This window comes from Loxodonta africana, chromosome 25 (genome assembly GCF_030014295.1).
Source record: "Loxodonta africana isolate mLoxAfr1 chromosome 25, mLoxAfr1.hap2, whole genome shotgun sequence".
Classification (NCBI taxonomy): domain Eukaryota; kingdom Metazoa; phylum Chordata; class Mammalia; order Proboscidea; family Elephantidae; genus Loxodonta; species Loxodonta africana.
This window is the reverse complement of record NC_087366.1, coordinates 37,916,496-38,060,674: the sequence shown is the minus strand read 5'-3', so window position 1 is coordinate 38,060,674 and position 144,179 is coordinate 37,916,496. Positions and strand designations below refer to the sequence as shown.

General features: G+C 39.8%; 2 protein-coding genes across 8 annotated transcripts; one reads left to right on the top strand and one right to left on the bottom strand.

The window, feature by feature from the left end:
- The first annotated feature begins 30,720 nt into the window (after nucleotides 1-30,720).
- On the top strand, nucleotides 30,721-90,815 carry HEATR1 (HEAT repeat containing 1). 3 transcript variants are annotated; one of them, XM_003410910.4, is made up of 45 exons: nucleotides 30,721-30,851; nucleotides 31,138-31,306; nucleotides 32,168-32,384; nucleotides 35,950-36,091; nucleotides 36,945-37,046; nucleotides 37,988-38,128; nucleotides 39,606-39,817; nucleotides 39,970-40,103; nucleotides 41,323-41,425; nucleotides 44,562-44,672; nucleotides 45,072-45,189; nucleotides 46,388-46,495; nucleotides 48,574-48,669; nucleotides 49,138-49,226; nucleotides 50,900-51,111; nucleotides 51,437-51,558; nucleotides 52,276-52,467; nucleotides 53,614-53,797; nucleotides 53,946-54,082; nucleotides 54,833-55,025; nucleotides 60,317-60,486; nucleotides 61,123-61,281; nucleotides 62,979-63,221; nucleotides 63,501-63,632; nucleotides 64,895-64,998; nucleotides 65,159-65,302; nucleotides 65,961-66,079; nucleotides 66,186-66,307; nucleotides 68,954-69,082; nucleotides 70,598-70,828; nucleotides 71,579-71,705; nucleotides 73,004-73,164; nucleotides 76,625-76,671; nucleotides 80,682-80,805; nucleotides 81,401-81,541; nucleotides 82,027-82,316; nucleotides 83,078-83,228; nucleotides 84,143-84,301; nucleotides 84,465-84,599; nucleotides 84,725-84,829; nucleotides 84,978-85,146; nucleotides 85,664-85,818; nucleotides 86,398-86,556; nucleotides 88,007-88,115; nucleotides 89,523-90,815. In XM_003410910.4, exons 2-45 carry the CDS (start codon nucleotides 31,165-31,167, stop codon nucleotides 89,609-89,611), a joined length of 6,429 nt encoding a protein of 2,142 aa, XP_003410958.1. In that variant the 5' UTR covers nucleotides 30,721-30,851; nucleotides 31,138-31,164; the 3' UTR covers nucleotides 89,612-90,815. The 3 variants fall into 3 exon arrangements, with proteins under 3 accessions (XP_003410958.1, XP_064132775.1, XP_064132776.1); XM_064276705.1 differs by lacking the exon at nucleotides 52,276-52,467; XM_064276706.1 differs by lacking the exons at nucleotides 30,721-30,851; nucleotides 31,138-31,306; nucleotides 32,168-32,384; ... (5 more) ...; nucleotides 41,323-41,425; nucleotides 44,562-44,672 and having other exon boundaries at nucleotides 45,083-45,189; nucleotides 46,398-46,495.
- Nucleotides 90,481-116,590, bottom strand: LGALS8 (galectin 8). Of its 5 annotated transcripts, XR_002786003.2 has the most exons (12): nucleotides 116,459-116,590; nucleotides 114,372-114,511; nucleotides 104,699-104,787; nucleotides 102,450-102,660; nucleotides 100,434-100,553; nucleotides 99,529-99,585; nucleotides 98,192-98,218; nucleotides 97,939-98,064; nucleotides 97,351-97,439; nucleotides 96,202-96,367; nucleotides 93,172-93,496; nucleotides 92,688-92,796 (listed from the first exon to the last, which is right to left on the bottom strand). XR_002786003.2 is itself a non-coding variant. In XM_003410909.4 (11 exons), the coding sequence occupies exons 2-11, from the start codon at nucleotides 114,411-114,413 to the stop codon at nucleotides 92,647-92,649; spliced, it is 1,077 nt and encodes a 358-aa protein (XP_003410957.1). In that variant the 5' UTR covers nucleotides 114,414-114,511; nucleotides 116,459-116,590; the 3' UTR covers nucleotides 90,481-92,646. The 5 variants fall into 5 exon arrangements, 4 of the variants coding, with proteins under 4 accessions (XP_003410957.1, XP_023405072.1, XP_023405073.1 ...); XM_003410909.4 differs by lacking the exon at nucleotides 93,172-93,496 and having other exon boundaries at nucleotides 90,481-92,796; XM_023549304.1 differs by lacking the exons at nucleotides 93,172-93,496; nucleotides 116,459-116,590 and adding an exon at nucleotides 116,342-116,452 and having other exon boundaries at nucleotides 90,481-92,796.
- Nucleotides 116,591-144,179: the final 27,589 nt, after the last annotated feature.

Here is a 144,179-nt window from a genome sequence, read left to right as displayed (position 1 = left end):
ATAGCACATCTTTTGGACTTAAGGGTCCTGTGCTGAGAAGCTCCTCGACCAGGGAAGATTGATGACAAGGAGCTTCCTCCAGAGTCAAAAGGGAGAGAAAACTTTCCCCTGGTGTTGGTTCCCTGAATTCAAACTTCTAGCCTCCTAGACTGTGAGAGGATACATCTCCCTTTGTTAAAGCCATCCACTTGTTGTATTTCTGTTATAGCAGCATTAGATGACTAAGACAGTCCTTGTCATCAATCTTCCCTCAGTCCAGTAGCTTCTCAAAGCAGGAACTTCAGGCTTAAAGGACACTCTCTGCTCCCAGCACTGCTTTCTTGGTGGTATAAAGTCCCCCTTCTCCCTACTTGCTTCTCTTATATCTCAGAAGAGATTGGTTTAAGATACACCCTAATCTTGTAAATTGAGCCCTGCCTCATTAAAGTAACTGCCGATAATCCCACCTCATTAACATCATAGAGATAGGATTTACAACACATAGGAAAATCGCATCAGATGACAAAATGATGGAAAATCACACAATACTGGGAATCGTGGCCTAGCCAAGGTGACAGATATATTTGGGGGACACAATTCACTCCATGACAATGACTATTATTCAAATTTATACACCAATCACTAATGCCAAAGATGGAGAAATTGAAGATTTTTGCTAATGTCTACAGTCTGAAATTGATCAAACATGCAACCAAAATGCATTGATAATTACTGGTCATTGGAGAACTCTAAAGTTGGAAAGAAACAGAAAGGATCAGTAGTTGGAAAATATGGCCTTGGTGATAGAAACGATGCTGGAGATCACATGATAGAATTTTGCAAGACCAATGACCTATTCATCGGAAATACCTTTTCTCAACAACGTAAATGGCAACTGTACACATGGACCTCACCAGGTGAAATACACAAGAATCAAATCAACTACATCTGTGGAAAGAGGTGATGGAGAAGCTCAGTAACATCAGGCAGAACAAGGCAAAAAAAGGGCTGACTGCAGAACAGACCATCAATTTACTCATAAAAAGAGAAAACCAAACCCAGTGCCATCGAGTCGATTCCGATTTTTAGCAACCCTATAGGACAGAGTAGAACTGCCCCATAGAGTTTCCAAGGAGTGCCTGGCGGATTTGAACTGCCAACCCTTTGGTTAGCAGCCATAGCACTTTACCACTACGCCACCAGGGTTCCAATTTGCTCATATGCAAGTTTAAATTGAAGCTGAAGAAAATTAAAACAAGTCCATGAGAGCCAAAGTATGACCTTGAGTATATCCCACCTGAATTTACAGACCGTCTCAAGAACAGATTTGAAGCATTGAACACTAAGGACTGAAGACCAGTCAAGTTGTGGGATGACATCAAAGACATCATCATGAAGAAAGCAAAAAGCCATTAAAAAGACAGGAAAGAAAGAAGAGACCAAAATGGATGTCAAAAGAGACTCTGAAGCTTGCTCTTGCACATAGAGTAGCTAAAGTGAATGAAAGAACTGATCAGGTTAAAGAGCTGAACAGAAGATTTCAAAGGGCAGCTTGAGAAGACAATCATTGTAATGAAATGCGCAAAGACCGGAGTTAAAAAACCAAAAGGGAAGAACACACATGGTTATTCTCAAGCTGAAAGAACTGAGGAAAAATTCAAGCCTCGAGTTGCAAAAGAATGGTTTAAAAAAATGAAAATCTCAGGTGACACAGTATTTCTTGTTTTAATCCCGGTTTTAACTGCAGTTCCTGGTATGACTTTTGAAATGGTTATTAATAGTAGAAAAGCTGATGGAATTGTAGTTACCCCTCCTGTTTTGGTTCACCACTATGGTAGCTGGTAATGAGTATTGAATGATTTTGAGCTTTTGGATGAAGGAGGAGGAACAATAAGGAGCCAAATAAGTAACGCTTGTATAATTAGGTATTTACTATAAATGAATCCTTGCTTTTTTTTTTTAATTACTTTTCCAAAATAAACTGTTACTCACCAAGGGTGGGTGGTAAGAGAGTTTTTTTACCAAGAGCATTAAACAGTAATATATCACAATATGTTTATAAGTTACTACTTCAGTATTGTGCTTTAATGCATCTATTATTTTTAAGGATGATGGGGCTAAGCATAATCTGAATCTTATTTTGCAGAGGTGTATACTGAAGCACAGAAAGAGGCTAAATAAATTTTACAAGATTATTTGGAAAGTGAGTGGTCCATCAATTACTAGATATTAACATATTTGTTCAATGTACCTGTGTAAGTTTGGTCAAGACCATTTTTCTTCCTACTCAAAGGTTTCTTGATCCCTAAGGGGAAAAAAAGTAACAACCAATTAGAGAACTGGTCTTTTCCTTTTCTTTCTATGATTCTAAGATTTTATGATGACTAGTTTAGCTTCACCATTCTAGTCTACTCTTTACCCAACAAGTGTGTCAGGACCCATGAAAGTGCTAGAAGTCTCAGCTGAGTAACAAAGCCAACCACTCAAGTCATAATGCTAGCAAGATTTCATTGGTGTATGTCATCTTGTTGGGTGTCCTCTGTACATGTGGCTTCAGCCCCAGTCCCTTTGATTCAGTCAGCTGTTGCATTTTCATACATTTATTATCCTTAAAAAAAAAAATGACAGCCTGTCATGTCCTGGACACCATGCTAAATCCTGGCTGAAGGATGGGAGTGATAAAACCAAAATCAAGTAGAGACAGAGTATTTACTGCAGAGGAATTTTTTTCATTTTACTTTCACTTTATAAACATGCCCCTCCCTCTGCCTTTTTCTACCATGTCCCTACCTGGAAGTTGCACTGGATTCATACAACCTGTAATTGTAATCTGGCTCCACACGGGCAAAAAAGCAGTCATTCTATTTCCCTCATTCCTCTCTTTTCTTGAGCTTTCGTCTCTCTCTTCATTATTGAGGTCATGTTTTTTAAAGGTTGAACTTGAGTTTCCTTCTCCATCAGCAAGTGTACACACAAATTAATATGAAGTTCTATCACTCTCTTCTAGGAGTGCCTAAATTAACTCTTACTCACAGAAAAACATGTTTGGGAAGTATTACTTTAGATTAAGGAAACATTCTTTTGGCTAATGAGGAAACACAGGGAAGTGTGGAGAAGAAGACAGAATCGGTCAGTTATTATTAAAAATTCCTTGCATGCCTCTGAAGACCTATTTTGTGCATACATGATTATATACAAAACATATTTTATTGGATAGGGATAATCTGGGATATACATTTTTTAGCATCCTCTTTATTTAGCATGGTGTTGTGACATTTGCCAACAAAAATTACATTTTTTAGAACATGTATTAAAGTCTACCTTTGAATTGCTTTCAGACATTTCCCCTAATTTATAACTTGGAGGAAAAAAATGCAATTATTTATGGTCATCCCTAAACTTTGCAAATTCTAACTCCACACTCTGAATTTTTGGATCACTAAAATTAAAGTTAAAAAAATAACTGTACTGAAAGGCTAGTATCACTGTAGATTTTAAGGTAAACCGAAAATGTCGGTATTTTATTTAATTTAATGGAGAGCAGTGGTGTGCTCTATCATGAATACCAAAATGGAGCTAAAAATAACAACTATAGTTGAGTAAGATCGCAGAAGATGTCCCAAGACCAGATGACGAAACATGATAGCAAGTTCCTCTGCAGTTTGCGAATAGACTTGCGTGCTCTATTGGAAAAGTCTGGGTCTTCTGTTCAACCATGAAACAATATCTAAGGTTTGTGTGGATTAGTGGCTGGGGAAGTGGTGATATAAGTAAAAATGATTAACTATAAATGAATATTTCTTTGATGACTTCAATAGTAAATGAAGAAAAAAACCTTCAGAAGCATGTATTGTTGATCAAGAGCCTCAGAAACTTGTTTGCCTTGATAAAAGCAGGAAGTCATATATTTTTATTTACTTTCAAAAGAAATATAAGAGCTATGACTAGAGCTGCAGTAAGCCAGAGGTTCATGCAAAGTAGAAAAAGCCCTGGACTGGGACCAGCTGGCCTGGATTCTGGTCCTCTTTTCCACTCTCTGAGTGACCTTGAACAGGTTACTTCACTTACCTGAGGTTCAGATTTTCCTTCCCAAAAAAGAATAATACATGCTCATTATAAAAATGTAAGTGATATCTAACTACACAAAGTAAAAAAGTAAAAGTACTTCATCTCATGCTCTAATCCTACTTCCATTTTGGTGGATATCAATCTATATAGTTCTCCATAAGTCCTTAAAATATATTTTATAAAAATGGGTCCCACTCGATACAGCGTCCTACAACTTGCTTTTTTTCCCTTAACAGTATATCATAGACTTTCTTTCCTACTGGTTGTTAGTGTTAGTTGCTGTTGAATCAGCTCCAACTCATGGTCCTTATGTATAACAGAATGAAACATTGCCTGGTCCTGTGCCATCTGCCTGATCTTCACTATGTTTGAGTCCACTGTTATTGTGCCAATCCATCTCACTGAGAAGTTTCCTCGTTTTCAGTAACCCTCTACTTACACCAAACATGATGTTCTTTTTCTAGCGATTGGCCTTTCCTGATAATGTGTCCAGAGTAAGTGAGCTGAAATCTCTCCATCCTTGCTTCTAAGAAGCATTCTGATCGTATTTCTTCTAAGACTGATTTGTTTGTTCTTCTGGCAGTCCATGGCCATTGAATATTCTTCACTAGCACCACAGTTCAAAGCATCATGGTACATTATGCTAAACGATGCACTAACTTTTTATCAATCCCCGTTATTGAGGGACATTTAGATTGACTGCCATTGTTAACTATCTAAAAATCCTGCAACAAGCACATTTGTACGTATCTCCTCATGCATGTGTGCTAGGTTTCTTTAGGATAAATTTCCACAAATTGAGTCACTGAATCAACGGTTGTACATATTGTGAATTTGTATAGGTAGTACCAAACTGCCCTCCAAAAACATATAACTTGATGTTCCCCCAACAGCTTGTGATCATGTCCCTCCTCCATACCCTCACCAACATTGAATACCATGAATCTTTTTATATTCTGCCAATCTGATCAGTAAAAAATAGCCCCTCACTGGAACCTTGTCTATAAAATGAGGTGACTGATTGCATAGTATCTAAGGATACTTTAGGCTCTGAAGTCTGCAATGCTGCATAATTGCTTTATCTAAAGTGGGAAATTAATGCCTGGCACCCTAGTGGACTTTTCTGGGCCCTCTCTGACCTGTCTGCAAACCCATAATGCACGAGTCACGTCCAGCACTGTTTCTGCAGTGAGTTTCAGGGGAGGCACCCAGTCAGAGGATTATATAGACAGAGGGACATGGCCAATCTCACCTGAAGGGAAGAAAGGCAAATGTTACTATCTTTAGCAATTATAACTAAAAGGGAAAAAATATAGTGCCACCCCCACCCCCAAAAAAAAGAACCAAAATTTTCAAAATATTTAATCCTTCTGGATATTATAAACCAAGGACAAAAGCTCAGCGTTTCATCTAAAAAAATCTGGCTCTGCAAGATCCAGCATTTGACTGAGACTCAATAACTCATGATGATAATTGTACCAATGGAGCTATCTCAGCTAATGTGTTCTTTGTGGCTAAATTTTGGATATGCAGATATTATGCTAATACCAATAAAACCTTCAGTTAGCCCTAGAGGGAAAAAAAAAAAAGATTATGACAGTAATGGAAAATCTACCAGGAGCAGGTTAGTTTGATCGATGTGTCCTTCTGGCTTCAGCACTCAGTTCTTCCATTAAGAGTTAGAGTTTCTTTTCAGTAGCAATTTGGAAGCCATAGCCTAGATTTAAGGCACTAGTAAAAAAAAAAAAAAAAAAAAAAAAGCTACCCCCACAAAAAAAAATTATTTATTTATTTTTATTTTTTTTATTTTTTTTTCAAGCTTGCGAAAAGCTAACTTCTTCATTACCATGAGGTTTTTTCTTTTCTTTTTAATGCTTTCCATGCTGGTAGCACTTTTTATTTCTTAAAATCTTTGTGTAGCTTTAGAACGTGTGGCTTTCTAGATTTCAGTAAATTATACTATAAGGGTTGAAGAAATACTTTCTCAATGGCCTCTGAAGGGAATTCATTCCGATCTTGACTTAACCCCACTGCCACCGCTACCAGTTGCTGTTGAGTGAACTCTGACTTAGAGCGACCCCATATGAATCAGATTAGAACTGTGCTTCATAGGATTTTCAATGGCTCGTTTTTCAGAAGTAGATTATCAGGCCCTTCTTCTGAGGTGCCTCTGGGTGGGTTTGGGCTGCCAACCTTTTGGTCAGCAGCCAAGCGTGTTAACCATTTGCACCACCCAAGGACTCAACATAACCTGAGGACTGAGCTATTGCAGTGACCACCTTACTGGCCCCTGTGCCACCAGCCTTCATTCACCCTTCTGACCTGAGCTCCACACCACTGCCGGGTCAGCCATCTACAAAGCAGGTCCTGGCACGCCACTTCTTGCCTACAGGAGAATGTCTCCCGTGACCTGACCCCCATCTCCCACTCCAGCCTCCTTCCTCACCATTTTCCTTCTAGCACACCTATGCTCCAGTCATGTCATACAGGCAGTTCTCCCAAACACTCTGCCTCCTTTCACTGCATTTTTACATGCTCCACACGACGGCAAAGGGTTTATTTTTGGTTCTACTGCCTGGAATGACTTGTCTTCCAGCATTTCATCCCCTTGTTTGTCTGTATTCAGTCTTTCAAGACATAGCTCAAATGTCACCTTTAGGGAGATGAACTTCCCAGGGAAAGTTGACCCCTTTGTGCCCTCAATCTCCATTATCATGCCAGTTAAATAGAATGACATGGGTTATTTTAGATGACTGCCTTCTGTACTAAACCAGTTACCGTCAGTCAACTCTAACTCATGGTGACTCCACGTGTGTTAGACTAGAACTGTGCTCCGTAAGGTTTTCAATGGCAGATTTTTTAGAAGTAGATTGCCAGGGCTTTCTTCTGAGGCACCTCTGGGAGGGTTTGAATCACCAACTTTGCACTTAGCATCCAAGCGCAATAACCATTTGTAACACCCAAAGACTCTACCTTCTGCTAATGTTTCTAGCTAAAGAACAATCCCTGTGTCTTAATTATGTTCCCATCATTTATCATGCACAGACTTGAATGGCATGATAGCCAGTCTGATATAAGCTGAAAATTCATTTTATTGGTGATCTTAACATAAGTTCCACTAAAGTGTTGTTTTGTCAAATAAGCTACACTTTTTGAGAGTTCCCATTAGAATAGGCTACTGATGACAAGTCAGATGCACAAATTATGCAAACTACTAACGATTCATTTCTCTGGGAAAATGTCACTTGGCACAGTGATTCCAAACTCCTTATTAATGGAAGAAGGAGGTATGAGAAACATTTCGTGCTGTTATTTTTATATCTTCTTTGATACGCTTCTTGTACAATAGTCATGGCTCCCTAAAGACTCTGAGACCTTATGAAACATTTGAAAGCACATCCAATTAAGACATAATATAGCAGAATTTACTTTGCTAGTCCTTATTCAATCAATTTTTAAGGGTATGACATTGTCCTTCCAACCTGCAAAATGTTCAAATAGGTAATTTTGACCTGTTTAATTTTGGAGCTTTAATTGGATGAATTCTCCCTTTATCTTTCTGACATTCCAAAAAAATTATTGCCTTATGTATAAATACAGCATCCTTTCATCTAAAGCCTTTGTATTTTCTTTAATATCTGAAATTATACTTGCAACTTAAAATTTTTATAAGTATGCCTTTTACAGAAAGGGACTCTGACATACGTAACAAAAATTTCCCAATGTCTTTTAAGTATATTAAATGAGTGAATTCATTCCCTTACTCCTTCTGTAATAGAAATCTGACTCCCAGAACTGAATGTCTCCTTCAAAGTATGTTCTTTGTCCCCAGTCTAAGAAAAGTCGTTAAAAGAGCATAACCCCAAATGTGCATTGGTATTTAAATAACTGCTGTTAACATATAGTGTCTGGTAAGCTATACGGAGTTATTTATGGGAAAATGTTTATTATATTTATATTTATTAAGGTTTAAGTATTAGAGATTGATTTAAAAATGGAAAATGACATGTAAAAATAATTGGCACAACAGATAATTTAGAAAAATATCCTTGATTATTTTGTTTAAAATTATAGTTTTTTAAAAGTTATATTTTTTTATTTAAATATATATACTTATTTTCTGGGTGTTTACTTATAGTAACTGTAGAGTCCTGATGGCTCAGTGGTTAAGAGCTTGGCTGCTAACCTTTTGGTAGAATCTACCAGCAGCTCTTTGGAAACCTTAGGGGGAGTTCTACTTTGTCCTGTAGGGTCGCTATGAGTCAGAATCAACTCAACGGTGACAGGTTTGGTTTTGGTATATTAACTGTATTCATATTTTACCATGTATAACTTTATTTTTAAAAATCTACAATCCCACACACTAAAGTGATAATAGTCTGTTTATGGCTGTGGAATGTTGGCTTATTATAGACTTCCAAAAATAGAATTAGTATGTTAATGGGTATGAACATATTTTAAGTTCTTGATGCATATTTCCAAATTGCTTTCCAAAAAGGTGGCACCACTGTTATAGCATGAAAATGTAAATTAAAATATGCCTTTGTAAGGAACAAACAATATTAACTTTTAAAACATTTGCCAGGGAGAACAAGGAGGCCAGGGTTTGAAGGACATGCTAATGAAGAGGAAAGAGGCTCAAACACAGAAGTAAAAGATGCATTATTCTAATCTACCTGGTTCTCTAACTCCAGGTATTTGCACATTTCATTAAAATACTTTGTCTTCTCGAGCTGCCCTTTGAAATCTTCTGTTTAGCTCTTTTACTTCATCATTTCTTTCATTCGCTTTAGCTATTCTATGTTCAAAAGCAAGTTGCAGAGAAATTTGTCAGTTTGTCATACTGTGGTGGCTTGCATGTTGCTATGATGCTGGAAGCTATGCCACCAGCATTTCAAATACCAACAGGGTCACCCATGTTGAACAGGTTTCAGCAAAGCTTCCAGACTAAAACAGACTAGGAAGAAGGTCCTGGCAATCTATTTCTGGAAAAAAATCAGCCAATGAAAACCTTATAGATAGCAGGGAAACTCACAGCCTGTCAGGTTGGAAGGCACTCAAAATACGACTGGGGAAGTGTTGCTTCCTCAAAGTAGAGTCCACCTTAATGATATGAACACAGTAAAGCTTTCTGGACCTTTATTTTGTTGATGTAGCATAGCTCAAAAAGACAAGAAACAGCTGCAAACGTCCATTAATAATCAGAACATGGAATGTGCAAAGTATGAATCAAGGAAAATCAAAAGTCACCAAAAATGAAATGGAACACATAAAGATTGATATCCTAGGCATTAGTGAGCTGAAATGGACTGGAATTGACCATTTTGAATCGACACCGGGAATGGCAACTTGAAGAGGAGTGGCATTGCATTCATCACCAAAAAGAACACTTCAAGACCTATCTTAAAGTACAACACTATCAGTGATAGGATAATATCGATATGCTTACAATGAAGGCCAGTTAATGAAAGTATTATTCAAATTTATGTACCAACAGCTAATGCCAAAGATGAAATTAAAGATTTTTACCAACTTCTGCAGTCTGAAATTGATCAAACATGCAATCAAGATGCATTGATAATTACTGGTGACTGGAATACAAAAGTTAAAAACAAAGAAGGATCAGTAGTCGAAAAATACGGTCTTGATGATAGAAACGACACTGGAGATAGCATGATAGAGTTTTGCAAGACCGACTTCTTCATTGCAAATACCTTTCCCAACTATATAAACGATGACTATGCACATGGACCTCACCAGATGGAATACACAGGAATCAAATCAACTACATCTGTGGAACAAGACAATGGAGAAGCTCGGTGTCATCAGGCAGAACAAGGCCAGGAGCCGACTGGGGAACAGACCATCAGTTGCTCATATCCAAGTTCGAGCTGAAGCTAAAGAAAATTACAGCAAGCCCATGAGAGCCAAAATATGACCTTGAGTACATCCCACCTGAATTTAGAGACCATCTCAAGAACAGGTTGGAGGCATTGAATGTCCAAAGACCAGATGCATTATGGAATGCCATCAAGGACATTATACATGAAGAAAGCAACAGAAAAGAAGGAAAAGACCAAAATGGATGTCCAAAGAGACTCTGAAACTTGTGCTCAGTCTGTTTTTCAGTGCTGTTGAGTTGGTTCTAACTCATAGCGACCCTGTGTACAACAGAACAAAACACTGCCCAGTCCTGTGCCATCCTCACAATTGTTACTATGCTTGGCCCATTGTTGCAGACACCGTGTCAATCCATCTTGTTGAGGGTCTTCCTCTTCTTCAGTGATCCTCTACTTCACCAAGCATGATGTCCTACTCCAGGGACTGGTCCCTCCTGATAGCATGTCCAAAGTACATGAGGCAAAGTCTCCCCATCCTTGTTTCTAAGCAGCACTCTGGCTGTACTTCTTCCAAGACGGACTTGTTCATTCTTCTCGTAGTCCATGGTATATTCAATATTCTTCACCAATACCATAATTCAAAAGTATCAATTTTTCTTCCATCTTCCTTATTCATTGTTCAGCTTTCACATGCATATGAGGCGTTTGAAAATGCCATGGCTTGGATCAGGTGCACCTTAGTCCTTGAACTGACATCTTTGATTTTTAACACTTTAAAGAGGTCTTTTGCAGCAGATATGCCCAATGCAATAGGTCGTTTGATTTCTCGAATGCTGCTTCCTTAGGCGTTGATTGTGGATCCAAGTAAAATGAAATCCTTGACAACCTCAAACTTTTTTCCATTTATCGTGATGCTGCTTATCGGTCCAGTTGTGAGGATTTTTGTTTTCTTTATTTTGAGGTGCAATCCATACTGAAGGCTGTAGTCTTCATTCTTCATCAGTAAATGCTTCAAGTTTTCTTCACCTTCAGCAAGTAAGGTTGTGTCACCTGCATATCCCAGGTTGTTAATAAGTCTTCCTCCAATCCTGATGCCATTTTCTTCATACAGATTAACTAAGTATGGTGAAAGGACATAACCCTGACACACGTCTTTCCTGAATTTAAACCCCTTTGTTCTGTTCCAACAACTGCCTCTTGGTCTGTGTTCTCAGTCTAGGGATAATTATTGCCCATTTCTGTAACAAGCCCCTTCTGTATACTCAAGGCTCACCTCATTTGTTTTGTGTCTCTCTGTAATCACTGTCTCTAGTTGTCTGATAAACAGTGTTTTGATAAGCATTGTTTCATACAGTTCATCCATTTTTTGGTTGTTGCTAGTGCGTGGGTAAATATAGTCACCATTATTACTTCCTGTTCAGAACTATTTCTTTAGGTACTCTGGAATCCATCTTTGTGTATGGATTGAGATGGGTATCTATTTTGAATTTTAAGTCCACCAAATATATATACCCCAACATTAGAATATTTTCTTTCCTGATTTTTTTCTTTTTTTTATTATGCTTTTAGTCCAAGTTTACAATTCAAGTCAGTTTCTCATACAAAAACTTACACACACATTGTTGTATGACCCTAGTTGATCTGCCTACAATGTGACAGCATGCTCCTCCTCTCCACCCTGTATTTCCTATTTCCATTCAACCAGCTCCTGTCCCTCTCTGCTTTCTCATCTCACCTCTGGAGAGGAGCTGCCCACATAGTCTCATGTGTCTACTTGAGCTAAGAAGCACACTCCTCACCAGTATCATTTTATGTCTTGTAGTCCAGTCTAACCTTTGTCTAAAGAGTTGGCTTTGGGAATGGTTTTAGTTCTGGGCTAACAGAGCGTCCGGGAGCCATGTCCTATGGGGTCCCTCAAGTCTCAGTCAGACCATTAAGTCTGAGTTCTGAATTTGAGTTCTGCACCCCACTTGTCTCCTGCTCCATCAGGAATTCTCTGTTGTGTTCCCTGTCAGGGCAGTCATTGGTGGTAGCTGGGCACCATCTAGTTCTTCCAGTCTCAGGCTGATGGAGTCCCTGGTTTATGTGGCCCTTTCTGTCTCTTGGGCTCATATTTTCCTTACGTCTTTGGTGTTCTTCATTCTCCTTTGCCCCAGGTGGGTTGAGACCAATTGATGCATCTTAGATGACCACTTTCTAGCTTTTAAGACTCCAGACGTCACTCACCAAAGCAGGATGCAGAACGTTTTCTTAATACACTTTGTTATGCCAGTTGACCTAGATGTCCCCTGAAACCATGGTCCCCAGACCCCAGCCCCTGCTACTCTGTCTCTTGAAACATTTGGTTGTATTCAGGAAACTTCTTAGCTTTTGGTTTAGTCCAATTGTATAGACTTCCCCGTATTGTGTGTTGTCCTTCCCTTCACCTAAAATAATTCTTGTCTACTATCTAGTTAGTGTTTCTTGATTGCTTTTGATACTTCTTTTGTACTACATTACATACATATATTGGGATCTATTTGTCTGTTCTTGGATTAGCTATTTGTTTTAGCTCCAGAACTATACTCTTTTACCAACAGTTCCTTTGTGATATTTTAATAATACCTGATAATGCTCGTCTACTCTATTACATTTTTTCTGTTAAATGTCTTAGTTTTCTAGTGCTGCTATAACAGAAATACCACAAGTGAGTGACTTTAACAAACAGATACTTATTTTCTCACAGTTTAGGAGACTAGAAGTTCAAATTTAGGAGACTAGAAGCTCTAGGGGAAGGCACTCTCTGTCTGCTCTAGGGTAAGGTCCTTGTCTCTTTTCAGCTTCTATTCCTAGGTTCTTTGATGATCATGTGGCATGTATCTTCCCCTCTGTTTGTGCTTAATCAATTGCTTGCTTAATCTCTTAATCTGCTATTTTATATCGCAAAAGAGATTGACTTAAAACACACTCTACACTAATATTGCCTCATTAACGTAACAAAGAAAACCCATTCCAAATGGGATTATAACAATAGGTATAAAAAAAACCTAACCTGTTGCTGTCCAGTAGATTCCAACTCATTTGGTTAGCAGCAGAGCTCTTAACCACTATACCACCAGGACTCCAAAATTAGGTATAAACCCGTTGCCATCAAGTCGATTCTGATTCATAGCGACCCTGCAGGACAGAGTAGAACTGCCCCATATGGTTTCCAAGGAGCGCCTGGTGGAGTTGAACTGCCAGCCTTTTGGTTAGCAGCCCTAGCTCTTATCCACTACACCACCAGGGTTTCCAAGCCATAAGAATAGGGGTTAGGATTTACAACACATATTTTTGGGAGACACAATTGAATCCATCACAATGTTCCTCTAAAAATGTAAAAAAATATTGTTATACTTGTTCTTTTACATAAACTTTAGGATCATTTTGTCGAATTAAAAAAATCATTCTGGCATTTTTCTTAAGACTGAATTAAATATGTCAGTTAATTTAGGGATGGTGGATAAACGTTTTATATACTTGTCTTCCTATCCAGGAGCAAAATATAGCTTCTCATCTTCTCCACTCACTCAGATCTTTTGTTTTAATTTTCCATGAGCTTTTATAGTTTTCTTCATAAAGATCTTCTTATAAGTTTAAGTTCTAGTTTTCTCCCAAGTACTTTGTGTTTTGTCTTGTTTTGTTATTTGAAATGAACTTTGCCCCTTATTTATTTTCTACAGTTACAGATAAAATGTGTGCATTTGTGTGTGTATACTTATACTTGTCTAGTTTCCTATATTCTGTACCACATCCAGCTGTCCTTAAATTTAGTCCTTGGCTTTTCTAGGCATATAATCATGCCAGTAGGAAATAATGATATCTTTGTCTCTTTCTTTACAGTACTTAAATAACTCACATAAAACTACACTGGCTTACTAGGTATTGAAACCAGCCATAGTATATAGCGTTACATGAAAAGAATTAAAAGAAAGAACTGAAAGCAAATTTAAATCTTTATAAAAGTCTTCAGAATACCAAAGGGAGAATTCAAACATAACACAAAGCAAAAAAAAAATTTTTTTATTCTCTCTGCTGCCTATCTAATAACATCTCACACAGGTAGCTGCCCTTTTCTCCAACTTCCACTTCAAACCTTTTATCTACCCCAAATGCTCCTTCAAATTCAGACCATATACAGCCAAGTCCTTTTCACCCCTCGTGTCACCAACCTTTCCTCGATCTTCCGGTATTTCTTGCTAGTTTTCTCAGTTCTCTACTTCATCTATTACCCTCATTGGTAAAACAGTATCCCCAGTGGCTAATATGCAACTTAGAATGAGATAGGGGGGAAGGCATTCAGACTACACACACCTGCAATTTAATATATTTATTAAACAGATAACTTTGAATGATTCTCATTAGCTAGGAAAATCTAAACATTTTTAAGTTCTGTAGTTCTATAAGGGGCCCTGGTGGTGCAGTAGTTAAGAGCTCGGCTGCTAACCAAAAGGAAGGCAGTTCAAATCCACCAGCTGCTCCTTGGAAACCCTGTGGAGCAGGTCTACTCTGTCCTATAGGGTCACTATGCATCGGAATCGATTCGATAGCAATGGATTTGTTTTGTTTTTTTGTGGTTCTATACATAGCATTAAAAAGTATTATTATTTTTTTTTTTGCATTTTACAACGTTTAAACTTTAATAAAACAAAAAATTTTTTTCAGTTCTATATTTTATTCCCATACTTAACCTTTGTCTTACCTTTTTTTAAAAATTGTACTTTAGAGGAAGGTTTACAGAGCAAATTCATTTCTCGTTAAACAATTAATACACATACTGTTTTGTGACATTAGTTGCCAACCCCACATGTCAACACTCTCCTTCTCAACCTTGGGCTCCCCTTTACCAGCTTTCCTATTCCCTCCTGCCTTCTCATCCTTGCTCCTGGGCTGGTGTGCCCACTTAGTTAATAAAACAAAATTTTAGATAATTGTGTATAATTTTAAAGTTTCATTTGAACACAGACTATGTCTTTAAAAGGCTTGAAAACTGCTGCACCGCTATGGAAGCTAGGAAACTTTGCTGAATCCACACTAGGAATCAGGAAAATGCTCTGGTGCCATCTGCTGGTAGATGGAGGTATAGCCGGCATTTGCTCCCATTGATTTCCAAATAATTTTTTTCAACTATCAGCTGCACTTTGCATTTCAAAATGATGAGAAAAATTACTGTAATTTTTAATTGCAATACCACTAGTGCTCAAATTAATAATAGTGTAAATGTTTTTGTTTGGCACGCAATATGAAGAAACAAATAATTAAATTCTCGATCGTTTATATATATATATCTTTATTTGTTGGCACCTGGCTATCAGAGTCCTAGGTGGTGCGAGCTGTTAAGCAGTGGACTACTAAGTGAGAGGTTGGTGGTTCAAACCCTTGGCTAAAATACAGATGTTGCACTGACACTGCTAATTACATACACCTTATGTCGTTTCTCATCGATAGATGTATATTTGAGTAGATGGTATCCTCTCAGTTGTGATATATGATACAAATAATCTACTAACAATAAAATTCTGAGTTTCTAAATAATTTGATAAGAATTCGAATATTCTACGTTATTCCTATCATAATCTATAATAATGCTACTTTCATTCACTTGCATTATGATGTACATTCCTTGAACAGAAATGAGACACAGATACACACATGCGCGTTTACATTCATTCATTCATTTGTTCAATCAATAGATATTTACTGTCAACCAGGTACTATGCTTGATAGTGAGGATTCTGCAGGGAACGTGAGGAAGTCCTGGTCCTCAGTGCCACCCTTGGACCTGGGCAACAGCCTGTACCCTGCATATGACAAACACACAAAAAATGGTTTAAAAATGTGGGAGCCTCTGTCCCTCAACACCTGCCATTTAGCACAACCCCTAACCCTGAGCATCCACTCTCAGGATATCTGCAGTATAGGCTTCAGAGAAGCATGTCCTTTGCCCTGTGTCCCCAAAATAAAGACAACCGCATCCAAATACTCTGAAGGTTTGTGGGGTGTACTGTTTCTGGACACTGCTTCAGAGTGCAGGGAGGCCTTGGCTGCAGAAGTGCTTAGGTAACACAAAAGACAAATTAATGAACTTGTTCCTCCCAGACAGCTTGAACATAATAGATTTTTGCAGAATGAAGTATTTTTTCCAAGTAGTGTCAAACATGTAATTTCTTGTTTTCTTTTTTCCCCAATTTCTTGTTCTGGAAGTACTCATGAATTAGCATAGTATTCTCGACAATTGGACATGGCAGCAATATTAATAAAATATTTAATAATAATATTTAGCAATATCAAATAATTCACACTACTCTTAAATTTGGAAATATGAAGGAATAGATTGTGTATGGGGTTGCATGCGGACCCTAAATCCTGAGGTGCCTGGCATAAATAAAATCACTGGCCCAGATCTAAATTAACCTCCATTTTGAATCAAACTGCATTTTTGCCTAGACTCTCTTCTGACAAGATGATTTGCTACTTATAAAAGTTTACCTGTCTGTAACAGAGTGAGCTAAGGTCTGGGCTTTAGGAATTGTTTGTTAAACGGTGTCTTTAAGAATGTTTACACAGCTAGCTTTAGAGAAGATACTCTAAGTTAGGAAATAGATTTGGTTATGTTAAGATGGAGCCTGTAACCGCCTCATAACTCTGTGACCAAGATGAGGTAACATCAATTAACCAAGTCTTAATCAAACTTCATTTTCGCCCACTGAGATCTTCTGCTCCGTTTCTGCAATTCTTTGTAGAATTCTAACTAAAGCAGAGACATAAGCTTGTTACCTTAGGAAAGCAGCTGTGATGGAGAATTGACTCAGCTATTCCTGACAGAATGCTTTGTCAAACAAATATTTGGATGTAGCAATTAGGCTTACTAATGCTAAGAGGAATGTCTTGGCCAAGTACAGTTCAGGAGATGAGAGATTAATATTAGGTTAGAGATTAATGTTTAAGATTGTAGTTTAACAGAACCCTTGGAACATTTTGCCATGTTTCCCCCTCACCTCTGTACCTCAGAGCACAGCTATGTGTTTTCACTTGATAAAAGGTGCTCTGTGTGTGTGTGATACAGAACACACACTGCTGCCATTTGCCTGGGTGCGCGTCTGCCTCCCTGTTTCATGAAACATTTTTTATCCTTCAATAAAACTCTTTGTTTTACTTCTAGCAGAGTGTGAGTCTGGTGTTTCACTACATTTCTTGATGCCTAACGTGGGCCCTGAGGTGAATTTGCCTCCGTAGCCTCTGGGACAGTAAGGAATCAGAAGCTTTGGTGCCAGCATAAAGGCCCCTTGAGTTTGTCTGTTTTCACAGGATCCCAAAAGCTGTGGCAGATAAATACCTCTTGGATCCAAGCCTTTGCCATTTTCTTTGCGTAGAGGCTACCGACTTTAATTGTAGGATTTGTCTTCCTTTGTCCGTTCTTTTTAAATTGAATGTAAGTTCCTTTTGTTTTAGGTTCCATATGGTCCTTGCTTAAGGACCTCAGAACCTCAAGAGCCACATTCCAAAGCTCTGTGACAGTCCTTTGTTAGGGATATTAGCAGGTTCTGAGAACTAAATGCTCTGACCTTTTATTTAAAAGCTTCTGAAGCTGATTTTATGCTGCCTTTGGGAATACAGGCAATGACAAATGTGATAGTGAGTTCTCTCCAGGGTCTCCTGCTCATTACATGAATTTTGGTCCTTTGGCATGCTTGTTTTTGTCTGCTTGGCATGATTTAACCAAAGACAGCTTGGATGACATGTGGCTACTTTGTGGAAACTTTGATCTTTCTAACTTTTCTCCACGGTAAATTAGAACAAAATGGGTCCCGGATTTAAAAAAAAAAAAAAAAAAAAAGTTTCAATGGGACGTTTTCTTTGATTGGCATTTTACGGTCTCTAAAAGACATCAAAGCAATAAAATGACCTCTATAGAATTCTGTTTCTAAATTGACTAAACCAAATAAAGAATTGCAGAATACAGTTTCTGAATTAACTAGGAAAAATAATTAGGAAGTCAGAGCTCTGCTATACTTGTACCCCCCACTGCAGCTCCCTCTGTGTATGGGACTTTGTAATTTATATCAATTAGTACATATGCTTACAGGGTCTGAGGAAGCCAAATTGTGGTTAAAAAAAAAAAGTATGCTAATTAGAAAGACCCCCAAGATGATTTAGTTTTGGACAAGACAAAATGGCCAAAACTCTTCTCGCATATGCTGAGCTAAGGTGAAAAAAATTACATGAAGCAATTCTTATGACCTTTCCCCCAATAATTAACCAGAAAAAAATCCATTCTTGTGTGCAGGACAAAAATGAAAGCATGTACAATTATCAAGCCTGGCTATTCCAGAACTTTGCAGAACATTCTGAGCTAGACTCTTTAGATGAAGGAACTGTGGGGGCCTTTAATATCTGGACTGAAATCTGAAATTTCAGCCTTAGTTAAAAGGCGTCATTTAGATTGGAAAGCTGTAGAATTGACTCAGTTAGCTCAGGGGCTTGCGCAAGCTTTAGAAACAAAGTAGACTGCTCAGCCTAACAAATTAAATAAATTAATGGCCCTTCAATTACAGCAGCTACAAGGGCCTACCCAGAAAGAGAGTTTTAAACCCTCCAATAGACCTAAAACTGGTCTCTGCAACTATTGTAATAAATCTGGCCATCAGAAAAGGGAATGACTTAAGTTAAAGAATAAGCAGAAGGTTTTCACCCCAAATACTCCTTCAACCCTTGAAGAGGTTCTGAGGACAGTACAGGGATTTTTCCTATGGTAGCTTTAAATTCCCAAGAGAAACAATTGTGCACATTAATGGGGAGCCCTGCCAATTTTTAATTGATACAGGAATTATGACTTCTGCAATTAATCCTTCATGTTTACAAAAGCCTCTGCCCTGGAGTACAAATACCCCTAAAATCATGAGTTACTAATAAAGAACAAATACTAGTTCATTCCCAACCTGCGTCCCTATCTCTTGACCCCATAGGAAATTTACATCCTTTTTTGCTAAGTTTTGACACCTCTGTTAATTTTATCTAAATGGAATTGCCACTTAACATTTAATGAAAACAGGGAAATGTTGTTAAGCTTGTCTGAGCATTTTAGTTCTAAAAACACAAATTTAGATATGAAAGAGGCTATTTGTCACATGCAAGTTCTTATTATGCCTCTTCAAAATTCTTTCAACAGACCCTCTCCCCTTTGATATCATTTCTTGGGGTCCTAAAACCTTGTGGGCCTCTGCTTCTACAGATGTTGGCTGAGTTCTGTCCACCGAACCTATTAAAATTCAGGTGGACACACCTACGCCTTTGCCTACAAGTTCCCCAATATCCACTTAAACAAGAAGCAAAAGAAGGAATAAATTCTATTATTCAGGATTCTATTTCTAAAGGGTTAATTGTCCCCTGCACTAGTCCTTGCAACACTCCTATCCTTCCAATCAGGAAACCTCATGGCAGAGGTTGGAGGTTTGTTCAGGACTTATGTGTGGTTAACCACATTGTTATTCCTAGGTATCCTGTTTTCCCTAACCTCCATCTGTTTCTTTCCAGTGTTCCCCCTTGTCATAGATTGAATTGTGTCTCCCAAAAATATGTGTATCAATTTAGCTAGGCCATGATTCCCAGTGTTGTGTGATTGTCCACCCTTTTGTCATCTAATTTTCCTATGTGTTGTAAATCCTACCTCTATGATGTCAGTGAGGTGGGATAGGCAGCAGTTATGTTAATGAGGCAGGACTCAATCTACAAGATTGGATTGGAGCCAATCTCTTTGGAGATAAAAAAGAGAGAAGCAAGCAGAGAGAAAGGGGGACCTCATAACACCAAGAAAGCAGCTCTGAGAGCACAGCACATCTTTTGGACTCAGGGCTCCTGCACGGAGAAGTTCCTTGTCCAGGGGAAGAATGATGAGAAGGATCTTCCTCTAGAGCTGACAGAGAAAGACTTCCCCTGGAGATGACACCCTGAATTTGGACTTCTAGCCTACTAAACTGTGAAATAATAAATTTCTGTTTGCTAAAACCATCTACTTGTGGTGCTTTTGTTACAGCAGCACTAGATGACTAAGACACCCCTGACGCAGTATGTTTTACTATTATAGATCTTCGTAGTACACTTTTCAGTATTCCTGTTGAACCTGGAAGCCAATATTTATTTGCCTTGGGACAATCAACAACTCACCTGGACTGCCCTCCCGCAAGGGTTCATGGAAGCCCTGATGTATTTTTGGTCAGGTTTTGTATGCAGATTTGCAACTTCTGTAATTTCAAAATGAATCGAACTTGTTACAATATGCCGATGATTTACTTGCCTACATCCCCTCTTGGCAGGCTTGCCTTGAGGACAGCATAACTTTATTAAGATATTTAGCTATTGGTGAACATGAAGTTTTAAAAGAGAAATTGCAATTAGCTCAGGCTTCTGTCAAATATTTGGGTCACTTAATCTCTGTAGAAGGCACTTCTATTGACTCCAAGAGAAAAGAAGCTATTGCAGCCTTTCTTCTACCTAAAATAAAGAAACAACTGAGGGGATTTCTGGGCCTTTGTGGTTATTGTTGGGCCTGGATTCCTAACTTTTCTCTAATGGCTCAGCCTTTATGCAAATATTTGAAAACTTCTTAGCCTAATCAATTCTATCATACCCCAGAAGATCAAGGAGGTAATAACTAAACTGAAAGAAGCTTTAATTAACACACCTACTTTAGGATTCCCCAACTACCAATTGAACTTTTCTCTTTTTATACATGAAGTTTCTGGTAATGCATTAGGTGTCCTTATACAAAAACTCAGAGGACAAAATAGACCTGTAGGTTATTACAGCCTGCAGCTTGACTCTGTAGCCAGAGCTTACCCCCTTGCCTCAGAGCTGTAGCACCTATAGCAAAATTAGTGGAATCCACTACTGATATAATTTTATGAAACCTTTTAGATACATATATCCTGCATTCTGTGTCTGCATTACTTAATTCTGGTTTAACTCAACATTCGTCTGCCAGCAGAGTCACTTATCATGAGTCTTCTGACAGCTTCAAATATTAGATTACCTATGGTGGCTACTTTAAACCCATCCACCCTTCTCCTTTGACAAATCCAGATATGGTATTATTTGTAGATGGCTCTTATTTGAAATCAACACCTAGCTCTCATTATTAGGCTGGTTACACTTTACAACATCTACTGAAGTCCTTGAAAACCAGCCTCTTCCTGAAGCCACTTCAGCTCAACAAGTCGAATTTATTGCCCTTATTTGAGCCTGCAAACTTGCTATAGGAAAGTCCATGACAATTTTTATGGATTATCATTATTGTTTTGGAGTTATTCATGATTTTGGGATGTTACAAAGAGGCTTTTTAGCCTCTTCTGGTAACACTATTAAAAAGGGGGCTTTAGTAGCAGACCTATTAGATGCCTTGCTCCCTTCCGAAATCACTTTAATTAAAATACAAGCACACTGGCCAAAGGGAGTGCCCCAAACTGAAGAAATTAGAGGAAGTAATCTTACTGAAGCAGCTGCCAAACAGGCTGCTTCTCAAATTATTATTTCCCTCGATTAGCAAAAAAGTGTGTAAAAGGACTTCTGGAAGAACCCATAGAGAACTGTTACCATGAAATAACTAGTATTTTTGCACCTACCAAAGAAAAGCTTTTGAAACATTAACAGTTGGCTCAATCAAATAAAATTGAAACATGGAAAAGGCCAGGCTGTTACCAAGACCCTTACACTAAGCTACAGTTAGGACCTGATACCAAAATTGTTCTTCCTAAACGTTTACATGTCCCTATGATGAGGACTCTACATGAGAACATTTATGTAGGGAGAGATAAAATGACTGCACTTTTGAAGAAATACTGGTGGGGAAAATTTTCTGAGGCAGCTGAGAATGTGGCTGCCCACTACTCTATCTGCCCTCATTATAATCCTGGGAGACATAACTTTCCATGGATAGTACCCTTTGCCTTCCAGGCCTATGCCTGAACGGCAATTAGATTTTATCCAGCTTTTACCTTTGGACAGTTATAAATGTGTCTTAGTAATGATCTGTGGATTTTCACACAGGATAGAGGCTTTCCCCTGACAGCATTCCACTGCTTCTTTTGTAGCAAAAAAGCTCCTTGGGGACATAATACCTAATTGGGAGCACCAAAATTTTTTTGTGGTGATTGGGGAACTCATTTTACTGGACAAGTTATTTAATAATTATGTCGAGTCTTCCCCAAATACCAGAGATTGTATTGCCCTTACCACCCTCAGTCCTCTGGATTTGTAGAAAGAACTAATGGTGTAACAAAAACTCAACTTGCTAAACTTTCTGAATCCTTAGTTTTGTCTTGTACTAAAGTTCTCCCTTTAGTCCTTCTAAATTTAAGAAGTATTCCTTTTGGGTCTCTTAAACTAACTCTTTATGAAATAGTTACTGGAAGGCCTATAATTCTTTCTTACATTTCCTCTACTGAACTAACTTGGTACTGCCTGAATTACTGAAACATTGTCAATCTTTGATGAGTACTCTAAGAAATATTTTTCACAAATTAAAGAGGCATTTGAGAAGCAGAAACTTGATTCTCCTCCCTTAGTTAATATTACTCCAGGAGATCGTTTATTGGAAAAAACACCAATTGAAAGATTCTTTGGCAATCTCACTAGAAGGGGCCTTAGCAAGTCATTTTAACTAACCCTTGCACAACTAAGCTGGAAGGAATTAACCCTCGGATTCATTTATCACAACTGAAGAAAGCCAAAACTTCTATTTGGACCTGTCAGCCAGCTGGAGATTTAAAACTCAGACTGAAGCAACACCCCAGCAACCAGAAGCAAACAACTTCAAAGGCCAACAGCTGAGATCACAGAACGAGATTGCTTACAAGCTGCTAAAACTTTCAGACTCTTTCTTAACTGTTGGTATTTTAATAGTTTCAACTATTTTTGCTCACTTTTGGAATTAGTTCTTAGCAGCTTTAGTATCTTTAACACTAACTCAGAAGTTAAACCTTTTTATTCCTCATACCAGTAACTGAGATGGTTATATTTGCTTAATGCTAATAACTTTTAAAATAGCTTATACCAGCTTAGGTTGAGAATGTGTTGTATACTCATTAATATCGCTTCACTTTACTAAATTACTTTAGTTAACCATGTCTTCATTATGAAGTTTATAATAAGTTTCTGTTTGTTGTAACCATCACTGATGCATGGAAAGAAAATGCTCGTATGAGATTAACTCAATCAGTAGCCAGCACTAGCAATTTAACTGAATGTTGGATATATCACTCTTCCCCCCAATCTACACAAGATCATACTTATCCTCTCACTGTACCAGTCTTAGACTACACGTTCACACCTAATTTTACTATAGATTTTGAAAAACCATTTAAATAGGCTATTTATGTTAAATTATGGCTACCTCCAGAATTATCCACTTACCCATGAGCTCCCTGTTTCAACCTTTCTCATACTTGATTTGAATATTTTACTCCTTCTGAACCTTGTTACCTTTTTATTAATGATGCTCAGCATTACTCTGCAGTATCAGATCACTGTTTTAATAATGATCAAAATCTCCCAATTTGTGTCTGACTCTGTGATTCCCTAGAATTTGGAGAATTACCCATTTGTGATGATTCATTAACTGTGTACTGGCTTGAAAGGGTCAATCTGTCCATTCTATTTCCTAATATTCAGAATGGGGCAGGCATGTTGTATGCTCCATCTGGATATTTTTTTTTTTTATCAGCTGATTTAAGAAAAAAGTCTGATAATTCACACAATACTTGGGCCTTGCCATGTTTAGATGGTTGGAATATGTCAGGTCAGTGTTCCTTAGGTACCCTTGGAGTCCCCACGAATATTCATTCACATAATGTCAGCTTACTATGAAACAGTGACTTAAAATTAATATCCATACTGAAGAAAGACTTGTCCTCTCAGATAATCCTGTAGCAGATAGAACCGGCTGGGGCTGGTCATTCTCCAAGACTTTGTTCCCTCTTATGGTATATTGAACTAGAAAGATCTATTCATAATCTATCTGCCACAATGGCTCAAATTGCTGATATTGTGGCTGATGGAATGACAGCTCAACAAAAGACCTCTGAATCTTTTGTTAAAATTGTCTTGGATGACTGGATTGCCCTAGATTTTCTTTTAGCTCAGCAAGGTGGAGTCTGCGCTATCACTAATACCTCCTGCTGTTCATAGATAAATACCTCCAGGGAAGTAGAACAAGGTATCACTAAAATATGCCAAAAGGCCTCCTGGTTACATACCATCCCTCCCGTGACTGCTCCTTCCTTTTTTGATAGTTTTAGCTGGTTACCCCAAAGCATCAATTCTGGTATACGCTCCTTTCTGCTAGCCTACCCACTCCTTTTAATCATTGTAATTGTCATTATGGACTGGTTAGATGTCTTAAGCACTGTTTCTCGTTACCACAGCTGACCTTCAATACAGCTAGCCATATGACAAATTACGTACCTGGAAGAAACTAATTTTGCTAAGAAGAGTGAATTTTAGTTCTGGTATCAGACTTTTAGGGATGCCAATTTATTCCTCTAATGTGGCCTTGTCTGCAACACTTGCTCTAACCAAAATCAATTCTCACTGAAGATAAGTCAAAGTTTACCCTGAAGACGATACCCAAAGTTACGGCAAAGTGAAATCAAATGGTGCCTGGCTACTAGACAGTAGCATCTAGGGTCTTAAAGGCTGCCTGAAGAGAGCAGCCACCTGAAAACAGTAGCATCTGGGGATTTAAAAGCTCATACACAGTGGCCATCCCAGAGACACCAAGTCCTTGCAGAAGATGGGTCGCTCCTTTGTGGGTGATCTATGCCTTATAGTGGAGGTTTGATCAAAAAGGGGAGATGTATATGGGATGTATGCGCATCCCAAATCCCAAAGTACCTGGCATAAATAAAATAGCTGGCCCAGATCTAAATTAACCTCCATTTTGAATCAAACTGCATTTTTGCCTAGACTCTTTTTTGACAAGACGATTGGCTTCTTGTGAAAGTTTAACTGTCTGTAACACAGAAGAAAGCTAGGGTCAGGGCTCTAGGAATTGTTTGTTAAAAAGTGTCTGTTAAGAATGTTTACACAGCTTGCTTTACAGGATACACTCTAGGTTAAGAAACAGAATTGACTATGTTAAGGAGCCTGTAACCGTCTCATAACTCTGTAACCAAGATGAGGTAACATCAATTAACCAAGTCATAATCAAACTTCATTTTCACTCACTGAGATCTTCTGCTCCATTTTTGCTGACTCTTTGTATAATTCGAAGACAAAGACATAAGCCTGTTACCTTAAGAATACAGCTGTGATGGAGAATTGACTCAATTATCCCTGACAGAATTCTCTGTCAAACAAATCTTTGGATGTAGCAAATAGACTTACTAATGCTAAGAAGAATATCTTAAGCATAGTGCAGAAGGTGAGAAATTAATGTTAGGTTAGAGATTAATATTTAGGATTATAGTTTAACAGACCCCTTGTAACTTTTTTGCCATGTTTCTGCCTCCCATCTGTACTCGTGAGCACAGCTTTGTTTGTGTTACCTGACAAAAATTGCTCTCTGTGTGATGTAGAACACACACTGCAGCCCCTTGCCTGGGTGTATGTCTGTCTCCTTGTTTCACAAAACATTTTTTATCCTTCAATAAAACTCTGTTTTATTACTAGCAGAGTGTGAATCTGGTGTTTCACTACTACAGGATGTAACGTGAAGTGTGATACCAATTCTTTACTTTGGCAACTAGGTGGACATGGACTGCTAAAACTGTGAATAATTTATTTTTTATAAAAATATTTAATAAGGTGTGCTCGACTTCTAGCCAAAAGGTTGGCAGTTCAAACCCACCCAGAGTTGCCTTAGAAGAAAGGCCTGACGTTCTGCTTCCCAAAGGTCACAACCTTGAAAACACTACAGAGAAGAGCTCTACTCTGACACACACAGGGCCAACGTGAGTCAGAATCAACACCATGGCAACAATCAACAATAATATTTATAAAAAAAAAAAAAAAACTTTAGCCTTAATTTCTAGAATTTTGTCCTCAATTATGATTTCTATTTTGTCTTCTTAGAATAAAGATAACTCCTTTGAAAACAAATGAAAAATATATTTAATGCATTGATTTTTTACTTAATTTATATTTTTAATGGCTATATGTTCAAATAAAACACAATTATGTGAAAATCTTGAATAAATAGTACCGTTGGTAATTTTTCTGAAATGAATGCAAAATTTTACAAGCTAAATATATAAGAAATATTTTAACTATATGTCTTTATTGAAGAAAGTTTCTTTTTTTCCTCACCCAAAAATTGTCAGCCAATCTACAGAGTATCCAGACAGGTAGCATAACAACTAAATTCGGTAATTTTTTATATTTTGTTAGCTTTCAGTCATATAAAAAAATTTTTTTGTCATTAAAATGTTCATTTGTGAAAGTTAGAGATTATAGTATATTCTAGTTTATAGTGGCAAGTCCCTAGGTGATGCAAAAGACTACGCACTCAACTACTAATCAAAAGGTTGGTGGTTTGAACTCAACCAGAGGTACCTGGGAAGGCAGGCCTGGTGATCTGCTTCTGAAAGGTCACAGCCTTAGAAAACTCTATGGGACCATTCTACTCTACATATGTACATAGGGTCACCATAAGTCAGAATTGACTCGATGGCAACTAACAACAGTTAATAGTGCGTTAGACTGACTTATAAATTCTAAATATTTCAACCTTGGGTTTTGGGGTACAGTAGGTGAGTCTCCATTTGCACTCCTGCCCAGGCTCCAGCAATATTAGGGATGGGCCTGCCACCCTGCAGGAAACCGGTATTCTGGTAAGAGGATAAACAAAAAAAAACCAAACCCACTGCTGTCAATTCCAACTCATAGTAAGGGGATACAAGAGATAAATAGGTTGATAACAAAGACATCAGAACATTTCAGGTAGTAGTAAGTGCTATGAAGAAAACAGAAGCTTGGTATATTTGGTGGACGGAAAGGATTGACTGTGATTGGAGTAGAAAAAATGCCAAGATCAGTCCTTTCCGGGATGATCTTCCTCCCATTTTTCCCTAACTTCTTGTTATTCAGGTCTCATCTTAAATGCCACTCCTCAGAGCGTCCTTCCCAACCACTTAAATCGACAAACTCCTTCAACCTCCCCCCCCGCCCAACAATTGTCTTGTTCGCCACCTTATTCCCATCCTGGCATAAACCAAACATGGAATGTATCTCTCTTCTGCATTAAACGGGGCAAGTGGTATATCCAAATGAGAGTTCTTGTCCTGTCCTATTAGCTGATTGAGATACAATGGACACCACACCACCAGCTGCAAGGGAAACAGATAGTGCAAATTTATTGTCTGCACAGACAAGGGGCAATGCAGGGTCTAGCAACCATAAGGCCACGTGCTCCCATCTGAAGGGGTTGGGGAGCTTTTTATTTCCAGTGGTGTTTGGGGGTTGGGTTTGGTGCCTGTAACTGCCCGCCCTTAGCCCTCGCATGTCCACATTTGGAGGTCCAGATGTTGAATCATGTCAGTGATGTTCAGGTCCAAGGACAGATTGAGGACAGCACTCTCCAGGTCCTGCATGTGTGCCAGAATCTTGGTTCGCACATGTGCAGGATTCTGGCACCAAATTCAAACTGTGGCTAGGGCCGCAGCTTGGTTGGGCCGAACTGCAGTTAGAAGCTGTGGCTTGGCAGCTGCGGGGTGGGAGCAGGGAACCATGGTGGAGAGGAGGATAAATCTCCACGGAGGCTTCAATGGGAGAGGGAGAACATTCTTAAAAAAATAACTCATTCATTCAAATCTCTCTTAAAATTTGATTTTGGGTTTTTTTTTTTTTTGTAGACTCTTTGCCTAAAATTACGGATTTAATAAATACAAAACAGCAAACAATCCACATTCCAATTACTGATGACGGTGAAAGACTAACAGTCTACTGTATGGATTACACCTAAATGTCAGGAAAACAAAAATCCTTACAACTAGTCTAATAAATAAATAAATGATGAAAAAGTTTGAAAAGAAAAAAAGTATAGTACATGCCCTCCAGGAATGCAAACAAAGCCGAGGGAAAAAAATGAAGTTGTCAACAGTTTCATTCTACTTGGATTATCAATCAGCATCCATGGAAGCAGCAATCAAGAAATCAAACACTGTATTGCATTGGGCAAATCTGCTGCAAAAGACTTCTTTAAAGTCTTAAAAAGCAAAGATGTCACTTTGATGATTAGGTGCATCTGACCCAAGCCATGGTCTTTTCAATCACCTCATATACCCAAAAAACGCAGACGATAAAAAAAGAAGACATAAGAATTGATGCATTTGGACTGTGCTCTTGCTGAAGAATACTGGATATACTGAGGGCTGCCAGAAGAACGAATAAATCAATCTTAGAAGAAATACCACCAGTACGCTCCTTAGGAGCAAGGATGGCAAGACTCATGGCTCACTTACTTGGGGCACGTCACCAAGAAAGACCAATTGCTAGCAAAGGACATCACGTTGGGTAAAACAGAGGGTCCTCTATGAGGATTGTCACAATGGCCACAACAATGGACTCAAACATACCAACAATCACCAAGATGGCACAGGACTGGGCAATGTTCCCTTTGTTATACATAAGGTCGCCATGAGTTGTGTGGACTCTAACAGCAACTAACGACAATAACAAAATAGCAAAAGCCATGAAAAGATTACTAGATGGGAGTATTATAGAGCTACTTATAATCTGTAAATGGTATTTTAAATTCAAATAACTGAGAGAGGAAGTTTGTTTTGGTCCTAGACTGAATAATCACACTGAGACAGGCATAGAATCACAAACGCTAATGAGGCAATAATCAGGAATAAAGCTAAAGAAGTATTTTTAAAGAGAAAAAGTTAAAATTAGAGGTCATTGAATATTTTTCCAAACCAAAGTTTTGTTTTGTTTTTTTAAATCACATTTATCACCCTGTGATGTGTTTTCTGTTTTACTTACCTAGGTTACTTCCAAAGTAAATTTGGTACGGCACCACACACCATTGGAGCTGACAGACAAAGGGCGAGAAAGGGCTGAAGCAAAAACTGGTAGCACTTTTTAGTTTCACTTTGAAAGAGCTTTTAGAATATATTGTGATTTTTTTTTTTTTTAAGAACAAACGTGTCTTGTAAACAAAATAGGCCTGGTTTTCATTTACTACTAAATACTCTAGATCTACCTTGTTGCTTTTGTAAAGGTAAAATCCCTGTGATACTTGGAAGGACAAAGAAATTCCTGAGAGAGCTTTATGTGAGGATAAAACAGATACTGCCAGAACATAAAAAATCATGTTAATCTCTGCAAGTCAATCAGTATCACATGAAAAAGGGGTCTGTTAACTATCTGTAGAAATAACCGAAGAGATTTTTGGTTGTTTTAAATGTTGTTAAGGAAAAACCAATAAAATACTGTGTTAATAAAAGGGAGAGAAGGGGAGAGTCTCTGGAGTATGAAAAAAGGGAGCCTTCAAAAGTATAACCATGTCTCCAACGCTATCCAGGGAAGAAGAGGGTTGCCTAAGGAAAGACTGATGCCCTGGCACTGGTGCCCTGTATCTCTCGAGAAAAATGAATGCATTCAGAAAAGACAGGGAGAATATCCAATTTCACTGCTCCTGTGCAGATTCTCTGAGAGGACAGGGTAGCACACATCAGACTATTTAGGAAAGGCTGAACATGCTCTATCCACACATTGTAATACCATTCAGCAACACCAACCTCTGGTGACACAAAGACCAGTGGGTGCCTGTGGCCCAGAGTGGGGGGTGGGAATTCACTGTAAAGGGTCAAGAGGGAAGTTTTGGGGGTAATGGGAATATGCTATGTCTTATATAACTTTTTTTTTTTTTTTTTTTAATATAACTAAAAACGAGTTGCCACATAGAACTGTGTTCCATAGGGTTTTCAGTGGCTGGTTTTTCTGAGACCACCAGGCCCTTCTGAGGTGCCTCTGCATGGACTGGACCTCCAACCTTCTGATTAGTTAATCTTAACTGTTTGCACCACCCAGGAACTCCTACACCTATATATTCATCTGTTAAAATTTACATAACTGTTCAACTAAAATGGGTTTGTTAATTGTGCTTTAAACAAAGTTAGTTTGAAAAGAAAAAAAGCACAGTACATGCCCTCCAGGAATGCAGACAAAGCCGAGTGGCGAGATGCCCCCAAGCATCAGGATGGTGATGTCCATTTATTGAGCGGTCCGCAGTGTGTCGGACCCTGGGATGAGTAGCTTATCTCATTAATTCTCAGCCTGTTCCACTGTAAAGAAAAGGTAAGGAACTCGTAAAGACTTTTAAATAATTCGGTAGAGATCACACGGGCGCTACCGCCGGAATCTGAACCCAGGCAACGTAACTTCACAACCCAGACTTTTAACTACTACACGATACTGCTAAACCCGTTGCCCACAGCGACCCTAAAGGACAGAGAATTGCCCCATAGGGTTTCCAAGGAGCTGCTGGTGTATTTGAACTGCCGACCTTTTCGTTAGCAGCCGAGTTACTTAATCACTGCGCCACCAGGGCTCCGCGATGCTGCTACCTAGTACATAGTAAAAGCTGCGTTTAAGTATTTGTTGAAAGAATGATTCTGGCTACAGAGCCTTAAAGCTCACAAAACGCCCATGTATAGAACGAGACCTTCAGTCCACAAGCCCGGGCACAGATCGCAGCACCTGAACAAAGGAGACCCGGAGCCTCAAATACGACCAGGGTAGAGGGGCGGGGCCCCGTCAAAGGGAGGCAGCCATTTTGTCGCGTTTCACGCAAGCTTGTACTTCTTCTCTTGCCGTAGTTCCCGAAACCGGAAGTTCTTCTAAAGCATGTCTTAGGTTTCCGGGCGAGAGCTGGACTCGTTGACACCATGTGGGTGCTGCCGTGAAGAGTTGTCGCCTTCTAAATCCTGCTCGAAGTCCGAGTTCCTGGTGAGAATGGGCACAGAGCCGCTTGAGGCTGTGGATCGGGGCGGGATACCGAGAGAGAGTGAAAGGTCCGTGGGTTTACCGGGTATTTGCGGAGACAAGGCTGAAGAAAGTGTTCACGCAACCCCGGGGCTGTAGTTAAAAGTTGTAATTGCTTTTGCACTTGTGTTTGTATCCGGGGGTCCGCGAGTTCGGGACAGCTGATTGTATGTCCACAACCGCGCTGGAAAGTCACCTTATGGTTTTAGAGATTTCTCACAGTAGTTCCGTTTCTTAACCTGTTTTTTAGAAATCACTTCTTCTCCTTGGGTGAAAGATGACGTCCTTAGCTCAGCAGCTCCAGCGACTCGCCCTCCCTCAAAGTGATGCCAGTCTCCTATCTAGAGATGAAGTTGCCTCTTTGTTGTTTGACCCCAAGGAAGCAGCCACTATTGACAGGGACACTGCCTTTGCCATTGGTGAGCTACCTTTTAACTTAGAAAAGCTTTTCGAAGCGTTTTGATTTTTTTTTTTTTCTTTCAGGGTGTTGGTATGTTTTCTGTTCATCCTCTTCCTTAGCAGTTTTAATTTGTTCTCTTATGTTGTTAAGGGAAAGAGAATTAGCATTGATGGAGCAAATTATCATGTGCCAGGTACTGTGCTAGATACTTGAGATGGATGTAAGTGTCTCACAGGTGAAGAAATAACGCTAGGGAGGTCAACCCATTTTTAGAGACGAAGGATATCTAAAAGGGGGGCGTGGCTGGGGTGGAGAAGGAGTCTTCCCAGAGGACTGACATTGTCCCAGAGGACTGGCCTAGTAAGGGTATCAGTAATTTTTTTAAAAAGGAATAATTTCTGTCATCAAATATTTTCTGTTCCTGTAGTTGGTGAAATAAGATTTGTCCTGTATGCTGCAAACTAGAAATCCATGTTTGCGGCAGATTATATATTCTGAAACAATTCAGAGACTTTTAGGGGTATCAGTTCCTGGCTAGTGCACCTCACATGCAGCTACCACTCTTGTCAGTTGGGGTTTGTGTGCTGCTTTTATGCTGAACAGGTTTCAGCAAAGCTTTCAAACTAAGATGGCCTCAGAAGAAAGGTCTGGTGACCTTCCTCTGAAAATCAGCCAATGAAAACCCTACGAATCACAACGATCTGATCCACAACCAATGATGGGAATGGTGTAGGACCAGGCAGTGTGTCTTCTGTTGTGCATGGGGTTGCCATGAGTTCGGGGCCAACTTGAAAAGCAACTAACAGCAACAAAAACTGTAAAAGAGGGGTGGGATGATTTTCCTTGCAAAGAATTATTAAGTAAACTAGTCTTTTCCTAGGATGCACTGGCCTGGAAGAGCTGCTTGGAATTGATCCTTCCTTTGAACAGTTTGAAGCACCATTGTTCAGCCAATTAGCAAAAACCTTGGAGCGCAGTGTTCAGACCAAAGCCGTGAACAAACAACTGGATGAAAACATTTCATTATTCCTTATTCACTTGTCCCCTTACTTCCTGCTCAAGCCAGCACAGAAGTGTCTGGAGTGGTTGATACACAGGTATGCAACGGGATTACAAAAATAATTGCTGGCTAACTAATGCTTTGAGGAGAGAGTATCGGTATCCTCTAAGGTACTGTAACTTAAGAAAAACGATAATAGGTGACACGTATTGCACATTTATACTCTAGTACCTGTGGTAAGCGCTTTGCGTACATTATCTCAGGTAATCCTCAGGACATTCCAATGGGAAGATGCTTATATTATCTCCATTTTAAAACTGAGAAAACTGAGGCTTAGAGGGCTTAATTTGTCTGAGTCGCATAACTAGTGTGTGGCAGAGATGGGATACAACTCAAGTTTATTTCTAAGGTCTGATCTTTCATCCAGTTTAGAAATCGTTTCTGTAAGTTTATTCAGTGTTTTTCTTACTTATTGGCTTCTGCTTACGTGTTTTGTTTGTTCTCCCAATATATGTGTTTTGTTTATGTTTTCATTTTATTGAAATATATATAAAAAAAGTTTGTCATTTTAACCATCTTTAAGTGTAAAATTCAGTGACATTAATTACATTCACCATGTTGTGCAACCATCATTAGTCCCATTTCTAAAAGTTTTTCATCATCTCAAACAGAAACTCAGTACCCCTTAAGCTATAATTCCCCATTCCTCCCTTCCTCCAGCCCCTGGTAACCACTAATAAGCTTTTGTCTCTATGCATTTGCCTACTCTAGACATGTGATATAAGTAGGATCATACAATATCTTGTGTCTGACTTATTTCATTTAGCATAATGTAGCATGTGTCAGGGCTTCGTTTCTCTTTACGGTTAGATAATATTCCATTATAGGAGTCACTATGTGGTGTAAACAGTTAAGCACACAACTGCTAGCTGAAAGATTGGTGGTTTGAACCCACCCAGAGGTGCCTTGAAAGATAAGCCTGGTAATCTACTTCTGAAAAGTCATAGTCTTGAAAACCCTGTGAAGCAGTTCTACTCTGTACACATGGAATTGCCATAAGTCGGAATTGACTGGAAGGCAACTAACAAGAACATAATATATGTGCTGTGCTTTGTTTACCCATTCATCTGTTGATGGACCTTGGGGTTGCTTCCACCTTTTGGCTATTGTGACTGATGCTGCTGTGAACATAGGTGTACATGTATCTATTTGAGTGTTTGCTTTCAAGTCTTTTGGGCATATACCCAGGACTAGAATTGCTAGCTCATATGGTAATTCTGTGTTTAACTTTTGAGGAACCACCAAACTGTCTTCCACAGTGCCTGCACTGTTTTGTATCCTACCAAAAATGGACAAGGGCTCTAATTTCTCCACCTGCTTGCCAACACTTGTTTAGTTTTTCTGATAATAGCAACCCTAATGGGTGTGAAGTCTAATATGTGTTTTAAAAGTAGGATTTTCATTTCATTAATTGGAGACATGAAGGTAAAGTGATTTCCCTTCAGGAAGCAAGTGGGTCTTTGAGAAAACAATTTAATTTGGGTCTTCTGATTATCAGAACATTAAACTCGTCAAAGTATAATGTTCAAAAGTCTAATATTTCACTCTGTCTTCTAGCATTTAATTTCACCCAAGTAGATCATTAACTTAAGGAGCTCTTTTTCATTTGATTATTTCTTTATGTAACTAATAAGCAGGCTCCTTTTGTTTGCTGGGAAACCCTGGTGGCATAGTGGTTAAGTGCTACGGCTGCTAACCAAAGGGTCGGCAGTTCGAATCCGCCAGGCGCTCCTTGGAAACTCTATGGGCCAGTTCTACCCTGTCCTATGGGGTCGCTATGAGTCGGAATCTACTCGACGGCACTGGATTTGGTTTTGGTTTTTTTGTTTGCTGTTTTGCAATAAATACCATAATAAAGGTTTATGCAGAGTTTTCGGGATCCAGCTCTGCCTGGAGTAGTTGAGGAAAGCGTTGTGGAGAAAGTAACATTTCAGCTAGGACTTAAAAAGCCTGAGAGATTACTATGAAGACTTATTTTAGATGAAGAAGCAGCACACATAATGTCATTGTGATGTGAAAGATGTGATGAGTGAGAAATAGCAAGAAGTTCAGTGTGTTTGATGAGTGACAATATAAGAAAATGATCAGATTCCTATGTAAGTTATTTGTTGGGTAGATACCAAGTATAGAGAATCAGCATTTCCATTCCACTCTCAGTATCTGACTCTATGTATCAGATACTTCTACAGTATTTCATACAAACCATGTGAAGCGCACTGTGCCAAACATTTGAGAGGATGTAAGGCATCACAAGGCATCAGCCCTCAAGTTGCTTACTAACTATAGTTAGGGAGATAAGACATAAACCAAAAAATAAAAGGCAACTAATGTGAGTCCTGCAAATAATGTGTCTTTACATTTTGTTTTGTATTTTTTGGCATTCATTCATTTATTGTGTTAATGTATTTCTTCTTATTCTGAAGTGCTAAGGGAATGCAACATGATTGCAGGCTGAGTGGGCAGTGGTGGTTCAGTGGTAGAATTCTCACCTTCCGTGCAGGAGCCGGGGTTTGAATCCCAGCCAGTGCACCTCTCATGCACAGTCATACCTGTCTGTTGTTGGAGGCTTGCATGTGGCTGTGAGGTTGAACAGGTTTCAGTGGAGCTTCCAGGTTACGTTGGGCTAGGAAGAAAAGTCTGGTGATCCACTTCCAAAAATCTACCAGTGAAAACCCTATGGATCACAATGATCTGGTCCCACTGTGCGTGGGGTCGCCGTGAGCGGGGGCCGACTTGACAGAAACTCACAATAACAACCATAAACGGCTGAGTATGGCACTAAAAGAAAAGTATAGATAAAAGGATAGGAGAGGTCAGAGCCGTAAGAGGGATCACTTGACTGGGAGAATTAGGAGAAGCGTCTTGAAAAGAAGGCACTTGAGACGGGTCTTCAAGCCTGGAAAGATTATAATGTGTCTGTTGGGATTAATAAATCTGTCTACAGTATTAGGGTAGACGGTTGGGTCCAGAGTTTTGTGAAGTTCCTAGACAAATCATATATGGTAGTAATTATGTAATGGAGCCCTGGTGGTGCAGTGGTTAAGAACTTGGCTGCTAACCAAAAGATCAGCTGTTCAAATCCACCAGCCACTGTTTGGAAACCCTATGGGGTAGTTCTACTCTGTCCTATAGGGTAGCTGTGAGTCAGAATCAACTTGACAGTGATGGTTTTTTTTTTTTTTTTAATTATATAACATATAGTTATGATCCAAAGAAAGTAATATGATTTCTTTTATAATTAGTCTTTTGGTATTGGAAGTACGGTAGTTAGGAAAGCAGAGGAGGCTGTGAAAGTGGACTTTGGAGCCTAAAAAGAAGCTGGGCATTGCTGCCCAGGTGAACAGTTGCTTTTTTGTTGGTTTGACTGCATTGATCCCACAGCTACATTGATATAATAGTGTGGAACACAGGGTGACAGAAAGTGAATGGAAATGCAAAAAACAGGCATATAGTTTAAGTTCTCTGTCATTTTATAGTTATGCAGTTGTTTTTACCAATATTCATTCTAAGTTGTTATACCTCATTGATACAAGATTTGAACATGTAAGGAAATGTGTGCCTATAAGTTTTGGGTCAATTTGAATGGTTTGCTTTTTCCTCAGGTTCCACATCCATCTTTATAATCAAGATAGCCTCATTGCTTGTGTTCTGCCATACCACGAGACAAGAATATTTGTGCGGGTTATACAGCTTCTAAAAATTAATAATTCTAAACACAAATGGTTCTGGTTGTTGCCAGTTAAGGTATGATTGTTGAATAACACATATCTTTAGTCTTTATAAATCTTAATTAAGGGTTGTTAATTTGGAAAAAATTAAGTTGTTAACATGTTTTGGGGGTAGTCCAAGTATTACCGCTGTCATTTTTATTTCCTAACTTCACGGTGAAACTATTATTAATAATAAAAGGTAGCTTTTCATTTAGTGTCCGCATCAGGCTAGGCAATTTATATCATACTATCTTGAATTCTCACAAAAGTCCTCTATTTTTATGGATGAGACAGGCTCTGAGAATTAAGTTAGTTGCCAAAGTTCACATAACTAGAGTGGCAGAGTTGGACTTTGAATCTGGATCTGATTCAAAAGCCTCTGTTTTTCTACTGCATGATGCCGTCTGGTATTTTAAGTTGTGGAAGTGAAGAAGAGCAGAAAACACTTACAAAAATTAAAAAGATAAGGATAAGTTGGAGGACTTGAAGAAATAATTGGTTATAAAGAAGATGCTAGGAAGTAATTTACAGATCAATAAAAGGATGGCAGCATAATGTATGGGTCTGGGTACAACCACAGGGCGTGATTTTGTAGTCACACCAGCTGAGTCTCATCATCACTTTATCCGGTAGCGTATAGTACGGGAAAGTGGAGGTACGCTGTTAGCAGGAACTTCACTGAACCTTGGGCGTGGTGATCCATGCTAGGCAGGAGAGCAAATGGGGACGAAAGTAGGCTAATAGGCTTAGGAAAGAGTTAAGATTACTGATGATGATATTGAGGTCAGTGATAAGAATTAATAAAAAGGAAGGAATGGGAAATTTTTAATTAAAAGAAGAATTAAAGAATTTGGATCAAAAGCACATGTTCTTTCTGTCACTAACAGCAATCTGGAGTGCCCTTAGCTAAAGGAACTTTGATTACGCACTGCTACAAAGATCTTGGATTTATGGACTTCATTTGCAGTCTGGTGACAAAATCTGTGAAGGTGAGTGCTATGTATAACAGGTAGTCCCTGACTTTGACAGGGCTCTGTTCTGATGACTCCATCATAAGTTGGTTCTGACGTAAGTCAAATACCTCTTTTTTTTTTTAATTTTCATATTATTGCATTTCATTATCAGTATCCTTATAAATCCAATCTTTATTTCTTGGCATCAGTGTCATAACAGTGAAGTTGGAGTTGTAATGGCTGTCAGGTGCGTGCACAGTTCAACTGTCATGTCATAGGAGTTGAACGTTGCCCAACTTTCCGTTATAACTCCCTGTGCCGACATTAACACAGACTTCATGGGAAGCCAGGCCGTAGCCTGCTATATGGCAGTGTTTTGATCAGTAAATCGTAACATTGAACATCTGCCAGCAAACAGGCGAGAACTACATCAGCAGATTACACACTGCAACATTGTGTATAGTACATGTTGCTAACAAGATGTACAAAAAAAAAGAATGGTCGTAAGTGCAGTCGTTGTAACTCAAATATGTCATAAATTGGGGACTTACCTGTAATTCCTTAAAAAGATTCCTTGCTGTGAGGGAAGGAAACATACCGCAGCTGTCCCTAATAGCAGTGGCGCTTTGAAAATAATTCTGTTTTGGAATGTGAGCAGCTTGAGAATCAGTCTTTCATGATCAAAAGATGTTTTTCTATGAAAATGAATTATTCTGCTCCTTGCTGAATTCTGTTTGCGGTGACTGTTCAAACTGAGAGACGGTCCGAAGATGTCGGGAAGATTGTTGAGCAGATCATCCCCTCATCATACTTAATTGAACCATCGAGTTTGTGTTCAGTGTTTGTTCATTGTTACATATGGCAAAAATTAAAATATCAAAGCCAGAGTAGTTCAAGAAAAAAGCTGTGTGTAAATGTACGTACTCGCGCCTCGGTGGTCTCTCTTCAGTGGTTTCTGTTTGTGCTCTTTGTCGTAGGTTTTCGCGGCGTGTCCCGGAAGCTCAGCTCAGCTGAGGGTGCTGCTGTCATTTTATGCGTCCACCATCGTGTCCGCTTTAGTGGCTGCCGAAGACGTATCAGACAATATAGTCGCCAAGCTATTTCCATATATCCAAAAGGTTTGCCTTATTTATGTGTAAAGTGGGTTATTTAATATTTTAAGGAATTTTCTCACCTTTGAAATTTTCAATTAGACGTAAATGTTTTAAAATTGGCAACTTACATCAAATGAGTGATAAGGTTTAATTGTCCTTTCTTTTGTTTTAAAAAGTCACCAGAGTAGGATCTATAACTCCTTAAGAATTAATGTTGGCTATCTAGTCCAGCCACTATCTTCCCAGACCTTTTTTTTTTTTAATTGTATTTTAGGTAAGGGTTTACAGAGCAAATTAGTTCCTCATTAAATAATGAACACACACATTGTTTTGTGACATTGGTTGCCACCTCCGTGACATGTCAACACTCTCCCCTTCTCGACCTTGGGTTCCGTGTTAGCATCTTCCCTGACCCCTCCTGCCTTCTCGCCCTTGCCCCTGGGCTGGTGTGCCCATTTAGTCTCATTTTGTTTTATGGGCTCATCTGATCTTTGGCTGAAGGGTCAACCTCAGGAGTACTTCAGTACTGAGTTAAAAGGGAGTTGGGGGCCACACTCTCAGAGTTTCTCCAGTCTCTGAGAGACGAGTAAGTTTGGTCTTTTGTGTGTGTGTGTGTGTGTGTGACTTAGAATTTTGTTCTACGTTTTTCTCCAACTCTGTCCCGGACCTTCTGTTGTGATCCCTGTTAGAGCAGTTGGTGGTGGTAGCCAGGTACCATCTAGATCTGCTGGACTCAGTCTGGTAGAGGCTGTGGTAATGGTGGTCCATTAGTCCTTTGGACCAGCCTTTCCCTTCTGTCTTTGGTTTTCTTCATTCTCTCTTGCTCTAGATGGGGTGAGGCCAGTGGAGTATCTTAGCTGGCCACTCGCAAGCTTTTAAGATCCCGGATGGTACTCACCAAAGTAGGATATAGAACATTTTCTTTATAAACTGTGTTATGCCAGTTGAGCTAGATGTTCCCCCAAGACTATGGTTCCCAGCCCTCAGCTCAGTAATTCCGTTCCTCGGAGACAGACATGTTATCTCACTGGAATGGGAGTAGATTAGAAAATGTGTTCAAGGCATTCTTTTTGCATTGGCGTCTGTTTCTTAATGCTATTTCTTCACGAAGGCCTTGCTGCCTATTACCTTCCCAGATTCCCCATTGAGGTACTGCATTTGGCTCCCAAAATTATTGTCTTCTTCAGTCAGACACGTTTTCAGATGTGTTAGTGATCTGATGGAAGTCTCCCTTACTTAATAAGAGTAGGTGTTTGCATATAAAAGAAGAGCTTGCTGACTCCTGTTAGGATGTGTAGTGGAGATGTGTTCAGTTGGGATACCTGAGATTCTATTTCTAATCCAGAGAGTTGTCTCATTTCATTTCTACTCAGGAATAGGGGTCAACACCTTGATATTTAACTTCTGAAGAGTGATTGATTCTCAGTATGTGCTATGTTGTATTAAACTGTAACTTACGAGGTTTTTGATTTATCTTTTTTTATATTTTAAAAACTATTAGGGATTGAAATCATCTTTACCAGATTACAGAGCTGCAACATACATGATAATATGTCAGATTTCTGTGAAAGTGACCATGGAAAATACCTTCGTTAATTCATTGGCATCACAGATCATCAAAACATTGACCAAAATCCCCTCTTTAATCAAGGATGGACTAGGTTGCTTGATTGTGCTCCTGCAGAGACAGAAGCCAGACAGCCTTGGGAAAAAGTATGTATAATTGAATTGAGAAGTGATGATAATTACAGGTCAAACTACTTTGCAAAATATTTTGGAGGTTAAGTGATAACCTATTTTTTTTTTAATCGCCATTCATTATCTAACTTGTAATGTCAACATCATGTGTGCTTCCTTCTTCAAAGGCCATTTCCTCATTTATGTAATGTTCCTGATCTTATTACAATACTTGGTGGAATTTCTGAAATATATGACATCAGTCCTCTTCTGCGTTACATGCTTCCCCACCTGGTTGTTTCCATCATTAATCATGTTACAGGTATGTGGTTTTGTATTTTGTGTCCAGAAACTTACTTTCTAAGATTTGATTCTCTTAAAATAGGAGCCACATTGTTTTCAATATCTTAAAAATATTTGGAACATCTGCTATCCAGTTGTTTTTATGTAACTGATCTATTTTTCTCAAGAGGGAAAATTTGAACTGGGAAGCAGGTTGGTTCAAGTAATATCCTTGTTAATTGACCAATATCACCAGAATTCTGTTTAAAAGTCTGCAATTCTTAAACAGTCTCTACTTGAAAAACAGTATAGACTTTTTTTTTTTTTAAGTAAAAATATATTAGTGAGTAAACATTTTTCTTCGTGTTTAGGTAGTTAACGGACTTCAGGGATTTATTTGTGATAAATATATCATCTAATTGCCAAAAAGTCAGCTTTTCTCCCTAGAGCCATTAAAAATATAAGATCAAGAAAATCTCATGAAAAAAAAGAATCCAAATTTTTTTTTTTAAAGCCAAATTACTAATAGGAAGTGATAACATATGCATTTTTTGTTTTTATTCTTCAATAAATATGGAAGGACTTAAGGAAGAAACACTTGGTCCTATTACTTCTCGGAGAATGCTAAGAAAATGTCTCTAAAATTCTGTCAGGCTTTTGGAAAATAAGGTTTACTTAACCAGATGTTGGCTGAAACATGCATATTAGAGGCATGACTAGTAAAAACGAAAGAGTATTCCTATTCTGATGTTCATGAGTATTGTAGTCCCTAGCCTTTGAAGGCAAAGGGCAGACATCAGATTTATACATTTTAAGCAAATCTGGAATAGAAAATGACAGCTCTTGCTTCAGTACGGAGTTACTGAGATAGAAGTTTAGCTTGTTTTCAGAGATATTTTATTGAGATCTTGGTCTGTGTACTAACTTCACCATGAACTTCGAGTGTCTCCTAGGGAATGAATGTGTATTCCCTGGACTTTTGTTTCACTATTGAAATAGGTATGAAAATACTCGTTTTATAGAGAGTCTCAGGTAAAAGACGAATGAGGGTAATGTATACAAAGATGTTTTGAAAAATATAAACCATTAACTAGGTGGAATACACTTTCGAATACAGATAAAAAGCTGGGTAGTATTGTATATATATATATATGTTTAAAATCATCCCTATAAAAAAGTTTTCTGCTAAAAATAAATGTAATATTGTGAGCATGTGTAAAACATTTCCAGAACTCAATTCTAAATTGTTGCATACTAAGGAGGAGAAACTGAAGAGATGGATGGTGAAATCTACAGGAGGCACTTAGAAGCTATACTTACAAATATAACTCTGAAGAACAACTTAGATCATTTGTTGGCTAGGTAAGTTATTTTTATTTTAAATAACACTGTGTTGTTATTGTGCACCATTGAATCAATTTTGACTCATAGAGACCCTGTATAACAGAGAGTAAACCATAGGGTTTCCTAGGCTATTGAAATCCTTACAGGAGAAGATTGCCAGGTCTTTTCTCCTGTGGAGCCGCTGGTGGATTCTGACCACCACCCTTTCAGTTAGCAGCCAAGCACTTAACTTTTGAGCCGCCAGGGCGCCTAATAACAGCTATGTTGTTACAGTTGTTAGGTGCTGTCGAGTCGATTCTGACTCATAGCAACCCTACATGCAACAGAATAAAACACTTCCTGGTCCTACGCCATCCTCACAATCATTGCTATGTTTGTGCCCATTGTTGCAGCCACTGTGTCAATCCGTCTCACTGAGGATCTTGCTCTTTTTTGCTGGCCCTCTGCTTTACCAAGCATGATGTCCTTCTCCAGGGACTGGTCTCTCCTGATGACATGTCCAAAGTATGGAAATGAAGTCTCACCATCCTCACTTCCAAGGAGAATTCTGGCTGTACTTCTTCCAAGGCATTTGTTTGTTCTTCTGGCCCTTCATGGCATATTCAATATTCTTTGCCAAAACCGTAATTCAAAGCCATCAGTTCTTCTCTGGTCTTCTTATTCATTGTCCAGCTTTCACATGCATATGCGGCATTTGAAAACACCGTGGCTTGAGTCAGGTGCACATTAGTCCTTAAAAGTGACATCTTTGCTTTTTGACACTTTAAAGAGATCTCTTGTAGCAGATTTGCCCAATGCAATACGTCATCTGATTTCTTGACTTCTGCTTCCATGGTTGTTGATTATGGATCCAAGTGAAATGAAATCCTTGACAACTTCAGTCTTTTCTCCTTTTATCATGATGTTGCTTATTGGCCCAGTTGTGAGGATTTTTGTTTTCTTTATGTTGAGGTGTAATCCATACTGAAGGCTTTGGTCTTTGATCTTCATCAATAAGTGCTTCAAGTCCTCTTCACTTGTAAATATTATATTCCTTGTCGTGTATGGTTCCTAAGTCTCCGTTCTGTTATCTTTGCAATCAACCGGTGACCTGACAGAGATCTCCTTGAGTGCCAGTCTCTTTCTTCATCAGGTACTCCCGTGGACACTGCAAATGTTCAACCAGACTCCATAGTTATGAAGTAATTGAATCAGTAGAGGAGTTCAGCAGCAGATTTGAGATGGCAGAACAATCAGTGAACTTGACCACAGAACAATCGAAAAGACTCAGGCTGAGGAACAGGAAGGAAAAAGAATGAATAAGCAGCTCCTAGGGGACCCTACTGCATGGTTTAGAGTCAGAAAGCGGGTGCGTCAGGGTTGTATCCTTTCACCATACTTACACAGACTGTACGCTGAGCAAATAAGCTGAGAAGCTGGACTGTATGAAGAATGGGGCATCAGGGTTGGAGGAAGACTCATCCTGCAGATGACACAACTCCTAGCCAGTTTAGTAGTAGTTTTTGGTAGGGGGATTAATTCCTGGAGCTTTCTATGCCGCCATCTCCTATGACATCCTCTAAGCTATTATTATTATTACTTACTTTTAGAATATTTTATTGTGTTTTTGGTAAAAGTATGCACAGTAAATTAGGTTCTCATTTAACAATTTCTGTGCTTACTCTTCAGTGACATTGGTTACGTTCTTCACAATATATCAGCATTCTCGTAATTTCCATTTTGGTCTGTTTCCATTGATCTAGCTTCCCTGTTCCCTCTAGCCTTCTCATCTTTGGTCTAGGGTAAATGTTAACCATTTGGTTTTATCTAGATGATTATTTTGGGGAGCGCAGTACTCATGGGTGATATTATTTATTGTGTGAGTCAACCTGTCATTTGGTTGAATGGTGACCTCTGGGAGTGGTTTGGGTTCCAAATTTAAATAGTATCTCAGGGTGGTAGTCTCAGGGTTCGTTAAATCTGAACCTACTGGTCCAGTAAATCTGGCCTTTTCTTAAGAATTTGAGTTTTATTCTACATTTTTCTCCTATTCTATCTGGGACCATCTGAGTGCCTGGTCAGAAGGGTCGGTAGTGGTAGCCAGGTACCATCTAGCTCTTCTGGTCTCAAGGGATGTCATTGTTCATGTAAACTATGGGTTCTGTGGAGTAGTTTCTTCTTTGAGTCTTTGGTTTCCTTTTGTCTTTTTAGCTCTGAATGAGTAGAGACCAATAGTTGTATCTCAGTTATTATTTTTGACGTGCTTTTGATTTACATTTTACAAGTACTTAATCCTGTAATTGTGGTGGCAGAAAAAGCCAAAGTGAATTTTCTTGCTCATCATTAGTACTTACACATCATACGGCAAAGTTAATGGTTAAGCCTGGTTTGGGCTGTATCTAAATATGGTTTGTGGCTGCTGAAAGTTTTCTGTTAATAAATGGGCTAAAATGCCTGAAACAATACATCGCAATTAGTATTCAGTAGATATTAGCTGCCCCACAGGGTTTCCAAGGAGCAGCTGTTGGATTTGAACTGCCCACCTTTTTGGATAGCAGCCCTATCACTTAACCACTGTGCCCCCGGGGCTCCAGATTGAGCATAGGCATGCAATAAAGATTATTTCTTCCTACTCTGTAAATATAGTTTAGTCTCCCTTTTTTCATTTCTTAATTAAAGAGCAGTTGATACTGTGAAAAGAATGTAGGCATTGCAGCGAGATCTACATTTGAATCCTGCCTCTACCACTTCCAATAGAGTGATGTTAATTAAGTTTTGGTGTCAGACTGCCTGGATTTAAATCTGCCATTGCGTAACATTGGCAGGTACCTAACTGTAGGTATGCATCATTTGTTCCCCTTGCTCAGAGGGTTGGTTTGTGAATTAAATGAAAGTATACATGTGAAGTACTGTTGAGAGTTTGGGCTCTGGAATCACTGAGGTTTAAATGCCCACTCTACTTTTTATGGCACATAAGGGATCACCAAATGTTGGCTGTTGTTGCTGTTATAATTTGACCTCAGGTACAGTATGTGATTTCTTAGCCCTAGTTTCTGTATCTTTAAGTATTACAAGTTATATCTTACAGCAGTGTGACAAATATTTTTAAAGTACCTAGAACATAGGAGCTCGGTAGATGGTAACACTCACCTTTGTTAATTGTTTTGTTTTGCAGCATTCTTTTTGAAGAGTATATTTCATATAGCTCACAGGAAGACAGTGATTCTAATAAAGTATCTTTGCTTAATGAACAGTTTCTTCCACTTATAAGACTTTTAGAAAGCAGGTAAGTTATATGTATGTGTTTTTCCCTTTTTTTAATGTGTACCTGCTGTGCTATAAAGATATGATTCCCAAGTCACATAATGATATAGTGAATTGTAAAGAGACTATCCTTTTTCTTTAGAAAGGGATGGATATAGGAATTAAATATTTTTGAAATTTAAGAGGAAAATAGGGATTGCATGTGGACTGTGGAGAGGGTAATTTTTTGTACAGATATTATATTTTTGCTGTTGGAATATATTATTACCATTTGGTTTCACGTAGTTATACCATTAGTTAAAATTTGGAGATTATTAAGTCAGTAAGTTTTTAAAACTTCATTTTATGTCTTTCCTTTATACAGGGTGTGTGTTAATAACTTTATTAATAATAATGAATTAACACTTTAATTTCTTCCCAGATACCCTAGAACATTAGATATTGTATTAGAGGAACACCTAAAGGAAGTCACAGATCTAAAAAAACAAGAGCTTTTTCACCAATTTATTTCTCTTTCTACAAGTGGAGGAAAGTATCAGGTAAGCTTTTCTTCTCCAGAGGAATTATGACAGGAGTATGTTTGTGTGATTATTTGAAGAACTGCAAAAGGAAATTTGCTACTTTTCCTACCCTCTTGGAAACGTTTCATAGAGAATGAGATTTTATACTGTTCGCTCAATTACCTAAAGTAAGGTTCTAAGGCAGGAATTGAATAATTAGAGAAAGGCTCAGTAATTTTTAAGTTAACTGCGAACATGATACTTGTTCCAGAAAAGAGTATTGCGTGGGGTATTATATGTGATGTTCATTAGCAATCACTAAGTGAGGGCTTTATGTAGGCTTCAGGTGTTCCTTTCTCTCAGATCTGTGATGTCCAATACAGTGCTCAGTAGCCATGTATTGGTACTTAAATTATTGATTAGGAAAAGAGAGAGGTGGTTTTAGATTTCATGATCGTGTTAGAATTGCAGAAATTATCTGGCAACTGTACCCTCAATCTTTATACTAGAAGTTAACATATCTAAGCAGAAAGTCTTATAATTAGCCTTAAAAATAGATCTTATGAAGAAAAATATGATTAGTTTTTTTTTTCTTCCATAAAAACTGTTTCAATTCCAAATCTTAATGGACTTCATTCTTAGTTTAATTATATGAGTGAACTAAGTAGTCATTCATTTGAATATCACTGTGGTATCATTTGGAAACCCTGGTGGCGTAGTGGTTAAGAGCTGCGGCTGCTAACCAAAAGATCTGCTGTTCAGATCCACCAGGCGCTCCTTGGAAACTCTATGGGGCAGTTCTACTCTGTCCCTATAGGGTCGCTATGAGTTGGAATCAACTTGACGGCAGTGGGGTTGGGTTGTATCATTTAGATGACTTGCATCCTGTCTTCCATGATATACTTCCTTAAATTATATTTCTGTTTAGGTGCTTTTCACTTTGGAATCAGGTACACATAAAAAATAAAAATCTACTTCATATAATTCTTCACTAAATTAAACCTACACATAGACACAAGTTTACACAAAATCACACCCATAAAATTAGTGCAAATCTTTGATCTCTTGTAACTTGTATCATGTTGTGGAGACAGTTTGCTTTACTTGGTTTATGAAATTAAGATGTTTCCTATTGAATATTTTGGGCGTTCTGGGTGGTTTTTGTCTGGCTTTTGTTGATCATACGCTGCTCAGATTTTATAGTGAAATCATTTGATAATTATGATGACTCCTGCAGTTTTTAGCAGATTCTAATACCTCCTTGATGCTCAGTCTGAATCATCCACTTGCCCCTGTGAGACTTCTTGCCATTAATCATCTGAAAAATATCATGGAAACATCAAAGGTTTGTGTGAAGCATCTTTTATTTGTTTTTGTTTTTTTCCTTATGATGAGCAGTGTAATTCTAGAATAAGACATTGAAGTTACTACTTAGAATTGATGTTACATAATGATAGTGATGAGCTGAATACGGCAGGTGGGTGTATTTTGGGCAAAGATTTAAAACTGTACATGCCAGTAGCCACCGTTTTAACCTGTGCATGCCCTAATAACAACTGTTTTCATATGTTTCTACGTTGCAAATTATTAGTTTAACTTCAGTGTTTCTCAAACTGGAATTTTTAAACAGATTCACAGACGTTCACAAATTCTCAGAGAACTTGTTAGTTTTGAATTTTGATTTTGATAATCTTAGGTTTAAGAAGCATATTGGGTCACCTGAACGATAACTTTATACTGAGCACTGCTCCATGAACTTAGTGCTTACAGTTGCATTTGTGTTTAAAATTATGGTGGCTCCAGATACTGCAGAGGCAGATTGAATTTGTAAATAATGCTTTTACACCAAAATGGTATAAAGACTTTGCAGTGATTCAAGTAGAACAGTATTTCCCTTCAGGCAATACCTTCACAACCTTTGCTGTACTAGCTTGCCACTGATAGTATTTTCTGAAAATTTTTCTTTAGCTTTTTTTGAATGGACTCATTTTTTTTTGTATAACCTCAAATCATGGATTTGAAGTGTTAATATACTTTTTAGTATAATTAAAATAGTAATGTTTATCTATATAATGCATCAAATATCTCGTATACCACTATTAGTACATTTGGAAAATTTCTGGACGAGAGAAAAGTGCTATCAGAGTTTAGTAGTGTGCAGTAGTATAAACATGCTGAACTCAAGAACTTGTGTCAAGCTCTTAGAACCAGATTCATATTACAAGTTAAATTTAATTTCAGCTAAGCAAAATTATCACATTAAATTAATTTGAGTTTTACTTGTTTTGTAGGTCTTTTCATCTCTGGCTTACAGATTTTTGTTTTGTTTTATAGTTTTAAATAGTTTTAAAATTGGGATATAAATAATAAAATAATTTAAAGCAATATGAGGCTCTCTGAGCATGTTTCTTTAAAGGGATTGATGTAGTACTTCAATTTGAGAATTGTTTTTTCATTTGATTCATTTCTATTCTGGCACACATTGTTTCTTTCACAAATTGTACTGATAAATTTGTCTTATTGACTTGCTGAATAATTGAACTCATTGAATACTGGTCTTTCTTGTGCTAGAGAGTTTTAGATGTGTAGAAGCCATGGTAGAGCAATGGTTACTTGAAAACCCCTTGGGGCAGTTTTACTCTTTGATGTTGACACATGAAACTTTGACTTAAGTTTTGTGAATTCTGGCGGGTTTAGTTTCTCTCCCAACAGAGTGACCTGTTTTTCATAATGTTATTTTTCTTTTTACCTCCCGCAGGAGAGATCTATTCAGTTGTCAGTCCTGAATTTATTTTTATTTGTTACTTTAAAAAAGGGGATACCTAATTTTGGCAGACTGGCTTTGGAATACTTGTCCTATCCTTTTAAAAATCTAGATAGTAGTAATAGCTAACTTTTAACAATACTTACTAAATGTAAGGCACACACTGTTCTAAGCCCTAACGTTATCTAGTCCTCTCACAAACCTTTGAGATAGGTACTGTTATTAACCCTGTTTTCCAGATGAAGATCCAGAAAGCTTAAGTAACTTGGCCAAAGTCACACAGCTAGTGGCAGAGTTTTGGATTTAAACCTAGGCGTTCTGACTCTGTAGTCTATGCACTCTCAACATGTGGACTCTTGCTTTAACCAGTTGAACTCCTCAGTGGAAAGATTATAATTGGATTATGCATATTTTACTATGTTTTCAGTGGAAACTGGATAAAGTTTATACCAAATAATTTGAATCTAAAGACTCTTTAGAGATTGCCTGGTTCAATACAGGTATGCTTAGGGTGTTTAAATGTCTCAGCCAGGGCAGAGCCTCTGACCCTCCACTAGTATTCTGGAGTGCTTTCCGCAAAACCCTGCTTTCTTTCTAGTGTAAAGTCTTGTAAAGTTTTTAGCAACCAGAAAATCCGTATTTCTTTTCTGTTCCCCCAGGAGAGTATTGATGAATCTTTCATAAAAGAAGCTATTTTGACCCGATTAGGTGATGATAGTATAGACGTTGTTCTGTCAGCTCTAAGTGCTTTTGAGGTGGGTGCCTTTGTTACTCATTGAAATATAATTTTTGTTTATAAATATTTTCTTGGTCCTTCTTACATGAACCTGTGCTCTAAGCAGTAAAATATTTCAAATTATTCTGCCATTGGGAATTTGTACTCTGGAGAGCACAGACTTAGCCTGCTTAGGGGGAGCTCATAAGAATAATTAGACTGTACAATTTGATGTATATGAAATTTCGTCAAAAAGGAAAAGTGCCGTATAAATTTTTATATTGCTTTTAATATATTTTTATCAATACTAAGTGTTTTGGGACCATGGAATATGAATTCATGAATGTCACTTTTGCGAAATTGCTCTCATAAAGCTTTTAAGTTACACTAGGATTCTTGGGAGAGAAATTCTTTAAATTTTATTATTTTTTAAAGTTCACTTAAAAAGCACCATGTGTGTTTGAAGCAAATAAAAATTTATTCATTGTTTTTTTTTTTTCCCTCCTAGATTTTCAAACAACACTTTAGTTCAGAAGTAACTGTTGTGAATCTTCTGAACCTCTTTCGAAGAGCAGAACCTTCAAAGAATAGGGAGTGGTATGTATTCATTTCCCCTTACAGCCTTCTGAGTTGTTAACGCTTTTGTTTCAAGTTCATATTGGTTTTCTTTTTTTTAACATTTTTTGTGACTTATATAACCTTTGGCGGTGGTAGTAGAATGGATCTTAATGTGATACTTTCTTCCATTGTACAAGTAATTAATTTGAGTTTGTGGGGGTTCATTAATACTATTCTCTGTGTTTGAATTTTTTCTTAGTAAAAATGTAAAAAGTATATAATATATGAAATAATACTGAATTCTGAGAAGCAGAAGTAGGTTAAATTTTCTACTTTATGTAGCTATATATTTGATTTTTTTACAAGAATAACATTGTATAATTAAGAACATACACAGTTATATCAAGCAGCAATAATTTCAGGGACACGTGACCCTTACTGTATTAAGTATTTGGTGAACTCTGGTCATTTCATTTTTGGCACCTAAGCTTTCAGCATGAGGAAATGACTAAGCATGTGTTACATGTTTTTGTATCTGCCATATGTAGTTCTTAGCAGATAGGAATGAATGAGTGAACTCTGATTTCTAGTGGGGAGGACATTTAATGCTATATATTTTATGTTTTGCTTTACCTAATGATGGACCCCTGGTGGCACAGTAGTTAAGAGCTCAGCTGCTAACCAGGAGATTGGTGGTTCATATCTACCAGCCGCTCCTTAGAAACCCCATGAGGCAGTTCTACTCAATTCTATAGAGCTGCTATGAGTTGGAATCAACTCGACGGCAATGGGTCTGGCTTTTTTTTTTTTTTTTTTTGGCCTGTTGTTGTCTCAGTGACCAATAAGCAACCCTGTGATAAATGGAGAAAATATTGAAGTTATCAAGGGTTTTGTTTTACTTGGATCCATAATCAGTGCCCATGGAAGTAGCAGTCAAGAAATTAAATGATGTATTGCATTGGGCAGATCTGCTGCAATAGACCTCTTTAAAATGTTAAAAAGCAGAAGATGTAACTTTGAGGATTAAGTTGTACCTGACCCAAGCCATGCTATTTTCAATCACTCATATGCATGTGGAAGCTGAACAATGAATAAGGAAGATGGAAGAAGAAATGACGCCTTTGAATTGTGGTGTTGGAGAAGAATATTGAACATACCGTGAACTGCCAGAAGAATGAACAAATCTTCATTGAAAGAAGTACAGCCAGAAAGCTTCTTAGACGCAAGGATGGCGAGACTTGATCTCACATGCTTTGGACGTGTTGCCAGGAGGGACCAGTCCCTGGAGAAGGACATCATGCTTAGTAGAGAGTCACTGAAAAATAGGAAGACCCTCAAAGAGATGGATTGATACAGTGGCTCCAACAATGGTCTCAAACATAGCAACGATTGGGAGGATGGCGCAGGACAGGGGAGTGTTTCATCTGATGTACATAGGGTCGCTATGAGTTGGAACCAGCTCAGTGGCACCTAACAACAGCAATGATGTCTTCAAAAACAGAAAGACATGGGAAGGTTAGAATTTAAAATTTTTGTCCCTGATAACTTATTTATTAGCGTGGACTTTAACGTCATGATGGTTCTGACATGATTTTTGATAAGGAGACCAGGGTATTTATTGTTAGTGGAGCTAAAACAATGCAGTGATGAATTTTTGCTGGGTAGAAGTCTGTAGTGTGTTTGTCAAGCAAGTGTGCATGCATGTCTTTTAGGTACAAGGTGCTTGAGATAGCAGCAGGCGTATTAATTAAAGAAGAGATCCTGAGTGAAAACCACCATTTGGCGAATCAGGTGGTGACACAGTTGCTGCCATATATGGTTGTCATCAGTGATGATAAGGAATCTGCTGAGATGAAAATTGCTGTACATTTATCAAAATCAGGAATTTGCTCTCTGCACCCTCTATTAAGAGGCTGGAAAGAAGGTAAAAAATTCAGTTGTTTCTATAGAAAGAAAGAACAGATAAAATTTAAAAAGAAGTTAAGTACAGTAAACATTTGGCTGTAATTGTTATTTTCAAGTTGTGTTTGTATACGCCAGTAAGATTTTTAAAAATTTTTTGTCAAGATAGAAAGTATACAGTGAAAAGGAAGTAGAACTACAGACAGATTGATTCAGATTTGGCTAAAAGAAAAAAAAAAAAAAAACCTTCATATGAAAATAGTAAAGTTTTACCTGAATTCCTTATTTCACATGATTCTTTGGGTGTTAGTCACACAAGTGGTTTCTATATGCAATTTTTTTAACAGCTCTTGAAAATGTGTTTAAAAGCACAAAGTCAGGAAAACTAATTGGTATAGCAAATCAGAAGATGATTCGGTTGTTGGCGGATAATATAAATTCAGGGGACCCTTCTTCAATGTTAAAGATGGTAGGTATGCTGTCATAGCCCCCTAGATTTCCTTCTCATAACTATTAGGTTCTCAGCTTTTGCCTTCCTGGATCCTGCTTCTGCTGCTGCTGCTTTTGCTCCTTCCTCTCCTCCTCTTCCCTCACCCTCTGTCCTCTGTCTTTCTCCTCCTCCTTCATCCTTCCTCTTCCTTCTTCTCCTCATTCTTTTTTTAGCATTGTTGAGTACTTTGTTGTTTTGCTCTAAACATGTACAATGTTGTTTGGTATATCCTGCAGGTTATTTGAAATCCTTAACATTTTGAATCCATTTTTTCACTGCAATTCTGTATTGGACCAGTAAGAATAGTGTGTACATTGCACTTTTTGTCTCTCATTCTAATTTAAAATATTAGAATATAGTCGTATTTTTTGTCAAAAGAGTAAAATATAGCCTGAAAGAGGAGAAAAATACTTTTAATAGTAAAAAAAATTTCTGTGAAAGTATTAGTTTAGGTTTGTGATTTTTGAAACATTTGTCCAATAGGCAAATGCAGTCACATTCTTTACAATTTCTGAAATTATTTGTTTTTGTAATTATTTAGAAATCAGTACTTAACTTTTTTTTTTTTTTTTAAGGCTTTGTATTTGTCATTTTATTTTTAACTTAAAATACATGATACCCTGATAGACCTGAGATAGAAAAATGGCTTTATGAAAACCAAGACCTGGCAGTAATAGAGTGTGTTTACTTTTCAAGGTGGAGGATTTAATAAGTGTCAGTGAAAAGGAGGCCTATAACCTGAGGCAGAAAGTGACTTTTCACGTGATAATGTCTGTGCTTGTTGGTTGCTGTTCATCTTTAAAAGGAACTCACTTTCCGTTTGCAATGAGAGTCTTCAGTTTGTTGCAGAAAAAAATAAAGAAGCTGGAAAGTGTCATTACTGCAGTGGTAAGGAGAACAAAGTCTCTGGAGAGTTGAGTGCTGAGGAAAGTGACAACTTGGCTGTTAGTCACAGCGAAGCCGAAACGACTGGGGCTGGGATGCTGAGGCTGTGGAAACTGGCTGGGTGAAATGCGGAATGGCCTTGGGTAATAGTTGTGGATTAGGTGGCTGGCTGGCTTTTGTAGAAAATTTAATTGAATTACAAAATTTCAAGGTTGCAAAGTTTTGTATGTGAGGTTTGGAGTCTTTATCATTATCTTTATCATATAGCTATCCAAGCTATGCTTATGTATCTCTAGTGATGAATACATCTCTTGGTATATTAGTTGTTGAACAAAATATTACTTCATTCTATTGTTTACCAAAAACAGATCTTTTATATTATTTTATTTTTCATATTACATTAGACTTGGGTTTTCCTTGCTGTTGTCTTTGACAGCGTTACTAAGGGACATGTTTTAGCTGTCTGTATTTTACCTGGTAACACCTCTTAAGGTAACAAGATAATTGATTTTAATATCTGCCACGTATAATAAATACTATTTTGTTTCTATCTGTCCTCCAAACCAGGGAGGTTTCTAAAGAGAACAACAAGGAGGTGGATTCACTTCTAATTTACTACTCTGTACTCACCTGTACGTAGTCTCATTGGTCACTTTCCTGCATCTTTATTCACGTTCCCCTTTGGCATTTGCAGTGACGTTTTGCCACTTGTTTAGACTCATCTGTAAATTTGGAGATTATGCTGTGTATCTTCTTCAGATTAGCAGTAAAATTATGAAATGAAAGCAGTCCCTCTAAGGATCTCTTGGAAATCTAGCTCCTTGTTGTTCTCTTTAGAAACCTGCCTGGTCATTCCTATCCTTTATTTGATAAATACAACTTATATGAATAAAATTTTTTTAATGATAATGTTTAAGCAAAAATAGGTAAAATGAAGCCATAGGTAATACATCTGTGTCTTGTGAATAGTGATAGCTCTCTGTTAAAATCTGATGGAAGCTGTTATTCCTCTCTCCACTTAAATGCATGTGTAGATAAAATACTGCATGTTACCCACAGGGACTCGTACTTCCCTGTGGTGTACCCACAGAACCCATATTAAGAACCCCTTTAAGTTTGTACTGATTTGTGTTTCCTTTAACATTTCAGGAGATCCCCCCAGAATGGCATTGTGAGCTGACGTTAGACAGAGACATACCCGTGGAGCTGTGGGCACATTACATAGAACAGCTCAACACGGGTCAGATGATTGCTGTGGAGGACTCTGTCTTACTTGTATTTGCACTAAAAAACTTTATTCATGCAGTGAAGGTTCCTCAGTGTTTTCCCAAAGGTGAGATACAAGCTGTGAAGAGTTTCAGCGTGATGCTCTGGAAAACTGAATGTACTGACTCCATGATTATTCTTTTTCTTGACTGAAAAGTCTCCAGCAGCATATTCACCAAGGTTTATGCATTTTCTTTGTCTTCCTGTCCACACAGATGATAGATGGTGGAACCCTGAACAACTGAAAGGAGACAGCAGAGACTGTCTGCACTTGCTTATTGAGCTCTTTGAGACGATACTCGCTGGTACTGATGCTGTTCACTTCAGGGTTCTAATGAACCTTTCCATAAAGGTATCAGGCCTGTCCCTTTTCGGCACACGGAGTATAAGAAGATGTTGTAGATTATTTAGTTACGACAATTCATGCTTGGGAAAATGGAAGCAGACTTTTAAACAGTGACGAGGATATGAGAATAAGCACAGCCTCTGTACAACAGTATTGTGACCATGACGTCTATCCGTAGATTGGACAGAGACGCACCTTGCTCCACGCCTAGTCATGCGTTAGGCCCTCATTTTATTTAATGACAGAAGCCCAGTCAGTGTGGTTGATTCAGTGCCATTTTATAAATGAGAAAACTGATAGAAAGATTATATGCACACAGCCACTCAGCTGAGGAATGTTATCACAGGTACCAGTGACCTCCGTGTTGCCAAGTTCAGCGGTCACTTCTTCGTTCTTGTCTTGCTGTCAGCAGCATTTGGCACAGTAGAAGTTGATGACTCCATCTCTGAAGTACTTTCTTAACAAAGTTTCCCAGATGCCACGCTTGTCTTAGTTTTCCACTTAGTGTCCTCGTCTTTTTTGTTCAGCGTGTTGAGGTGCAAAATTACAGGTGTTGGAATATCACTGTTCATTTATATCCTTCCCAGTTGGTTAAAGTACCAAATACAGAAGATTTTCTAAGGGTCTGCTTACAGAAAGCAAAACACTGCAATAAGTTATTTATCTTCTATAACTGTACATTAATGAAAAGAGGATTTGGAGCCAACTTATTTATTTTGTGTAAGAATTAAACTTTTTTTTTTTTTTTCAAATTAGGTACATCTAGAAGACGTTTTTCAGTTATTCAAGTTCTTTTCTGTTTTATGGACCTATGGTTCTAGCCTTTCAAATCCACTCAACTGCAGTGTGAAAACAGTGCTACAATCTCAAGCTCTTTATATTGGCTCTACAATGCTGTCCTCTCAGAAGGCAAAGGAGAAACACCAGCTTGTATCCGCATCTTCTCCAGGTATTGGAAGTAGCGTGTTCTGTACTGACCAACTGTTAATGCATTCTCTCGCTGATGTTTACGTAGCTTGTAGTTGGGAGAATCATAACTTTATTCATTTTGAAATAAAATGCACACACACAGACTTTTCTGGTTACTTTTAAGTATCACTTTTAAGTTATAAATGGTAATTGTGGAAATTCATCAAACACAAAAATATAATAGTAGAAATGACTGATGACTACGCATAGGGTTTTTTTTTTTCCTTTTTTAAATATAGGTTCTTGATATCCAGCTATTCATTTTCTGAGCCCCAGCAGTCACAGTATTATATAGGGATGTCAAATGGTCATAACAATTCCATAATCCGTTGACTACTTATAAAATAGGCCACTCAGTCCTCAGTGGTTTTATCCTTTTTATCAGGTATAAGTTCGGGTTGAGTTCTCACTAGTGGAGCATCCAAAGACAAAATTCTTACTTTTTATAGTGGTGTTGCAAATTTTGTAAAAGAGAATTTCATGAAGTTGATGAAAGTGGTATTGAAAAATGGATCGACTAACTTACAAAGCTATTGACAAATGAGAAGATCTGGCAGAAATTAGACCAGATAGTGATTGAAAATGAGCTTAATGGATATGATTGATGCTTCAGACTGGGATGATTTTGGTATAAGTGGCCCTTGGGAAGTATGAAGATGCCCTTGCTTTTGTATTTTCCCCAAATCATTCTTTATGAATGCACTGTGAAAGCAAAGTGCGTGATAATTCAGTTTTCTGTGAACACTTTCTCACTGTTTTATTAACTTTTATTAGCTGCTAGAAAGAGTACATAATTACAGTTTTAACAAAATATTTGTTAAATATGAGATGGATTTAAAATTTTAAGTTTTATTTACAAGATAAAATCCCATGAAAAGAATTTGTTCTCTTACTACTCACCATAAAATTTTAGTCCCTATCTTAGGTAGGTTTACTGTTAGGAACTTCCTGTACATTTTTTTACTTCAATTTTTCAATTAAAATGCCAGTTATTGGCATCTTACTAAGTATTAATAAATGTAGAAATTTATCCTTTTGTAAAATGCCTGAAGAGTCTTTCATTACGTGGAGGTAACACTATTTATTAAAAACCGTTATCTACTGTTGAACTGTGGGTTTTCAAAACCCAGCCCTGGTGACACACTGGTTAAAGTGATCAACTGCTAATGGAAAGGTCGGCAATATGAAACCAGTAGTGGCTCCACAGGAAAAAGATGTGGCGGTCTGTTTCTGTAGAGATACACAGCCTTGGAAACCCTATGGGGTCACTGTGAGTCAGAATTGACTCGATGGCAGTGGTTTTAAACTGGGTTTTCGAAAAGTATATGTATTTAGAGATCATAACTATGCCGGTTTTCTAAATAGATACGAAATACCCACTATGCTTTGACATTAAAGGCCCATGAGGAACGTAAGTCTCTATAAGCAGCAAGACCAAAGGACTTAACTTTCCACTGGTATCACTGCAGGACAAGTTCCCTGCCAACCCTAGCTACCTTGTCCCCTGTTCTCCTTCCCCCCTTTCTAAAGTATGTTTGCATGTATGCTACATAGACATGTCATGGTACTCCACTGCATACAGGAGAGAGGCACCTTCTACGTGGAAGGCACCTTCCACTAGAGTCTCTGAAGGCCACTTCATTACTGTGTTCTAACCTGGGGTCCACAATGAGCTTCTAGCTGTACCTTGTCTGTGAGGAGTCTAGAGAAGTGTTGGCTGGTATCTGTTCTGATATATTTTAAAAAGTGTTATGATGCTCAAAAGAAGAAGATACTGCCACTTTTTATGTTTTTAATTAATGATCAGTATACAGTATTATATGAACTAAGTTTTTGTCAGTAGCTTGGGGCTCTAACCATTTATTACATTTCTATGAAGATAAGTATTCCTGCTCAGAGTCCTGCATAGAGCAATATTTGTTGAATGAATAAAACTATCATTTGTAATATGGGGGCTGCCTTTACTTAGTTTGTTACATTTAATCAATATAGTAAGTTTACTTGCATGTTTGAAAGGAAAACTCAAATATATTTTAAATTTTTAAGTAAAATCCCCAATTTTAAATCTAAATAAAATTAGTTGAAAGCATGAAGTCACATATATATCTTTTCTTTTAAGGTAAACAAAATGTACTTTATTTGGTTTATAAATCATCTAATATTAACTTTTCCATAACTGAGCACGTCAAGATCAAGATCAATCTATTAGTTTTACTATTTAGAAACACCTGAAGTTTAACTGCCTTGAATGAAAACAGTAGTCTCTCATTGCTTTTTTTTTTTTTTTTACCTCTGTCTCCTTTTTCCACATAGATTTTTAAAGAGAAGAAAGTAAAAGCTGATTGCAAAAATAATGTAGCTTTGACTTATAGTGGGTGCTACTATATTATTTGAACATGGCAACCATATAGTACTTAGCACTTTGAATTTGAATTTGTCTGCAAGCTCTGTTCCACTATACAGGGAATATTAACAAATAAATGTCTTGGCCTGAAACTGCCCCTTGTGTGAATTCAACTTTCCAAGAGTTTGTTTCTGATTTTGTTTTATAAATTAACCTTATAGAGACCAGAAAGGATTTCCAGCTTCCATAGGATGATCTGAGCTTCTCAGACAGATTTGAAAACTTGTCAAGCGTCTCTGATAGGATTTAAAAAACCCAAATCAAACCCATTGCCGTTGAGTCAGTTCCGACTCGTGGCAACCCTATACATTTACAGTGTAGAACTTCTTCATAGGTTTTTCTTGGCTATAATCTTTATGGAAGCAGATTGCCAGGCTTTTCTTCTCTGGTACCGCTGGGTGGGTTCAAACCACCAACTTTTAGGTTAATAGTTGAGTGCAAACTGCACCACCTTGGGACCTAGGATTTAAGAAGTAGCCTTCTTATTAAATTCTTTCACTAAGTTATATATGAAATGGATCATTTCTAGCAAAATATAAATTACCAGAATTTGTCCCAGAAGTTAGAGAGAATGAAATAAAGCCTATGTAACCAAATTACCATGACAGGAGTATAGAGATAGCTCTTCAAAAAAAAAAAAAAGGCCCAGTTCAGTTGGTTTCACAGATGCATTCTACCAGAAACGGGTTATTCCAGTGCTGTTTAACTTAATAGGGCATAGGGAGAGAAGGAAAACGTCTAGGTTCTTTGTTTAAAACAGGTATAATATTGACGTGAAAACTGAGAAGGATAACAGACAAAAACAATAGGCCATAATCGATAAGAGTGTTAATGTAAAAATCCTAAATAAAATAATTACAAATAGAATCCAGCAGCTTATTTGGAAAAAAAAATTTTTTTGCCCAGATAGAGTTCATTCCAAGAATATAAAATTGGTTCAATATTAGGAACTCTGTTGATCTAATTGACCATCTCAATGTTTTTTCTAAATTTTATTTATTTTGTTGAGAATATACGTGGCAAAACATAGACCAATTCAATAGTTTCTACATGCACAATTTAGTGACATTGGTTACATTCGAGTAGTGCAACCATTCTTACCCTCCTTCTTCAGAGTTGTTCCTTCCTCAATGACATAAACTCACTGTCCCCTAAGGTTCCTATCTTCTCTTTCAAGTTGCTGTTGTCAGTCTGATTCCATGTAGATGGTTCTTAGAAGAGCGTAATGCTCAAGGCAGCCCTTTTTTACTGGTTAAGCTCAACTGTTCCTTGGTTTTAAAATGATTTCAGGGGGTGTTTTTGGTTTAAAGATTATCTCAGGACAATAGTTTCAGGGGTTCATCCACCCTTCGTGGCTCCGGAAAGTCTGGAGTCTGTGAGAATTTGAAATTTTGTTTGGTATTTTCCCCCTTTTTAATCAGAATTCTTCTGTGGAATCTTTGATCAAAATGCTCGGTAATGGTAGACGGGCACCATCCAGTTCATGCGGCCTCATGGTAAAGGCGGCAGTTAACCACACATTCCATATCCTCCTATCCATGACTCTCCTTCTTCCCCCATTGCTCCAGGTGAATAGAGACCAGCTGTTGTACCTTGAATGGCCACTTGCAAGCTTTTAAGACCCTTAGGCACTACGCAGAGAACTAGGAGGTAGAACAGAAGCACTGAACATGTTATGCTGGTGAAGTGGGATAACCCATGAAATCATGACCCTAAAGCTCCATATCTGTATTTTGAAGGAGAATAGCCACATAATCCTAGCCAAAGATCTGGAAAGACATTAGACAAAGACCAATAATCATTCCTAATTGAAATGACAGCAAAATAGGACTAAAAAATATTTCCCAAATCAGATGCTGGCATTTTTCGCTGCATAATTGGGGAAACAAAAGCCCTCCTATTAAATGCAGTAATAGGATTGTTATCACTATTACTGAACGTGATTTTAGACAAATTTCAAATTCCTATGGATTGTATGAATATGATAGAGCTGGGATTAACCTCACCAGATTTGTGGGATTATTACATAGGTTATTGAATAAATCATCAGGCTAGCCATCTGGAAATATGAAAAAGTTTGATCCCAACCTCATCCCTTATATAAAAATTTTACACTCATTAAAGATTTAACATAAAAAAAACTTAGCTCTAATGTTAGAAGGAAACATGGGAGTGCATGTGCCCTCTCTAAATACAGAGATAGGTATTTTTTTTTTTAACATGCCTAAGCTGTGGAGGGCTGTTCCAAACGACATACAAAACCAGAAGGAAAATCTACTATAAAATTTCTTCATGAAAAAATAAAGTCAGTAATGTCAGTCTGAGACAAAACAGTTACAAATCATGATGGACGAAAGGCTGATTTCCTTTGCACGCTTGTGCAAGGAGGTACATACAGGGGTGTTTTTTGCAACATTGTTTTAATGCCAAAAACTAGAAACAACCTAAATATTCGTCAGTAAGGTACTAGTTTTAAATATGGAATATATAGTGCAGTACTATGCTTTTAGAACCCAGTAAAAACCCAGCGCCGTCGAGTCGATTCTGATGCATTTAGAAAGGGTGGCTTAATTTACATAGACATGTTTCAGTAAACTTTCAAATATAAAATACATTGAGATGTGATAGCAGTTAGTGCAGAATTACCGTGCAGTGTAGTTATGTATACTGTTCTCCCATTTGTGTATTTTCAAAAGAATATACCCACGCGGCATATGCCTCGCATCATTTTGAAATAGTAAATAATTAAGCAATGAATGCGTTTTGGAGAGCGAGTTTGAGTTGGGAGGAAAACTTTATTACATACATTTTGTATACTGTTTCAATTTTTAAAAATGTTCCTTAAGTTTTTTTCCCTTTGGTTTTAGTGGTGATATCACTACTCATTAACCTGGGAAGCCCCATAAAGGAAGTACGTCGGGCTGCCATTCAGTGTCTCCAGGCCCTCAGCGGAGTGCAGTCCCAGTTTCAGCTGATCATAGATCATTTGGTCCCTAAAGCAGAGGAGATCACCTCAGATGCCACCTATGTTGTTCAGGTAAGCCCCGTTCGCAAAGATTGCATATGTGCACACGTGTGGGTATACGTGAAGGGTGTTTTCTTGACATTTTTCTTTGCAGGCATTTTAGTCGACTAAGTCACTGAGTTTAGAAATGATATGTAAGTGTCTGCACATATTTCTCCCCTAGTTTTAAAAGGGCCTGCATTAGAAGGAGTGTAGATATTACTTAAAAGGCAAATTTTTAAAAGATGTTTTCTGAAGAAATAATAAGGAAGTAAAAACACTGCCTATATGTTTCAATTCTGCTGTCTTTGTTGCATAAAAGGCTAGCCTATGGCTTTTTTTGGGAACGCTGGTGGCGTAGTGGTTAAGAGCTACGGCTGCTAACCAAAAGCTCAGGAGTTCAAATCTACCAGACACTGCTTGGAATCTCTAAGAGGCAATTCCACTCTGTCTAGTAGGGTCGCTAGGAATCGGATGGCAATGGGTTTGGTTTTTGGTTTTTTTTGGTTGGCTTTTTTGATAGTAAGCTAAATGTGGAGCTTTAAGGGGAACTGAAAAGTTACAAACAATGTCAACAACATTTGGGAAAGAATGTTCCGTAATTAACGTATTTGATCTTTATAGTTCCTTAACCCTTTTTTTAATCCAGTTTTCTTTTTGGCATCCTAGGATTTGGCTACTTTATTTGAAGAACTACAGAGAGAAAAAAAAGTGAAATCTCATCAGAAGCTGTTTGAAACCTTGAAACACCTACTTAATTGTGTATATAATTGCCCGTCTTATATCGCAAAAGATTTGATGAAAGTACTTGAGCACGTCAACAGTGAGGTGTGTGTGATTTAAGTGACTCATACGTTCCATCTGGTGCTTCTAAAGAATTGTCGTGCCTGCTCATATGAGGAAGACCTTTGCAAGAGTTATACATACACACTCAGAAGGAATTGTTTTCTTACTAAATTTGGGAGGTAGATGAGTTGAGGTACAGAATACAAAAAGCAAGTAGTGGTGAGTTTATTTCAGTTTTAAAACTAAGTGTGTCTAACCACTAATTAGATTTTAAATAGATTTAAAAATCACATAAGGAAAAATGCTGTGGATGCACAGCTGAAAGCAGTGTTGACTGGTGTCTATTTTTCAAGTGAAAGTCATCCGGAAGGTAATATATTTGAGCCTAAGGGTCTGTGGCTGAACCTGAAGTCTGAATGTTACAAAATCCTCTGCTGGTTTTTTAAATGTATCTGTTCGTACATTTTTCTGGGGAGTCAAAATCCATACCTTCCATTACGTTGTCAAGGAAGACCGTGACGTAAAAGAAAGAGGTTATGAGACACTTCTTTAAATGATGGTATGTGCTGGTCAGCAGAGGAAAGATCCATCACCCTAGCTTTCCAAAAATGCTTGTGCTCTTCACCAGTATTGGACTGGCTGTAGACTTGGAGGACTATAATGGGATAAAACAGAGTGAAGACCGTTTAATTGTATTTTCCTGGCGGAAGCGGTCATGGCGTTTATCAGCTCAGTGCCATCTGTGGTATAGTTTAGACTAGGAGTCAACAAACTTTTTCTGAGAAGGGCCACATAGTAGATATTTTAGGAGCCTTGGTGGCACAGTGGCTAAGTATTCAACTGCTAGCCAAAAGGTCAGTGGTTCAAACCTACCAGCAGCTCTGAGGTATGTGAGGGGGTGGGGATGATGACTTGGGGATCTGCTCATGTAAAGATTACAGCCTAGGAAACCCTATGGGGCAGTTCTACTCTGTCCTGTAAGGTCATTATGAGTCAGAATCGACTCAACGGCACACAACAACAAACAGGCCATATGGTCTCTATTGCAAGTAGTCACCTCTACCGTTGTAGCTCAAAAGCAGTCATAGACGTAAATGAATAAGCGTGGCTGTGTTTCAGTAAGACTTTATAAAAACAGGTGGACAAGCCGTAATTTGCTGACCTTTGATTTAGTTTTTAAAGACTGCACATGCATAACTTGAATTAACGTTAACTTTATATCAAGGCGTAGTGGTCAAGAGCGGTGGCTGCCAAAACGTCGGCAGTTCCAATCCACCAGGCGATCCTTAGAAACCCGGTGGGGCGGTTCTACTCTGTCCTTTAGGGTTGACATGAGTCGGAATTGACTTAACGGCAACGCGTATATCAAGTTGGAAACATTGCTTAGGGGAGTGTACAAAATCTTAGGCAATGCTGAATTTATTTTTAGACTCTAAAAATTTAGTTTCTATTTTCTGTCCCCAAAAAGTCTTGAGGAACACACAAAAGATTCTTTCTCTGCTCTTTGAAAGATTTAGGGCTTTTAAACATTACAGATGGAACATTTAGAGAAGACCTAAGTATGTCTTACTATGAATCAAGAGAATAGTAATTATTGTTGGTTTTTTTTTTTCTCCAGGCTAACTGGCCACCCCTCCAACACACTATCTTTGGTTGTTTTTATAAAGCAAGCAATAAACCTTTGTCAGTGTAGGTAACTGTGTACTTAACTATTTACTAATAAGCTTTTCAAACTTCAGGTGGTGCTTTCTCACCTGTTGCCTATGGTTGAAAAACTACTAGAAAAGGTCCAGAAGGAGCCTACAGCTGTCCTGAAAGATGAGGCCATTGTTTTATATCTCATTCTGGGAAAATACAATGAATATTCAGCTTCGCTTTTGCATAAGGACCCAGTGAGTCTAGATATATTCATGAAAGCTGTGCACACAACAAAGGAACTTGGCCCAGGAATGCCAACCATTCAGATCGCAGCCCTCGAAAAGGTTAGTAACTTCTTGCAGAAACTATTTTCAGCCATTTAAAAATGTGTAATGTTACTGGTTGACTGGGTGTGTTTTAAAGGAACAAGATGTATTTGACCCATTTGGCAAAACTGAATGTTGGACATGGGCAATTTAAAAGAACTGCATTCTAATTGACGAAATAAAATGGGGAACAATTTTATATTGTGAGGAGAATTTGATAAGGGTGCATTATAAAGATTGTTGTTGGAGTTCAAGTTTGTTCATTGAATTCAATTTCCTTTTTTATACCTTCCCTAGATTACAAAGCCATTCTTTGCAGCTATATCAGATGAAAAAGTTCAGCAGAAGCTTTTGGGAATGATGTTTGATTTGTTGGTGGACTGTAAAAATACACATTGTGCTCAGACGGTTTGCAGTGTTTTTAAAGGGGTAAGTTGCACACTTTCTGTAATTTGTTCATTAACGTATAGTCTCTTCCAAATAGTGCCATGTGTTTAAATGTCTTCCATTTTACATAAAATGCTTTTAGAAAGTCAGATGTTACCATTAACAAGAATGGAAAACTAGGTCATACAGAATCAAAATTATAAGTCTTTACTCTCATTTTTATTGCATGAAATATTTAATTTTAACTAGGTAGGAGGCGTGTGTGTGCACATCTGTGTGTTTATGTGTGTGTGTGTGTTTGGGTCGTACTGGTGCTAGGTGCCATCTACCTTTATGTAAGGAGTAGGAGTGAGTGAGTGGCTCACTGTTCAGCTAGGTAACAGATTATTCTACGTGATTTCAATATAGTTGCATGATGACAGATACATGATGGAGTTGAGAATCTGCTCATTGGTTGTATATGCATATCAAAACTTAACCATAGTACCAGAATACCCAATTGAGGAAGAATTCATGTCTGCGAGGGCTACGTTGGGTTTTGGTTTATACCTTCTCCCGCTTTTCTCTTTTCTCATCTTGTTTTTAAAGAGGCTTGTTATTAGGTAGTAGAATCAAATGGTGGGAAGCACAACCCCTTAGTTGAGTGAACTTTAATACGGGATAATGTCTGAAAGGAATGTGGGAAAAAATGAGAGGCTCACAAAGATAACAGCACATGTTTGACAGGCTTTGGGCACAGTGCCAATTCAATGCTGGTTGAATTAGCATTTAGCCCAGAAGGGGACATTTTAAAGCTTTTGCAAGGAAAGCATAAATCAGAGTTCCTCTGTCTCAGTAGATAGCCAGCTAGAGGGCAGATGAGATCTTTGTTACGACATTCCATAGCGGCCCAGAGGTAGGATTGACCTGAAACGCAAGGCAGCTGCACTTTCCTGTATAAAAATTATTTTGATTACCAAAATACAATAAATACCATTTTTTATTCTTTGAGACCATAAATGTACACCATATGATGAAATAAGTACGTGTCAATCTGAGAAGATTTCTAAGATATGGAACGTTATGTGTGTATTTTTTTTTTAAATCTCTTGGTATATGGAATATTTCCCAAAGGATAGATTAGAAATCATTGAAGGTATTTATTTGCCCTTTGGGGAACAGGCTGAGCTCTAGAGTGGTAGGGAGACCTACGATAAACAGGTGCATGCAAAACTTTTCATTGTATTTCTTTTAATCCGTGTTTATTGCTCTAATTTTGTCCCGTGGTATTATATCGTCAACTGTGCTTACTTTTAATATTTCAGATTTCTGTAAATGCAGAACAAGTCCGGATAGAACTGGAGCCACCGGATAAAGCTAAATCCTTGGGCACAATTCAGCAAACAAGAAGGCGAAAAATGCAGCAGAAGTAAGAGCTGTGAATGCACCAAGAACATGCTGTTGTTCCCCTGGGCCTAGAATGTTGTGACTTTTTAATACCCATCACTTTGGCATAGTAGGGCATGATAGTTTTTTATTTAACTTTATAGTGTTCGCATTTCCAACTTTTTATCTTACCTGTTTTCCAGGAAGTCACAAGATCTAGAACCTGTTCAGGAAGTGGAAGGTTCTTACTGGCAAAGAGTAACCCTCATCCTGGAATTACTGCAACACAAAAAGAAACTCAAAAGTCCTCAGATATTGATACCAACACTTTTTAACCTGCTTTCAAGGTAATGATGCTTAGCTTTGACCTAAGAGAGAATAGGATTTTAATTCTTGCCCATCTGAATTTCACTTAACATTTTCTTTTCATCATACTCTCTTTTTTTACTCCACTAGTCTATAAAATAAAGCAATTTAAGTACCGTAGTTGAAAGATTAGAAAACAGTTTTAGGTACCTGTTGCCAGTGCCCCAAACAGATTGTCATTCTTCGTTATGTAGGAAATGGCCTTCCATCCTACTTTTCTTCTTAAAGTTAAATACCGTGACCCTGAGAAGATTGTGTGACCTTTTGGAAGCATCCTTACTTGAATTTAAAGATACAGAGTGAAACCTGCTGTCTTTTTTAGGTATCAAGTCTTAGCAGATATCTCTAGAGTATGCCATTGAATTGTGGGATGTGTACTTCCATCTGAAAAACAAATTCTCAAGGTTTTCCTCTGAGATTCCTAATGGAATCTTTATAGGCTGATGGAAAATGCAGTAGAGAAATAATTTGACATAAACACCTGCCTGTATGAGAAAATGTTGTAGACGTTAGATAGTATGTTTAATGTTGGTATTTTAGTTATTCCATATTTGATATGAGTTCTGAGCAATGGTCATGTGACACTGAAATTGTATAACTTTTTCATTTTCTATCATCTCTTTTCCGGGGGGTCTGAAGATGTTTAGAACCTTTGTTGTTGGAGCAAGGAAGTATGGAATACACCAAACAATTAATTCTTAGTTGTCTGCTCAACATCTGCCAGAAACTCTCTCCAGATGGTGGCAAAATACCAAAAGGTAAGTCTTTTCATGGAAGAAAAAGTTTTAAAAAAAATTATGTGCTTTGGGTGTAAATGTACCTACAACTTACACATTTTTTTTTTTCCATTTCTTACCACTGAAGATATTTTAGATGAGGAAAAATTCAATGTGGAATTGATAGTCCAGTGCATCCGCCTTTCTGAGATGCCTCAAACCCATCACCACGCCCTTTTACTGTTGGGTACTGTTGCTGGAATATTTCCGGTAAGTATTAATGAATTAATGCTTTAGCAGAAATCTCAGGTATTTTCTTTCTTCCATGGAAGTGCAGAGGCATTTACTGGTTTAAATTCAGTGGGCTTTGAATCATACAGCCCTGGGTACAAATCTCAACCCTGTCTCTTAATAGCGGGGACAATATGAGCAGACTGATCTTGCTAAACTTCAGTTCTCTTTTTGTAGGTTGAGAGATGTAGAAACCTTCATAGGATTGTAGTTAGGACTTGGTTGGATAACCTATGGTTAGCACTTGGCACAGTACCTGGCATACTGTAAGTAGGTGGTTAATAAGTATTAGTGTTATTTGGAAAAAAAATACTGCCTCATTAATCACCAGGTAGAAGGTCAGACTGAGAGCTGTAGTGTGCTTTAGGTAGCTGATCCTTCTAAACAGCTTTCAACCAGTCATTGAAAGAAAACTGCTTGTAAATTACCTCCAAGCCCACTGCCGCTGAGTGGATTCCGACTCACTGCGACCCTCAGGGTTTCCGAGGTAGTAGGTCTCGACAGAAGCAGACTGCCACGTCTTTCTCCCGTGGAGCCATTTGTGGTTTCAAACTACCAGCCTTTTGGTTAGCAGTCTGTTGCTTTAACCACTGTGCCACCAACGCTCCTTTGTAAACTACTCAGTTAAAGAAATCCTGTCTCTTATGTAAAAAAGGTTATGTGGAAAAAAAAAATTTTTTTTTCCCATTTAAATTTTATTATCTCAGAATTTCTAAAAAGTATTTCCCCAGGGACTTCTTTTTGCTTATTGTAGTTTTCTCATTTCTTCATGCAGTCTGTGCTAAATTGTTCTACATGGCCATTCCGGTTGGTTTCATTCCCTACATGTGACCTTATCATAAACTGTCTTCTGTTGAAGCTCCATTTCCCCCGAGCAAACTAGGCACTCATGGGAACTTTAATACACTTAAATAACCGTCTAATTGTACTAATCCTTATCTTCTCTAATATACTGTATACTTAACAATGTTCGTGAGCTTGCTATTATATCTTGCTTCATTTGTTTATTCACCTTAATAGTTAAGACAATCCAATACTCTTAGAAAATTCCACCTTCCTCCCTTTAAAATTCCACCTTCATACTCCATCTCTTATAAGGTGTTACTTTAAATTGCCTAAAACCCTTTGATATTTAATATTTAAAAATTTTTATTGTACTTTAAGTGAAAGTTTACAAATCAAGTCAGCCTCTCATACAAAAATTTATGTACACCTTGCTATATACTTCTGATTGCTCTCCCCCTAATGAGACAGCACATTCCTTCCCTCCACTCTCTACTTTTGTGTCCATTCAGCCAGCTTCTGACCCCCTCTGCCCTCTCATCTCCCATCCAGACAGGAGCTGCCCACATAGTCTCATGTGTCTACTTAATCCAAGAAGCTCACTCTTGACCAGTGTCATTTTCTATCTTATAGTCCAGCCCAATCCCTGTCTGAAGAGTTGGCTTTGGAAATGGTTCCTGTCTTGGTCTAAGAGAAGGTCTGGGGACCATGACCTCTGGGGTAGATTATGTGAAATTTTTTTAAGAGATTTAAACTATTTTCCTCACAGGGATTTAGATCACAGGTTCTCCGTGAGCTCTAGGGGTCATTTCGTCTAGGAAAATCACGTGCAAGGTTTTGTGTGCAGGCGATTTTTTTTTTTTTATTGGAAGAGAGTTCATAGCTCTCAAAGTGGTTGATCATCCAGAAACAATTAAGAATTATTGATATTTTTCCTTTTTTAAATTGAAACGTAATTCATGTACTGTGGAATTCACCCTTTTAAGGTGTACAATTCAGTGGTTTTAATGTATTCACAAAATCGTGCAGCCATCACAACTATCTAATGCCAGAACATTTTCATCACCTCAGAAAGAAACCCTGTACCTGTCAGCAGTCACTCCCATTCCACCCTCCCCCCAGTAGCTGGAACCATTAATATGCTTTCTGTTTCTATGGGTTTATATACTTTGGACATTTCATATAATATGTGGATTTTTGTGTCTGGCTTCTTTCACTTGGCATGTTTCAAGTTTCATTCATGTTATAGTATGAATCAGTACCTCAATCTTTTTTATGGCTAAATAATATTCCATCATGTGGTTATATCATATATTGTTTATCCATTCATCAGTTGATGGACTTCGGGTTGTTTTCACCTTTTGGCTATTGTGAATAACGCTGCTATGAACAAGTTTTTGTATATACATATGTTTTCAGTTCTCTTGGGTTCGTATCTAGGAGTGGAATTGCTGGATCATGTGCTAACTGTCTGGCTTTTTGAGGAACTCCCAGACTGTTTTTCAAAGTAGATATACCATTTTCTCTCCCACCAGTAGTGGACAAGGGATCCAATTTCTTCACATCCTTGCCATACTTGTTATTGTCTGTCTTTGGGATAATAGCCAGCCCGGTGGATGTGAAGTGGTATCTCACTGTGGTTTTGATTTCTGTTGCCCGGATAACTAATGACTTTAAGCATGTTTTCATGTGTGTATTGGCTATTTCTTTATCTTTGAAGAGAGGTCTTTTCAAATCCTTTGTTCATTTTTCATTTGGGTTATTTGCCTTTTTATTGTTGTAATGAATCATAGATATTTGATGTTTAAAATAGAAAATATTGGTTTTTTTTTTTTTTTCCAGGATAAAGTCCTACACAATATCATGTCTATTTTTACATTTATGGGAGCCAATGTCATGCGTCTAGATGATACTTACAGTTTTCAAGTTATTAACAAGACAGTGAAAATGGTTATTCCGGCGCTCATTCAGGTAAGCTGTCTTTATACCATATTAGTATTTTTTTTTTAATCTTTAAAAATTTTCGAAGTTTGAAATTCAAGTAGTAGTAAATACATTATAAGCCTTTAGGAAATGCTCAGGTACTTGCACCTCTTAAATTTTAGAATGTTGAAGCTAAGGAGCAGTCTTGGAAATCATGCCTTTTCCAAGAATATGAATAAACATGTGTAGTTGGTTCTGCTGTACTGCAAGGGTGTAAATATAAAAGCGTCTTATTATCCTGACAAAGTGAATTGACTTTTGCTGTGTATTTCCGAACATTGCATCAGTTTCATGGTAATACCTTCTGTTGTATCCAATTTCACTGTAATATCCTTAATAGTTTTTAATACAGGAGCTTTGAGAGCTACAATGGCAGATTTATTAATGTGCAGTTCAACAGCCATTTACCAGTTGTTCTTTCTAAGAGCTAAGTACTCAAAGAGATAAGTGACATGTAGTCTCTGCCATTTGAAACTAAAAATTTTAGCCTCAGAGATAAAGATCTTCATTGTCTACTTGAGTTTTTTGTTTATACCCATATGTCGTTAATGGCTTTTCTCATGCTATCAGCCATTCCTGGAATGCTGTGTTCAGCAAGTAATTGTTGAGTACCTTCACCTTTAAGTTTTGGTATTAGGATTCTGTGCATCCAATAAGTTGGCTAGTACAGGACATATACATAAAAAGAAAAATACCTATGCTGTAATTTGTTAGGTGCCAGTGGAATGAGTAAATGCTGAAGAGTTCAGAATAGGGAAAAGCCCATGTGGGCCAGGATGACCAGAAAGTTTTGTAGGAAATAGCATTTGAACTGGTGTGAAAGGAAGATAGGATTTGCTGAGTGAGATGGCGCAGTCCGCAGCTTGAGAAGAGGCGTGGTCTGGGAACGTGCACGGTGTGTGTAAAGAATGTAATGTGCTCAGTTTGGCCAAGAGCAGAGAGTTGAGGCAGATAGAAGGAAAAGGCATTAATTTAATATTCATTTATTCAAGTGTTTATATACATGTTTAACAAATGTATTTTGAACACCAGTGCCAGAGTAAAACAATACAAATTTTATTCTGACAGCAGCAGGAGGTTACTGACCTTTTCTGTTCTCCACTTATGGAAATTATACCCATTCCTCTCGAGGCCCCCGTCAGTCCTCGTTGATCTTTGTGGCCCTCCCAGACTGCCTGAGAGCAGACCCACTATCAGTGCCACAGATTGGCACCTGGCATTGACTGCTTCTTGCTGTCATCTTTGCACATGTCTGTCTAGTTTCACACAGACCATCAGTCTCCTCTGGGCCAGGCTCACGTCTTATTCTTCAGATTCTCCACAGAGCCAGACAGTGCCTGGGACATAATGGATACTCACTGAATATTTATTGATAGGTCTTGGCTTATTAAAACTCTTTTGATAACTTGTCGGTACATCTGAAGGCCTTTTTTCTTCCGCTTGAAGCTCATTTTGTGGTGGGTGATTTGCTCGTATTCATTGTCCCTGCCTGCTGTTTTGCAGTCTGATGGTGGAGACTCTGTAGAAGTCACGAGAAACATTGAAGAAATTGTGGTAAAGATCATTAGTGTGTTTGTGGATGCGCTGCCACATGTTCCGGAACACAGGCGCCTGCCCATCCTTGTTCAGCTTGTCGATACGCTAGGTGCTGAGAAGTTCCTCTGGGTCCTCCTTCTGTTGCTCTTTGAACAGTACGTCACTAAAACGGTGCTAGCAGCTGCCTATGGAGAAAAGGTCAGAGCGAAGGGCGAGGTGGTAAGAAGGGAAGTGGTTATGGCTCACACAGATTTTGTGATACTTTGAAGTTTAAGTATGAGGCTGATTATGCTAAATGTACATTGTCTAGCAGCACTTGCTCGGAACGTTTTGTTTATTTCTTAGCATTCTTTAAAATTGCTTTCAGAGCCTGTGGCACTCTGCATAGCCTCAGTGGCAGCAAAACATCTTCTGAAGGCGATTTGATTTTTCTAAGAGTCAAGCCTGATGCCATGTTGGGAGATTTTATTTTAAGCCCGATATGACATGGCTGTAAAGTAATTAAACTACAGTATGTGTTTTGGAAGTGATTTTGAAGACACTTGGTGTTGTAAATGTGTTCTGGACGGCGTCAGCATCATTGAAGTCAGTTAAGACATGAGGTGGTGCATGTCAAGGACTGTGTTTAAACTACTCCTTAGTCAGACCTGGGATCTAGTAGTAGATCTCTACCTACTCAAAGTAAACTAGTATATTCAGATCTGCTAGAAACCACAATGCCAATATATGGGAATGATGCCCTTGTAATTCTCATAAATTGGCCCTTTTATGTAAGGAGCTCCATATCTGTTAGGCATCTGGTGATACATACAACCATATGGAACAGTATGTAGTGACTTTACATGTTAAGGAGTATTTTATAAACGTTTCCCCTTATTTGTGTTAATTAATTAGCATAAATTTGATAGGTACTGTATCATTACCCTTTTTTCTCCCCTCCGCATACAGGATGCTGTGTTAGAGGCAGACACTGAATTTTGGATTTCAGTCTGTTGTGAATTTAGGGTCCAGCATCAAATACAAAGCTTGATGAATATCCTCCAGTATTTAACAAAGCTGCCAGAGGAAAAAGAAGGTAAGCATTTATTGTTTAATATGAAAGCTAAAGATAAGCAATGCAGGCTAGCATTGAAACTCATGGTACAGTTTTAAAAGGACTTCTTAAAAAGTACATTAATAATTATTAGTGTCTGATCACATATCTTCTCAAGTGCTTATGGAAAACAGTAAGTAGGATTTCTTCTTGCCATTCCCCACAGACATCTGTTACACCCTGTACCTCTGCACTGATGTATTGTATGCTGTGGGGTGTTAGAAGTGTCCTGGATGAATTGTGTTAAAATGTCAGTAAGTTAGCAGTACCTTACTAGCTGTCTCTCAGCTTCGCATTAAAATATCTGTGAAGGTATTTACAGGAAAAGGAATATATATATATATATGTATACACACACACACCCCCCACAGTAGTGGTAACTAAACATTAAAAATTTACCACATAGGCTCTTGAAGGAAATTCCACTAATCACGGCACTGCTGAGGCTGGATTAGGAAAGGGCCGGTATGTTGAACGTTCTTAGTTCTTTACCCTTCGAAGCAGAGCAGCCAGGTGCATTAAAAGTCAAGTAATGAGAGGGGGTTACACAAAAACTGTTTTCTGTTGTGGCTATTCAGTTGCCCTGTGAGCCCTGCTTGGCCAGGCAGTCGCTTGTCTCATGCTGCAGTCTGCCCAGGGAACAGTTTATCAGGGAGAGAACCAGAAAGGAGCCTGGAAAGCTGTGCATGGCCACACGGTTACTGAAGGAGTCTGCATGTTGAATTATTCTCTGAGACAGTGGCATTTAATGGCCAGCCGCGGACTCCCTCCCACTCATTGTACCCCTAATCCTTATGTGCTAGATGCGTTCAGATAAGGGGTTCTGCATCTTAAAGTTTGAAGTTCCAGGGCACACCTCTTCATATTTAGGTCTGAGCCTTGGAAGCTAGCCACGACCCTCCTTCAGTCCACTGTGGACCAAGTTACTGCCTTTGAGGTGTCAGAGAGTGGGTAAAGAGTCAACATGTAAAGGCTCCATCCGTGATTGGTATCTTTGTCTTCCATTCGCTTGTCTCAGTTGCCCTGTTTTTGCTTTTTTAGTTTGCTTTGTTTTACATCCTCTTCTCAGGACTATTGGGTACTTTCTTAGTAAATATACTCAGAAAATATTCAAGTATTTGTCATTAATTTAGAAGAAGAAAAACTGTGGGTGTAATAAAATAACAAATTTCTTTCTGAAAATTGTATCCCATTCACCATGCTGCACTTTAAAGCTCATTATATATATATCCGTACTAAGGATTCAGGTGGAGACCGCTTACTTTGTTGCTGTTTTTCAGAAACCATTGCCAAAGCGGCATGTAATAAGAGTGAGTCACAAGATGAAATGCTACAGGTTTTTAATGTCGACACTCACACTAGCAAGCAACTACGGCACTTTAAGTATTTGTCTGTGTCCTTCATGTCTCAGCTCCTGGCTTCCAGTCATTTTATCAGAAAGGTAATGTCTTCGTTTAAGTGTGTTTATGATAAAATGATTTTATTTTTTTCTAAAAGAACTGTTTTAAACTAGTAAAAATGGCTTGGCAGATATCTCATGAAAATGTGGGGCCAAAACATGCCTTTAAAAAGAAAAGAAAAAAATAATATGTGCCACCATGAAAACCTGGCAGTATCTGCTAAGGTTGAACATATATAAATACTGTGACTCAGTTAATTACATTCTCAAGTGGTATGAGAAAAACATAACCAAAAAACAAACCTGTCGCTGTCAAGTCAGTTCTGACTTACAAAGACCCCACGTGTTACAGAGTAGAACCGAGCCGCACAGGGTTTTCTTGGCTGTAATCTTGACTGAGGCCGGTGTCCAGGTCTTTCACAGCACTGCTAGGAGGGCTCAAACAGCCAACCTTTTGGTTAGCAGTAGAGTGCAAACCATTCGCGCCACCCAGGTACCTCAAATAGTATATACCCAACAAAAATGCACGAACATGTGCACCAGAAGACATATACAAGAATGTTGATGACAGCATTAGTCATGGTAGTCCCAAACTAGCAACAACCCAGCATCTACAACATTCGAGTGGATAAATAAATCGTTTTATAGTTAATAAATGAAAACGTGTGAACCTCAGTGACAGACAACAACTTGATGAATCTCACAAACGTAATACTGAAAGAAAGAGGCCAGACGTGGCAGAACGTATACTATGATTCAAATTACCTAAAGTTCAAAACGGAAGCCCTGGTGGCGTAGCGGTTAAGAGCGAATCCACCAGGTGCTCCTTGGAAACCCTGTGGGGCAGCCCTACTCTGTCCTGTAGGGTTGCTATGAGTCAGAATCGACTTGACAGCAATGGTGTTTTTTTTTTTTTTTTTAAGTTCAAAACAGGCAAAACATCTGGCTTTAGAAGTCAGGATAGTGTTTATCTAAGGGGTGGAGGGAAAAGTTAGTGAGAGGAGAAGGTGGGGGAGAGCTTCTGGAGTGCCGATAGTGATCTGTTTTTTTTATCTGGATAGTGGTTTATACCACTTTGTAAAAATTAGTGGGCTCAGCACATATGATTTGTGCATTTTTCTGTTTGCACATTCATTTGAAACAATGAGAGAAGGAAAAAAAGAAACATCCTGACTAGGAATGCAAGAATGGTTTGACCTTAAAGCATCTATTAAGTATAGTACATTGATAGAGTAAGAGAGGAAACCATGTGATTGTTATAATATTTTTAGAGAAATAATTCTTCAGTAATCATTCATGATTAAGAAAATAAATCCTCTTAGCGATGTGGGATAAATGGGAACTTCTTTGGCCCGATAAAAGCTATCTGTCAGAAACCTGTAATTTACATCATAATTTATGATCAAAGCAGGAACAAAGACGCTCTCCGTCATTGTTTCCTTACAAGGAAAGATGTGAAGTATAAGAATTAGAAAAAAGAATCAACAAACTAAATTATTTGAACTAATAATTCATTCAGCACACGTGTTTGTCAGTGTAGACACTGTTTGGTATCAAGTAAGTTTGCTGAATTTGTTAGTTTTACACACTGTTGTGTAATGCTACCATTAATCTTACACACCACTAACAACCAACTAGAAAATAGAGTAGAAAAAAGAGCCCATATATAATAAAAACAGAAACTTACAAGGTACCAAGAATAAGCCTAACAAAAATATGTATAAGAATATTATGGAGGAATTTCTAAGATATTAAAGGACACTTCTAAGAAATGGAAAAATATACTGTGTTCTTGGGTAGGAAGACTCACTATTTAAAGATGTCAGTTCTCCCCAGATGAATCTATAAATTCAGTGTGTTTTCTCAGTTGCATCAAGTTTTTTTTTTTTCTTTAATGACCTTGACAGGTTGATCCAAAATGCAAAGTGCCAGGGACAGTGCTGGTACAAAACTAATCAGATCAGTGTGGCCGAACAGTAAGCCCAGAAACACACTCATGTGGATGCAGGAAGTACAGATAGGTGGCAGTACAGCGACTGGGGAAGGAGAACCGGGCACACACTAGAGCTGGCACCATTGGTTTTCTACTTGGGGGAAAAAAAGAAGAATCTGGTTTCACACCACAGACAAAAAACAATTTGAGATCAATTAAAACTTAAATGTGAAACTCAGCACTTAGAACTTTTAGGAGAAAATCAAGGAAAACATCATTGTGATAGAAAATAACTTCTTAAAAACTTCAACCAAAAAACCACCATAAACAAAGTGAAAAGGAAGTCAGGCTGAGAAGATTATTGCTGTGCATGTAATCAAAATACTTCTCTTTCCGTTAGAACTGGGAAAGAATACGAATTCGCTGAAGGAGAATCACAAATGGCCAGTTACTATATGACAGACTTCCATCTCCCTAGGAAGCAAGAAAATGCAGATTAAACAAAATATCACCATGATGTCTATCAACCTGTCATAAATTTCGAAGTAGTTAATAACAGGAGTGGCAAGGATATGGGGATGTGGGAACTGTTGTGCACAGTGGTGGGTTGTATATACTGGCGCAGCCCCTTTTAAAAAAACACACTTGCCAATATCCAAGTCAAAGATGCTCATATCCTGTGGTCTGTCAGTTCCCTCTCTTAGATACATACTCTGCAAAAACTTGCCTACATGCTTAAGGAGATTTATAAAAATGTTCTTTTTTAGTGTTGTTAATAAAAATTTTTTTAATGGAAATAAATGTCTAATAACTGAGGCGAATGGATGAATAAGTTGTGGTAGAATACCAAAGAATACCATTTTTAGTTAAAATGAATGAACTAGAGCAACATAAGTCACCATGGATAGATCTCAAAAATCTAATATTACCACAGAAAACATGCTGTTGAGTGATGTGTACTCTTTGATAACATCCCAACAGCAGATTCAGGATGGTGGCTTTCTTTGTGGGGCTGGGATAGTGGCAGAATGGTATCAGGGAACACTATATTGGGGACCACAGCCGTATCTGTAATGTATGACTTGGTTCAAAAAAGAAGCCAAACCCACTGCCATTGAGTCGAAGCCCCATAGGGTTTCCAAGGCTGTAAATCTGTATGGAAGCAGACTGCCACGTCTTTGTCCTGCAGAGCTGCTGGTGGCTTTGAACTGCTCATCTTTTGGTTTCCAGTTGATCGCTTTAACCACTGTGCCACCAGGGCTCCTCTTAACTTGCTTAGTAGCTCGTAAAAGTGGGTAGTGGGTAAATGATGTACATTGTTTTCTATATTTTTTTCTGAATCCTTACAGTACTTTAGAAACATTAAAAATAAAATGCAATTAAAATAAGAGAAATACATAGTTTTTACAGTATAATAAGGGTGACCTGAACCTGGTTAAATAGATATTGTCAGAAGAAGGTTGCAGTGGCAAATTTAAATGCATAACCTTAGATGAGTTTCATTGAACCAACTTCAGATGATTTTTTTACTTCCTTACTGTTCTAATGGTTCCTTCTTTTAAAAATTAGGTAGTTGAAAGTGGTGGTCCTCAGATTTTAAAAGGCCTTGAACAGAGGTATGTTTACTTTTTTTTTTTTTTTTACTTTTTGTTTGGAAATAGTTTCAAACTTACAGGAAAGCTAAAAGAATAGCACAGAAAACTCTTTACCCAAGTTTATCACTTCCATTTTTTGCCGTATTTGCTTTATCATACTTGCCACGTATAGTTTTTCCCTGAGCTGTTGAAAGTTGTATCCCCTTTACCCCTAAGTACTGAAGTGTATGTTTCCTAAAAATAAGGGCATTTTCTTGTAAAACCACAGTACGGTTAGGAAATTCAGAAAAAAATTGACATTGATCATAATAAAAATCCATTGCTATTAGGTTGCTTCCAACTGACAGTGACCCTATAGGACAGAGTAGAACTGCCTCATAGAATTTCCTAGGCTGAAATCTTTATGGAAGCAGATCACCACGTCTTTTCTCTCGTGGAGCAGCTGGTGGGTTCAGACTGCTGACTTCACGGTTAGCAACCAAGCACTTAACCACTGTGCCACCTGGGCTCCTTACTGACATAATACTGTTACCTAATCTATAGTTCATATTACAGTTTCCCTGGTTGTCCCAACAATGTCCTTTATACCACTCCCTGGTCCCTTATACCATTCCAGGACTGTGTACTGTGTGTAGTTGTCACAACTTTTTAGTGTCTTTTAATCTGGAGCAGTTCTGTGGGTGCTTATGAATTTTTACTTTGTTCAGTGGGTTATAATCCATATGCTGTCATTACGTATTTTGATGTGAAAATTCTTTCCCCATACTACTGCATCCTCAAAGTGTACCTTCTGACCTTTCTGTATACGTCCTTCCCTAGGAGCTTTGCCTTCCCGAGACCACCTCTGGGCCTCACGTACTTTAAAGTTCCTTCCCTATAGCCAGTATCATGAGTTCTCTTCCAGCCCCGTGTCTAGAATTTTAAAAAGAAAAAGCACCTGATACATGGTTTTCCCTTTCTGGGGGTGATTTTGTCTGTGCCCTCTGCGCCCGTCATCTCTGCAGTGTTAAGTTCCGCCCCTCCCCTCCCCTGCCCTCCAGTCCCACCCTCCCACACACGCTTGCTTGTGCTCCGTGTACAGTCACGGGCTGGCAGAGCAGGGGGAGCCCCAGTGCCAGTGTGCTGGTATTTGGTGTATACTTCTCAACTTGCCAGGTTATTTGAAGTTCATAGTTTCTCCTTTGCCTCCTAGTAATGCGGAAAAAAAAATTTAGTTAATGCCGAAGGCATGGATTATGTGTGTTTATTTGTACTCCTTTTTGATTTGAATGGTGTATGTGTGTTTCAAGTCTCTGGAGTGGGGTTCTGACATGGGCAGCTGCTGTTAGCCAGGGGCACAACTCCATGAGCACTCAAACTCGCACAACACAGGCTCACTAGTTACTGATTCAGCGACTCATAAAGCCTGAGATTTGACGATTTTTCTCCTTGAGAAAGGTACCTGTTTACTTCTTACTGGTATTTTTCTGTGATGATAATCTCTTTTTCTTTCTTTCCACAGTTTTTTTTTTTTTAATTGTGCTTTAAGTGAAAGCTTACAAATCAAGTCAGTCTCTCATACAAAAATTTGTATACACCTTGCTATATACTCCTAGTTGCTTTCCCCCTAATGAGACAGCACACTCCTTCTCTCCATTCTCTATTTTCATGTCCATTCGGCCAGTTTCTGACCCCCTCTGCCCTCTCATTCCCCATCCAGACAGGAGCTGCCACATAGTCTCATATGTCTACTTGATCCAAGAAGCTAACTCTTCACCAGTATCATTTTCTATCCCATTGTCCAGTCCAATCCCTGTCTAAAGAGTTGGCTTTGGGAATGGTTCTAGTCTTGGGCTAACAGAAGGTCTGGGGACCATGACCTCTGGGGTCCTTATAGTCTCAGTCAGACCGTTCAGTCTGGTCTTTTTACGAGAATTTGAGGTCTGCATCCCACTGCTCTCCAGCTCCCTCGGGTTCTCTATTGTGTTCCCTGTCAGGGCAGTCATTGGTTGTACCCGGGCACCATCTAGTTCTTCTGGTCTTAGTCTCTGGTTTATGTGTCCCTTTCTGTCTCTTGGGCTCATAATTACCTTGTGTCTTTGGTATTCTTCATTCTTCTATGCTCTAGGTGGGTTGAGACCAGTTAATGCATCCTAGATGGCCACTTGCGAGCGTTTAAGACCTCAGACACCGCTCTCCAAAGTGGGATGCAGAATGTTGTCTTAATAGATTTTATTATGCCAGTTGACTTAGATGTCCCCTGAAATCATGGTCCCCAAACCCCCACCCCTGCTACGCTGGCCTTCGAAGTGTTCAGTTTATTCAGGAAACTTCTTTGCTTTTGGTTTAGTCCAGTTGTGCTGACCTCTTCCTGTATTGTGTTTTGTCTTTCCCATCACCTAAAATAGTTCTTATCTACTATCTAATTAGTGGAAACCCCTCTCCCTCCCTCCCTCCCCACTCTTGTAACCATCAAAGAATATTTTCTTCTCTGTTTAGACTATTTTTCGAGTTCTTGTAATAGTGGTCTCATAAAATATTTGTCCTTTTGCAGCTGACTAGTTTGACTCAGCATAATGCCTTCCAGATTCCTCCATGTTATGAAATGTTTCACAGATTCGTCACTGTTCTTTATTGATGCGTACTATTCCATTGTGTGAATATACCATAATTTATCCATTCATCCATTGATGGGCACCTTGGTTGCTTCCATCTTTTTGCTATTGTAAACAGTGCTGCAGTGAACATGAGTGTATATATATCTGTCTGTATGAAGGCTCTTATTTCTCTAGGGTATATTCCGAGGAGTAGGCTTACTGGATCGTACGGTAGTTCTATTTCTAGTTTTTTAAGGAAGCGCCAAATCGATTTCCAAAGTGATTATACCATTTTACATTCCCACGAGCTGTGTATAAGTGTTCCAGTCTCTCCGCACCCTCTCCAACATTTATTATTTTGTGTTTTTTGGATTAATGCCAGCCTTGTTGGAGCCAGATGGAATCTCATTGTAGTTTTGATTTGCATTTCTCTAATGGCTAATGATCATGAGCATTTCCTCATGTATCTGTTAGGTACCTGAATGGTCTTCTTTAGTGAAGTGCCTGTTCATATGCTTTGCCCATTTTTTAATGGGGTTATTTGTCTTTTTGTAGTTGAGTTTTTGCAGTATCATGTAGATTTTAGAGATCAGACGCTGATCGTAAATGTCATAGCTAAAAACTTTTTACCAGTCTTTTGGTGAAGTCTTTGGATGAGCATAGGTATTTAATTTTTAGGAGCTCCCAGTTATATAGTTTCTCTTCTGCATTGTTAGTAATATTTTGTATACTGTTTATGCCATGTATTAGGGCTCCTAGCATTGTCCCTATTTTTTCTTCCATGATCTTTATCATTTTAGATTTTATATTTAGGTCTTTGATCCATATTGAGTTCATTTTTGTGCATGGTGTGAGATATGGGTCTTGTTTCATTTTTTTGCAGATGGATATCCAGTTATGCCAGCACCATTTGTTAAAAAGACTGTCTTTTCCCCATTTGACTGACTTTGAGCCTTTGTCAAATATCAACTGCTCATATGTGGATGGATTTATGGCTGGACTCTCAATTCTGTTCCATTGGTCTATGTATCTGTCGTTGTACCAGTACCAGGCTGTTTTGACTACTGTGGTGGTATAATAGGTTCTAAAATCAGGTAGAGTGAGGCCTCCCACTTTGTTCTTCTTTTTCAGTAATGCTTTACTTATCCAGGGCCTCTTTTCCTTTCCATATGAAGTTGGTGATTTGTTTCTCCATCTCATTAAAAAATGTCTTTGGAATTTGGATTGGAATTGCATTGTATCTATATGTGGCTTTTGGTAGATAGACATTTTTACTATGTTAAGTCTTCCTATCCATGAGCAAGGTATCTTTCCACATGGTTTTGAAATAATTCAGTACAAAATTAATGATCTAATTGTGTTTTCTGTTTGAAACATTCTACGTGAGAGAGGGATAAGTGAGTACTTAAAATGCCTGCAGCTACTGTTTGCTAAACAAGTCTTCTTTGTTTTTAGGTTGCTAGAGACCGTTCTTGGCTATATTAATGCTGTAGCCCAGTCCTTGGAGAAAAATGCAGACAAACTGACTGTGAAGTTTTGGCGAGCTCTCCTTAGTAAAGCTTACGACACGTTAGATAAGGTAGGTTCCCACGTCTCCCCATCATTATCATTTTGTTGCCCGTTTTTATGTCATTGCGAATTATTTAACTAAAAGTTTTAAGAGTAAAATTAACAGTAGCTTCTCTTGGTATAATGAAACTCAGTTTTGCTTGAAATAGTCTCTTTTGATGACTGGAAATAAACTTGTCTGAAAAAGATTGCTTCTCTAAATACAGGCCTCAATAAATATGTTTTAAATATTCAGTTGTGTAATATACTATATAGTGTTCTACTCTATCCAAGTGGAATAAAATAAAAATATTTGTTAGGTAGAGTATGTCGTATATTAGAAATTAGAAATATCACTGGTCTAGAAATTAGGAAAGCTATTTAAATCTAGTTAAATTATCTAGGCTTTGGGCAGTTCACTTACTCTTGGCATCATTTTCTTTCTTTTCTTAACAAATTGTTACAACAAACTCTGCCTATCTGAAAGGTTACTATAAGAATTAAAAAAGTAAATGCGTACGAAAATGATGCCTGGCCCCTAGGAGGTGTGCGATAAATAGAAGGCTGTCTTAATCCAAGTTGAACTTCTTTGTTTTCTTTCTTTTTTAATATAATCTGCTCTATAGGTCAATGCCTTGTTGCCTACAGAAACATTCATTCCTGTCATCAGAGGGCTGGTGGGCAACCCACTGCCGTCTGTGCGCCGGAAAGCACTGGACCTTCTGAATAACAAGCTGCAGCAGAACACATCCTGGAATAAGAAACTAGTGAGTGACTGCTGCACATCGGACCCGGTTACTGTTCTCTGCCTTGTCGGCAGGCAGGCTGTGTCTGACTCCCTTCCGTTTCTCCAGTGGTGCAATTTACACTTGAATCATAGTATTATCTGAATATAATACTGTGATGTGTTTTAAAATTGTGATGTTAATTCTGTCGTAGTATATGTGTAGTAAGAGCTCTTTGAATGGAATTTCAGCTTAATGGAATTCTTAATTACTTAGTGCAAGCCATTCCTTGTCTTAACTTTAGTATAATTCTAATCCTCTTTTACTCCAAGCCTTTATGTAAATCAGAAATTCATCGGCAAGCATGTGTATTTGTTTAGCAGTACGGAAATGCCTGTCTGTGTCTTGTAGCTTAAGGACCCATCAGGTTGATTTCCATTCGGATGATCTCAAGCAGCAGAAATGGGAAATGGACTAGCATTTGTACGTAGCTTTAATTATTTGGGGGTTTTGGCTGTCCTCTTCAGGTTCACAGCTTCCTACAACTAGTTCCAGTCCTTTTGGCCATCGTGCAGCGTAAAAAGAAAGAGCTGGAAGAACAAGCGATAAATAGACAGACGGCTTTGTATACCCTAAAGCTTTTGTGTAAGAATTTTGGTGCAGAGAATGGAGAACCGTTTGTCCCTGTGCTGGCCGCCGCAGTAAAACTGGTTGCTCCAGAAGCCAAGGAGGAGAAGAACGTCGTGGGAAGTGCCCTGCTGTGTATAGCCGAGGTGACCTCCACTCTGGAAGCACTGGCGATACCCCAGCTCCCCAGGTACTCTGCTGGGGACTTGCAACAGGAATGATTACACAGGGTTTCTGGTCCAGAATGAAAAATCACCCCTTGGCGATTTTTTTGGCTCTGAGTAGAAGTTGATACAATTAGATTTGTTAAAGAATGGATCTTTTCTTCAAATTGAGAAATGGAACATTCCCATTTACTTTATGGTCCCCTGGTTCTTGCTGCCCCTTGATAGCTGTAATTAAGAAGCGCTAAATGCAGCTTCTTCAGAGAAGGGCCAGTCCAGCCAGGAAAGGCAGAAGCTGCCTTAGGCTGTCCACACTCAGAAGCTAGATGGCCCTGGGTCCATCCTTGCCTCTGACAGTTACTAGCTCTGCAGCCGTGGACTGGTTACATAACCTACGAAAGCTTTGCCATCTGGAAGGGGGAGACAGGCGCCTACCTTGTGGGGATTCTTGTAGGGCAGTGAATGTAAGGCTTTTTGCACAGTGCCTGACACGTATCAAGTGTTCAGTACTTGAAAGACGTTGTTATCTTAAACAATTATTGCTATGTCAGTACTGTTGGCACTGGGAAATTTCTTGCTCTTAGGCACCCATGGGGCCACCATGAGTTGGGGGTTAACTTGATGGCAGCTAACAACAACAGTTACATAAGATGTGTAGACAAGGTTTTGTAAACTATGAGATACACAGTGATATAACAGGCAGATTATTTTAATTTTTCATAACAAGCTCTCCTCCATTCTCCAGTCTTTGCTCAGAGTTGCTCTAAAACTCTTGCTCTGTTTTTAGCCTGATGCCGTCGTTGTTGACAACAATGAAAAACACCACTGAGCTGGTCTCCAGTGAGGTCTACTTGCTCAGTGCCTTGGCAGCCCTGCAGAAGGTCGTGGAGACCCTCCCACACTTCATCAGCCCCTACCTTGAAGGGGTCCTGTCACAGGTGAGCTCGGGTAACCACAGCACAATGTTTGGGGTGGACTGGGAACGGGAAAAATGACAGGCTTAATGGTGTGATTTGTTCTTTAAGTTTTTAGTTCTGTCTTAGAGGGAAAGATTATTTCTGAAAAGATGCATTCAGTCTTTAAACGTGTGCCTCTTTTTCTCTTCCATCATCCCTACTGCTTAATCATGAAATTGATATGGGGGATCTTATCTCTTTTGATATTGCAGAATGTATTATACTGCCTTTTCCCCCTCTGACATTTTTGACGTTAGGATGGTAGAGCTGCCTTTTATTATGTTTTTCGAAAACTGGTGTGCCATATTTGTAATGTGAAAGGTTTCTGAATCCTAAGGTGTCTTTTCAGCAGAATTCGTATATTGCAATACAGCAGGCCTGATGTTGACCTCCCTCACTCCTCTGGTTATTATTCTTCCGCTGTAGTGATCACATGCTGTTTATGAGGTTAAAGCCTTAGCTGCCATGGTGCAAACGGTTTACCTGATTGACAACTCTACAGTCAGGCCTGGAAAGCGGACTTCTTACAGAAAGAGGCCTGTACTATAAGGAGCTTTCTAGATTGTTCAGCTGGAAGAAGTTGACTCATCTCACGGTCCTTAGATTCCCCAGTCTAAGTGCTGTCTGGGCTGGGGCTGTTTGCTTCTGCTCGCCACCACTTACCCACCTCCCTGACTCCCAGTTGGGAAAGAGGTGTCTGCCCAGTTTTATCTACGGAGGTTCTAGTTTGGCTTTAAAAGGAGTTCAGTGGATAGCTAGAAAGCACGCCGAGCTTTCAGTAAGCACCAGCATTTGAACTGGTTTCTCGTGGTCATCACTAAGCCTTTCTGTAAGTGTGCAGAGGCTCTGGAGCAGCGTTCACAATGGCCTTGACAACTGTGTTTATCTTCCTGTAGGTGATTCACTTGGAGAAAATCACTAGTGAGATGGGTTCTGCCTCGCAGGCTAATGTCCGTCTCACATCTCTTAAAAAAACGCTGGCGACTACACTGTCACCCCGAGTCTTACTGCCAGCCATCAACAAAACTTACAAGCAAATGAAGAAGAACTGGAAGGTTAGACCCATATTGGGTATTAGACTTTGGAGAGGGAGAGGTGATACTTATGCTTTTAAATTTTCACTTAAAGAAGAATATGGTTGTTTGATTCCTTTACCGATGCACTGCTGAACCCTAGGAGTAATAAATGTGGCACGTCTGCTTACTGTGTTGTTGGTAGGATCACCTGGGTCCATTCATGAGCATCTTGCAGGAGCATATTGGGGTGATGAAGAAGGACCTGCTTACCTCCCACCAGTCTCAGCTCACCTCGTTTTTCTTAGAGGCCCTGGACTTCAGAGCACAGCACTCAGAGGTCAGCTTATTTCCACCCCCCATAATTCTGAAAGTGTAATCTTTCAAAATAACACTTATCAAAACAATTTAGAACGAGATGTCAGTTCAGAACTCTGGCTAATAAGTCGGCTCTTCTGTTTCCAGGATGATCTGGAGGAAATTGGAAAAATCGAAAACTATATCATTGACTGTTTAGTAGCTATGGTTGTAAAGCTTTCTGAAGTCACCTTCAGACCCCTGTTCTTTAAGGTCAGTCTTTTCTTCCTCATATATCTCCTTTGTATTAACATATACCTATAAAATACATTAAAAAAAAAAAAAAGTTGCCGTCAAGGCAGTTCTGACTCACTGCAACCCCACACGTGTAGAAGAAACTAATACTACTTTGTCTTTTTAGCTGTTTGATTGGGCCAAAACAGAAGATGCCCCAAAGGACAGACTGCTGACATTTTACAACTTGGCAGATTGCATTGCTGAGAAACTGAAAGGGCTCTTTACTCTCTTTGCTGGCCATTTAGTGAAGCCTTTTGCTGATACCTTGAACCAGGTGAACATCTCCAAAACAGGTTGGTAGCTCACTTCAGTTCTGCCTGCCCAAGGCACAATAAGTACAAGACATGACCTAGTGCTCAGAGACAAGAGTTTGCAGATTCTTGAATTCTAAGCTAAAGAGTGTGTTTCCTTTGTAGTCAGTTGTCAGACATTGAAGTATTTGTTCTAGCTTAATGAAAACGTGGTATTAATACATTGACTCATTTGGGAAAAAGATACTAAGTGAACAGGCATTATTATTAAGTCATTGGAAATAACTTTGAAACATTAAGATTGGTTTATTCTCTAATGCTAATAAGCAATCCACTTGGCATTTCAGGTAATTTAACTTGCTAAGCTAGGTATTAGAATCTTAATAGAAGGAATCACTTACAGGAGAGGCCATCAGCTTTATTTGCATTCTGCTGTTATCAAGATTATCATGATTTCACGATCATCTTAGAAATACTTTTCTGATTATAGTTATTTTATGGTAGTTCAAACTTAAAGCTGTGAAAGCTTCATCTTTTTTCATTTTTACTCTATTTACAGATGAAGCATTTTTTGACTCTGAAAAAGACCCTGAAAAGTGCTGCTTGCTGTTACAGTATATTTTGAACTGTTTATATAAAATCTTCCTTTTTGATACTCAGCATTTTTTAAGTAAAGAGAGAGCAGAAGCCTTGATGATGCCCCTGGTGGATCAGGTAACTAACTCAGTCGTCATGTGTCCTTACTGGGAAGTCTGTCACTGGCAGATCTGTGCTGGCTTCATAGCTGCTAAAATGATAGCTTGCTAGGCATTGCTCTTGAGTTTTTTTTAACATAAAATATTCTTAATGAAATTTGTATTTCAAAATTGACTTCTGATGGATTTAACTCAACTTCAGAGTAGAATTTATTGAGTTTTACTTTTGAATTTTTTAAAAGGAAGACATACGGTCTCCTTATGAGATTTTTATTAATTGGGTTTTTTTGAGAATGCTTTAGGGTTTGGCTTCTCTCTGAACAAGCTCATCCAAGATGTTCTGCTGCAGGAAAGGCACACTATGAAGGGCTAGGAGATTCTGTTTGAGATTCTCATAGATTTAAGCCCAAGAAGTTCCAGAATGTGCTTAGAGTATTGGACTAGTGCCTGGGTTTTGATCCTCCTAACATGAAAAGTTACCAAAAACAACCCAAACCCATCATGAAGGGTAGTAAAACATTATTTACACAATGGGTGTTTTCAAGCAGAAGAAAATATAAGACGCTGTAGCTCAAAGTCTTTGTCTTATTCTCAACAGCTGGAAAACAGACTTGGGGGAGAAGAGAAGTTCCAAGAGCGGGTGACGAAGCACTTGATACCTTGTATTGGGCAGTTCTCAGTGGCCATGGCAGATGACTCTCTGTGGAAACCACTGAACTACCAAATCCTGCTAAAGACGAGAGACTCCTCACCCAAGGTTAGGAACTGAACAGTGTTGTCAGACAACCACTGATGCTGCACATTTTCACTGTGGAACACAAAGAAACTTAGAGTGGACCATGGTAAACTGATGGGAAAGTATTGCTGCTGGTCACCTAGTGCTAGAGGTCAGCAGTGTTAGGCAGAAGTTTGAGCCTGAGAAGTCTTGGTTTTTACTTACAGGGTATTTATAAATAACAATCCCCCATCCCGATAATGTGGTAGGCACTCAGAAGTACTAAAATACTTTTAAATCTTGAATGGCAGAAACTTGAAGTAATTCCTTGTGTTTTTTAAGTGACATTTAAGTTTCAGTGTGTTCTCAGAGCTAAATGCTTTGTTTTGTCCACAGAACAGTCTTTTGAGTTAGAGTAATATACTGTATATATTAGGCCTATGATTTTGTAATGAAAGTTAAGTGGTCACGGTAGAAATATACTGTTATGGATAGGTTGAGTGGAGTTAAAATTCCACACATGAGTGTCAAAGTTTTCAAATGAACTATCATAGAAGAACCTCAGTGGATAAAACAGACCAAAGCAGAATTTTATTAATAGGATTTGTAAGTTCAAATATATAACATTTCTTTATTAGAAAATAATCAGGAAAAAATGATGCTATTTGGATGAATCCCCAAATTTTGAATTGTAGGTTCTTATACAAGTTGTATCATCAAATTGATTTTAATATTTTATTTTGATTGTACAATATCAAGAAAATCTTGGTTCAACATAGGTAGTTACAGATGATTTTTAAACAACTCCCCTTGCAATATCCAAATGTTCTTTAAATTATTCCCCAACCTGAGAGAAAATTAGCTGAACTTCTGTTTCAAAGTGAATTGCTAACCTAAGAATACCTAACAACTGCTTGTGTTCCTGGTCATACACAAGTCATGTGAGAAATACCCAAAACTTTTTAAAGTTCCAAAACATCCATTCTAGGACATCATAACACAGCGAATGTGTTTTTTCTTCATCTCTGAGGCAAGCTGCCCTGGACCATCACAGTCTATAGTGGTGACCAGTTGGCACTGATGCACAGGGAGCTCTGCCCAGAGGTGGTAGGAGACGCGCGATTGCCTGGGGTATGCTCCAGTACGGGGGCATTTGATTACACACTTGAATTTGCATGTGCTATTTTATTTTACTAGTTTAAAGGACGGTGTTATAAAAACTACCTTCACATTAAACATCTGCAACACTGAAACACTGTTGGAAAACTACTGATTTATAAGGTTACTCGTATTACAGACAAATCCCAAATTGTTAAATAAACTGATATTCTAGGACAAAAGTTGAATGGACAGAATGAAGTGAAATAAAATCACGAGAAATAACATTTAGTTTAAAAAGTTAGAGATTGTTTCCAGTCCGCACAGATTTCAAGATAAGAAATACAGCAGTTCTACTTTTTATCATCGTTCTTTGCCCTTTTCCTCCTTTCAGGTTCGATTTGCTGCTTTGATTACAGTGTTAGCAGTGGCGGAAAAACTAAGGGAGAATTATATTGTCTTGCTACCAGAATCCATTCCTTTCTTAGCAGAACTGATGGAAGGTAATTCCCAAACTATTAAGAAATAATTACAGTCAATTTCTGTGAAGATATGCCAACCATAATGCAGATGTGGAATAATGTGCCTGGCAGTTGGCGCCAGTCCTCCGCCCGCTCCCATCTCCGTCTGGGTAGACTGGAGCTTGCATTTTGAGTGAGGTGGAGGGGTGCTGTTAGGAAATGACTGTTTTGTGATCATTTAGGACACTGTTTATGGTATGAGCTTCACTAGCTTTAGTTTTGTGTGTTTTGTAATAATATAGACTACATATAGGGTCACTGAGTCGGAATCAACTCGACGGCAATGGATCCAACAGGGTAGACTACAATGTTGTCTTTCATTAACCTCATATATTTATATGATTATTTTGGTCCCCAGTTGTGGGATTATTGTGTCTAGATGTCTAGTGCCATTAGGAGTGCAATAGGGTATCCACCTCTTAATACACCCACTGCTCACTTATTGACATGGTTAGGTTCCAAAGACCAGGTTGTTATGTGAAAATCAGCATTATGTAAAAATGGAAGATGACCACATCAGATCACAAAATGGAAGATGAGTATATTATTACGTAACTACAAAACCACTGAGAATCACATCCCTGCCAAGTTGACACATAACCTTAACCAGCCAGCGTTACTCTCACCTCACACCTCGGCATTCATTACTGCCATATGTACGTCCGTTAATGTGCAAGACAGCCAGATAGATTTTTTACAGTTGTCATAAATGCAAAATGTGGGGTAATGAGATAGTCAATAAGTGAGGAGTGCGTGTAATGACCAGTATTTATTTGGTGTTCTGCATTAGGTGCTTTATATAGGTTATTTAATCCTCATGATGAGGTATATACCATTAACCCTGTTTTACAGAACAGGAAACTAGAGGTTTAAAGAGATTAAATAATTTGATAAAAGTAACAAAGCTAGCGAGTGCGGCGGGAGGAACTGGGGTTAAACGAGGTTTGCACAATTCTGGAACGTGTGCTCCTGAGCATTATACTACCATGTGCCTGGGAAAATAACAGTAAATCTTGATAAGCAGGGATGGTGGAGACAAGAAGATCAGTACATACATACTAATGATTCACCGCTTGCCTAAGGAAATTATACTCTCCTTGTTTCTTCTGTCCCTGAGAGGGGCTGTGTGAGCTACTAAGGAGTGGCATTGCTGGGAATGTTCGGGGTTCTTAGCGTCCAAATGAAGCCTCTTTCTGAGCTTGTAGGAAGGGTGTGAAGGCAGAATGGAGGGATACAGGCGCTGCATTCTCTGGTGCTTGCTGATGGTTCAGGTGCTTCGTTTCACGCTTCTGATGGAATGGTTGCCAGGGAGTGAGAGCCATGAAGAGCTGGGCTAACGGTAACTGAGCAGAAGATTGACTCAGATGTTCTTGTTTTTGTTTTTTTTAGATGAATGTGAAGAAGTAGAACATCAGTGCCAAAAGACTATTCAGCAACTGGAAGCCATATTGGGAGAACCGCTCCAGAGCTACTTCTAACACTTTTTTAGTGTTTCATACTCTGTTCAGAGTTCAGATTTTTTTTTTCATGTTTTTGTTTTTGGATATTGGGTGCCATATTTCTGTTGGTGCCTTAATACCCACTTGGACTCAAGCTATTTAATCACTTCTTTACAAAATTCCCACCTCGTTTGTGCTACCACATAAGCCTTTCCTCCCAGTTGTGTATATTTGCAAAAAGAGTAAATGATACACGGTGTTTTTATAGCAGCTGCTGTGTTTGCTTATACATTAATTATAGTCTTTTCTGAATTAAGTTATTAATATTGCAGGCATGTTTAATTCTAGCACCCAAAGTTACTGGCACCTCATTTAGCCTGGAAAGCTTTAATTCTTCTGTCAAGGAACGAACTGTGTGCATGGCGCCCGTGTCAACGATTTCACTCAGAGTAGCTCTCTACTTCCAGAACATGACAGTTACTCAGCCCCCAACCAGAATACCTTCTATCTATCTATCTGTAAGCAATGTGGATTTTTACATTTCATTTCAAGTAGACAGCGCTTCACTTCAGCCTTATTTCGTGTGTACCTAGAGAGGGAAGTAGTTCCAGAATGTGTTTTTCACACAGGCCTACGTTGGATCCTTCATCCTTCAATCTTTTTTGGTGGGAGGCAGTGGGGACAATATGCTGCTTATGAAACAGCCCACACTTGGCTGATCATACAAACAGAAACACTAGGTTGCATGAGGGTGTCCCTCCAGTATTAAGAATTATTTCCACAGGGGGCTAACCAAGAATTACTATATAAGAAAGAAAGTAAATACATTTCAGTATTTTTTTCAGAGCTTTGAAGTTCTGTAATCTCTAGTACTGTGTCACGGTGAAGCTGGGAGGTGAGAGCTCAAATAAGATCAAACAACTGTGCCTTTATTTTTAAGGAATCTAAGAACTGTCCCGTAACAATGTTTACATTGCACTTGAAAGCCTTTGATCTGATTTACTGTAGAAATTTAATGCAGAATTGTGACAAATAAGCAAAACGCCAACTGGCAGTTTAGAGATACAGCTTGCGAGGAATGTAGATTTCCAAGAAATGTCTCAACAAAATTCAGTAATAAATAGTAATAGCTTCCTCCCACCCCATAACTTGATTGTTTTATTCTACTCAAAAGTGATACCACAGTGCAAAACAAAATGAAAACGAACTATGTTCAAGACTTACAGAAAACAATGCAAAATGGGCTTGTATTTTTTCCTAAGTGGCCTACAGTCGCCAGCATCTCAGTCATGTGCTCCGATGTTCTTTATGAAGGAAAAATAATCCATTCTAGAGCCTTGTTCTTGCCGTCTACAACTCTTTCTGCACACCGCCACTGCCACAGTATCATTTTGAGCTGGGCAAGACTATTTGCATAATGAATTTAACATGAAAAGGTGGGAAATTATTGAGGGCTACCAGTTTCTACGCTGAGTACACTCTTTTAAAAACAAGAGATTGGTGACAGTATTCTTTTCAATATATGGATTCAAATAATAGTTATATCACTAAAATCACTAAAATCTCTTATGAACCTATTCCTAAATCTGGCAGAATAAGCTGGACAATTTAATATGATAAAATGATCTGACTGACCTAGCCCCCCACCCCGACTCCTTTGAAACTCCCTGTAACAAGATCTGACCTGTAAGGGGTTCTACACAGAATTTCTGCCAGCTAACTTCAAAGAACAGAAAAATTACAGAAATCTAAGTTTGACTTGCTGATACAGGTTTGATTTAATCACTTAAGGTAGAACAGTGTTTTGATCTCACTGCTAATGATGGACTAATCTTCAGGAGGGCAGAGAGGCAAGTGTTGTTGGTCTGCACGCAGACAAGAAACAGACTTGCAGTACCTTTCTCCCTACTTCGCCGGGCTTTCAGTTGGTGTATTTTACTTTGTGATAGTACCTAGTCAACACTCATTAAGTCTAATCTTGACTTTTTTGTTAACCCATACGATGTTTTAAAAGTTGAATTCATACTGCCTGTACCTTAAACTGGTGCCCTAGTGGTGCTGGGTTTAGGCATTTGACTGCTAACCGAAAGGTCAGTGGTTTGAACCCACCAGGTGTTCTGAGAGAGAAAGATGAGGCATTCCACTTCTGTAAAGATTACAGACTTGACAGCCCTATGGGGGCAGTTCTGCTGTGTCCTGTGGGGTTGCTATGAGTTGGAATCGACTCAACGGCAGTGGGTTCGGTTTTGGTTTGGTACCTTAAACTTTCTGTGTGCAGATGTGCAGGCCTTTGACTCACTCTAAGTTTAAATCCTCGGAAATATTCATTTACCAGAACAGAAATAAGCTGCCTTGAGCTTAACTTCAACATTATTTTTTGTTTTGTATTGCTTTTTGCCTTAGTCTTTGTGCTGTCTTCAGATTTTATAGTGTTAATTCTTCGGTAAAGTTTTTGGTTAGTAGAGCTAAATCTTTATTATGCTAAAGAAAATCAACTACCAGATAAATGCAAGTTAACATCAACCCTTTAAATTACAGAATATGATAGAAAACTGGATATGAAGGAGTAGTGTCTTCTATAAATTAGTGTCTTTAGGTTAGTTAATAACTTAGTAGCTCTTTTAATCCTGAAGGACCCTGGTGAGTTTAAGCAATGCCTGTAGAAAGAACAGTGGCCCGATGGAAGAGCACAGAAGGTTCTAAGCTCAAGCAAACAGGGAGCGACTCTTGTCCACCACTGTATGTATATATCCCCAGCTTCTAGCACAGTGCTGACAAACAAGTGTTAAATACATACATGTTAGCTACTATGTTATAGCAGGCACTTAATCAATACTTGTTGAATATGAAGTGGGGTTAATAAAGAGACCAAAGTGGGAGCAAGAACAGGGTAGCTTTAAGTTGCTATTGCCTTAAATTTCCTCATTTTGTGCCCAAGCACTCAGAACGCCCAAGAGACAATACGCAAGCTCATTTTAACAATATAAACAGTATAATGACAGTGAGATGGGTTTTAACCAGGCCAGTATCACATAAGCCATTTTGTATTTGGGTTTTTGTAGCAGTTCTGTCAGCTACCAGCTCCTTACTTCCAGTAAGTTGATATCTCCATCAATTTCCAGCGTGTCAATATTACTAAGCTCTTTAAATCTGTGCTTGTACTCCAGGCTGTGTACACCATTTATGGCAACCTTAAATTCTTTAACATCACAATAAATTATCATCTGAAAGGAAAGTAAACATATCATTAGTGGTTTCCCTCAGTTTAAAATTTGTGTTTGCTGCACGCAAACAGCATGTCAAGAATTAAACCATTTAGTTAGCATTCTGCTGAGAGGCCCTCCCAACCTGTGGCAGCTACCTTCCCTTCTGTGATTTCTAAGACACTGAGCTAAGGGAAGTATACTGGTGGTGGCACCTTCTGCCCTGTCCAGCTCAGGGAAGTTGCTCTCCACATGCCTGGAACCTCACACCATCCCAGGCCTTGCTGGCCTACCTGTCCTCAGCACAGCCGTCTCCTGCCCCTTGCGCCTGGGGAAATGCAATCTTCCTCCTCACCCAGGTTTGGGAACTCCTAACGAAGTAGAAAAACTGCTGACCTGAATTTTCCATTCCTCGTTTACTGAGGAGCGTATTCCAGTTAACAGGTTGGGAACCAAGGGACTTGGGTTCTGATTTTGTCTGCCTTGGATTAACTCCAGGGTCTTGGATAAATCACACAATGAATATGGAATTTCAGAAGCTGAGAGCAGTGCTAGAGCTTGTGCTGCTGTCTGCTGATCCTGATCACACGCCAGCATGGCCCATCGCGGCATCACTCTTTCTCAAAAGCTCTTCAAAGCTCAGTATTCTAAGTAGTAATTAGCCTTCTGGCAGATTCAGCTTCAGATTCATCACTGGTGGCAGCCCTTCAAAGTTGTCTGCCTAAAACTCAAACCAATAAAAAAAAAATACTATCCATTTAAATCACCTTACACCTGAACATCGTACTTCTGATACCACGCTCCCGATGCCACCATCTGGCTCTGATTCTACTGTTGGTTTTCCACCCACACTGACAAGGCCAGTGTGGTCAGTGTGCTACACATTCTCCCTAGGGCCCTTGCCTCCATCAAGACTCTGGAACAGAGCAGAAAAGGACAGCATAGCCTGGCTGCTAACCCAACCCCATCCCCAGAGGCCACACTGAGGCACAAAATCTCAATCTGGAAAGAAGCAAACAGTACTCTTCTGGTAAGAGTCATGGAAGTGGATGTTAGGGGAAATTAGGAAGAAGGGGAAATTCTGTGAGTTACAGAGCTAACTGGCAGAAATGAAGGCTCTGGGACTACACAGAGAATTGGAATATCTATAACCTGAGATGGTATCTCCACAAGATGGTGGAAGTTCCAGGTGCAGCCAGGTGAAAGGGGCCTTTGGTAATGTGCATTTAACAAAATCTCAAGGGAACACTTAACACCCTGCCTCACACTATGGCTCAGAAGGAAAAAAAGGGGCGGGGGGGGGCTTCACACGGATACAGTGGGAAAGGAGTCAATTAGTTACCTATACAGTATCAGAGCAAATGCACAACCAATGAATTACAAGCAACTGGCAAAGAAATGGCACACCATACTACTGCAAAAGGACAGAAAGGAGGGCACGAGCGTGCAAAAGAAAGACCCCCCTCCCCCGCCCCAGACAAAAGCATGGACCAATGAAATCCCTCATCACCATCTCATACTACAGAACAGCTTGGTAAGAACATGAATTTGATAAAGGTGAAATTACAATACTGAATATTATTAAAAGACTAGATGAATTTTAAATGACAAGGAACAGAAGACACTTTGAAATCAAACTGATGGCATAGTGGAGAGATCTGAGATAATCTCAATGAAAGGATATTTAAAAGACAACACTTTGAAGTAAATGGAAGGCATCTCTGGAAGACTGACCATAATGATCCAACATAATTACTGTTCCTGAAGTCGAAAACTAACAAATCGAACAAGGAAGATGTACTGTATTTAAAGATACATAAAATGCATCTATTCATTCCTTCAGCCTGCCAGCCTCGTAACTGTTTATCACAAAGATTTCTGGAATGTGGTTCACCTAAACTTACTGGTATTACCTGAACTAAGAGATTGGAGATGAATATTTACATTTTTCATCTTTGTATTTTTCACACTTACTTTCAGTCTTTATAACGAGCACTCCCCCCACCCCACCCCACCCCCAAACAAGGGAGTTGAGGAAAACAGAAGCAAAAATGTCAAGATAATAACTGGTTGATTTTCAGGGTTAGGAATATCAATTACTGCCCTCTTTGTTTTTAATACAGAAGATCGAAACTTGAGGCCAAGGTAGGTCGGAAAAACAAGTGACACCACTGGTTTCCTGTCACCCAACCACAGAGATCAACTTTCTTCTGCAGAATTTCCCTCTCTCTCTTAAGTCCCTCCTTTATACCCTGACCACTGCCAACTCAGCAAGCTGTTGTGAGGCCCTTTTCCACCTCCAGTGATTTGTTCAAATCATCTCCTCCATCTGGAAAAATCCCAATTTATCTTCTTGAACCTCCAGATTCTTCCCAGCCTTCTGAATTCCAAATTAATAACTGCAACTTCCAGGGACCCTTCCATGACCAGCCCCCATCAATTACTCCACTTACTAGACACTGCCTTAGATTGGAACTTCGCTGCTAACCAAAAGGTCGGCAGTTTGAATCCACCAGCCACTCCTTGGAAACCCTACGGGGCAGCTCTATTCTGTCCTATAGGGTCACTATGAGTCGGAATTAGCTCGACAGTAACTGGTTTGGTTTTGGTATGAATATTATATCAATGTCAAATCAAACAGACCAAACTATATTTCACTATCTTCCATTCAGCCTTTTAAGAACCATTCATGCTTTTAACTAGTTTTGATGAGTCCTCAAGTACTCATAAGGTTCAGAGCATGAGAGGGTTTAAAATGCTGTGGAAACATGACTTCAGGCAAAGACCCTAAGGGACCATGTGAGGCAGGCGGTGGTGAGTCGTCTAGGCCCATGAGTGAACCTGGCCAACCACCCAGCACCTGCATCTCATGGAGATTTTATTCTCTGCTCAGCATCCCAGAAACATATTTTGGGAAATGTATGTGTTATCACAAGAGTCACATATTAGAAACTCGGGAATTTTAGTTACAAAGATCTAAATGTATTTTTCTTGACTATATACAAACTCATTGGGAGAAAGGACCATCACCTAAAACTGTACTACCGAGATGGGAGATGACGGATCCTCCAGGCAGATTTATGGTTTCTATGTCCTCATGCTCGCTTAGGAGTAAACATGTTACTCCTGTGCTTAGACAAGGTTCCTCTTAAAAGCTTCCTCTTAAAAATGCTTATTAATTGATATTGGGCTACACAGCAGTTTGCAATATGACAAGAAATAACAAATAATTCCGATGCAAATTATGTGGTAGCCTACTAGTAGGCTTGGCCATTGTCTGTGTTACAAAAAGCGGCATTCAAAATACAATCTCCCAACAAACAAACCTACACACAATCTCCACATATTCATTTAAATGCACTACGTATCCTATCCCCGCTCCCAGGACTGCTGCTGCTGTCTCATTTTCAAAAAATATCATCTCACCTCAAAGTACATTCCAGGACTGAATGGAAAGGAGGTAATATTTCTCTCTTCTTCTCCCCAGGAGTCTTGAAGAAAAGAGTTTCTTACAAATGCTTTAATATTCAGGCGTGGGTTCAAGTGTAGAGCAATATCCCTTGATCTTCCTGCTACCAGATCAACATTAAAGCTTTTGAAAGAATAAAAGAAAAAGACTTCAATTAACCAAGTGGGAGAGGGTAGAGCTGAACTATGACAATAATTATAAAACATATATGCATATAGACATGGGAATGCAGACGGATGTGAGATTTTAAACTCTGAGTTAGCCTTCCACTGAGATAACTACATTATTTGCAAAATAAAAATGTAAAAACTTTGAAATCACTGTTGAGGCTCAGGATCTGGCTGGGAAGGAAGAAAGGCCTAAAGCTAGTAAACGAACAATTAACTCAGACTTCGGAGACTGGGGATCCGCTCAAGCGCTGTCTGCTTCTAATTGTTTACACGTGTTCGTCTCTTCGTCAAAGTGTGCAACTAACTCTCTAGGAAATAGCCCTAATTTTAAGCTTTCAGAAGTCTTGGAAAGCTTCTTAAAGCCGAAATTTTACAAGTCACAAGACAACAGGAGCCGTAACAAAAGGCACCTGATCTTCTGGAGTTGTCTGGAGTTAACTAAGGCCAGGGTGGGTCCCTCCAGGGTATGGGAAGGGTGATTAGCAGCCGATCAAAAGAGCCATAAAATGCTGCTACCTTCTTGTCTGGCCAGAAAAAGCCTAGATCAGAACACCACAAACTTAGTCCTGGCTCTGTCACCAACTCGCTCAACAGTCTAACTTCCATTTGCTTTAAAACTTACCTTTCACGGTAGGATAATGACACACACACACACAAAAAAACACCAAACCTGTTGCCGTCTAGTCGATTCCAATTCATAGCAACCCTACAGGACAGAGTAGGTCTGTCCCATAGAGTTTCCAAGGAGTGCCTGGTGGATTCAAACTGCTGACCTTTTGGTTAGCAGCCGCAGCTCTTAACCACTGCGCCACCAGGGTTTCCATTAATGACACTAGCCCTACTGTATCAGGCAAGACTGCTGCAGGAGTGTAAGGACATGACAGACACACACTAGGAAAGTATCAGCGCTGCTACTGGTAACTGAAAGATACTGACGCTTTGGCCTTTGTGTTCACTTCTCCTTTAATGACGACAGTCCGTCCAGGGCCCATTGAGGAGTTCAGCCTTGCAGCAAATGGCAGAGTCTGAAAAGAAACCATACTCAGGACCAGGAGGCTTGCTGAAAGGGATCTCATGGGATAATTGTCCAGAAGACACGGGGGTGGTTAAGGGCCATTACACTGTAAACTCCACGAGGGGACAAACTCTGTCTTGACCCCAGATGTATCCTCAGCAGCCAGCACCATGCCTAACACATAGTAAGCACTCAGTGAATGCATTTTAGATAATAAGATGAACGGGCACGAATGAGTGAAACCCACTCAGGGAAGGCCACCTATGCCCAGGGTCTGAAAGCAGTGTTCTGTATCCTGCATGAAGCCGAGCAGCCAAGCTAAGGGGGAGCTAAGATCCACACTAACAGCTCTGACCCTTTACTCCTGGTTGACTACGAGACCTGCCCAGGCACAGCACAGGAGTGTGCAATGGCCACTCTGGACTCATACTGAGGATAGAGGTTACACAGAACAGCTGCTATAACTTAATTTGTTATGCATAGTTAAGAAAATTTTGGGCTCTTCAAACCTTTGAAACACAGTTGGTAGGTGGTATTTTGGCACAAGTCAAAGTGTGACTGACAGTCGAATCTTTGTTCCTGGTGTAGACAGTTCTGGGTGTGGCTCTAGAAATGTCTCCTTCTCTATCACTAGGCTGTAGGAAGACAGTTCTACAGTAAGGCACGGAGGGAATGCACCTGTCTTCCAAGGTTTACGCTATTCACTTTCCTGGCAATCTGATCAAATGTCTCACGTGTTTAACCTAGGCAAAAAATACTTACAAGCTGTGAGATGCCAGACCTCTGTACCTATTGGAAGAGAAAGAAAAAATGAGAACACTCTGAAATGGAAGAATTACATTTAGTAAAAAAAAAAAAATGAATAGTCTTGAGTATAAACACAAAGGTGGCCAGGGCTTAATGAGGGAGTGTCAGGAAACTGTAAAGGGCTAAGAAGATGGGAATACAGTCTAATAAAACTGTTAGTCTGAATCCTTTATCCTCCATCAAAAGTTAATAACCTTTCATAATACTAACCTGTTGCCGTCTGGTCTATTCTGACTTATAGCAACCCTACAGGACAGAGTACAGCTGCCCCATAGAGTTTCCAAGGAGCGACTGGTGAATTCAAACTGCTGACCTTTTGCTTAGCAGCCGTAGCTCTTAACCACTACATCATCAGGGTTTCCATACGACACAGCAGCTTTAAAAATTTCTTACTTGTCAGAACTCAAATTCTTAAAAAGTCCAGACTTACTGGACCACCTGAGACTAGAGGACGTCCTGAGACAGGATTTAAATCTTGAACTGAAACTATCCCGAGGTCACCTTTTAGCAACATAACAGACTGGCACACAAAATAGAGGATATTATCCATGAGTATGGGGCTCCATTAAAAAATCAACTACATGAGACCAAAAGGTCAACGATTACTCTAAAACAAAGATGAGAAGATAAGGGGGCAGGGAAGCTAGAATACTAGAAATGGGACAACCAGAATGCAATTAAAAAGAATGTTGATACACTGTTAAAAATATAACTAATGTGGCTGAATAATTTGTGTAGAAACTGTCAAATGGAAACCTTATTTGTTGTGTCAACTTTCACCAAAAACACAATAAAATATCATCTAAAGAAATTTCTTACTTGTCCTTTCCAGAGCACCCCCAAAATGCTGAGATGCTATCTTACCTCTGATGTATGAACATGCAGAGAACATAAGACCTTACTTCCTACAATAATAATAGCAAAGACTCAATCTTTAAACTGTACTTGTTACCGCAGGGAGAGGAGATACATACAGAAGGACATTTGCCAAGACACTGATTAGTATTCAACGTTTATAAAATAACTCATGGAAGCACCACTCCACAGTTAAGAGTGACACAGTGCTTTGTCCTCTAATGATGGGCAGTGGTAATATAAACTGATAGTTCAAGTATCAGTGAAAACTTAAAATGCCCAGCACCACAGAAGGGTTAGCCTCAGTTTTCATAGGATGACTTCTAGTAGTCTCATATTAGAAATATGACTTAAAGAAAACAAGCTCATCACCTGATTTACATGCAATTACAAGAGTATTCTTAAACTGATGGTTCATTACAAAATACAATATTTACATTTTCTCTATTTATCTGTATCAGCTCCACAGCAGATGCTTGGGTACCTTGTAAATCCTGAAAAAGGAGAGTAAAAATTTAATTTTTAGGATCCATCAGACCATCCTTCTAAATACAATCTGCTTGAGAAATCAAAAAGAATTATAAATGGCACTAAACAGGGAAATATGCTTTAGAAATACACTAAAAATGCATTTAACATTAGGGTCTTCTCTCCCCCCACCCCATCAAATTGGCAAACATCAAAAAGAATAATAACTAATACAGTAAATGGGCACAGCTGTGGAGAGTGCAAATTGTTTTCATCTTTTTGGAGAGCAACTTAGTAGTATCCACCAAAACTTAACATGCAAAAACCCTTTGACTCAGACATTTCACTTCTAGGACACTATCAGAGAAATACTCCACTGTACTCCTGTGTAAAGTAAATTCCTCCATCTAGCTAAAAAGGGTGCAGCTTTTTTAGTTTATTTTTACTGGAACTATAAGAGATTTGAGATCCTATACAAAATAAAGTCCTGGTTGATAAATAGTGTCCTCCGAAGAAGTTCTGGGTAGAGCAAATAGCTAAACATGATTACTAACTGAAAGGTTGGTGGTTCAAACCCACCCAGAGGTACCTTGGAAGTAGGCCTGGTGATCTGCTCCCAAAAGTCACAGTCTTAAAAACCCTATGGAGCAGTTCTACTCTGCACACATGAGGTCACTGCAAGTACGTATAGACTCAACAGTGACTAAGAACTACTAGTATGAGAGATTTACTTCCAAAAAGATTAATACTTTAATGAGGGAGACATTTACATTATTTTTGTCACAACAGAAGATGTTAATTAGAGATGTTTTTCACATCATTTGGTCAGAAAAGCATCATCAAAGAAGACCCCGAACTGTAGAAGGGCACTCACCGAGCTGAATCTAAAAGCAACGGAGTGAATGTTCACTTTGCCATAGATGCCCAGAGTGTCGATTTTCTCCAGACTAATCCTGTGGGCATAGAGCAGCGTATGTTTTCCATTTACAGCCACCTAGACAGACACAGAAGATGACCCCCCCACCACCAAAAATGAAACAGTTAATAAATTATTTTCCAAATTAGAATCCAACTCCTTGGGTTTAAGTTTATGCCTTTTCCCACAGATGTCCACATTACATGTCTGGGCAAATTGTGACTGAAAGAAACCATAACACCAGCAACATTTCTGAACTTCTACTGAGTTCCTGATCTGATTAGACCCCATGGACCCTCACCCAGACAAATTATGCACTGTCAATGTATGTAAGTATGCATGTGTGGTATGTGCGCACATATGTCAGCATCCCAGGGTTCAAAGGGTGTCCAGAAATCAGAGACGCACTAGAGACCTATCAGCCCAGGTTAAAGGTCTGCCCGGCAAGCTTGCCACGTTTCTTTGAGGGCCATACAGTAAGCAAGTACAAGAGAGGATGCCTATAAACGCTCAGTAAATGCGTGGTGAATCTGCAGAATGAATGAACTGGCCAAGTTACCCAACTTATCTGAGACGCATTTTTCTTACTTGTAAGTAGGGAAAATCTCTCCCTCGAAGGGCTACTTAGGTGGGTCTCCTAGCACAGTGCCTGATACAGAGTAGGTATTCAGTACATTTAGCTCCTTTTCCTTTCCCCCCAAATGCCAGGTACCATGTGAGGTAACATGAGGAATACAGAAGCAGCACACAATATGGCATCTGACCTCAAAGAGCTTAAAGTCCTGTTGTTGTTGTTAGCTGTGGCTGAGTCAGCCCCTGACTCTTAGTGACCCTGTACACATTGGGATAGGACTATTGTGATCCACAGGGCTTTCAGTGGCTGATTTTCTGAAGTAGAGTGCCAGGCCTTTCTTCCTAGTCCATCTTAGTCTGAAAGCTCCACTGAAACCTATTCAGTATCATACCATGCAGGCCTCCACTGACAGACAGGCGGTGGGTGCACTGAGGTGCACTGACTGGGAATCAAACCTGGGTCTCCCACACGGAAGGAAAGAATTCAACCACTGAACCACCACTGCCCACCATTAAAACCAAACCAAACTTGTTGCCATCGAGTTGATTCCAACCCTACAGGACAGCGTAGAACTCCCCCATAGAGTTTCCAAGGAGCAGCTGGTGGATTTGAACCGCCAACCTTTTGGTTAGCAGCCAGGCTCTTAACCACTGCACCACCAGGGCTCCAGTATACACATAAGTGCTCAAAAAACCAGAGAAGGGAGAAGTCACTGGAGGTTAGGGGACTCAGGGAAGAACTGCAGCCTGAAGGACTGAAAGGATCTGCGCCCCCAGACGGAGAGTTTTCACTCTAATCGATAGAAATCTCTAGTTCTGGGACAGCTCTATAGGCTTGAGGGACAATGGTTATAACCGTCTTCAAGACCAATTCAACTCTACACATATTCTTCAGGTATAAAATGTTTGATGAAGCCTGTGGTAGAATTTACTACACAAAGGACTCCTAAGATCCCCTCTGGTTCTAAAATCTCATGAGCCTAAAAAGAGCTACCTTGTGGCAGCACTGGACTTTACAGAACACTTTTGACTTCTAAACTGGGATTCCCCTTCTGTTAGTTCCCAATTTCCTGCACATGTTTGGGTAATGGCAGTTAAAATTTATTACCACATAATTAATGCCGTGCCAATTCCAAACAAAACTCAGCCCTGCTGGGAGAAATGTGCTCTAAGAAAAACACCTGGCCACACTGGACCTGTATTCCCACGTGGCAACAAAGAGCTGCCGTGCGCCTTCACATATTTAGGAACCTGCCTGGCCCCTACTCTCGAGAAAAATCAAAAAGCCACAGAATTTCTCTGGATTTAATAAACGAAAGGGTGAGATCAATAGTGTGGAAATATTCCCTGTAAGCTCATTGCCACTAATGAGGATTCAACTTGTCATTCTCCAAAACGAACCTGGAATTTGTCCTTCAGCACCATGATCACGATTTCAAAAGACTTCTCTCTTTGGAAAGGCATGTCATAGGTGATGTCTTCCCGTCCCCATTTTTCACTGATCAGAGTATTGCAAACAATGCAGCCGGCCCTTTTGAAACGTGGATTGAGATGAAAGGCCACATCAGCTCGAGGTTTCACGCTGCTGCCACACTGTAAGTCCACCTGGAATCTGAAGGAAACATGGGCCATGTGAGCGCTCACAAAGAAGAGTCTGAAAACATTAAGTCCTGTTTGATCTTTCCCCATGTACACGCTCCACAGAGGCTGTTATTAAGACTTAAATGCATTATTATGATGGGCTTGGTACTATGCCAGACACAAGGGTCACCATGATAAGCAAGACAAAACTTGGCTCTCACAGAGCATCAAAGACTTGCCTAGACATTTCCTGCAATGCTTTTTCTCATGCATCATTGACAGGGTAAGTGTCTTCCTTGTTTCTCTGGGTGTGGGAGGGCTCTTGCCCTCGCTCACCCATGCTTCTCTTTCAGCTCAATGCATGCATTTGTGAGGGGGCGGGACTGAGGTGAGAATCTGCAGATCACAAGACACCTAACTGACTACAACCTTGACCTTCTTAGCACCAGCTTAAAACAGAGAACACTTAGTTAACAGTTCTATGCAAGCCATTAAAACATGCTCTGTAACGTACCACTGGCTTGCTACCTGCAGCTCTTCCACGAGCCCATAATATGTATAGTACTGGAGAATAACTCTGCTTGAAGGAGGAAGAGGAGGTTGGGTCATACTCTTGCCTTTTAAAAGACTTAGCAATCTAATGAGTATTTTGTTCTTATTCCTTGCCTTTCTATGAGTAATGGAAAAAAGATTTCCCAATCCAGTTTGAATACACCTCCCTGGCTTCTGAAATATTCGGCATGAATCACAGCCCAGATGGTATACTGGGTATGTCAAGAAGCAGCATGAGATGTTCAAGGGGTATGGCCCTCAGCAAGACTTACAACCAACAAACCCAATCTGGGACAAAATTGTGACACAGAAAAAGTCTGCCTTTAGGCTCTCCTACCTCTGTATAAACTCGTCTCTGTCTTCAGGAGCTTACTTACTATTACATGAATTCCCAAAGGACTTTTAGTGAAAACAAAATCTCAGATTTCACCTATTAAATTGACAAATCAAGGACTGGTGTTTCTCCAAAGTCACAAAAATGACAACAGACTATCTTGTGACAAGCCCACCTAGAGCAGCTTGTTAGCAATCCCTATCACATTATACAACATCAGAATACCAGCCACTGAGGCAGCTAAAGGCCCGGCTGGCAGGAAAATCCAGAATCAGTGACAGATGGGTTGGCCCTTTGTTCACTCACCCAGGGTGGCCTAAACAGATGGTTACTTATTCTTCCTTTCCTCCTTCCTTAGCAACAGAACCCCTGAGTTATAGTTGGGGCCATATCTTCCCAGAGTAAGAAATTTTACTTTCCTGCCTCCCTTGTAGCTAGGCATGATCATGTGGTTAAACTCTCCCAGAGAGATATAAGTGGAAGTGTTCGGGGACAACTACTAGAAATTACCTTAAAAGTCACCTGACATCTGCCTTTTGTCCACACACACGCACACCCATCCAACTACCCAAAACAGAGGTGTGATGAACTGAAGTTCTAGCTTCCTAGGATTATGAGAATAAGGGCCTTATGCTAGGGATAGCAGAGACTAGCTGGAACAGGCCTGCCTCTCTAATGACTTCATAGAGTGGCCTTACAAGGTTTGGGTTGTCTACCTTAGACTTAAGTTTCACAAGCCATGAATACAAGTCTATCTTATTTAAATCACCGTTGTTGTATGGACGTCAGTCACAGATTGCTGAGCCCAACTCCAGCTGATACAACCCATTCCAGCCTTTGTACCCAAAGCAAGCATTCAATAAAACCACTCAGGTCTTGAAATGCTGTGGGAATCGTAGGCTGTCACCATACTCTATCCCTGTTCTCTGACCATAATTCTCTTCTTTAACTAAGTATCCAACTCTTTATATTGAAATCAGACTTCTGGCAATAAAATAAAAAATCCAAATAACCTTTCTTTCAGTCATTCATTCCAATCTCCTCAGCACCTTGGCCAGGACTGCTAATGAAAGCAAAATCAGGCCTAGAAATGTCAAAATGGTCTTTCCCACATTTTTTCATCATAGCTACAAAGTTAAAAAAGATAGTCATGTTCTTTTTTCATCTAACACAATGATTTTACCTGTCCGAATCACTAGGCACATGCCCACGTATTACAATCAAAGTCCCAGGCTCCAACTGCTCAGGAATGGTGCCAACGTAGGGGATTACCTGCGGGGAGAAATTGTTTTTAACAAATGATCATTTATATAAACAAAATTACTGACTAAGAAATTATAACCAAAACTCAGTTATCAATAGAAGATGACTAAATTTTTAAAGGCTGCACATAAATCTGCTTAGAATCCAGCATTTTCCAAGTAGTCCTCACTGTTCAAACAGCTACAGGAAACAACATGGTGAGGGTATTTACAATATCTACAAACCATTCTGAGTCCTTTGGAAAAAGATACAAGGTAAATACCATTCACAGTACTTCTTATTTGGCTGAGGGTTTTGTGAAATAAAACTTCCACTTAATATGATAATTCCAATAACAGAAAAAACAAGTTTTTGCAATGCCATGCCTCCATGTGCCTTTTTCCCACCATCTCACTGACAACCCCCAAGAGCAGCCTCAAGACCACCCTAGACCCTAAGCCAATGCTGACAAAGTAATAATAGATATTTACTGCCTCTGGAGGGAGCTCCAAACAAAGCCACACTCCCACACCTGGGATGAAAGGCCTAATCTCCTTCTCTAGCTTCCACAGCACAATCCCGACCACACTGTTAAAAATGCAACTGAGAACTGCACAGTCTTAAGGATTGGCTCCAGGTCCTGCGGATCAATCAGGACATGAAATCCAACTGCCCTGGGCTGGTCCTATTGGCAGGCTTCGGCTCTGACAGGTTGCCCTGCCCAGATTCAATGCACATCAGATCTCACCATTCCTCTACCCTAGAGATGACTCCACTGTCCCCCCGACCGCTGGCTGGGAACCTGCGCTACGTGGCTGTATCTGCTGCACCACAACCACCTCCCGCCTCCACTCTGGAGCATGTGACCAGCCCCTGCAGCCAGAAATCATTATGCCATATGCCAAGCTCTCACCCCAGTTATGATAACCAAACCAAACCCGTTGCTGTGAAGTCGATTCTGACTCACAGCGACCCTACAGGACTGAGTAGAACTGTATATGTGCTAAATTTATCCAGGGTAGCTCTAATTGACTGAGACCCACAAAAAAATAACACAGGAGAGCCCATGTAAGAGTAGTGGTAAGCTGGTGGCTTATACACTAAAAGTCTTTGCTCAAACCCAATCTCCTGGGCACACTGAGTTAGCCTCTCTGAGGACCCATCCACACACTTCATAACTTGCTCGTTCCCACACATCTCTGCCTAGACTGTGAGCTCTGTGGGGCAGGCCTGGATCAGCATGTCCACATCTCAGGCCAGAGAACAGACCATCACCAGATGCGTGACGCATGCATCTAGTTTCACCAGCCTGAGACTGGGTGCTGGCAGGCCTTATCCATGCAGAGGAGAGGCGGTTAAGCAGCTGCTGGACAGCGAGCTGAGGCAACAAGCTCACTGCTGCTCCAAGCATTTTAATGAGAAGTGAAGAAGGCCAATTATCCATTTGGTGTCAGGGCAATTGCTGAGAATAGGGTGGGTGGGGGTGAGCAGAGGCAGCATCAGATTACAAAAGGAAAAACATAACTAACTCTACTGACTGTGCTACGGCTCTAGTTCCGAATGGCTGGTTTTTGTGTGTAGGGAACGTGGGAGGGATGGCACATTCACACCTGTGCTACACATCTCATCTTTGGGGCCACACCTGATCCCAAGAATATGTAGCAGCATCTTTCAGAGTGTAAACCTCATAATAAAATGAAAACCACTTCTGCAACATCAAAATTTATATATACTAAAGTTATATTTAAACAAAATGTTTAATACCAGAAAAAAATGTTTGAGATATAAAGATCAGTGAAAATGTAACCTACAAAACTATAGCATATGGTATGACGTCAACTAACTCAAAAATAAATAAAAACACCCTAAAGAAATAAACCAAAGAGGCTGCAACAGTTTTCTTGGGGGATGGGACTCTCATTTTCTTCTTCATATATTTTCATATTTTCCAGATTTCTATAATCAGCATTTTTTATAAGCACAAAAATATTTTTAATCATATACTTAATTTTAGAGTTGGAAATAAAGAGTTTTGAGTCCAAACAATCTATGTCCATCCCAGTCAATAAATTGCTTACAACTGTTAAGTTGTTCTGGTCTTAGAAACAAGTATGCTGAGAACTGGCTCTTTGCTGTCTTAGTTGTATGGGTTACAGTAGCGCTGTTTTAGAATACCCTGAGGCACATCTGTAATACTCAACTTTCTTGGACCAGGCTAGTGAGATAAAACGCCCTGCAGTCTACTCATTTAACTCATGACTATTTGCTCCCATGAAAAAGGAGGGCATTGTTTTCCAGGCAACTTCAAGCTAGAGTCTTTAGAACTTCAGAAATAATTACTATTTATGTACATTTTTAGAATATAGATATAATCATTTTGAAAACAATATCATAAGTTTAAGCCAGGTTTGGTGTTACTTGCTGGTAAAACATCCTAGCAGACTCATACAGCTTTTCCTTTTTACCTGCTTACAAATGCCTGATATGTGTAGGCTAGGAGTTAGCCTGCAGCTGGAAGTGGGAGGCTCCTGTCCTTGGGATGCTTATAATATAGTTGGGGAGAAGACATATGTCCATGAAAAGATGATTCCAGTGGAAACGGGGTATTCTGATTGGCTGTTCAAAATCTGAATCCCTTTCTGTAGAGGGCTGAATAGCGCCCCACCCCCTCAAAATTCACACTCACCTGGAACCTCAAAATGTGACTTTATTTGGAAGGTGTCTCTGCGCATGTAATGAATTGAGGACCTTGAGATGAAATCATCCTGGATGTAGAATGGGCCCTAAAACCAATGACTGGTGTCCTTGTCAGAGGAGGAGAGGACACACAGAGGAGAAGGCCATGTGAAGGGAGAGGCAGAGATCTGGGTGATGCAGTCCCAAACCACGGAACGCCAGGAGCGCCCCACCCCCGAGAGCTGAAAGAGACAAGGAAAGATTCTCCTCTAGAACCTCCAGAGGGATGGTGGCCCTGCCAACACCTTGATTTTGGACTTCTGCCTCCAGAACTGTGAGAGAATTTCTGTTTTTTTAAGCCACCAACTTTATGGCACTGGGTCAAGGCAACCCTGGGAAACTAACAACACCTCCTATTATCTGGAAGATTCCCTATCTTATAAAGATTAGACCATATCTAGATTATCCTTTTCCCAGCCTCCTTTGCAGTCAGGGCAAGGGCATATGATTAAACTGTCAATCAGAACTCCCATCTCGGGAGCAGCTAGAATGCTGCAGTATTCGCTCTGGCAAGGGGGCAGCAGCTAACCCCAGGGCCACAGGTTACCATGGTGGTGGTAATGCAGACAGTACTGTCTGTGTCCATCACCGGCAACAGGTGCCTTATCATGATTTTGGGTATTGTCTGTGGTTTAGTATCCAAGCCTGCTTCTTCAGGCCTTCTGGAGACTCCGAGATCTACTCAAAAAAAAAAAAAAAAAAAAACCTGTAATAAATTCCTTTTTGCTTAGAGAGTTGGTTTCTGTTGCTTACAATGAAGAATTCTCACTAGTTCAGTATCTAACAAAATGGGGAAATAAGTAAGTGTCCAAAAAAATGCTTCAGGAAAATGTAAGACAAATCTAACTGAGCTGACCAAAGGAAGTTTATGAAGGAGGTGTGATTTTGAGTTGGGGAGACTATAGTTAGGCAGACAGGAGGGGGAAGACACTTCAGGTGAAAATATAAGTTCTCAAAAGTACAGAAGCAGGAAAACAAAAACATTCTGGGAGACAGTAAGTAAAAAAGGAGTGGTTGCAAACAAGTAGGGTCAGGTCAGATTTTGGAATGATATAACGAAAGTGGTATTTAGGAACAATAGTCCACTAGAGGTCAAGGGTCAGCTGGGGACTACTTCCAGCAAGTCTGTCAGAAGGTGATAGGGACATGATCCAGGCTGGTGGCAGTGGGTATGAGAGGGAAAGGGAGACATATAAAAGAGAGCTTTCAAAGGAAACTGTCTACATGGGGCCACCAACTAAAATGGTAAAACCGGGAGGGAAATTGACTTTAGGTGGAAGACAACAAGTTTGTTTTTGAATAACTTTGAAGAGTTGGTCAGACATCTAAGACCAAATATACTGGAAGGGTTTAGAGATTCAGTACCTTAGGAGAATGGCCTGTATTTTATTTAAAAGTCAGAGTAGAGGTGATCAGTAACGACATCAAAATAAAGAAACTGAGAGAGGGCAAAAGTCAGAGGGCCAAGCCTCAGTGGCTGCTGAAATTAGGGGGTGTGCAAAGGAGAGTTAACACAGCAGGCCCAACTGCTATCCTTGGAAAGGTCTGTTTACAAGGTTGGCCCTTTGCTGGCACCTGGGAACTTGCATTTCAGAAGGATACCCACCATCCTAACTGATAATGTGGCTCCCTGTGCCTAAACTATTTGGGCACACAACATGGTTTATGCGAGATATCTGCTTTCCCTCTGAGAGTCTGGAATTTTTGGTACGTGCCAAGCAGACACTGGCCTCCAACAAAAACTCTGGACGCTGAGTGTCTAAGGAGCGTCCCTGGCAGACAGCATTCTACACGTGTTGTCACAGCCTGTTACGGGGAAAATTAAGCATGTCTTAGTGACTTCGCTAAAAGAGGACCCTTGGAAGGTGGTACCTGGTTGTCCAAGACTTCATCCCATATGCCTTTTTCCTTTGCTGATGTCATTCTGTATTCTTCCACTGCAAAAATCACAGCCGTGAGTGATATGACTACATGCTAAGTCCTGTGATCCTCCTCACACAGCCTGGGGTAGTCTTGGGATCCCCAACACAAGGGTTGAGAAAAGAAAGAAGAGAGAAGGATCAGCCAGAACAGGTCAGTAGAACCAGTGGTTGTCTCTGGGGAGGGAAGCTGAGACTTAAGGGTTTCACTGGCAATGATTAAAAAAAAAAAAAAAAAGTCAGAAAATAGTAGGAATAGTAGGTGTTGGTGAGGTTGTAGAGACACTGGAACCCTCATCCATTGCTGCTGGGAATGTAATATGGTGCAGCCACTGTGGAAAACAGCTTGGCAGTTCCTCAAAAAGTTGAACACAGAATTACCATATGACCCAGCAATCCCACTCCTAGGTATACACCCAGAAGTAAAAGCAGGAATGCAAACAGAAACCTGTACACAAATGTTCACTGCAGCACTTTTCACAATAGCCAAAGGGCAGAAATACCAAAGTGTTCATCAACAGATGAATGGATAAACAAAATGCAGTATATACACACAGTGGAATGCTACTCAGCCGCAAAGGGAAATGAAGTCTTGATGCAGGCCCCAACATGCATATACCTTGAAAACACTCACGCTGAGTGAAATGTCAGTTGCAAAAGCACACATACTGTATAATCTCACTTACATGAAAAAGGACATGTACAGAACCCTAAGGCTACTAGTGGTCACCAGGGGTGGGCGGGAGAAGGCAATGGCGAGTTTTTGCTTACGGGGCCCTGAGTTTATGTTGATGATGGTAGGATTATTTGGAAAAGGAGGATGAGAATGGTTGCACAACTCAAAGAACGTAATCAATGTCACTGAACTGTACATGTGGAAACTGTTGAGCTCGCAGATGTTTGAGTATGTATATTTTCACCACAATTAAAAAAAAAAAGATTAAATTGTAAAGTAGAAAGGGAGGTATTTAGGATACTAAAGAGGAAGGAGTAAACATGGATGCGAGGTTCCTAAGGAAACTGGAATTATGAGATTTTTCAGTACCTGAAGGGATTCATGCTGCAGTGCAGTGAATTACTATTACATGGCTCGTCCAGCCATGGTCTTGCGACTCCCACAAAATGAGTGGGTGGCACTATGCAAATAACGTGCTTGTGGCCCACCAAAGGGACTGGACAACCTGCTATTAATACTAATAATACAAATACGGTGCATAAAACTCTTGTGGGGATTGAGGGTGGGACTGTGCAAATAAGATGCATGGAACCCTTGTCGGGGATTGGTCAGTTCTGCCATCCTGCTAGGCTTAAAGAGAGTCAATCCCAGAGGATGAGGGGGGCCTCACTACCATCAAGAAGACGACCCAGGAGAAAGAGAGAAAGCAACAACACTGAAGGCTGCAGCAGTGCAAGACAGTATGGTGGGCTTCCTGGCCCACTGAGCGAGGCAGCTACAGTGGGTGTGCAGACCCACGGAGTGAGAAATCTGAGTCCCTTTGGGCAGCAGGTTTCCTGGCAGAGCAGGTTGCCACCGGGCCCTTATTGTGGAGCTAAAGAGCTTTGAAACACTGGTCCGAGCAGGGCAGAGGCCAGGACCGAGGGCAGTCTGTCCTCAGGGGGCCAAGAGGAGGCGGGTCCTCAGGGGGTGCACATGGCAGAAACAAGGGCCTGCTTGCTTGCATGGCCAAGAGGAGCTGAGAGAGCTGTCTTGCACTGAAGAAAAGAGGGTGCCTTCCAGACATCGTCTACATGCTTCCTGATCCTGATCTCGAGTTGTACCTGTTACTTCCCTAAAAAACTTCATAATTGTGAGTATGGTCTGTGAGTTCTGTGTGGCCTTCGCAATGAATTATCAAACCCAGCAGAGAAGTAAAGGCTGCTGTGAGAGGGACAGCTGGTGTCAGAATTGGTAAAAAGGTTGCAGGGAGAGGTGTGTCTGACCTCTACTTCACAGGGATAATCTCTGGACTGATGTTGATTTTGATTCTCTCTCCTCCCCCTGAAGACAGATGAGGTCTGACGTCTACACACATTTTTACAAATGTTAACCATCTGTTTATTGCCTTGGAGTAAAGACCATTTCAATCTGCTTAATTTCTACATAACTTCTTAACCAGCTAATAATTAACCAAATTTTAAGTACTCTATACACAATAGTAAAACATATAGGTAGACACTGAGCTGCCAAACAATAGATTTCATTTCTGGTATGAAGTTAAGATACTGTCTCCCAAATTATTCACTGAATTTGAATGGAAAGAAAAAGGAGCCTGGCTTTTTTAAGTCTTGGGATTCTATCAGTTGAATTACTCAAAGATATATACTAAATAAGAAAAAATATATAGGCCAGGCATACAATTTACTTCATCCTCTCCAAGAAGAGAAAAAAAAAAATTTTTTTTTTCTCTTCTCCAAGAAGAGTTAATATGTACCGTTTGTCTAACACCAGTGTGGACCGAAGCTTTAGAAGCACCAATGAAACAAGAAACTAAACGTGACAGTTCTAGGTCTTCACAATGCTTAATAAATATATAGTAGAAACTCAATGAACGCTTCCTCATTGTTTGAATAGATCACTAACAAAACAACCAGGATGCAAGAGAACAGTTTGTCCAGCCTGTAAAACATTCTAATTGATTAACTTAAGACATCTAAGTTCTCTGCAGCCTCACCTTTGTCTTTTGAACACTGAAAGGGTAAATGAGACAACAGAAGAACTTCAGTGCAATATGGGCACTCAATACTACAAATACTTAATAATAAATGAAATTGAAAGACAGATCAAAATGTTATTTTTGTCATTCTGTTCAGTCTTTCTACCTGTACCCTTTTCTGCTTGTGAGAACTGACCATAAAACAGACAGACTTTTAAAAAATGCTATCTGCCAAAAATATTTACTTTAGAAACTTGTTATCATGAGGGGGAAAAGGCAGAACAGAATTTCAAATTCTCCTGGACTCTAGACTTTCTGGAGCCATGGAGGGTAGATGAACCCCTGAGGCTACTGCCCTGAAATAATTTTTAAACCCTAAACCAAAAATATCCCCTGATGTCATCTTAAAACCAAGTAATAGTTTAGCTCAACTAGTAAAGGCCTGCCTTGAGCATTATGCTCTTTTACGATCTACTGGGATCAAAGTGATAAGGCAACTTGAAAGATTAAATAGGAACCTTAGCAGGCAGTAAGTTTATGTTAATGGGGGAGGAACAACTCAGAAAAAGAGGGTGAGAACGGTTGCAGAACTTGAAGAATATAATTAATATCATTAAATTGTACATATGGAAATGATTGAACTGGTGTGTGTTTTGCTGTGTATATTCACAACAACAACAATAAATAAAATTTAGGGGCAAAAAAAACCCAACTTGTTATCAGGAACAGCAAGGAGTCCATTTGGAGCCTAAATGTATCCACCAGGGCTTCAAACTGGTTCGCTGGATTCGAACTCCTGCTGATAATTTACATTCCTAACAAGTTCCCTGCTGAGATGCTGCATTTTTACCCCAGATATACTGAATCATAATCTACATTTTTACAAGATCTCCAGGTGATTTTTATGTAGAACTTCCCAGGAACTTGTTAGAAATGCAAATTCTCAGCAGGGGTTCAAACTGAAATGAACCGGTTGGAAGCCCTGTTATCTACTGCTCTAAAGCTATACTACTTCTCCAGACCTCCTTCATCAGGAAATGAAAGTCTGTTCGTTTTTGTTTCAACTCTACAGTTAGGGGGCTAACTGCAGAAATTACAAGAACCAGCAGTATGCTAGTACCAAGATACAGGGATTTTAATACATAAAATCGTTTTCTAAATAATATTCAAATAAGGTGTCTTTGTACATGAAGGGCAGAACTGACCAGCGTAATTCGACCATACATTCACCCTCCTAACAGGCAGCCCTCTTTCTTTTTTTGAATTTAAATATTTGAAGAAATTCAGTCTACAACCTTGAGATGTTTTTAACTCTAAGATGCATTAAATCCATTTTAACTGTCTCACTGACTTCAAATTCATTAAGTCTTCCTTTTTTAACTTATTACCATTGAAGAGGATTTCTTTTAACATTGATTTTGCCTGTTACGATGCTTGAACCTTACCCTTGTACAATGACATTAACGTTAGGGGAAAAAATTAGAGCTACAAAGTAAGAAACAAAAAAGATTAACCTCCTGGCCCTTACCCTACTCACAAGACTGGTTTAGGGCCTTACTTCAAGGGTTCTAACCATTCCTGTTGCCCAGGAGTCTCTATGGGGTTTTCCCAAAAAAGCAGCTGCCTTATCTCAGAACTTTACTCAGGACTTAGCATCAGATAATAGAAACTAGACGTTTCTAAAGATTCTCATCACCACATAAAACAAATTATTTACTGCCCAGGGCACACACTGAAATATCCAGCAACTACAGTCACTGAAGAGTTCTTGGAGCAGCCTGAGACCTTGACGAGACCCCAGTTCTTCTCATTCTCCATCCCACTTCTAGCTTTTGACACTGCCTGGCCAAATACCAAGCAGTGAATGGCAATGGAAAAGCTGAGGTATTAACATCTAATGGTAAGGTCTAATTAAGAAGGAAAATGACAACTCTGTAAAGAAAGAAATCTACCTTCCTTTGGAAATTGTTTTATGGTTATCTGAAGGTAATCTGAACCTCTTCTTTCCCACTCCCACTCCCTTTCCAAGGTTGGCCTCCCCTCCACTGTACTCCCACACACTCTGTTCATGAGGCCCATCGCCTTTTACTGTAATTGTGTCCTTTTCCTCCATTAGACTAGCACAAGAGCCACATCCATTTTTTACTCAGCACCCACCATAGTCCCTATTGCATAGTAGGCACTTCATACATGTTTACTGAGTTTTATCCTTGGCCCCTCGTGCCCACTATGGATAATTACTATTCTATTCGACTTGCTCTCATGCCTGCCACAGGTAAAAAGTGATTTTATGAAAGTCAGTTACCGGCTCATAGACGACATTTTGCAGACTGTTTAAGGACATCATTCTTTTCCACCTTATTGTTGACTGGGGTCTCTCTTTGGTATATGATCTGTGATTTTAAATAAGTTTCATTTAAGGCTTCCCAGATTGAGGTACTTTCCCTGGGTAATATCAAAATAGAGAGAAAGAAAAATAAGCATGCATAATTTTTCTTCATAATTGCTTTTTTAATTTAAATTGTAAGTTATGTTACTGATATTTACCATATAACAAGACGCTATTAAAATCAAAGATCTTACCCCAATTCTTATCTGGTGTACTTACATACTAAATAATCTTGGAATATGAGTGGAGCAAATACTGATTTAAAAATAAATCAATAGAAAATTTCTAACATGGAATGTATTGTAAAAAAATACTAAACTAAAATAATTCCTTTTTTTTTTTTTTTTTTCCTTTCCATTTATCGATTCTGACTCAGGGCAACCCCACGTGTGTCAGAGTAGAACAACTGCCCTCCACAGGGTTTTCGTGAAGTGTGACCTTTCAGATGCAGATCACCAGGCAGGGTGATTTTTTTCCAAGATGGCCCTGGGTGGGTTAAAACGGCAACCTTTCAGTTAGTAGCCCAGTACTTAACCATTCGCATCAACCAGGGACTCTCTAACCAAACAGTCATATACCATTATCAGAGGTATTCATTTAACTTCTCTTTTCTGGTCTGTGAAATGGGAATAATAATAATATTCTCCTCATAGATTTGTTTTGAGGATTAAATGAGTTTGTAAAACAATGGAATAGTAAATGCTATACAAGTGTTACCTATTATTATTATTAATAGAAAGAATTATTCTCCCTCCACCAAATTATTCAAGTCAAGGTAAAAAAAAAAAAAAAAATCCCAATCCCTTGAATGCTACTAAGATACATTTTTTGGCTGTTGCTAAAGAAAAGGGTGGGAAGAGGAGAAGAGGGAACAAAAGGCATTTTTAAAGATAACATCCACTGGTACTACATTTTATAGCTCCAGGGGAGACTTGAGGACTTTAAGCAGATCTAAAGAGGAAATAAAACTAAAGTTTTCTACATTCTACTTCCAAGAAGTCTGCCATTATACTGTACAATCTGTCCTACTGGCCAAATCTATTGCTCTGTCTCTGTAAAGAAGAAAACTGCATCCGTCTTGGTTTCCCACCTAATGGACCCCAATCTGTGTCGTTAACTTAAAATGTCAGTCAAAACCTCAAACCGTTCTGCTCTGTAAAATTCAGAAAGCACAAACAAGAGCAAACGGAATGAATAGAGTTGCCATAGCCACATCGATACTTCAAGTAGTGACCAGAGAGTGACGCAATTTAAGCCATCAAAGCAAACAAAAAAACTCAAACCCACTGCCGTCGAGTTGTTCCGACTCATAAAAAAAAAAAAAAAAAACCCTAAAATTTGCGTTAAACCAATCACTCCCCGATCAACGGGTCCTGCCGTTATTTACATTTCTGTTCACTTCATAAGAAAGCCATCATTTATGCTTTACCGATGATGGAAGGAATTCAAACGAGTTCCCGTTTCGTTGTTTGTTATTGCAGCAAAATGACTCGGCATCTTGAAGTGTGTGTTTAAAGTCAGGGAAAACAATGTAGGTCTGTCATTACATTTTAAAGGAACTGTCATTAAAAATACCGGGATGAAAACTTCCCGATGTCTCCGTGGGGAGGTGGCCCGTTGCTTTCGGGCTGGGAGAAAACAATCCTGGGAAGAGGTAAGCAGAAAGCACGAGTGGGAAGAAGTAGGTTGGCCGCGAGGCGCGCCACCGATGCCAACAGCCCGGTGCCAGGCAGGACTGTCCGGGACGGCAAACGGACGACTCCCAGGCACTTCTCAACCCCAGGAGCGCCTCGCTCGCAGAGGCAGCCCCCTCCCCCGGCGACCCATGCCCGACTCGGCCCCGAGAGGACCGGGGAGACCGGGAGACCTGACACTGTCGCACCCACCAAACTGATTTAGGAAGAGCGACGTCCGCGTCCCCTCCCAGGCTGGCACGTCCAGCCCGAGCGGTCCCGTCTGTGGCGGCTGCTACCGCCCGAGGGGCCCAGCCGCCGCCGACTCACCCCGGGACCCGCGTCCTAGGCGCTCCCGCAGAGGGGAGCGCGGCTGGTCTGGCCGCGGGCGTCGTCCAGGTTCCGATCGCTCCCGGCGTGCCGGGCGCCTACGGGAAGTGAAAGGGATCAGTCCGCCTCCACTTCCCGTTCCCGCGCCGGGGCGCCGCCGTCGGCCTGGCGTCTGCGTGCACGGGCGTCCGCGCGGCCGGCGCTGGCCTCCGGGAACGCCAGCCGGGGCTGCTGAGCGGCACCCTGCCTTCTGCGCAGCCGCCGGGGACTTGGACCGGGGCCGGCTCGCTGCGGGACCAACAAGACGGATGAGGATAAACGTGTGTGCGGAGAAAATTCCCGGGCAGACCTGGCTGCCCCGGCGCTGTCGTCGCAAGGGAAGTTCGTTCCCGCCCACCCTGCTGTTTCCAGACGCCGAGCCTAGGAAGGGGGCGCTTAGGGCCGGGGCCGCTCAGGGCTGGTGCCCAGGTCGCACGGCATTGGCCTTGACCAGCGACAGCAGAGAGGGGCCCCCACGTGTCCTCCTCTCTGGCCTTCCGAGGTCGCCAGGGCGACGGGGTCAGTGTCAGGTGTTTTTTAAAGATTGCTTCCTCACAAGCGTTGGATCAGAGCCTAGGCAGTGCCATAAAAGATAACTCGCTGTGGAGGCGCGCCTCTCTTTCCGGGTACACACCCTTGGATGTAGGGCACATGGTGAAGAAATAGGTTGAGTGCAGCCAGCCTGTGTGTCAAGCCCAAAGCCCCCACCTAGATGGTTATCTTTATTGTACTTCCAGCCACTGTGGATTATTTGCCAATTACTTTGTGTGCTGTTCTTTTTTAAATAAGTCGTACACTTCCCTGTGGAACAATGTAAGCCGTATAGAGCCCAATTCCAAGTATGTATATCAAACCAAACTCTGTTCTGACTCATGGCGACCCCATGTGCTACAGAGTAGAACTGCTCCATGGTGTTTTCTAGGCAGAAATCTTTAGGAAACAAATTGCCAGGTCTGGCTTACGCAGCGTCACTGGGTGAGTTTGAACCACGAATCTGTAGGTTAGTAGTCAAGTGGAGGCCGTTTGCTCCACTCAGAACTTTCACTTAGCAGCCAGTCGCTTAACCATTGCACCACTGGGCCTCCTACCTCAATAAATACCTGACCAAAATTATTTCTCAGTAGGGCCCACATGACTGATGAACCTGTTGGGCTGTAAAAACATCAGGAATACAAATAAAGTTATGTAGGCTACTTTTAATGACTTTATACTTTGAAGAGTTGGTTGGCAGCTTTCAGTTTTCTATCAGGGACCACAAAGTCCTCATCTTCCTACTTGTATCTACTTTTATCCACATTCGTTTTGAAAGACATGTTTTGGTGGCACCCATGCACTTTCTTCTCTCTTGCTTTTTTTTTTTTTTTAATTTAGGAATTCAGTACAAATCCCGCACTAGCAAATTCAAGTTCTAAGTCACAACTATTTTTCTCTCCCCTTTGTTTCCATTTTCCAAGTTTGATTGACTTTTCAAGATCCAACTTAAATAACTGTGTTTAACATTTGACATACACTGCCTTGAATTTATCTTTCTGTGCATATTTTATCTGTCCAACTCTAGTGTAAGTGGAGAAAAGGAACTTGTCTTACACATTCCTCAATGACTAGTGTAATGCTTTGCGTGAAGTAGACACTGTGAATATTAGATTGGACTATAACCAAAGAAAACCAAACCCAATGCTGTTGAGTCGATTCCGACTCATGGCAACCCTATAGGACAGAGTAGAACTGCCCCACAGAGTTTCCAAGGAGTGCCTGGCAGATTTGAACTGCCAACCTCTTGGTTAGCAGCCGTAGCACTTAACCACTACGCCACCAGGGTTTCCAGATTGAACTACAAAACTGTTGATATTCAAGCTTTTTGTTCTTCAAAAATGGTACTTTCATATGATTTAACTGAATATTTATTGATAAAGTGAGGAGCGATTAAATCTTCACTATTTTGCCTGGGTCTAATACTTCTCTTTTACGAAGTCAAAGTAAATTGAAATCAACGCTTTATTTCTTTGGTAAGTGGTAATTAGTTGCAAATGGGATTGAGTAAAAGGGCCAAAAGCTCAGTGTTCACAAAATAATTCTGGATTAAAATTTCCAGGAATCCTGAGAATTTGTTCCTAGAAATACCCCTCATTGATCACTGCTTTGTTCAATGAGCCCAGTGTGTTTTTTTATATCATTTAAAATCAACAAATATGTACTGAATGCTCACTGTGACAAAGCAGAGTGATTATACAAGTATGCAAAGGGCTTTGTAGTACTTGCTCTGTGGGTCCCTTCTAAATGGAGAGAAGAGACAAAGATATGGAAGTCCCATATCTCTTACTTGAAGAAGTGCAGTAGCCTCCTAATTAGTCTCTGCTTTTGCCCCTCCCCCTTTGTCATCTGTTCTCAACAGAGCAGCCAGAGAGATCGTGACAACACATATTCACTGGCTTTTGCTCATCCTTGAAGAAGAGATCCAGTCCTTCCAAGAGTACTTCTTCATGTTCTGAGCATCACCCTTGCACACTCTGACTTCATTCCTAGTGTTTTCTTCCTGTCTTATTCTGCAACCACACCTGCCTCCTTGCTATTCTTAGAACATGCCTGCCATACTCCCACCTCAGCACCTTTGCATTTTATGTTTCCTTTGCCTCCTGCAGGTCTTCATGAAATATCAATCCTCAGCGAGGCCGTTCCTGATCACCGTATTTAAAATTGTAAACACCCCTCTCCCCCAAAACACTCATTCCCTATTTTCCTTGCCTTATTTTTCTCTGTGGCACTTGTTATATTCTAACATCCTATATAATTCACCTTTTTGATTTGTCTTCATCCACCAGACTGTAAGCTCCATGAGAGTGGGGAGTTTTGACTCTTCTTGCTTCAATGGAGCTTACATTCCAGCAGGGGAGACATAACAAACACACATCCAATAGTGATTTGGTTTGGAGAAGATTAAAAGAGAACGATGTAATAGGGAGCACCTGGGTGGCTACTTCAGTTGGGTGCCAGGGAAAACCTCTCTGAGGAGGTGGTGTTTAAGCTGCTAGTAAACAAAAGAAAGGAGGTGGTCATATGAAGATCTTCCAGGCTGAGATAACAGCTAATGTGAAGTCCCTAAGATTCTTGAGAATACATCTACTGTGTTCGGGGAACAGACAGGCCACCAGTATGGCTGAAGCTGAGGGGAAAATGATATGAAGTCATGAGATGTGCTGAGGTCACCTAGGAGAGTAGATAGATGGAGAAGAGGACATAGGATGGAGTCCTGGGGAGATAAATCAAGGAGAGAGCCAATGAAGAGACTGACGAGGGGCACCCATGGAGGCAGGATGAAAAACCCCTAAGAGTGGGGTCATAGAAGCCACAGAAAGTGTTTGAAAAAGAAGGAGCAGCCAGTTGTGTCAAATGCTCCTGAGAGATCAAGGAACACAGGCGTATCAGGGAATTTAGCAACAGGAAGATCATTGGTGATTCTGACTCTGAAGTGTGTTGAAAACTGTGAGGTGAGGAAGTTGTGGAGATAGCTATATATATTTCAAGAAGTTTGCTGTGCAGAGGAACAGAGCAACAGCGTCATAGCTGAGGAGGCAGCGGGGCAAAGGGAAGAATTTGTTTTTCTTGTGTTTTGTGTGTGTGTGTATCTTTGTTTTGGTTTTAAAGAGAGCAGATGCTACAGCTGTAGCTTTCAGACTTTTTCCCAAGTGCTCCACAATAAGAACTACATCTACTGTTGTGATTTGTTACATGCATGCTTAAAATTACTGAAACAAAAATTTCACAAAATAGTACTTATTATGCATAAAGCACTCTACTTTTCATTTTTTAAAATGCTGCTTACAACGCACTAAAATGTCTTCAAGACCCACTAATGGGTCATGACCAGACGTTTGAAAACACTTTCAGTGGTGTGTTGGAGCTGGTTCATGCCAACTTCTGAGAGCCAACTGTGCACATCTCTTCTAAACTCTGTGTTTGCTGATATCACGTTGGTTCCTTGAGATTGGACAGGGTAGGAGTATTTACACCAGGGAAATAAGCAACTGCTGCAATTTAGGACTTTTTTTTTTCCAAGAGAGCCAAATGTTAAACACGGGCACACTACTGACATTATTCATGTGAATGATTCAGTAGAGGAGGACACAGAAATGACACAGGAGAAAGAGAATGGCTTTAGGAGCAGTTCCTGAGATGACTTTCCCCCAAAAACACAGGAATAAGAGATGTGAGTATCAGTTCAAAATAATTTCTCTTTCATCTGTCTTTATCTTCCTCTCTCTTACCCAAGAGGCCACATTTATGTAGTATAGTTGGCTACAGAGTTAGAAATAGTGTTATATAAAAATATTACATGTTGTAGGCAAAATGTGAAATAATATATTGCCCAGATTTTTAAAAAATAGTAAAATAATGACTTCAGACTTATGAGTTATGAACTATATATATGCTCTTGCTACTTGGCAGCACTAACTAATGAAACAGAAATTCTTCTCATCTTTTGTCAGTGCCCTGAACTAGGTTGTTTCAAACTAAGGCACTTCCGTCAGTGATTTTACTTATTGTGTTGCTATGTTATTTTTGCTGTTGTGATTTTTTTTTTTTAAATGGCCCTAGAACAATGTCATTCAAGCATTCATTAAATGATGATGCTAGTGCTGGGGAAATATGCCCCAAAATCAATAATTCTGGAATACAAGTTAGACGTGATAAAACATTATCAAGAACTTAAAACAACTGCCTTGGTATATCATGCTGTGAATTTAGGAACCAAAACTCTGGACCCTTTAGTAGTAATAATGATAAATAAAGAGCAGTATTAAAGCAAAACTTTGCTACAATAGTTAGAGAACTTATGAGCTCTGGAGAACATGTACTCCTAAAAGAAAAAAAAAAAAATGTACTCCTGCTTTCCATTTATTCCCGTAAGAAAATTAGTCTTGAATTATGCATGTTTTAAATTATGCAGAAGCTTTGGGAATGTATCCTTAACAGAACCACAACACTCATTTCTTACGTATAAGTCTACTTCCCAGGGAAAAATTTCATGGTTGTTGTCACCTACCTCTTCTGACTATCTTCGCCACTCTAAACAGGCTCATTTCCTCTTTGAATCTCCTTGCTTTGAACTAATCTCTCCCAGACCCTAACCCTAGCACCACCCATGAGCAGTCAACCTCTTCTTTTCACCCTCCAGACCCCCTGTGTCCAGATTCGTCAGACTTACCTCTTCTGTTCTACAGGGTCATGTCCTAGATCTAGTCTTTTAAGGTGTGAGAGACAAGCTTCTAGAACTATGGTTTTGTCATAAAATAAAAGAATCTTGGGGATCGGAGAGACCTTCAGATGAGCCTAAATTAAATTAGTTCATCACAGCGGCTCAAAGAATGAGACACTACCCTATTTTACCCCATTTCTTGAATGGCTTAGTGAACTATGGTAATTTAGTACCATACATTCATGTATTCATCCCAAGAAATACTTTTTGGATACTTCTAATATATTAGGCAACATGTTAGACACTGGAGACACAGTGGGTTAAAAAAAATACCGCTCTCAGGGAGCTTAAAATCTGGTGGGTGTCAGACATTAATTACACATAAATTTAACAAAGTGTAGAAGAATGACGTTAGTGACTGTTCATGCTCGCTGTGATCTTCGTTCCTGCAAAGTTGCTGAGGTTCATAATACTATTAAAAGACCTTCCTCAACAGCCCAGTCTCAATATTTAACCAACCCTTCTTGCACATAGCTAATCGTATTCCAGCTTGTAAGTATATATAGAATTCATTATAAAATAAAATAACAAGGGAAGCATTTCTGTGACAGGTTGGAGCAGACAAGAAATCCATGTGATTTTTCAAATAGAAAAATACAACTGACTCTGAGTACTTAAATTTTTTCTTTTTATTTTGGGAATTTAAAAACATGCACAAAATAGAGAGATGGGATGATGAGCTCACACATCCTCATTGTCCAGCTCCAAGAATTATCGACATGGCCGGTCTTACTTCATCTATACCTCGCCCACTCCCTCCCCACCACTGGCTCATTTTGATGCAAATCTCAGGCATTACTTAATCTGTAAAAACATCAACGTATATCTTTTTTTTAAAATAAGGACTTAAAAAATATATCCACGATACCGTGAATAAATCTAAAATAATATCTTTGCTTTATCAAATATCCAGTTAGTATTCAAATTTTTCTTCTTGGCTTCTGAAAATCAGGATGGAAACAAAGTGTAAGCATTTGATTTATAAGTCTCATAAATGTCTTCTCACATATAAATCTCCCTATATTTTTCCTTGCAGTTAAAGACACCAGATTGCGTGTTCTGTAGAGCTTCCCACGTTCTGGATTTTGCTGTTTGCATGCCTGTGATGTCGTTTTAATATGTTCTTTAATCTGTATTTCCTATGAACTAGTTGTTAAACAAGTTCAGTTTTTTGGCCAGAAGACTTCATAGGTAGTATGTACACTCAGCTGCAACTGGAGGCACATAAGGTCTGGTCGTCTTACATTTTCTGAGTTATCTGAGAATGATAACATCAGCAAATTACATGCTGCAACATGGTTTGTAGTACTTATTACTATGGTAAGATATCCAAAAAGAAGACAGTCGTAACTCAAATACATCATAAAATCAGAGACTACCTGTATTCAAAATAACATAAACAAGTGTTATAATTTTTAAATAATTGTTAAGCAAATTTTACCAAAAATTATTTTTTACTGAGATGGGTAGGGACGTTACAGTGACTTTAATAGAGGGGGATTTGCAGGCATCAGTCTGAATAGCTCTTTTACTTAGCAAGGTGGATTTTTTTCCCTTCTACTTCAGGGCAATGCACCATATTAAAATATACCAAAAACCAAAGCCGTTGCCATCAGGTTTCCAAGTTTGTAATTTTTAGGGAAGCTGACTGCCACAACTTTCTTCTGAGGAGCTGGTGAGTTCGAACCGCCGACCTTTCAGTTAGCAGTTTGAGGACTTAACCACTGAGCCATCAGGGCTTCTTGTATTAAAATATAGAATTGGCCATAGAGTTACGTTTTTGTCTTTTTCGTAAAGTGGGAAAAGAGCAGTTGGGAAGTGGAAAAAGACAACGAGCCTGATGCCTCAATCGCAGGCACTTTCTCAGGCGCAGGGGCAGATTATCCAATAGGCAAGGTAAGCATGGTGCTTACCTTGCTTACCAAATCATCTGTAGTGAACAGTTTCACATTTTTTTCACCACATTAAAGACTCTGCTTGTAGGTGTATGGCTGGCATCTGTCTCTCTGCGAACCCCACAACACCTTCCTACAGAATCAAAGCCTCTTTTCAAATTTACAATCTCTGACGGGGGCAGATGACCCAGTAAGCAAGGTAAGCACAGGTTAACTTGTGCTTACTTACTAACCTATAGTGAACAATTTCACTATAGATGATCTGGTAAGCAAGGTAAGCACCACTCCTGCTTGGGCAATCAGTGTTCAGAAAGAGTACAAATACGGGTGAATGATCCCTGCCTTGAGGACCCCATACAAAGTCCTCATCTGCCCCCAGGAATGTGCATACCCAATTTGGTTGGCATTTTGAACCCACCAGCCACTCCTTGGAAACCCTATGAGACAGCTACACTCTGTCCTTTAGAGTCACTGTGAGTAGGAACTGACTTGATGGCAACAGGTTTGGTTTTTTGGTTTGGTTCATGTGGTACTAAGTTAGTCTTCATTTATAAAATGCCGAGCAACATTTACCATGCAGAGTTATGGGAACTAAACAAGAGAATGGTGTAACCTGCTTACGTATATTACGTTACATGTAAGCACACAGTAAATGGACCTTGCCTTCTAAGTTGGCCGTTTATTGTTATAGCTTTTATTACTGGCAATAAAAGTCAACGATAATTAAGGGACAAAAAGTATTCGCTGCAAGTTCTCAACGTACTTTTACCATAACATTTATCCCACTGAGTTTATTGCCTCTTTTCTTGTCTTTCATCCTTGGAGTGAGGACTCCTTGAGGAGTGGGGACTGTCACAGTGTCATTGTATTCCCAGCAGTTAGCAGAGGGTCTGACCACACTGGATGCTTAGTAAATGTTTGTTGACTTATGCAATGTGATTTCTCCTATTAGTGTCTGTTTAACATTACAACTAGAAACAGTAATCATCTAAAGAGGTAGAAGCAGTTACGACAGACCTGTCACTGCAAAAAAAAAAAAAATTAGCTCCTATATGATTTGGTTCCTTTCGAAGACAGACACTGAAAGGAAGAAACTGTTCTTGCCACTTACTTCTCTTTATCAAATGAAAATAGATTAAATAATTGCTTTCATTTGCACTGTTGTGGACATTGGCCATTGCAAAACTCAGGCTGATTGTTTACTTGAGTCTAAGGTTTACCATTTCTTCCTTGGAGCCCAATAAATGTATGTTGCTGTCTTGACAAAAAGAAAAAGCAAAGGAAGAATTCTTTATTAAATGTTTGAGAGTTAATATAATGTCTTAGGTTGGGTTCTGTAGTGGAGCAAAACCAGTGAAGCATGTATATAGAGAGAGAGAGACTTATGTCAAGGAAATGACTCATGTAGCTGTGGAGGCTGGCAAGTCCAAATCTGTGGGTCGGGCAACAGGCTAGAGGCTTTTCCTGATTCACGTACGTGGCCACGGGGGCTGACGAACCCAAAACTGGCAGCCCAGACCGTAGGCTGCTGGCTCATGGGGCAATGTTCGATCATATATACATCCATAGTCCCATAAAGTTATAATAGAGTTCAGAAATCTCAATCGTAGAATAGATGTATTGGATTTAGGCATGTTGAACTTCACAATCTCGATGACCCTCAAAAGCAAAGAAAAAATTCTCCAAGCTGTTAAAGGATCAGCTCCACTGAAAACTACAAGGCTAATGAAAACAAGGGAGGGAACTATATGAGATATGGAGAAATTGCTAATGACGTAGATTGAGGACCAAACACAAAAGTGAATCCCTCTCAGCACATTGACGATCACTGCTAAGGTGCGAAGTTTATTCAAGATGCTTAAAAGTGGGACCAGACCACTTTATCAAGTTCAGTGCTAGTTCTGGGTGGTTAAGACACTTCAAACAAAGTTTTTTTGCCGCATAATATGAAAATGAGTGAGGAGTCTGCAAGTGCTGATGTGAAGGCAGCAAAAGATTTGTTGAAACTTTAGGTAAACTGATTGTTAAAAACAAAACAGAACCCCAAGCCCATTGCCAATGAGTTGACTCCGGCTCATAGTGATCCTATAGGACAGAGTAGAACTGCCTCATAGGGTTTCCAAGGAGTGGCTGGTGAATTTGAACTGCTCTTAACTACTGCACCACCAGGGCTCCAAACTAGTTGTAGAGGGAGGTTATTTTCCCCAGCTAATTTTTAGTATGGATGAAACCTCCGTATTTTGGAAGCAAATGCCAGAAAGGACCATCTGTAATATGGTGTTCGCACAGTGTAAAATCACATAATGTCCTATTTCACGTTTCATGGATGTTAAGCGACGCAGGACTGTATATTGGATGGAGGCCACACCCCCAAGGAAATGCTCCTCACATCAGATCACAAAATAGAGGACAATTACATAATACTGAGAATCATGTCCTAGCCAAGTTGACACATAACATTAGCCATCACGTTCTCACAAATAACTACAATTATTTATGAGATAAATACATTATGTCACAGCTACAATAGTATTTATGACATAACTACATGGAGGTTGAATTTAGAGTATTTTATTTAGCTGCTGTAGAGTCAGCCTTCGATTCATGGCGACTCCACGTACAACAGAATGAAACGCTGTCTGATCTATGCCATCCCCGTGGTCGGTTGTGGATGGCAGTATTATGATCCATAGGATGTTCAACAGCTGAATTTCAGAAGTAGTTCGCCAGGCCTTTCTTCCTAGTCTGTCTTAGTCTGAAAGCTTCGGTGAAACCTGTTCAGCGTCGTAACAGACGAGTGGTGGCTATGCGCGAGGTGCATTGGCCGGGAAGTGAACCCGAGCCTTCCGCGTGGAAGGCAAGATTCTACCGCCAATGCCCAGTGTGTTTTATTTATGTTGAATTTAGCTATTCTAACTTCTGCGTCTGTAAAACCTGACTACCAGTGAACTCCAGAGTCTCTTCTAAAATTTCGAGCCTATGCACACCGTAGTGGCCAATGTTTCCTAGACTGCCAGATTTTCATGATCTCTTTTTTTTATTCAAACATTTTAATGATGATGTATCTAATGGCAGTTACTGAAAAGGCAGAAAGTTATTTTCAGTTGGTTGAAACATTTATTTCATCACACATTTGTTTCTCTTGGGCTCCGCCTAATTCCTTTTAGATTTTTCCCCCCTTTGGATCTCTATTTTTTTTTTTTTCTAGTTGTAAATACAAAATCTATGTACAGCCTCCATTTCACTAGCCTCCATTCATCTAATTTGGTGGATCATGAAGAATATATGAACGTGTGATCGTGAAGAGCTGAGAAGACACTGTCTTCTGAGCTGGGCAAGTGCTTCCTGGTAGCAGAAATTTAGACTTTTACACCCATATGATTAGAGAAGAAGTCGTCTTGGTTTCACAACCACAAACACCCAGGAACCCTGTGCTCCTCATGTGATCTGTGTAGCATTACCCTTTTAATCTGCAGAACCAGTTTTTCAGAAAACTATTAATATACTTATAGAAAACTGCTGGAGGCCAGAGTCAGATCTAGCTGTTGGGAAAATTTTTGTTAGACCCTTGAAGGTCTCCTTTTAGGAGACCAAGTCATGAAAAAACTACCCGAGTAATTTAGTACCAGGGCTTGGAATTTAAGACCACCAGCTCACCACCACCCCTTCTGTTTTTCCTTATCTATTACTTAATATCCAAAAAACATTGATTAAATCACCCATGTTGTAGACACTGGGTATAGAAGTATATTAAGAGAGATAATCACCATCCAGAATTGGAGCCATTCAACTTGTGAGTAGAGTCAAAACTGAACCTGTCAGGGGTTTGGTCCCAGGAGCTGCACCTATGGTAGAGATTCCTGAGGAGGCCCTGACATCGGACCTCAGAGAAGAGGCCCCTGGCCACAGGTGATAAGGAACACAGTCCCCCGTTTTTGTGGGATCTGGCATGGGGTTGTAAGTGCAATTTGACCTTCAATAGTTTAGATGGTTAGGGTATTAGTTTCACCATAGCAGTTACTCTTAATGGTCAAACAATTCAAGGTTATTTATGGAAAGAGCAACTATAAAGGAAGCCAGCCCAATTCCCTCTGAAAGTTCTTCAAGGATGAACCCCAAAGATTTAGGAAACGGAACTGTGCACGACTACTAGTTCGGGCATTTAAAGCTGGATTCGTTTAGAAATCAAAAAGTTTGAAAGAGATGAACCTTAAAATCTAAGCAGTCCTAAATGCCTTCTTTCTGTAAATTTTCACCATCCCTCCATGCTAAGCTCTAGAAATACAGGAACTAATGAATGTTTTATCACACAACCGTTTAACAGAGGGCCAGACTGCCTGCCAGGATTGTCTCCCTCAGCAAGGTGAAGGCAGTGAGGTGACATTGAGAGGTTGGTCATATTGGGGCACCCAGGCAGTACATTTAACCCAGTTTTCTGTGTGTGGGACCAGATAGCAGTGCCCATCTTGTTGTTATACAGTGAGCACTGGATTGACTGGAAGTTTCCCTTGGTTAACTGAGTGCTACAGAGGTAAAAAGAACCCACGCTCCCCCAACCACCTCTTCACCCCCACCCATAATTCACACTGTTTTTTCTAGGTTGTCCCTTTGCCACCCTCTGGTAAGACAATATTTCAGAAGATCGAACCAGCTGACACTTCCAATCCACGTGCCATCCCAACTTCTCTCGTGTGCACCTTTAAAGTGTGTGGCTGTAAAAGTGACATTTTAGCCCTTTGGAGATGGTTTGTATTTGGAGGTGTTGAGGTAAAAATTTTAATTTTGGGTTTTAAAGATTCCTATTATCCATCTCTGCTAGAATACAAATCTGCACAGCTCATAAAATTAATCAAGTACTTCTTCTGTAGGTAAACTAGTTTTTTCCAAACTAGTGCAGTGTGTGCTCTTAATGCCTACACATTTATCACTTCTTTTTGGACTATCCAGTTGCCTTGGCAAGATTACACAACGCACGTGTATGCATAGTAAGATGATTTACTCAGTCTTCAAATATGGTATCCTGCCAAATAAGCCTTAACAATTTAGGGAGATATTCATTTAATTTTCCATCACAGCAGACCCATACTCTAGGCAATCTGTTAGGGAAGATATTATGTCCAAATATTTAGGATCATTTCTGTCTGTTTAGCTTAGGATTCTTGGCTTTGCCAGCTGAGCACCTGCCAAGAAATACAGCAAGCCTTGCAAAGAGACTGGCTCCACCCAACACGCTGGTGTAGGTGGAAGGCTCTATGCATCCCTAGAAGGGGATTCCTCTTCCTCTCCCATTCATCTCTGCCAGCCTTGAAATGTAATATTTTATCTCAGTGAAGAGAAAGTTCAGTGCCTGGCCAGAGAACCTGCCCAGTTTACAGCATGATTTTTGTCTGGCTCATTCCCTCTAATTTAGCAACATAAGCCTGTGACCTCCATTCGTTAATGTGCACGCTTGTGTAGGGAGTTTGATCAGGTGCCACAGGTCCAAAGACCAAGGTCCTGGTGCAATTGTACATTTAATTGGGTGTGCAGTTCTCATCTTGTCCATGAAGCCTGACCTAGTTTTAGTCATTTCTAATCTCAGATAGTTCTGCGAGGCTTTCCAAGATTCTTGTTTCTTTCAAGCAGAAAATCCAAGGGCTGCCCACAGTTGCAAAGAACTCTTTATAGTGACTGCTTTGTTTTTAATGAAATCATTTTTATTGTACCTTTTTTTTAGTAAAAAGTCAGTGCATGCATTCTCATTACACAAACAATAAATAAGCAAAAAGGACACTAAGTGTACCTATCATCCCACTTACCCAGGGCGTCCAAAGATATGAACATCTTCATATGTCAATGAAAATATTGTGCTTTTTTGCAACATCATTTTAATGCATAGAATTCTATGAATGAATCCAATGTTGGCAGGATTTTTTTAATCGTCTTTTTTAACGATCTAGGTCATATAAATATTTAAAATTTTTAATATGTGTAACATCAGAGTAACCTGGTTTTAGTAAAAACCAGGTAACCAAGGCAGTGTTTAAGGACCACAAAAAGAATTCCCAGATGTCCTTCACAAAAGTACTGCACTCCTCAATGGCGAAACTGTGTGTGAAAAACATGTAGTTTGTTTTTTAAAACGTATATGTTTCAGTTGATACACACACACACATACACATATATATATAAACATACATGAAGCCTTGGTGGCACAGTGGTTAAGAGCTACAGCTGCTAACCGAAAGGTTGGCAGTTTGAATCTACCAGCCTCTGGGGCAGTTCTACTCTGTCGTACAAGGTCGCTAAAAGTCGGAATCAACTCAACGGCAAAGGGCTATATACACATATATACATATATACATACACACACACATATATACATAAAAAAAATTTTTTTTAATATATGTGTGTGTGTGTGTGTGTGTATATATGTGTATATATGTGTATATATATGTATATAGCCCTTTATATATATATATATATACGTACACACACATATCTTTTAAAGAAACAACTTTTGTCTTCAAAACAATATGAACTCAAGTATCCATTAAGAAATTTTACTATTACTGGCCAGGGAGTGAAAATCTCAGACCATGTCCACCGGCAACTCTAACGCCTCCTGAAGGTCTCCTTCACTCCAAATGTCTTTGCAACATAGCCACCATGCCTGGCATTTTTGCTGTTTTCTGTGGGAGAATAGGGCCTGGGTCAGGAGCTGTCCCTAAGAGCTGGCTACGAGGAAGAGAAAAGTCCAATGAAAGCAAACCATTCCCTTTATCTGAGGTGGAACAATAGACAGGAATTATTTATATGCTATAAAGCAGTCCGGCTAGAGTGATCCCAGGAAATAGGACAGGTGTGTTTCTGGGAGCTCAGTATGTCTCCTCTGACAAGCCAGGGCCCACTGTGTACCCACTTTTCCTCCTCAAAGCCCCTGTCTGTTAAATTTGAAAGTCGAACTTGTTTTCTTCGTTTTTCTAAATCTGCTGCCTCCTACGTTGTCATCCAGTCCTCTTGCCTACAGTGGAATTGACTGCCCTAGCGCCCTGACATTTCTGCCTACCCCATATATGCACCCACCTCTAAGACTTTTTTTTTTTCTAAGACAGCACACTTGCCTCCCCTACCCCCTCCTTTCCTTTCTCTCTTTCTCCTTCCTCCTTCCCTCACTTCCTTCCTAGGTTTTACTGAATTCACTCTATGGAAACAGGCAGTTTGAAAAATACCACACAGGGGTGAAATTATAGACATTCCAGGAATCTTATGGCATCCTCACAGCAGTCCTTTCCCAGTGTGGATTTCTCCACTTCCCATTCTCAGGCTATTCAGAAAGCACACCCGAATGGCTCAGCACACAGCCTCTGGGACCAGACTCCTAGATGGAATTCTGGTTCTACCACCTACTAGTTCCATGACCTTAGGCAAGTGACGTAACTTTTCCACGCCTCAGTCTCCTCCCCCTATGAATCAGGGATAAGAAGAGCACTTACCTCCTAGGGCTGGTGTGAGAACTAAAGGAGTTAACATATATAACATATATAAACATGTGTAGTTAAAAACCAACAAAACCAAACTCATTGCTGTTGAGTGGATTCCGATTCATAGCAGACGGTCCGGGACCGAGTAGAACTGCCCCATAGGGCATGTGGAGATGTAGTAAATGCCAGGTAAGCATTTGGCTATTATTACTTTTTAAATTCCAGAAATTCCACAGTCCTTTTTGTTTGGATATGACTTTTGCTCCTGAGGAAAGATTTGATCAATGGATTCAGGTGGAACAATAGATATGAATTGCTTACATGCCATAGAATTTAGGTCTTAGAGATCCTACAGAATATCTCCTGTAGTTAACAGATAGTTATATTAGGTTATACCCTGATTTTACAGTTATCATATTTTAACTAGGTCTTTCCTTGCAAAAAGATAACTTCAAAGAGCAACATCAATGGGGCAGCAGGCAGTAGAAACATATGTTTTGACTCAAATCATATAAGCAAGGTAGCTGCTATTCCAGACATTTATGAGGATTAGGAGAGGCTGGTTAGGCCAGCTCTAGGAAGGTAAACCAGATTCCTAAGCACAAGGAGGTCTTATACTTTTTTTTTTCAGGCAATAACTCCTGTCTTTATTCTTTTTTTTTTTTTTGTCTTTGTCACGATTACAGTTATTTTATTTATTTATTTTATTGTACTTTACATGAAGGTGTACAGAACAAACTAGTTTCTCATCAAACAGTTAGTACACATATTGCTTTATGACATTGGTTAACAACCCCACAACATGCGAACCTTCTTGACCTTCGGTTCCCTATTACCAGATTTCCTGTCTCCTCCTGCCTTCTAGTCCTTGCCCCTGGGCTGGTGTGCTCCTTTAGTCTCATTTTGTTTTATGGGCCTGTCTAATCTTTGGATGAATGGTGAACCTTGGGAGTGACTTCATTACTGAGCTAAAAGCATGTCTGGGGGTCATGCTCTCGAGGTTTCTACAGTCTCTGTCAGGACAGTAAGTCTGGTCTTTTTTTGTTCTACATTTTTCTCCAGCTCCGTCTAGGACCCTCTATTGTGATCCCTGTCAGAGCAGTCAGTGGTGGTAGCCAGGGACCATCTAGATGTACTGGACTCAGTGTGATGGAGGCCGTGGTAGATGTGGTCCATTAGTCCTTTGGACTAATGTTTCCCTTGTATCTTTAGTTTTCTTCATTCTTCCTTGCTCCCGAAGGGGTGAGACCAGTGGAGTATCTTAGATGGCCGTTCATAGGCTTTTAAGACCCCAGACACTACTCACCAAAGTAGAATGTAGAACATTTTCTTTATAACCTATGTTATGCCAATTGAGCTAGATGTTCCCTGAGACCAAGGTCTCCAAAGCCCTCAGCCCAGTAATTTGGTCCCTCATGGAGTTTGGCTGAGTTTATGGAGCTTCTATGACCTTGCTTTTGGACAAGCTGTGCTGGCTTTCCCAGTATTGTGTACTGTCTTACTCTTCACCAAAGTTACCACTTACCTATTGTGTATTTAGTGGTCTTACACTTTTAAATACTCTTGGCATTTAACCACTCTTGTTGTTCTGAATAAGTATGTCTTCATCCTTGTGTCAGTTCTATTTTTTTATAGAGAGAATTAAAAGCTACAACTTCACATGGGTAGGTCCCAGAATTAGTTTATCATCCCACTAACAATTGTATCAGTAGTGCACTCTCAAAAGCATTATTGACCTGGGAGAGCTATGAATAGTATTCCTTCCTTCATTCAACCTTATAAAGTCCTTGTTTTCTGATTAAAGTCTCCTTGTTGTTGACGTTTGATGTTAAAAATGCTACTAGAAGGTTGATATTTCTTAAAAGCATCCTGGGTTCAGTCAAGCATGTTGACTTGCATTTTGGAAATTGCATCTTTGTTAGCGGTGATGGGGACAAACTGGCCAGGTGACCAGAAACTGCTGTAACTTCAGTTGGGGAGGTGAGCTGGGGCTGGGAGGGCAGGAGGACCATGCCTGACTAACTCCTGACCACTCCCTGACCAAGTTCCTGACCAGCCCTCTCAGGGTCTAGTAAAGTGCTTGCTCTCAAGCATTATTTCTTGAATGAGTGAAGCCTTTGGAAACTTTCCAGTGAATCCCCTGTTTAAAAGCTTTCTAATTAAATATTTAGGTGTTAACTTGGAGTGAAACATCACCTCCAGAGTTAATCTGCTTGTTAAAAGCTCAGTTGTCTTTGCCAAGAATAGGTAAACAATAGCCATTATGTCTTTTTCTGTTGAATGGTGTGTAAAAGGACTTCTTGTTTTCATGAATGGAAGTAAAAATAGACTCATCAAGGATGTGAACAGAATTTTGCTTCTAGCTACAGAGTATGTGTTTGACTTGGACTTAGTTTTTAACTTGTAATTAGGCGACAGTGACTAGGAGGCTTTATCACTGTGATTTCAGTAAAGGCATGATATGTTTTCAGGACCAACATATATCATGTTCCTGGAAGGAGTCAGAAAAATCTCCTGCACTTAAGAATGGTTATTTTATTTGGGTGGGGGAGCACAGGCTAAGTAAATCACGGAATTTAAGGAGGGTAGTAGTTTCATTTGGTTTTTATTTTGGACCACTCTAGCAGATGTACGAAAGATGAAAGGGGGTGAGGTGTAAAGAAAAGCTGGGCTTGGGAGACCAGTCAAGTCATAGCAAGAGAAGTCGAGGCCATGACCTGGGTGGGGTGGTTGGGACTGAGGAACATCAGCAGGATTGGTGATCAATAGGATGTGGTCATGGTGAGCAGGCAAAGCCAAGTATGAATTCCCAGATTCTTTCTTGAGTAAAGAGCTCTGGTGGCACAGTGATTAAGAGCTCAGCTGCTAACCTAAATGTCGGCAATTTGAATCCACCAGCTGCTCCTTGGAAACCCTATGGGGCAGTTCTATGCTGTCCTGTAGGGTCAGTATGAGCTGGAATCGACTTGACAGCAATGGGTTATTTGGTTTTTTCCTTGAGTAAATGAGCACTCTTCACTGAGATAGGTAATTGGGGTAGGAGGGAAAGCAGATATTAGAGAATGATGTCTGCCGTTTTAGATGTATTATATTTGAAGCACCTATGGGACTTCCATGTCCAATGGAAAGTTGTATATATGTATATGAATCATAAGAGGCCATCAGGGCTAAGTTGCACAATGGTTAGAGTGCTCGGTTGCTAACCAAAAGGTCAGGGTTGAAACCGACCAGCTGCTCCTCAGGAGAAAAGACCAGGTGATCTGCTCCTGTAAAGATTACAGCCTAGAACACCCTATGGGGCAGTTCAGTAGGGTCGCTATGAGTTGGAATTAGCTCGATGGCGGACAACAACCACGGGCATATAGATGGCAACTGCAGCCAGAGAGATTGAGTGTAGTGCGGGAAGGGGGAGGAAAGAAAGCTGCAGACCTGAGACCACCAATGTTTAATGAGGCAGGTGAGGAAGATGAGCCAATACAGGAGAAGAGAAGGAAAAATCAGAGAAGGAAAAAAGAACTAAGAGGGAATGGAGCCTCTGAGGCCAAGGGAGGAATGACTTTTAATATGAAATGTAGCAGAAAGAAAATGTTCTCTGGCTTTCCACTTCCACCAGCAGACACCAGCCAGCACCTTCTGAGTCTCCTCCAGCTGGGGGCATATTCATGCGAGTCCTCAGGGGTGTTGCCCCACTGTTTCTCTCCCATGGAAGTCTCAGTCTTCTCCAGGGAAGGCAGTTGTCCCCTAAGCACGGTGGGCCCTCCTCCCTGCACACGGCTCTGACTCCCCAGTAACTCGCAGTGCCATTCACAGCCCTTCCCTGCTGGCAGCCCCCCTGAGCCAATGGGGTGCCAAAGCTTTGTGGTGATTTGTGATAGACTGAGGAAGCATGACTCCTTCCCCTTTGGGTCACAATTGTTAGAGGGGTGTGATTTGTTGGAGGAATCTCAAAGTTTGGGTTATCCATTGGGGGAAGATTCAGGAAATACCTACTACAACTTGGTTACTTGACAGTTTGTTATACCTGATTCCGTTTCACAGAATGAGCTCTCTCCTGGGAGGCCTCTGCAAGTAAGACTTCTGTGGAGACCTCTCCACTACACCCAGATACACCTAGCAGTAGCCAGGGCTTGAGTTGAGTCTCAGAAGCTCTTCTAGTCCCATGAAATGGGACTTCTGTTAGGTTTGTTATGCCCATTTTGTAAATATATTTGAACCTCAGCAGTGGACACTAGAGCAAGTGTGTGGAGTAAGATGAGCCCTTTGATACATAAGGGTATGGATGTGGCAATTAGGAGGTCACTAGCGATCTCTGCTAGACACTTTCACTGGAGTTGTACTGCAGTGAGTTGCAGAATCAAATGGGAAATTAAGAGAGACAGCAAGACAGGCAACTATTTCAAGAGGCTTGGCTCAGAAGGAAAGGAGAAAGGTAAGATGGTAGGTAGCTATGTTGTTAGCTGCTCACGCACAACACGAATGGACCTCTTTGATCCATAGTATTTTCATTGGCTGATTTTTTGAGTTTAGGTTGCCAGGCATTTCTCCCAGGACTGTCTTAGTCTGGAAGCTCTACTGAAACTTGTTCAGCATCATGGCAACACAAAAGCCTCCACTGCCATACAGGTGGTACTGGCACTTGAGATGCATTGGCCAGGAATCGAACCGCTGAACCACCACTGCCTCCTAAACCAGAAACCAAACCCATTGTCGTCGAGTCGATTTCAACTCATAGCGACCCTATAGGAAGAATAGAACTGCTCCATAGGTTTCCAAGGCTGTAATCTTTACAGAAACAGATTGCCACATCCTTCTCCTGCAGAGCAGCTGGTGGGTTTGAACTGCCGATTTTGGGTTAGCAATCAATCACTTAACTGCAGTGCCACCAGGGCTCCTTTAGTAGCTATACTAAGAAAAAAAAAACCCAAACCAACTGCCATCGAGTCGATTCCAACTCATATTGACCGTATAGGACAGAGTAGAACTGCCCCATACGGTTTCCAAGGAATAGCTGGTGGATTCCAATTGCTGACCTTTTGGTTAGCAGCTGTAGCTCTTTAACCACTGTACCACCAGGGCTCCTAGGTAGCTTCAGACAAACATAAAAATGAGGAACTTTTTGGCCATTTTTTTTAAAACATGGGAGAAATTTGAGTGGGAAGTAAATATCACCATAATTTAAATGTTTAATATATACTTCTTTCCATCTCTGTGGTCCAGTTGGTTCTCTTATGTCGTTACTGTATTGAGTCCATCCAAATGTGATGATCTTCTGTAGCTTGCCCAAAACAGCTGCACCTCTGCTACTTTGGTCTTGTCAGTGTTCTGTGCTGTCCTGGGAGAGGGAGGTGCCATGAGGCCAGCAGGGTAAAGGAGGTTGGGTGGGTGGTGGTATTTGGAGCAGGGTCCCTAACTCCACAAAGACCCTCCAGGAGGAGCAGAGCCTTCCGCCCTGAGTCAAGCCAAGAAGAAGGGAGCAGTGGAAGGCAGGGCTCCAGAGCTGTTTGTTATCTGAGCTGCCACTAAGAAAATGGGAGAAACACTGCCTGTTGGGCACACAAGAGCACAGGCCCCTCTGGCTGTCCACGACCACCTTCTTCTTCACCATTTCCCTTCCCTCAAACTGCGGACTCCCCCTCCTTAAGCTGCTGTTTCTGCCCCTCTTTCTTCTGTGTGGACAGCTTTCATTCTTTTTTTTAAATTGGAGTAAAAGTCACATAACATAAAATTTACCATTTAAAAGTACAGAATCTTCGGTGTTCGGAACACATTTTAGAAGCCTACTACTCAATGGATGATTGATGACTGACCAACAGAACACATGAATCAATGATTGTGTTGAAATCTATCTAAACGCACCAATTAGAGGTAGTGGTTGACATCAATCTTTAATTTTTAGCACCCACTGCTATAGTTCAAAATAACACTTATGAAAAAAATAAAATCATGTTAGAGACAAAACTAAGGCAGCTTAAAGATCAAAACTACAAGGAGATTTCATCTCATTCCAACAAGGCTGGCATTAATCCAAAAAACACAAATTAAAAAAAAAAATGTTGGAGAGGCTGTGGAGAGGTTGGAACACTTCTACACTGCTGGTGGGAATGTAAAATGGTACAACCACTTTGGAAATTGATTTTGCACTTCCTTATAGAACTACCATACGATCCAGCAATCCCCCTCCTCAGAATATATCCTAGAGAAATAAGAGCCCTTACACCAACAGATATAAGCACAGCCATGTTTATTGCAGCACTGTTTACAATAGCAAAAAGATGGAAGCAACCAAGCTGCCCATCAACAGATGAATGGATAAATAAATTATGGTATATTCACACAATGGAATGAAGCATCAATAAAGAACAGTGAGGAATCTGTGAAACATTTCATAACATGGAGGAACCTGGAAGGCATTATGCTGAGTGAAATTAGTCAGTTCCAAAAGGACAAATATTGTGTAAGACCACTATTATAAGAACTTGAGAAATAGTTTAAACTGAGAAGAAAACATTCTTTTGTGGTTATGAGGGGGGGAAGGAGGGAGGGTGGGAGAAGTTTATTTACTGATTAGATAGTAGATAAGAACTACTTTAGGTGAAGGGAAGGACAACACTCAATACAGGGGAGATCAGCACAACTGGACTGGACCAAAAGGAATGAAGTTTCCTGAATAAACTGAATACTTTGAAAGTCAGCGGAGCAAGGCGGGGTGGGGGGGTGGTTTGGGGACTATGGCTTCAGGGGACATCTAAGTCAATTGCCAAAATAAATTCAATTAAGAAAACATTCTGCATCCCACTTTGAAGTGTGGCGTCTGGGGTCTTAAATGCTAACAAGCGGCCATCTGAGATACATCAATTGGTCTCAACCCACCTGGATCAAAGGAGAATGAAGAACACCAAGGACACAAGGTAATTACGAGGCCAAGAGACAGAAAGGGCCACATGAACCAGAGACTACATCATCCTGAGACCAGAAGAACTAGATGGTGCCCAGCTACAACTGATGACTGCCCTGACAGGGAACACAACAGAGAACCCCTGAGGGATCAGGAGAGCAGTGGGATGCAGACCCCAAGTTCTCATAAAAAGACAAGGCTTAATGGTCTGACTGAGACTAGAAGGACCCCGGTGGTCATGGTCCTCAGACCTCCTGTTGGCCCAGGACAGGAACCATTCCCGAAGCCAACTCTTCAGATGTGGATAGGACTGGACAATAGGTTGGAGAGGGATGCTGGTGAGGAGTGAGCTTCTTGGATCAGGTGGACACTTGAGACTATGTTGGCATCTCCTGCCTGGAGGGGAGATGAGAAGGTAGAGCGGGTTAGAAGCTGGAGAAATGGACACCAAAAGAGAGAGTAGAGGAAGAGAGCGGGCTGTCTCATTAGGGGGAGAATAATTGGGAGTATGTAGCAAGGTGTATATAAGTTTTTGTGTGAGGGACTGACTTGATTTGTAAACTTTCACTTAAAGCACAATAAAAATTATAAAAATTAAAAAAAAAACTAAGGCAGCTTAAAAAGTACAGCAGAAAGATACATAAAAGAACATCACAAAGATTCAAAAGCACTGTCTTCATCAGCCAAAGAAATTTCCTCCATGAAGCTTCTGAGGGCATGTCCCAAGGAAAATGGTCACCAGGTTGTCATGTAAAGCAAAACAGCATGGCTCAGCTTGGGAAGGCGTGAGAAGCCAATCTCTTTTAAATGTCCAAAAAGTTGATAAATTCAGTCATTTCACTGCACTGTCCAGTCTGCCTCAATCTCTTCAGCTGTGAAGCTGCTTTCTAGGAATTATCCCCAGTTGAAGGGGGCAGTGGTGGTTCAGTGGTTGAATTCTCGCCTTCTATGCAGGAGACCTGGGTTCAATTCCTAGTCAACGAAACTCGAGTGCAACCACCACTCATCTGTCAGTGGAGGCTTTCCTGCTGCTGTGATGCTGAACAGGTTTCAGTGGAGCTTCCAGACTAAGACTGACTAGGAAGAAAGGCCTGGAGATCTACTTCTGAAAACCAGCCAGGAAAACTCTATGGATCACAGAAGTCTATTCCTGCTGTCCATGGGGTCACCACGAGCTGGGGACCGACTCAACAGCAGTGAGCAACAACAACATTGCCAGCTAAACACGACCACCAAAGCAAAGTCACCACCCATTGCCCTTCCACAGCCACAGGAAGAAAAAGCCCAGGCTTTCTTCTTTGTAGCACTTCCATTTCAGATGGGTGAGGACCATCAGTTGTGTGCGTCCACTCACCTCAGGGGCTCCAAGCCGGCCCGGCACAGTGCCCGGCATCACGGCCCCAGATCAGACCAGACCCACTGCCGCTGAGTCAATTCCAACTCATAGTGACACTATAGGACAGGAGTAGAACTGCCCATTAGAGTTTCCAAAGAGCAGCTGGTGGGTTTGAACTGCCGACTTGTTGGTTAGAAGCCGAGCTTCTAGCCACTGTGCCACCAGGGCTCCATCATGGCCCCAGTCTTCTCTAAACACAAGGGAAGCAAGATTGCTCTTGCCCCACAATTCAAAGAATGTAATTGATGTCACTGGATGGTATACGTAGAAACTGTTGAATTAGTGTCTGTATTGCTGTGTATATTCTCAACAACAAAAGAAAATAAATTATGAAAACAAGCAAGAAAAAGACTGTCCTCGTCCATTTTATAACCAAGTACACAGGTTCAGAAGGTGGACTTTGACAGGGAATTCTTGAGCAAGAAATCATGAAACAAATAGAGCAATAGGCTTCTTGTCACTTTTTGGGCATATGCAGGTACATGTATTCAGCTACAAGGTAGAAAGCAGTTTTAACGTTGTGAGGCCCAAAGTGCCCTTAAAGATGAAAAACAATCCAACAAATTGCTTCCACATGTGTAGCCAAAAAAAAGAAGCAGGTGTTAAGCTGTGGCACTGAGAGAGAAAGCCATGGGCACATAGAAGAAATCTGATTCGTGGCAACAGTGAACAGCTGTGAAACAAGCACCCCCCCCCAAAAAAAACAAACCCAGTGCTGTCGAGTTGATTCTGACTCATAGCGACCCTATATAAAACAAGCAACACAGTGCAAAAAAAAAAAAAAAAAAAAACCTACAGGACCAAAGGAGAGGAAAGTTACAGAACAAGCAGGGCAGAAGTGGAAGAATGTTATAAGGTAGGTAGTCTTTGCTTAAAACTAAATGAAAATATTTATTTATCTAAAAAGAAAAAGGGAGAAAAATCTGCTAGAAGGTAGTTATTAAGACTGTATTTGCAAGAACACATTTTTGTATCACATATTACAGAGAAATGGGAGAGGTGAGTGCTTTTGGTCAAAGTTTGCTACTTCTGAGGGAGACTAATCCCTTCGCCTTTTAATATAACAGCCACCATTCATCACGACTTTTCCTTGGATGTTAAAGATTGACTAAGTAGCCACAAAGTGCTAACCGTAAATCTATATAGAGGAAATGTCCTATTATTTAATGTCATTCCCTGAGTATGGAACTGTTTTGGAGACTTGAACCCTTGTCTCAACGACACCAGTCTCATTATGTTTTACTTGCCAGTTGTTAAAAATCAAACCAAAGCTGTTGCCGTCGAGTTGATTCCAGCTCATTGCGACCCTGTAGGACAGAGTAGAACTGCCCTGTAGGGTTTCCAAGGAGCAGCTAGCGGATTCGAACTGCTGACCTTTTTGGTGAGCAGCTGAACTGCCAACTGTGAAGGTAATTAAAATATTTGCACTCTTCCTATCTTTTAGCCAGGCTACCTGTAAGGATTCTGAAATGTCACCAATAATAAGCTAATACCAATAATAGGCTGGTATTAGCCCTGGTGGGGCCATGGTTAAGAGCTACAGCTGCTAACCAAAAGGTCAACAGTTTGAATCTACCGGCTGCTCCTTGGAAACCCTATGTGGCAGTCCTACTCTGTTCTATAGGGCTGCTGTGAGTAGGAATCTACTTCATGGCAATGGGTTTGGTTAGGGTTTAGGCTCCTATTAGGACGGCACTCAAGACAGAAAGAATGTGCGCGTAGACTTTGTGCTCCAGCAGAGGGCAGTACCACACAAAAATTACTATTTAAACAGCAACAGCAGCTCTTTTGTCTACTAACACAGATTTTCTATGTTATCGAATAATTATTATTTACTGTCACAAAAATGAGTGATTCGTTCATACAGGTTATCTTCTGAATATTGGTGGGCAATCCTGGCACAACAATTTAAGCACCTCCCCCCGCTCTTTTTTTTTTTTTTTAAGCCCTAACAATTTTAAACTGTGCAATTTTTTTTTCTTTATTGTACTTTAGATGAAGGTTTACATAACAAACTAGCTTCTCATTAAACAGTTAGTACACATATTGTTTTATGACATTGGTTAACAACCCCACAACATGTTGACACTCTCCCTTCTCGACCTTGGGTTCCCTATTACCAGCTTTCCTGTCCCCTCCTGCCTTCTAGTCCTTGCCCCTGGGCTGGTGTGCCCATTTAGTCTTGTTTTATGGGCCTGTCAAATCTTTGGCTGAAGGGTAAACCTCAGAAGTGACTCCAATACTGAGCTGAAAGGGTGTTTGGGGGCCGTTCTCTCAGGGTTTCTCCAGTCTCTGCCAGACCAGTAAGTCTGGCCATTTTTTGTGAATTGGAATTTTGTTCTACATTTTTCTCCAGCTTTGCCTCAGACCTTCTACTGTGATTCCTGTCAGAGCAGTCAGTGGTGGAAGCCGGGCACCATCTAGTTATGCTGGACTCAGCCTGGTGGAGGCCGTGGTAGCTGTGGTCCATTAGTCCTTTGGACTAATGTTTCCCTTGTGTCTTTCTTCATTCTCCCTTGCTCCTGAAGAAACCCTGCAATTTTAAATCATGAGTGCCTTATTTGCGTCTCCCTCCTCCTGTTTAAGTCCTTCTGTGTGTGTGAGCCCTGGGTGTGTGTGGTGTTGAATACGGCTTTTCTTTCCCTTCCCTTGCATGTAGTAATTTGCTATTGCAACCAAATAAAATGCATAGTACATAGAGCCTCATCATGGAACATTATGGACATGAGCTGTCTAAGAGAGTGTATTAAACCAGTTATTGTCCGGTAGATTCCGACTCATGGTGACCCCACGTGTGTACAAGCAGAATTCTGCTCTATAGGGTTTTCTGATGTTTCCGAAGTAGATCATCAGGCCTCTCTTCCCAGGCTCCTCTGGGTGGACTCGAACCTTTAGGTCAGCAGCCAAGCATATTAATCCTTTGCTCCAAGAGAGTATATTGGAATTTCGCTGAAGAGATTTGATTGTTTCGCTAGCAATTTAACCTGGATCTCGATGAACAATAATATGAGCAAAGCTCTTAAGTATCAATGGACTTAAATTTTAAGAATTATGTGATCAATTAACCATAAAGCAATTTCATCCTTCCAACTCTCATCTTTGTAGAACATCAGCATATTTATGCCATTAGTGTTTATTCACTATAGATAAAGAAAACTGTTTTGGGTTATTACATGATTGACTTATACTTGTATTTCAGCTGAGAATTACTCTTGTATTTCTGTACGTAACAGATAAAAGTCATCCTGCCTTTAATCAACGTTTAGCGTCTGAATGAACTTTAATTAAAAAAAAAAATCTTTTGTTAAATTTCTCTCTGCTCACATTGTGCTCTTAATTAAAACTTTTCATAAGGTAAACTTTAACTGATACAGATATCAAAACCAAAACCAAACCCATTGCCGACGAGTCGACTCCAACTCATAGCGACCCTACAGGACAGAGTAGAAGTGCCCCGTAGTTTCCAAGGAGAGCCTGGTGGATTCGAACTCCTGACCTTTTGGTTAGCAGCTGTAGCACTTAACTACTACGCCACCAGGGTTTCCACAGATATCAATATGTGCCAATAATGGCAAGTTAAATGAAAAGAGCAAATCGGTATCAAATCCCCTATGTAAAAAAAATCCCTTCCACCCTGCCACTTTCCCATTCAATTATAATATAAATTACCCACTGCCTGTAGAGTCGATTCCGACTGATGGCAACCCTATAGGACAGAGTAGAACTGCCCCACAGAGTTTCCAAGGAGCGCCTGGTGGATTCAAACTGCCAATCTTTTGGTTAGCAGCCGTAGCTCTTAACCACTATGCCACCAGGGTTTCCAATAAAAATTAAGAAAACTAAAATTCAGAACTTTCATCACCAGGCTGGCAATGAGATACTAACAATCCAGTGATGGAAATTTTAGCAGTCAAGACTTTGGAAATGGTGACGCAACATGGAGACATGAGTGGCTCATGCACTGTCTTCCTGTTACACCTGAACTTGAAGATAAGGAACCACACGCAACTTTGCCTATATCTGATTTGCCTGAATCCTGTGTTTTGTGATCCAGCTCAAGAAAGGTAAGTCCAGCTGCCACTTACAAACAATAGCTGTGTTGAGATATTTATGATGGTAAGTTCAATTTTAAGTCAGTTTTGAGGTTGGAATTTTGAGTTTGGAATTGTGGAAATATGGCCCATACAAGCAGTGCTAATCGGGAGCAATTCTCATTCCCTTTAGATTCATTAGGCCAGCCCATGAAAAGCTTTTAATTCAGCAGTGAGGAAAATATAGAACTGAACGCTTTGTAGAAACTCATCACCATGTATAGCTGTGTTTCCATAGGGGCTTTTTCATCACATTTACCAGACTTTAAACCTGGGATATTAGAAACACTTTTGCTGGTGTAGAACTCTCTTCCTCAGCTGCTGTTCCGAGCCACCAGGAGACTTCCAGGACAGCAGGGCCTCCTGGGAGCAGGGAAGGGAAGGCGGTGGCAAGGGTGGGCCAGGGATACTTCCTGTGGGGGCATGGGGAGGTGATATTTCAATCTCCTCCTCCCTCAGGTCCCTGGTCTTCCTGCTGCTCCTATGCCCTTTGTTAATCTGAGATGGAGGTGGAGGGGGTCTCAGGGAACACAGGAAACCTTCCCATCCACCTTCTGGGGTCCTCAAGACTGTGCGAATGCAGCACAGAATGTGGCTGAGCCACCTCCTGTTCTCCCTTCTTTTTGGTCTATGTCTGGGGGAGGGTGGAGGCCTACAGATGGGAGGAAAAAGGAGCAGGTTGGGGAAG

Bases quoted from the DNA above. Each gene is read 5' to 3' on its own strand.
- HEATR1 (XM_003410910.4), top strand. From the start codon at position 31,165: ATGACGTCCTTAGCTCAGCAGCTCCAGCGACTCGCCCTCCCTCAAAGT. The intron at 71,706-73,003 runs GTAAGCATTTAT...GCTGTTTTTCAG, and splicing joins GCTGCCAGAGGAAAAAGAAG to AAACCATTGCCAAAGCGGCA. The intron at 73,165-76,624 runs GTAATGTCTTCG...TTTAAAAATTAG, and splicing joins CCAGTCATTTTATCAGAAAG to GTAGTTGAAAGTGGTGGTCC.
- LGALS8 (XM_003410909.4), bottom strand. From the start codon at position 114,413: ATGATGTCCTTAAACAGTCTGCAAAATGTCGTCTATGAGCCG. The intron at 100,554-102,449 runs GTTCGTTTTGGA...GTGTCTGTCTAG, and splicing joins TGCTGAAGGACAAATTCCAG to GTGGCTGTAAATGGAAAACA. The intron at 97,440-97,938 runs GTTTGAAGAGCC...GTTTCTTTTCAG, and splicing joins CTACCAACTGTGTTTCAAAG to ACTCTGCCATTTGCTGCAAG.